Consider the following 144,179-nt stretch of genomic DNA (forward strand, 5'->3'; position numbering starts at 1 on the left):
TTCCCGCGCACCCCTGAAATCCACGTACACGGCCATATCGCGTGTGGAACTTCCCGCGCACCCCTGAAATCCACATACCCGGCCATATCGCGTGTGGGACTTCCCGCGCACCCCTGAAATCAACGTACCCGGCCATATCGCGTGTGGGACTTCCCGCGCACCCCTGAAATCCACGTACCCTGCCATATCGCGTGTGGTACTTCCCGCGCACCCCTGAAATCCACGTACCCTGACTAATCGCGTGTGGAACTTCCCGCGCACCCCTGCAATCCACGTACCCGGCCATATCGCGTGTGGAACTTCCCGCGCACCCCTGAAATCCACGTACACGGCCATATCGCGTGTGGAACTTCCCGCGCACCCCTGAAATCCACGTACCCTGCCATATCGCGTGTGGAACTTCCCGCGCACCCCTGCAATCCACGTACCCGGCCATATCGCGTGTGGAACTTCCCGCGCACCCCTGCAATCCACGTACCCGGCCATATCGCGTGTGGAACTTCCCGCGCACCCCTGAAATCCACGTACCCGGCCATATCACGTGTGGAACTTCCCGCGCACCCCTGCAATCCACGTACCCTGACTAATCGCGTGTGGAACTTCCCGCGCACCCCTGAAATCCACGTACACGGCCATATCGCGTGTGGAACTTCCCGCGCACCCCTGAAATCAACGTACCCGGCCATATCGTGTGTGGGAATTCCCGCGCACCCCTGAAATCCACGTACCCTGCCATATCGCGTGTGGAACTTCCCGCGCACCCCTGCAATCCACGTACCCGGCCATATCGCGTGTGGAACTTCCCGCGCACCCCTGCAATCCACGTACCCGGCCATATCGCGTGTGGAACTTCCCGCGCACCCCTGAAATCCACGTACCCGGCCATATCGCGTGTGGAACTTCCCGCGCACCCCTGCAATCCACGTACCCGGCCATATCGCGTGTGGAACTTCCCGCGCACCCCTGCAATCCACGTACCCGGCCATATCGCGTGTGGAACTTCCCGCGCACCCCTGAAATCCACGTACCCGGCCATATCGCGTGTGGAACTTCCCGCGCACCCCTGAAATCCACGTACCCGGCCATATCGCGTGTGGAACTTCCCGCGCACCCCTGCAATCCACGTACCCTGACTAATCGCGTGTGGAACTTCCCGCGCACCCCTGTAATCCACGTACCCGGCCATATCGCGTGTGCAACTTCCCGCGCACCCCAGTATGCACGCACACGTTTATTTTTTCTCTCAGCGCGTGTCTGTGTTTGTGGGTACCCCTTTGTACGTCATTTGTCCTGGAGGGCCACAGTATTGGACATTGATCATGTCTGTATATAGGTGCTATTTGTTGGCGCACCTTTTAGCGCACATTTCTTGCAGGCGCAGAGACGCTACCGCCTGCTTTCTTGTGGCGGTCGTGTTTGTGCCTGTTTGTGCCTGTGCGCTGCTTTGAGCGTGCGCTTTTTTGCCCTATTCTATTCCATGAATACGTGTTGTATGCGAGCGTGTGGGCGTTCCGCGCACTTGCCTCCTATACTTTCCCCGTGCCGCCCACATTCTTCCCCATTCCGAGTGTTGTGCCCCATTTTATTCCCCATTCCGAGTGTCCCGCCCTGTGTTCCGCCTACTTTAGAGCTGTGCGCTGCGCTCGGAGTGATAGCGCAGTGGCCGTGGCGCACGACGTTGGTTGACCTGTGCGCCGGCCTGCGCCGCGCGCTTTTTCAGCGCACGTCCTCTGCTTTTCTTGCGCACGGACTTCCATGAATCGACGTGCGCTGGTTTCCCTGCGCTTTTCGCTAATTTTCGGCGCAGCGCACGTATTGGCCCCTCTGCGCCGGAATTTTCGGCGCACATTTATTCCATGAATCGGCCTGTAAATCTGAATCGCATGTAATAGTTTCGAAATTCTCTTGAAGGATATTTTTTCAGCTATGTTTCCGGGTAAGAACAGAATTTCCAATATGACTCACTTTCAGTGTATAGCTTCGAATTTAGCAGAACTACATTGTTCTCCAACCAATCAAATGCATTAACAACCTCCTTCACTTTGTGTGGGAACTTGATAAGTGTATTTACCGATAGACCCAAATCAAGAAGTTTCTTCTCACAGTCCTCTTTTAGATTAAGCATAAAATTTCCATTTGATGCATGTTTCAGATGAGCATAAATTGTGCCATTTTCAGCTACCAAACATTTTCTTAATAGAGCCAATTTTCTATTAAACATGATACTATTGAGTGATCGTAGACCAAGTTCGTATCTTATTAGCTCTAAAGAAATACAATTTGGAACATAGTATAGAACTTTTCGCCATATCATAGATTCTAGTTGGCGTAAAAAGGACCACATGTTTTTAGAGGAAAATTCACACCTATAGGACAATCTTGGCAACACCTTAAGCCTATAAAACAAGATGCAAGGTTCGAGAGTAAATTTGCCATATGTTCTTTCAATGCCTTTTATTTGGTTGAGAGCTACTTTTGCTTTTTGTATCAGTCTGGTCTTTATTACTTTACTGGAGTTACTGGAAAAAAACATACCCCAACCAGATTAGGACAGATTGGCTTTTGATTTTAGCACCATTACAGGTCCAATACGAAAAAAAATGGAGTTGGACTTTTGCAGCCCACATGAAAGATTATGGTTTTGCTCGGGTTAATTTTCAGTTTTCTTTCGTCAATAAACAAACCAAAATCATTTATAAGCTTTTGCAGGCCGATTTTTGTGCAGTCCATTAATAAAAAATCATCAGCATATGACACCCACCTAACAATTGAGCCTCCAATTTTGGGTCCAATTAGATCACTAGAATCCAAGGACCTGCCTGCATTAGACACATACAGATTAAAGAGTGTTGCAGCTAATCTGCAGCCCTATTTAAGCCCATTCTCAGTGGGAATAATATCAGACATGTTTCCTTTGTTGTTTAGTCTGACTCTAATTGATGTTTCTGTATAAAGATGAATAATTATGTCTAACAGGTCTTTATCTATGCCTAACATTGACAAGGTTTTCCATAAATTGGGCCTGTCAACGAGATCAAATGCGGAACTAAGGTCCATGGATGCAATATATAAATGCTTCATAGCTTTTTGTTTGACCGCACTCATTAACTCAACCATCAGCAGACCTCCAGCATCAGTACCTATGGCTTTATGAAAACCAATCTGCCTATAGTCAAGGATATTGTTGTTATCAATCCACATTTTCAGTTTTTCAAGTACCATACCAGCAAAGATTTTTGACTCCACATTCATAAGTGAAATAGGGCGGTAATTTTTGGGACACAGACAATCACCTTTCTTAAATAGAAGCAAAACATATGACACTTTCCAGTTATTTGGGATTTTTTTTTAACGCAAATGTCCACAAATAAAAAATGTAGGATCTTATACCACAGGTCAATATTGTTTTTTAGGTTGGCAAAAGATAAAAGATTGGAACCTAGGCTTCTGATATTCAGAATGGATGTGTCCAATTGCCATACAGCATCTATGAAAACCTCAGACCACAAGCAATATTCCGGAGACTTATATAAAGAACCAAAGTACTTGGACCATACCCCAGCATCAATGGGGTTCAGTTGTAAACACTGTTGATTACTGTGGTCTTTATTTATTAAAGACCAAAAGCTGGTATTATTATTCCCATGCATGTATGTATGTATGTATGTATTTAGTTTTTGTAGAGCGCCGATAGCCCACGGGCATCAGGGCGCTTAAACAACATGCATGGTCTTTAACATTGCCTCTCCATCTTTTTGAGCCAGCCCGCCTTTGATACTCTTGATCCAGTTCTTATATTTTTGTTTACATTGCCTAATTTTTAGACTCCTCTCTGATTCCCCCATATCTTTTCTCTTTATATTTCTGATATGTTTTCTCAAAGTGATCTTTGCTTTTTTTACAGTCTCAGCAAATGTATGTGTGTGCACTTTAATTGATTCTGTCTTATCACTTCTGAGCACCTTGCTACAATGTAGGATATCTTCAATATAATCACCAAAATTATCGACCGAGTAGCAGATCAACTTTTTCTCATAGTTTGAATATGCAAAGTCCTGTGAAAAAATGTAGTTAACCTTTTCCATTTTGCCACGATTCCATTTTACATGTTTGCCATCATTAAATGCTTCAATTTGAATAGGAAAGGACATGGTTTCATTATTACCCTTACTCCAAGGGAGTTCCAGCTTTAGCATTGCATGATCACTATTACAATTTTCTATAACTTCCAGCTTTTTACAGTACAGTTTCTCATGAGTGGTCACAAATATATAATCTAGTATGGAACATGACCCACGAGCAGCCCAAGTAGGCATGATATTGTAGACTGGTTCCATGCCCCAACTCTTTCCAAAATCCAACCATTGACAACCTCTAGTTTTTTTACTATCCAGATTGGATGAAAAGGCACGTATCTGGTACTGTTCAGCTTTTGTAGGTGAACAATCCGCATTCAGATCCCCCGCAAGCAAAATAAAACCTTGTGGGTATGAATCAAGCCAGTTGCATATCTCTTCATTTAGATAGACAAAAAACTCCTGTAGTTCACATCTATTCTCATTACATGTATTCCAATATACGTTGAACATCAACAAATGAGCAATTCCAGCCTCTGTTATCAATTCAAAACTAGCTCTTATGGCACAATCCAGTACAAAAGAACTATCCAGAAGTTTAATACACGTATCAAAAGCCAGCAGCAAACCACCACTTGGTCTACCTCTATCTTTTTTTTTTTGCAGCTAATCCTAGGGTATTAAAACCATCAATGTACAAGCCAGAGGTGACCCAGGTTTCTTGCAACAACACAAAGTCATATTCATTAAATTTCACACATTGCACAGTGTCTAACAAAAGATGTTTATATCCCCTTGTATTCCATGATACAACTTGGAAATAAGACCTCGTGCTAAAGTGGTTTAGGGACCGATTTCAGTTGTGCAATGGATTCTCGTAAGGACAGTGCAAGCCAACGCCACTCTTGCATGTCCTTTAAACAGGACTTAGCTTCATTGATAGCCACCATCCCTTCATTTTGTATTAGAGGTAATTCAGATGTTCTAATCTCGGGAGTTCCATTGTACATTGGCAGCTTAGAGTTGACAGAATTATTGTAAGGTATAACATCGAAGCCTCTCCTCTGTAAGGAGCCTACCTCCTTTAAGAGAAGCGCTCTAATCAGGGGAGATTTGATAGTCAACCTTACATAATCATATCTCAGATTTTGAATGAAGTCCACAAGTTGTATATCCGCCGATGTTATCAGGCAAAGTTCAGGGATTTCATTAAATAAATTCAATATATATGGTCTATTCAAAGAACTAGGACCACCTTCTTCAAGTACATAATACATAATTAAACTATGCTCCTCTGGAAAGCCGGTGCCCTTAAATGTCCAAATGGCGGATCGTTCTGCACACTAGGTCTTGTAGGCGCGGGCCCATTGTCAATGATAGGCATTCTGCATAGGGGTTCATATAACCTATCCGTCATACGAGTAGTGTCTACAAAATCCCCTGAAGAAGAATTTTCGTTAGGTTCATTCAAAGCATAACCATTATAACTTGTGGTATATTTCTTTTTTAAGATGTTATCAACGATAATTCCCAGATTATGTTCCGAGACCCCTTCAAGACCATGACCTGCATCTTTTATAGCTGCCTCTGGTTCTGGGTTACTTGTCTGCCCACGTTCTTCATTTATATGTCGAGAGTCTACATTTCGGTCCTCACATAATGTTTGAGCCACGGTATCGGTCAGATTATCATCATGCAGGATGTTTTTAGTAACCTTCGACAAGGCACCCACATTACCACTCAAGTTCTGTTTTTTTAGTATATTTTCAACCAAACGGCAAACCTCTTGTTCAGTGAGACCCTTCTGGGTCTGCACACATTCTTCATTTTTAGGTCGAAGGTCTATATTCAAAGGCCCACTTGAAGATTGAGCCAAGATGTCATTCAGTTTATCACCATACAGAGTATTTTTAGTGACTTTCGGCATAACTACCGTATTTTCACTCAGCCTCTGTTTTTTTAAGATGTTTTCAACCATACAGCAACCATCTTGCTCTGTAAGACCATTCGGGGGGGGCGCGCGTCCAACCACCTTGGATACATTCATCGTGTCTTGCTCGACCATAGGAATCTGAGTAACAGTTCTTACTTGTGTATTCGGAATTTCGCTGACTACAGGCCCAGATACAGCGTGTATTTGCAGATCCTCAACACTAACCACGTTAGCATTCCTCAAGTGAGGAGGTACACAAGGAGACATGATGCCTGTTGAGGATGGTGTATTGGGGCGTGACTGCATTTCTGGATTTTTAAAAATATCAAATATGTCAGCCACACCTCTTTCCATACGCCTAAGATTTTTATCAATCCTATCTGTCACCTGTTTGTGTTTTAAAGCATCTGTTAGTCTATTAGCACCCTCAGTATAATCTTTCTCAGGTTTATTTCCTATTTCTTTTTATACCTTCATAGGATATATGCTTCCTTCTTACAGTACTGGGCATAGAATTTGTTTGTGGTTCCTTGTTGTTACAAAGGTCATCACCATCAAATCGCATGTCCAGATTTCTCATAAACTTAAGAGAGCTGTTGTTTAAACCCTTAGATTGAAAACGATTTTTTTTCTTTTTTGCTTTTTTCGCTTGTTTTTTAGAAATTTTTGTTATCACAGGGTCATTCACCTTATTCAGTCCTTTCTCACTATCTTCCGTGCCATCTGAGAACGCATTTACTTTGGACTGTTGTGCAAGTACTTCTTCCTGGTCCAGGATTGTATTATCAGATATAAGTATAGGTACATTTCGGACATCCTGGCCCAAAATTGTGTTATCAGAAATAAGTATCGGTGCACTACTAGCACCCTGATTACATGTTGGTAAGCTACCTGTACAAATATTTTGATACACCAGTTCCTGATTTAGGGTTTTTTTGTTGCCTTTTTCTTCCCACTCATTCATTATATTAGAGCACAATTCGGGTAAGGCTCTTAGTGCAAGTACAATTTCATTCAGTAGTCTAGACTGCTTCTTGAGCTCAACAAACATGAGCGCATTCACACTAGCATGCTCATTGTTTGTATTTCCTTGAACATTGCTAGAGTATTGGTTAACCTCATCCTCTGTGATAGTTTCAAGATGTTGTGTTATTCCCCTTAGGGATTGATCTGCTGTACTAAAAATAGGGGGCGTGTTATCAAACAGCAGACTTGAGTTTAAATCACATGGTAATGTATTATCGGGAGCCAAGGTACTATCCCCTTCATACAGACTTTGGGAGGAGACAGGAAAAACCGTATTGCTCATGTCTGAAGCACTCCCACAGACATTTTTACACGACTGTGCACTTTCAATTAGATCATCATCTGTGTCTGACGCGCCAGGCAGGGCTGTCGCTACAGCCAATGCCATGCTTGCACAACGCGTCAGAATATTAGGCACAAACGTTGCTTTCTGAATTATTTTCCCTTTGTGGACAGACATTTGGACTATTGGTAGGTACCTAAGTACATCAGTGTTTTTACCGCTCTCTCTGAATCATCCGCCCACAGCGCAAGCCATTCACCATTTCAATTATCTTGCATAAGCTGTTTCACAAGCCAAATAAGTTGGAATCAATAAAAGTGGAGACCACACACCTACCCCACAGCCTGCACACCGCACGTCGCACAGTTAACAGTAAACAGTACTTCCCGTACTTCCCACGGTGCGCGCGCAAGTGCGCAGGCTGAAGGGTTTAGGTAGGCGGTGATAGGAAGGAGGGGGCGTCGCAATCCACAGGAGGCGGAAGCAACACCAAGTCCTTTTTTAGTGCCTATGGGACAGGCAAGCCGCGGTGTTCGCGGAAAAGACGTCCTCCAGGCGAAAATCCTCACAGTTTCCTCGAGCTTAGCCTCCTAACCACCCTTTGCTATTTTAGAGGAGATGCTGCAGTTGTCAGGGAATAGGTGCTGCAAAGGCACAGTGATGCTTCATGAAAGAAGGGTCTGATTTGCAGGCACTGCTTCCAGAAACAGAATTACCTGCATTCATTTATTTTAATAAACAACACACATTCTAGGTCTTTCACACCCACACCAGATGGCATTCTGCCACATGCCCCACAGACAAAATGTTAGAATATTTCCATTCTGAAGGCCTGGCTCACACTCAAGACAAACAGCTACCTACAGAGGCCATCTGCATTGAAGTGCTGCAACCCAGGTGTATGCTAGATGTCCATATTCAGTCCATGTATGGGTGTGGCCGATGCAGCAACTTGGGATTCTCTACCTTCATAGCCATGAGCCATCTGAGAGGCGTGGTCAATTTTGGTGGTAAAGTGAGACCCCCACAAAATGTAGAATTTTAACTTGTTACCACCTAAACTACCACAAATAACTATTTTGCATTGATGTGGTAGTTGTGTTCTCCATACGTATAGCACCTGCTGTGGCCTCCTCAGATTTTGACTGCCCTTATACAGTTAGAATCCTGAATTCACAGGTGTCTGTGTGCATTATCTGTACACATTAATCTGTAACCTTTATAAGCATAATTTTTTAGTTTATTACAAACTTTTAAAAACGAAATCAACATTTTCAAATCACAAAACACGCATCTCACATGATCATGCTTCCATTTTTTTCCCCTAAAGTTCTATTTTTCTAGGTTTTTATTCCTAAACCGTTTTTATATCACAACCATTAGTTGTACTCTGGGCAAAGAGTTTGACTATTTGCTCCAAGAATATCGTCAAGGCAAAAATGAGTGTAACATCCAGCCCCTCGCACATAATTTGCCACCATTCGTCCCTTTTTAGCGATGGTTTACTCTCAATGAATGTCCCTAAGTATAAAGTTCTCATTGTTCTTAGCGAGGGGCAGAATAAAGTGACATGTTGTAAAGTTTCAATTGAGCCTTGAGAAAAGCGACACTTATTGTCCTTAAATATCTTTATTCTCCAACTTTCTAAGATCTCCTTTGTGTGGAATAGGTTAAAACGTAATTTCATGAATGAATGCTGATGTCGTTTGTTGGGGAATGTTTCCAAATATTTTGGTAGGTTGTTTAGAGTTTTAGATATATGTGCCATATTCTTGAAAAGTCTGTGGTTCTGTCTTTGGTCGTTGGTGTCAGACCAATCTCGATTCCACAATCTCCACTTTACTGTCGCAGGATTTAATTTTAGCATTTCCATGGAGGTGCCAATATCTTCCCAGATTTTTAGACAACACTCACCACTCTGGTAGGACTTGTTTGTCTTCATATTTACATGCAGATTGTACAATTCCAAACTATGGAGCATTATCAGTCACGATTGATTTTCTGTACAGTGATAGAGGGCTCCAAGCCACTCTGCATTTATGGATACCAAACCCAACTCATATCTCATGAAACCATCGTTTACGTTTTGGTAAGCTGTTTAGCAGTCGGGAGTCCAGATGACCTCTTTTGGCATCATTTTAGATGTCAAATCATTCAACGGAAGGCCTGAAATTCCTGTAGTATCCAGTGAGGCCCAAGAAGGCTCTCTCTTCTGTCTGGATGTTGGGAAGGACCTAATCCATCATTGACTCTTTGACCTGGAGAGGCAGTTTCTTGCACCCACCTATATTGTGTCCGATAATGTAATCGTAGCCTGCTCTATCAGACCCTTGTTCAGCTATCCTTCTGCATGGCTTGAGGCACCTGTTTCAGGTGGGATTCATGATCTTTCCAAGTCTTTATACCGACAACAACTTCATCTAAAAAGCTAATGCTGAAATACTCTACCCAGATAGGACCCAATCTACCGTCCTCTAAAAAATGTCATGGAATTTATTAACACCAAGTGCATAACAGAAACGTGTAGTGCCCAGAGGTGCCCAGCCAGTTAGGCTGACCTGCCAGTACCTGGACGTGAGGTCAAAGGTACTCATCTTTTTGTCATCACCTGATCTGCCAATCAGCTCGCCTGCATGAAATGTAAGTTGAACATCTGTCTTGATGACAGGATTGAGCTTGCTGTAGTTTCAAACAAAAGCAGACTTCAGTCTTCTCATTTGTGACTTTTTAGGTACCAGCACAACAGAACTAGTTAGTGGGCTATGGGGTTGCTCCATAACCCCTACATTTACCATCTCGGAGGTCTCCGCTTTGATGGTGTTATTTACCTTATCAGAGAACCATTGAGTACTACACTTTGCCGACTTACTGTCTCCAGTGTCAATGTCATGAATGCACCAATATATCCCTCCTGGGGTCTGTGAGAGCAGACTTGTGAACTGGCCCAGAAGCTGCTGGCAATCCTGCAAAGGATGCTCTGTCAGGTCTGATGAGAGTGTAACTCCCTCCAGAGACCCATCTGTGGATTCTGTGTGTAACAAGTCTGGGATGTGACCTATCTCCTCCTCAGTCTCATCATCTCTCATGAGAGCCAATACCAAGTCATCCCAGCTTAATGAGGTTTCATCTGGTTGGCATGAAAGACTCTGTGGATCTGCCTTCGGGACTTTGCTTCAAAGAGGTAGTTAACCTCATTCATGTTCTCAAATACCACTTATGGTCCAATTAACTTGTATTGAATGGCACTGTGCTTGACATGCTTCATAATCAGGACCATTTGCCCTAAAGTGTACTGCATCACTGTGGCCTTCTGGTTGTGCCAGTGCTTAATGAGCACGCTGTAGATATTGAGATTATGTATGCTCAGTTGCCTCTGTTTGCCATTTTGGATTCGATCCCAAGAGCATAATCCACTATCTCTTTGGAAGGACGTTTAGGGTTCCTCTCATATTTATTTATTTATGTATTTATGTATTGGTCACATATATAGCACCTATACACTTAACAGGCATTTCAAAGTTCTCCAACACGGGGAGGATGAGATGCTAAGCAACACATCAGATGTAAGGGTCCCCTAAAAGGATGAACAAAGTGAAGCTCAAAGGGACTGAACCCAACTTCACTGTCTGGCACCACCCAGTAGTTGAACAGAAGGCATGGCAGGAGATTGTCACACTTTGCATGTGTTCTTCCAAGTTTCCTATATTGTGCATCAGAGTCTTGTTAAATCTTTTTTAAAGCATGTTGGTTTGTGGGTGGAAACTGAGAAGAACTTACAAGTTGCCACACAGTCTTTCCATATTAAATTTATATACGTTGATATGAAGATGGACAACATATCAGCAATTACCTATTTCGGAAACCTCACAGAAGGGAATATGCCAATTTGTGCTTTTGCCACCACAAGGTATTTTATGTTCATCAAAAGTACTGTTTCAGGGTACTGAGTTGAGTGATCTGCCACAACGAAGAGTTACCCAATCCTTGAGGTGGCTTGAGGATCCAAAGGACCCACCTTGTATTTGTCTATTCTCTCAAAAGGCTGCTCAACCACTGTTATTGAAATTAAGGGGGCCTTTGTTGCCCTCCATGAATCATTGCATGCTTGGTAAGTATCACCGTACCAGGCAAACTGCTTTATTTTGACTCCCTTCTGAGGCCAGGAAAAAAGATTCATACATCATTTCAGCTGTCTAGGTCAGTCCAAAGTTACTTGCCAAAGGAATGTCGTGAGCCAGGTCCAGTAGAAACCTCCTGCTGCATTGATTCAACAGTAACCTCCAATTGGCCTCTGCTTCAGAATTATTGGGCTCACTGTGCAGGAGACCATTGTCCCAGTACACCATGAACAATAAAGGTGCTTCTCCATGAACCTGTTTCTATGCATTTGTGTTTGCATTTTATTGAATTTATGTAGCACTAAATGCCAAAGTGCTTTACAAGCAAAGTCGACTGTACAAACAAATTCAAATCAATTTAGTGAATGATGAAACTGAGCGAAAGACGACAGGGAACAAAAACGAAATGACACACATTCCAGTGTTTAGGTGCAATGAGCATGAATGACCGGAAAGGAGAATTAGTGCTGGGAGATTGAGGAACATATAATAGGAATTGAGATTGTGATCAGCGAGGATGAAGTAGATAGTTGAAAAAAAAACAAAGAAGAAAGATAAGAAGGAGCCAGACCATTGAGGCATATAAAGACAATAATAAAAATAATTTTTAAAAAAGCATTAGTGAGCTTAGTTAATATTCTCATGCCGACTGCTTGTAAATAATCATTTCACAATGTGTCAAAACCCATCCAAAGAACACATATTTATAACAAACACGCACATGACATGTAGTAAATTCATCTTGCATTCATAATTAGTACAATTCGCCAAGAATGTGCATATATTCAACTAGTAACATTTAAAACTGCAGGACCAAAATTCCAATACAGAATACCTACTTAACTCTAATGTATTGAAACATCATCAATATACATTTTCATTACCATCTATTTCATCAGATATTCATGATACTTATCTAATTTTACATCTGAGGTGCAGACTTGTAAATACAATTTATATTGTCAAACACAATATATATATATATTGTAATACAATTATCATCACCCAACAGTGCAAATATGCATCATGCAATCAAGACAATCACCCAAACCAATGCAATGAATCTAGGTTTGTCTCCACCACATTTCTGAAGAACTAGATTGAGAAAGAAATTCTGACCCCTTTACCCATGCTTCATTTAAGTAAGCCTTCACCACCTTTCTAACCAAAACAAGACCAAGAGTAAATGTTTGCTGCCCTCATCCCCCATCATGTAAATGTTCCTCTCCAACTGTCCCACAATTGCTAGTCAAAGCAGGGGAGGAATAACCTCAGTCTTGGACAGATTAACATGCAGATAGTGGTTGGACATCCAAGATTGCACTGCTAGCAAACAGGCCAAGACAGTAGAGTGTATAGTGTCATAAAAGGGGAAGAACACAAGTAAGATCTAAGTATCATCTGCACAAACATGTTGGGAAAGACCAAAGGTAGAAGATTAGTGCAGAACCCCACAATTCCTATTACACCTCATTGATGCAAAGGCTAGTTCCAGGGCATTTAACCAGTCTTATATGGTGTTCCCCACCTCATACAGTTGTACTGAGTCATTGGGGATTTTATACCTAGGCTTTCCTTGGATGCCAGCACTGGAACCCCTCCCCATCCCACTAGAGTTCACAGTTTACATACCTCCCTCTGCTACTCAAGTCCTTCTAGTTCTCCACATTTACAACTGCTACCTCCCTCTAGTTCTTGTTTGCATCCCCATGCTTCTACTCTTCTGGGGGTCACCCGCATCTCCTCTAGCAGGATATTTATAGCTGTCATTTCATTACCAGTTACTCTCTGGAGATCTTACTGAAGCTTTGAACCTGGCAGAGGCATGGGACATAACTGAGGCTTCAGATCAGTTGGAGATTGATGCCTCTGGGAAACCGCTCGACCCACCCTCCTGACAGCTTGGTGAGATCAGGTGTCATTATCGCTATCTCCTTCCATATCTACACCCCCAGTGGAAACAGTATCTGGGCTAGGCGTTCTAGAACACAATTTGCCCCATGGGCCTCCTCCTCTCCTCTTAGCTTTGTTGAATGCATGGAGGCTCATAAGCAGTTCAGCCTTCCTTACTTTCACACCCCATGGGAGTCTCCTCGCTTGACATATGTTGCGAAGGACACTGACTTTCAAGCCTTGTACACAACCCATGTTTGTCTCCATGGTGTAACAATCAAAAACAACTATCAGTGTTTATAATGTTAACCGCACAACCTTTTTAATTTGGAAGACTAAGCTTTAAGCATTGCTACCACCAGTGTGATGAAATAACTACTACTATGCAGTGGTATAGGGATGAGTAGTGGCTACACCACCCACTCATCCACCCACTACTACTAAACCAGCATTGATCCTAAGCATAAAGGTAAAACAGACATAGCCCAATGTGTATTCCTCCTTTGACTTTTCGCTGTTAATGTGGGCCGAGGGCAGGTTATATTCTCAGAAGGGGAGTCAAGTGACAATACGATAAAAGACTCCAAAATAAAAGAATGTCTAATCATGGTTCTATAAAAGTATATATATTTTAAGTAAACAATAAACAAGCCATCAACAACCGGAAAACACAATCAAAAGCCCACCCCTGAAATGAGAACACAGGAAATGAAGAGGATTATATAGTATGTCAATCGGGGCACTTGGCCAGGAGTGTGCAGCCTTGAAATTGCACCAATGTCACTGTTCAAAAGTAAATGCACGAAGAAGAAGGTGGAAATCGGCGTGCAAGTCACTAGAGTCCCAGAAAGTGAGCATGTTGAAAAGGGCCTCTTAATAGTACCTGCTTCTTATCTTTAGGAGATTTGACAGCGTCAAACTGGCTTCTAGTTATTTTGGCTGTGGTTGAGCTGATGCACAGATGTTTCAGATCTATGTGATTCCACTGGTTGTTGGGGTCAAGTTGCTTTAAAGATGCAGGGTCTTGAAGATTTAATCAGCAATTGAGAGACTGAACATTGACTGCCAATCAGTTTTATGAACGGTTGAGTTGGTGGTGAGATGATGGCTACTGCTATTTCAAGTCGGTATTCAGGATGGTGAGTTCAATGTCTCACATCAGGTCAAGTCAATTGCTCCCTCAAAGGTTTATCCTGTGGTTCGGGTGGCCCAAAATGTAGAAAGTGTTTCAAAGTGTACAAATAGCGGTACCATGGGCCCTTTGAAGTTTCAAAGACATTGAGCATTGATTAAACAGTTGGAAAGTGGCTCAAAGCAGTGACACATGAATCCAGCTGTTCTTGCACATATGATTTACTGTGAGTCCTAATGGAGGGGATCTAGGACATGGTAAATCCTTCTAGCTCTGAACCTCCAGTTCAGATAGTTTCTTTGCCGCCTTCAGGGCATCCTTCACCTACATCAGGAGCTTGGCTGCAGTGCAGCTGGCAGAGTGGTCAGGCTTAGTGAACAGCAGTTAATTCTCAATGTACCCAGGCATGGTTAGGGTACAGAGCTCTCCTCTGCCTTGGATGCCTTCTGCATTCATAATTGTTTTTCAGAGGACTTGGGAATGGACTGCTCTCCCATCGGATGTCCAAAAGCTTCGTTTTCTGCTTGCACTGTCCAATGGAATATCAAGAAAAGTAGTGGGAGACCACTTCCATAAAAAGGAAAATGTCACACAGGATTGGTCAAAGGTAAGCCTGATGTAAGAAGACCAATCCCTGTTGATTTATCAAGTTGTTCCTGCCTTCTCACATCATACCCAGAGTGTCTTGTGCTGCAGGAAATGTAGATGGCAGGAACAAAGATAGCCCTTATAGAAAACCAAGATTGTGAGACCCATTCTCAGGCCCTAATTTTCTGTTTGGCTACTCTAACACCACCTCTTTTCCATTCCTGCTGACTTCAAAGGCCCACTGGTGTGCAGCACCCTAGTGTATGACTGCCTTTGTTATGTCAGTACTGCCTTTGAAGCACTGACTCCCATGAGATCTCCTACTAAGAGGACCTGGACATGGAATGGAGGTGTTACTCTTCTTCCCAAGAATCAATAGTGACAGCTCCTGGCTATTGTCTCAGTGTGGTGGGTGGAGAAACCCAGGCCAGCCATAAATGTACATTGCTCTGATATAGATTGGGCCTGGACTCACAGAATTGACACATGCATGATATCAAATTGGTATGGCTTTCCAAATTGTTTGCTCTTATCAATCACCATACCACAAACCTTATATTTAGAGATGACCCTACTATCAAACTGATTAAGGAAGACAATTATTATAATTTAGATCAGGGGTGCTAAAGTTGAAATGCTACCTCTGGCTGCAGTGACTTTGGGTCATGGCAGATGACATAGATGTGCATGACCTTTACATCTCTCCTGCACACAAAAGAGCAGGCAATGCAGATGTTAAGAGACTGTTGCACAGAAGGTACATAGATGTACTATGATATTGGCATCGAACTGTATGCAAAGGGAGTCTGATCAGTCGACTCACCTTTCAGAAACAGAATTACCTGGATAATTTTATTTTAAGAAAAAATCAGACACAAATTAGGTTTTTCAAAGCTGTGCCAGGTGTTGATTTATGTTTAAAGGAAGTACCCAGATTGATTACTATATTTACAGATAGGTCAGAGAAATATTGGACTGGTTAGTTCTGCTGTCAGCAGTATGCATGTCAGTGGATATTGTTAGGACTCTTATAACTGCGCCTGATATGATCTCTTACAGTTGGCACTGATGTTGTTGACAGAGAATTTATTTTCAGTTTGAGCATGCACCATTTATTCTATACACACATTCTTTCTCAGTAATGTTGATAGTACTGGCAGGGCATCATGAGAGACCTTTTTTTCAAGATCTTTCTTTCACGTTCAGTAAGTGATTGACAATTTTGAAGGTTATTGTGGGGCTGCGTTTGATCCCATGTCAGGCAGTGCGATTAAGTGTTTACATGCATGTTTATGATTGTGAGTATCTCTTTGCATTTTTTTCTCCACCCCCAATTACAATTGTCATACTTCTGTATACTTTTGTCTGGTTTTGTCCTGTTGAGTGTCTAGCCTGCCCCTGTGTGCTATCTCCAAAAAACCCTAGATGGTACCGCTGCAGATGTTTCCTCTTTGGGTGTTTACCGTGCCAAGCGAACATGGTACAGGTAGCATGGGTGCCATTGTTTGTGTAGTCGATTAACAGGTTTAGGTTCAACTGGACCCTTTTCTCTCATCCATCTCTCTCTCCACCTGTGGTGTCCCCCAGTGCTCTATTCTCTCATCTTGGCTTTTCAACATCTACCTTGTCCCCCTAGCCCATCTGATCGCTGATTTCTCTCCTAACTTCCAGTGTTATGCTGATGACATGCAACTTTGCTTCAAGCTTCCATCCTTTCCCTCCTCCTATTCCTCTTTCACACCTGACTGTCTGTCTGCTTTTCAGGCATGGTGCACTGCTAACAATCTCTGCCTTAATGCCAGTAAGACTGAGATCCTTCTTATTGGCACTCCTGCTATCTCCTTTCACCAACACTCTGGCCTCCTTCCATGGGGCGCCTCCTCTCACCCTCATGTGTGGCAAAAAACCTAGCTGTCACCTGCGACTCCTCTCTCTCTCTTTCTCTACTCAGATGACTGATCTTGCTTTCAGCTTCACCTCTTCAGAGGCATTCTTCCTTTCCTTTCCTTCCCCCAGAAACTCAATGTCTTCAGAGCTCTGGTCCTCTCCAGGCTGGACTACTGTAACAGCCTCTTCCTCAAAATGCCTAACTCCTCTCTTCGGCCACTTCAACTATTTTAGAATAGGACTGCAAGACTTATCCTTGGCCTAAACCCCAGGGGCTGCATCTCTCCAGCCTTAAAATCTCTCCACTAGCTGCGAGTTGCTGCAAGCATCAAGTTCAAAATCCTCTGCATCATCCACAAGGCCTTTTGGGGCATTGGACCCCGCTGCATCCAACTCTCTGGGCCTCATTACGACTCAGGCGGTAAGGGGTTTACGGCGGCATAAACAGCGCCGACCCTTACCGCCTGATTACGAGGTCCCTTAGCGCCATGGAGGTTTTAACACCTGCTTTTAGCAGGTGTTAAAATCCATGGCGCTAAGGGACCTTGATGTTAATTACGCCACCGTAATTTACGGTGGCGTAATTAACGCCTTCCCCACTCCCATTATGCCCTATGGGGCAAAATGGGAATGGGGAAGGGAAAATGGGAAAATGGGGATTTACTGCCCCGCCAAGGTTGGAATGGGGCGGTAAATCCGCCAACCACCATGGCGTAAACATAGTTTACGCCATGGTGGTAAAGTCACGGCCCAGGCGGTAACTTACCGCCTGGGTCGTAATGAGGCCCTCTCTCCCTAAATACCTCCCTGCTAGAGCCCTTTGGTCTTCTAGCTCCAACTCTCTGCAGATCAGAAACTTCTCAAAGCAGAGAGTAGGGGTATATATCTTTCCTCCGCAGGTGCCTTCCTCTGGAACAGCCTCCCTGATCCGCTCAGACTTGAGCCGGATCTCCTTAAGTTCCAGAAGCTTCTCAAGACCGTCCTTTTCTCTTCCTCCTCTCTCCCTCTGCCTCTTTACTGGCTGCCTGATTGCTACAGATTCTCACGGGGCACCAGGCCTTCCCCTACCATTCTACTCCTGCACATGGTCTCCTCTGACCCTCCTCTGACCCCACCACCACCAACCTACACTTGCTCTTCTGGGCTCCCTTCCCCTGCACTAGCCTGGCTGGGCCTGCACCCCTGAGCCCGTCCAGCCTATTTGTCGCACTTTGCGCGTGGTCCTGCTTACCTGCCGCTCTGTTCTTCCTGGGCTATGCCCACCTGTTCTCCCCAGGCACTTGCTTAACCCTCCCGCACGTCCCCCTACTCCCCTCTTCCCTGCACTTCTATTACTGCACTTGCACAATCCAAATGTCACAAGGCCTAGTAGGACCATTTCTGTGTTGTCATCCCTGTTTTCCCTCCTTTTGTCTTGTTGCGCCTTGAAACACATTGTGTATAGGTGCACTAAAAATAACCCAATAAATAAATAAAATAAAACAGACATTTGTCTCTCTGCTTAAACTCAGTGTGTTAGTATTTTCACCATTAACCTGTGGGAGCCTGAGCAAATTAAGATAATACGGTTTAACTCCAACAAAAACAGGTGTGCAAGAGTAAGCCGATTTTGCAGTAGATAGTTGAGGATGGCAATGCAAGCCCTCGATCTTTGAACAATGTGTGTTTTCCCCTAATCACTTAAAAGCCTTTGGTGTGTATCTGGTCGACATTTGCCTCGATTTGCAAGATTGATGGACATTGAGAATTTAGCTGGTCGGGTAGCTGCGTGGTCAGCTCTCGCTGCAGTTAGCAGCCTCGAATTCTGACATGGCCGACTCAGGCTTTCATCGTTCATAGATCAATACAGTGCTTATACAATCGGTGCTAACAGACAGTGGCGTAACGCCATTGAGCTAATCAGCCCCCCACCACCACAAATGTGAGTTGAGGGGCGGAGCGTCCACACTTTCTTTTTGTTATTCAGAGTGAGAAGGGAAGCCTTTCAGGAAACTTGCGGCTTTCAAGGCTTCCCCCCACTCTTTTCTTAACAAAAAGAATGATGCGCACATCAGCCCCCTCCCCTCGGATGTGAAAGAACACACAACATTGTTATATGTTGGCTCGCATCCATGGCAATAGGGCTGCTTTCAGCAGAAAGGGGAGGGGCGTATTACCTGATACTCGTGGCGTCAAAGTTTTACTGTTTAAGTGCAGAAAAGTGTATTTGCACAAACGCAGAGAAACTTTGAAGCTACTAGTTTCAGGAAAGGCTTCCTCACCTCTCTGCTTAACAAAAACCAAGTGCGCACATCAGCAGCCCCCTCCCCACGGATTTCAGCCAACACATACCAATGTAATGTTTTCTTTCACATTCGAGAGGAGGGAATGATGTGCACGCTTATAGTTAAGCAGAGAGGGGAGAGAAACATTGTTTTATGTTAGCTCAATATGTATGTATGTTTGTATGAAAGGAGTGTGCATATGTATTATGTAATGTGTGTGTGCAAGAGTGCATAAATAATGGGGAACTGGGTGCGTGTGTGAATGGGCGAGTGTACGATGAATCGGGGCGGGAGTGAATGCTATGTTTAAATTGTTTTACAAAGGTAGCGGGCGCCCCTCTCTCGCAAGAACAGACATGTTAACCTGTTCAGTGGTTATTAACCACTTGAGAGTTCGCAGCCACTGCTTTTACTCACTGTGCCTTTCACAGATGGGAAATATCCATTTGCATATCAGTCTTTGTCCTGCCCAGGGGCAGTCCAGCACCGAAATACAATGGCAATTCCAATCTGAACGAGAGTACCACCAGCAACCCCATACACGTGTTTCACCCTTGTTGGGGATCATCAGTGAGGTGAAGCTGATGCCTCTCTAAGCACAGTGAGAGGGAGACCACGTCTGGTTGCCCCCAGGAGACCTAGGGTTACCAATCCCAGGTTCCTTAACAAATAGTTTTACAAAGGTAGCGGGCGCCCCTCTCTCGCAAGAACAGACATGATAACCTGTTCAGTGGTTATTAACCACTTGAGAGTTCGCAGCCACTGCTTTTACTCACTGTGCCTTTCACAGATGGGAAATATCCATTTGCATATCAGTCTTTGTCCTGCCCAGGGGCAGTCCAGCACCGAAATACAATGGCAATTCCAATCTGAACGAGAGTACCACCAGCAACCCCATACACGTGTTTCACCCTTGTTGGGGATCATCAGTGAGGTGAAGCTGATGCCTCTCTAAGCACAGTGAGAGGGAGACCACGTCTGGTTGCCCCCAGGAGACCTAGGGTTACCAATCCCAGGTTCCTTAACAAATAGTTTTACAAAGGTAGCGGGCGCCCCTCTCTCGCAAGAACAGACATGATAACCTGTTCAGTGGTTATTAACCACTTGAGAGTTCGCAGCCACTGCTTTTACTCACTGTGCCTTTCACAGATGGGAAATATCCATTTGCATATCAGTCTTTGTCCTGCCCAGGGGCAGTCCAGCACCGAAATACAATGGCAATTCCAATCTGAACGAGAGTACCACCAGCAACCCCATACACGTGTTTCACCCTTGTTGGGGATCATCAGTGAGGTGAAGCTGACGCCTCTCTAAGCACAGTGAGAGGGAGACCACGTCTGGTTGCCCCCAGGAGACCTAGGGTTACCAATCCCAGGTTCCTTAACAAATAGTTTTACAAAGGTAGCGGGCGCCCCTCTCTCGCAAGAACAGACATGATAACCTGTTCAGTGGTTATTAACCACTTGAGAGTTCGCAGCCACTGCTTTTACTCACTGTGCCTTTCACAGATGGGAAATATCCATTTGCATATCAGTCTTTGTCCTTCCAATCCCAGGTTCCTTAACAAATAGTTTTTACAAAGGGCAGGACAAAGACTGATATGCAAATGGATATTTCCCATCTGTGAAAGGCACAGTGAGTAAAAGCAGTGGCTGCGAACTCTCAAGTGGTTAATAACCACTGAACAGGTTATCATGTCTGTTCTTGCGAGAGAGGGGCGCCCGCTACCTTTGTAAAACTATTTGTTAAGGAACCTGGGATTGGTAACCCTAGGTCTCCTGGGGGCAACCAGACGTGGTCTCCCTCTCACTGTGCTTAGAGAGGCATCAGCTTCACCTCACTGATGATCCCCAACAAGGGTGAAACACGTGTATGGGGTTGCTGGTGGTACTCTCGTTCAGATTGGAGTTGCCATTGTATTTCGGTGCTGGACTGCCCCTGGGCAGGACAAAGACTGATATGCAAATGGATATTTCCCATCTGTGAAAGGCACAGTGAGTAAAAGCAGTGGCTGCGAACTCTCAAGTGGTTAATAACCACTGAACAGGTTATCATGTCTGTTCTTGCGAGAGAGGGGCGCCCGCTACCTTTGTAAAACTATGTTTAAATTGAGTGAATGTTGTGTAAATATGTGTGTGTGTGTGTGCACGCTCTTATGTGTAATGCTGGGCCGAGGAGCTGCTTTTGGCGAGTAGAGGGTAGGGGGGTTGTGTTGATGGGTGGGAGAGGAAAGGGTGGGGGCACAGTGAACTTCCGTCTGGTCTCCTGTGGTCGCTTTTGCTTAAATGGCGATGCCTGATCGGATACCTGGGCTTTAGATATAAACATTAGTTAGCAACAGAAGCTATATAAAAAAACAATAGGTTTTGTGGTAGTTCACTTTGAATTAAATTTTGTGTTCTTTAAAGAATGCCAATACAGGGCAAGTCGTTTACATATTGTCACCAATAGAAAAACCGTAAGTGATGCAATGATCAGAATACATACCTAGAAGAGAATAATACTAACATCAAAAGTGTTTCCGATGAAAGCTGGCGAGTGTGTGTAAAGGAATATCTACCCTGTTCTGCCCACCACCTCTTGAGCTAATGCTTCTGTGCCAGGGAGCGCTGAATAATAGAATATGCTGCGCTGAAGAAACCCCGCTTCTTGCGTCTGAAAGACGTGGGAGTGTATTCCTATTGGTCGTGGTCTGTGTAAAGCGACCTCCCACATCAGCTGGTGATGTGTGAGCGCAATATAACCAACTCAGCACCAAGGACGCACGCTACTGCAGGACTCTCCTCAGTTGCAAGAACAGCTCCTGGTGCTGAAGTGTGGGACCGACAAACGAAGCGGCGTCTTTCAGCACCGAGGACAGCTCCACTGCGGCGAAGAGTGCTCAGCACCGAGGACAGCTCCACTGCCGTGAAGTGTTTCTCAGCACCAAGGACAGCTCCACTGTCCCGAAGAGTGCCCCACTGCCCCGAACAGTTTCTCAGCACCGAGGACAGCTCCACTGCAGCGAAGAGTTTTTCAGCACCAAGGACAGCTACACGGCCGCGAAGAGTTTCTCAGCAGCACGTACGACTGGTCTCGAAGAAAGCCCGTGGTATCACCCAGCAGTGCACTGTCCTTCAGCATCAAGGACAGCTCCAAATGCAACGCTGGTGTATTGCTGACCAGAACTGCGAGCCTTCAGCAACCACGAGGACAAGTCCAAGGCACTGCGGACGCTCTTTGGCACCTACTCTTTTTTGACGGCACCTGTGACAGCACTCTGGCACTGTCCACAACAGACTCTGCCTTTGCCGGACACACAGATCCTCCCATTCTCCCCGAAGCGCCGCACACAGAGCTAACCGCCTCCAGTGCACAGGGCAGCTCCTAGAAACGGCGCTCTTCTGCTTCAGCGCTGCGGATACGGTGTTCGAAATCGGGTTCTTTGCCACAGAAATATTCGCAGGGCAAGACATTTTGAACGAGTGCCGTAACTTCGAACTGCCGCAAAAGCTGCTCCGAGCGGGATTCAGAAGCAGGCAGCCACATCACGAAAGTAAAGCTGCCCTCAATTAAAAAGCTAACTCCGTAAAATATATGCATTACTAAACAAAGCCGACTCAGAAGGAGTACAGTTGTAGGTGAACTTCATGGAATGGGAAACCTCTCTATTGCATCCATTAATGGGAAACTTATCATCTCCAGGGGAAAGTTTTGAGTACTTATGCAAATACGGGCTTTTTAACCGGAAGTAGCTGGTTGAAAGGCTACGAATGTAGATCAACATTGGTGCTATGGAATTCTACCAATTGCATTGATTGTTCTTTTCATCACTTTGACTTAGAGTGACTTTCTTTGGAAAATGACCAGGCAAGCCTGGATTTCCTTGCAATACGCTTCCAAGCCCTTCCGGCGGACGGACAGGGTGAATGGCACGGACCTTCTCTCCAGCCTGTACGAGGACTCCAACATATCCTCCTTTTTTGAGAACTTTGGGGACTTTGAGAACGGGAAGTATGAAGCGGAGTCCCAGAGCTCAACTGTGAAGGCTCTGCTCATTGTGGCATACTCGGTCATCATTGTCATCTCACTCTTTGGGAACCTCTTGGTCTGCCATGTTGTGATCAAGAACAAGCGCATGCACTCCGCCACGAGCCTTTTCATCGTCAACTTGGCAGTGGCAGACATTATGATCACTCTGCTGAACACCCCATTCACCCTGGTAAGATGCACCGAGAGCCATGCTCCTACTATCAGACTGATTTATCTAAGTAGTCTTTATCCACCTTCCCAGATTACAAATGGGAGCTAAGTCTCTGTAGTCCCTTATCTTCATTTGTTTACAATGCGTTATAGAGTCTAGTTGATGAGTTGGTAAAATTGCCCAGCATGGTTTAGCATGCACCCCACAGATCTGTGTGAACGATCCAATCACAGTCTTGACTCTTGCTGCACAGACGTCATACCTTTGAGTATACTGAATTGGGTACTCTGGGTTGGTTGAAAATAACACTGATTATTACAACACTCAGATGACATTATTCCGCATGAAGAGGTGAACTGAATTGCTAATTGTCTTTAATGATAGATGTTATTCTATCTCAACCGAATGGTAATCTTCATATTTGTATATTAAGAGTTGTCACCTCGGGAATCCCAAACCATACACATAACACCCATCACTTCCTTTTTTTTTATCTTGAAAGCCCTGCTCATACAGTATTTTCTTTGACCTCCCCCTTGCAAGACTGTATCAGACCCATTTACTTATGGAAGTATATTCATTCATGTATATGACATTTTGCTGGAGTGATAATTCCAGGTCAATTCCATTCCCTTTCACGTCTTGGGAGGATAGCTCGGTTAAGCATGGGTTCGAGCCCCGGTTGGCCAACTATGATAGTAAGACACTCTTTCATCTGTTTACATGTGTTTGTAAATGTCAAGCGTGTCTTTGTATCCCTTTTTACCTGGTAGCCCCCAGGGTATCTCTCACACCCCTTCGCGATGTACGCTCCAGGTGTCACTTTGCTCTGCTGGGGTAAGATGCTTTTAATTGTGCCTTCTTCCTAAACTGTAATTGCAATTTATCTCTATGCCTCTGTTACTTTGCTTCTTATAAAGTTGTGAGAAATATATTGTTGTCCATGATTGTCCCTCCTTACTTTGAGAAGACATGTTAATAATGTTCTTCTTCACTGTCATGGCCCCTATGAGACATGACAATGTTCTTATTTGCAACCTTCGGAACATCGATTCCTAATCTTCCTAGTCACTGTCACAAGGGCATGTCCTTGGTACAGACTTCAATGCTAGCCCTTCACATTTGACCTGGGAAGTCCCAACCTTCCACATAACTCACTGTTAGTAATCGTCAAGTCATACTGCATTGGCTGAAGAAACCTCCAAACTCAGCGGAGCAGGGTGGGGCAATTAACCGCTGTGACGAGGGAGAGGAGAATTACTGACTGTCAGGCAGGGTGGGGAATTAACCACTGTGACGAGGGAGAACAGGAGAACAGGATTCCTGCCTGTTGGGCAGGGTGGGGGAATCAACCACTATGACGAGGGAGAACAGGATTACTGACTGTCAGGCAGGGTGGGGGAATTAACCACTGTGACGAGGGAGAACAGGATTACTGACTGTCAGGCAGGGTGGGGAAATTAACCACTGTGACGAGGGAGAACAGGAGAACAGGATTCCTGCCTGTTGGGCAGGGTGGGGGAATCAACCACTATGACGAGGGAGAACAGGATTACTGACTGTCAGGCAGGGTACGGGAATTAACCACTGTGACGAGAGAGAGCAGGATTTCTGTCTGTCGGAACAGCATGAGGAGTTGCCAGGACAATGTCCATTCCTTGACTGATACCTTGATAGCGATGCATCATCATGCTTGGTTGCTGATGTGCTTTATATTGGCTCACGATGGGGCAGACTTTTCCAGAGTGTCCACTTTGCTCATGTCTGTCCCTTTAAATCTCTCTACCCTAACATTATCTTCCCTGTGTTCCCTGATGAACTGTACATTGCTGCCCTTAAACGTTCACTTAGCATCAGGCTGCGGAATCTTCATTGCTGTCCCTCTTCTGAATCCCGTGCTCTGTGCGGGCACGGTTCTGTGCCATTCTTTACTTCTTTATCTTGATGAGAGTCCTTAGGCTACTAGGCTTCTCTCTTATGTTTATGTTTATGTTTATTATTTGATAATGCGCACAAAACCCAGGGGTAGCCAGACGCAGCAGGTACAAGGATACTTAAGCTTAGGTTACATACATGTGATAAGAAGCATTTCAGTATAGTGCATACATGTCAATACAAACAGTTGAACTGAGAACTAGCATGTTACAGTGTAGAGAGTACAGTACTTATGGTTAACTCTACATATACATGGACCAACATGCTGTCCCTCACTCCTCCTATTACCCGAGAGAGATGCCGATCTAATCAACCTAACATTAGAATTTGAAGAAACGTGACGAGTTGTGCAGTGTTCACAAGTACTCCCACTGATATCTGCTCAGATGACCCTCTATCTCCCCATTACTGTACACGCAGATCCTCGGGGTGTCCTTTTTTACCTCATCTACCCTTCCTAATGTGTTTAATTAGTTCCCTGCCTCCTATTTATCTCGAATAGACATGTTAATGCAGTGTGTCCGTTTCCTCTTCATCCTTAAGGGTCATGTTCGTGGAGCTCTCATCACGAGTCTGGCGGTAACCCTGAAATGCGGCAGTATCGCTATTTCCGCCGCATTTAAGGGTCTGCCAGATCATGGCTTTGGCGGATTTCCCCCCAGCTCTTAGCTGGGTGGAAATCCGCGTCAAATTTGCCGATTTTCGGCGCTATTACCGCCGGCATGAAATCCGCCGGTGGTAATAGCGCAAATTTTCCCCATTGGGCCCAATGGGGAATGAGGAATTCCCGAATTGGGCCCAATGGGGAATGGGCACTAACCGTTACGCCAAACCCGTGATCCTGCGCTTATAGCGCCGGGGGTTTGGCGGTAGGGCTAATAGCACCGGCGGTAATAGCGCCGGCGGTACCGCCCAACTCGTGATGAAGTCCTCACTCTTTATCCTGAAGAGACATTCTCATGCAGTTCGCCGACACCCTGTCTCTGGTGAAGAGACATGTTCACGCTGTCCCCCAACTCTGTTTACCCTAAAGAGACATGCACGTACAGTACCTTGACTCTCCATATCTTGAAAAGACATGCTCATTCAGTCCCCGGACTTCCACTTTACCTTGAAGAAACATGACCATGCAGTCTCTCCGCTCCCTCTTTATCCTTAAGGGACATGTTCGTGGGACCCCTGACTCACCCTTTATGCTGCAGAGACATGTTCATCCAGTCCCCGAACTCCCTGTCTCTTGTGAAGGGAAATGTTCATCTTGTCCCCCAACTCTCTGTTTATAAGGAAGAGACATGTTTAAGTAGTTGTCTGACTCTGCTTATCCTGAGAATGCAGGCTCAAACAGTTTCCTGACGGGTTCGTTTTCTTGAACAGAGAAGCACAAACAGTAGTACCCTGACATCCTCCTCTTCCTGAAAGGATATGTTCGTGCAGTCCCGTGGTAGTTTGTTGACCTGAAGATACTCATGCAGGCTTTCCCCTGCTTCCTCAGTTACAAAAAAAAGGATTCGTGTTCAGGTGTATACCTCTACCCCAACGTTGGCCTTCCCCCTGCCTCCCATGTACCATAGTTAGTATGCTGCACTAGTTCCCTTACTTCCCTTTTAGTCTGTAGAGACATGACCAGGCCATCTCCTGCATCACCATGGACCCTAAATATATACATGCGTATGTACCCTGTATCTCCCCATTTACCCTGAGGAGGCATGTGCAGGCCATCCACTGGGCCTTCCTTCATTTCAAGGCAAGGAGACCTATTTAGGCTATCCCATGCCACTACGTATACCAAAAAGAGACACAGTGGGCCTCATCACGAGTTGGGCGGTAACGCCGGTGCTAATAGCGCTGGCGCTATCTGTCCTTCCGCCAAATCCCCTGGCGCTATTAGCGCTGGATTACGGGTTTGGCGGTATTGGATGTCCCCATTCCCCACTGAGCCTATTCGGGAATGCCCCATTCACCATTGGGCTGAATAGGGATTTCCCGCCGGTGGTATGAGCGTGAATTTTTGGCGGATTTCCCCCCAGCTCAGAGCTGGGGAGAAATCTGCCGAAGCCCTGATTTGGCGGACCCTTAAATCCGGCGGTAATAGTGATACCGCCAGATTTATGGGTTGCCGCCAAACTCGTGATGAGGTCCAGTGAGGCCATTTGCTGCTTCCAAATGTACTGCAGAGAGACATGGGCCCTCATTACAAGTCAGGCGTTAAGGGTTTAACGGCGCCGTCGGCGCCGTTAACCCTTAACGCCTGATTCACACTTTAACGCCTGCTTTTTGCAGGCGTTAAAGTCTAAGGCGCTAAGCGACCTTGGTGCTAATTACGGCATCGTAATTTACGGTGCCGTAATTAGCGCCTTCCCAATCCCCATTATGCCCTATGGGGCAAAAATGGGAATGTGGAAGGCCAAATGGTGAATGGGGAATTACTGCCCCACTCACCTTGGAATGGGGCGGTAATTCCGCCATCCACCATGGCGGAGTCGGTGAGTTACCGGCATGGACCATGGTGCTAATAGCACCATGGTCCACCGCCTGACTCGTAATGAGGGCCATGTTCATCCTGTCTCACCTTCGTCTCAAAATAAACATGCGCAGGCACTCTGTGCCTCCCCTTTTACACTCAGGAGACATGTCAAGGCAGGACAAGGCATAAACAAATATACGGGAGTAGCCCAGGGTAGCAAGCAATCCCAAACCGACTAAGGGCCTAGTTCACAGAACGTTTTCCAATGGGGTTTTGTCATTTTAAAACACTTCTGTGAATTCGGCCCTAAGTGCGTTTCAGGAAGTGGGTTGTTCTCTCGAGAAAATGTTTAAAATAATTGTTTGACATGGTGCATATCACAGCACCTTCTGTGGAAAATGGGTAAAAAGCTACACAGTTTGGAATGGGACGTCTAGGGTAACTCATGAAATCAATACAATTCATGCTAGTCACCAACAGAGAACAGGAAGATTTTCCAGCACAAATTCATGATGCCTTTTACCAGAATATATGGCAGTATACAAAAACATTGTCACGCACGTTGAGCTAATACATTGCCCTACCGGCCGCTCCAATATATCACATTATTCCTACATAAGCACATAGTTATGGTTACTTTGTGCATAATGTCAGCAATGAGACTATAAGAGAACTTGTCCATGAAGGCTCTGCCAATATAAGCCTGTCGTACAATGTTAGAACATACACCTGTTGGCTTTGTTAATAAAAATCCAATGCCAAAATAAGAAAATATGTCCAGAATGACTGCAAAATGTAGGCCTGTTTAGCCATGTAAAGATACTCATCATGCCAGTTTTACTCATCATGCCAACATAAAATGCCATGTCATTGTAAGAAAATATATCCAAACTGGCTGCAGCAATGTAGGGCAGTCTAGCCATGAAATAACACACCCATGATTGCTTTACCTTTGCTACCCAATTAATAATGTCATGCCAAAGTTAGAAAATATATCCAAACTGGCTGCAGCAATTTAGGCATGGCTAAACATATAATAATCCTAATCATGTATGCTTTACCCTTGATTCCCAGTAACAGCATTTCTGAATTTGCATCTATAAAGCGCCTAAACACAGAGGCATCAGGGCTCTGTTGCAAACCAGTTACACACAATGAGAAAAACCTTAATTTATAGACATTCAGTGGCTTACTTAATGGAGTAACTAGCCTCTTGCCCCTGTTTTGGAGCAATCGTGCCAGAAGACCATAAGAACGTTAGGTAGTAATGTAGATTTAGGCAAAGAGACAAGTTCTTAAGGCCTTTCTGAAGGGCCAGTATGATACCTCTACTCTTAAAGCCGGGATAGGGCATTACAGTGGTTAGCTGCCATTGCAGGGAAGCTGGAGCCTCCTCCTCCTCTATCTCTTTTGAATTTCAGCACCAGAAGGTGGTGATCATGGCTTGCTCTCACCGGTATGGTCGATTTGGTTCTCACAATTCTTTGTGATAGGTATTCTAGGGCATCATTAGAAAGGTATTTGTGAGTGATGGAAAGTGTTTTGAAGATAATTCTTCCCAAATTGGGAGCCAGTGGACGTCTTTTCTTGCTGCTGAAAGGTGGTCTCTTCTGTGGATATTGAGCACTGTGTGTAAGGCATTGTTTTGCATAATCTGCATTTTGTTAAGGTTTTGTTTGTATGTCCCTGCAAAGAGGGCATTGAAGTAGTCCAGCTGTGCCCCGGTGATGGCTCTGGCGATGGTGAGGCAGCTGGTGGGTGTTAGGAATTCTCTGGCTGCATTGATGTGTTTGGATGCATATGCAGATGATGAGGCAATCACATTCACTTGTTTGGAGAGGGAGAGCGAGGCATCCAAGTGGATGCCAAGAGTTTTTTCTGATGCCGAGGCAGGGATGCAGTTCCCATCTATTGTGAAGGCTGTGAATTGGACGTTGAGCTTCTTGAGCATGGTCAGTGAACCCGTCAATAGGATCTCCATCTTGTCATCATTAAGGCATGGTAATTCGTAGCCGTCCAAGCTTGGATTGTAGTATACATTTTCTTGATGGAAAGGGAATCCTCATCTTAATGGGCAGACAAATGGAGGTGGATTTGGGTGTCATCAGCATAGTTGGTGTAGGATATGCTGATGGCGTTCAGAAGGTCAAAGAGGGGTTTGGTGAAAATGTTGTAGAGTGAAGGGGATATGCAGGCACCTTATGGGACACCACACAGAACCGGGGTTGATGGGACGCTGGCCGTGTCTGAGAAGACTCTCATGGATCTTCCTTCCAGGAAGGAAATTACCCATGTCGAGGGTTTGATGGAGATGTTTGCAGAGGCCATAAAATGGTGGCATAATGTTTCATGGTCCACCAGATCAAAGGCGGCCCGGGAGGTAAAGGAGGAGCAGAAGGGCTGGCTTGCTGTCGCCTTTGAATGCAACAAGCTGATTGTTTCAAGTATAGTAATGCTGATTCTGTGCCATGGCCTGGCTGGAAGCCTGATTGGCGCATCACAAGTATGTAGTTGGATTCTAGGTAAGATTGTATTTGTTGTAGGCTGCCCTGTCTAGAATCTTTATCAGGAATGAAACCGTTGTGATAGGTTGGTAGTTGTTGGGTGAAGATGGGTCAAGGTTTTTTTTTTTTAATAGGGGCAGAAACCAAGATTCTTTTAATGTGGCCGGCACCTGGCTCAAGGAGAATGAAGCATTGATGAACCAGCTTCTGCAAAGTCTTTGGTGATGTTAGCTGGGCAGATATCCCTTTTGCAGCTAGAGGGTTTGAGCTTTCTAAGTATGTTGGCAATTTCCACTTCAGACACTTCTCTAAAGTGGAAGGCAGGTGTAGACTTCTGCTTAGAGGAGTGGGTGAGTATGATGGGTGTTTTGATGAGTGCTTGTTTTCTTTCTATTTTCTTTTGAAGGGAGGTAATTTTGTCTCACATAACATTCTGTATGTTCATACACCAGGTCTCATCTTTCATGAGTGTGTCCAGGGGGTGGGGATGGAAGGCTTCTCTAACTCCCTGAGGCTGCTGAAGATTTCTTGGGAGTTTGAGCTAGCATTCGTTATTCTAGCATTGAAGGCTGACACTTTGGCTGCAATGATGACCTCTTATTATTCTTTGGCAATCTCGTTAAATGCCACTTGCACAGTTTCTGATGGGGCTTTTCTACAGAGGGCTTCATCTTGTCTTTTTCTCAGATGCATGGCTGGAGGTCGGGGTAAACACCACGTTCATGTGACTTGCTGGTCTGGACTTCTGGGTCTTAATGGGGCAACCATGTTTACAGCCTTGGTCAAGGTGTTCATGAATAAGTGTGCTAAAATCTTTGGCTAATCAGAATCTAAGTTCTCTGGTAGGAGGGGTGTGAGCAGCAGACTGATAGGTTCAACAGTAAGAAAGCATAGCCACACTGGCTGCACAAAAGTAGTCAGGTGTAGCTATGAATTAACAGTAAGTAGGATTTCATTTCCTTTGATGCCCAGTAAAGAATGTCATACCAGAGCAATACAATAAAGCCAGACTGACTGCTCGAAAGTAGATAAGTCTATCAATGCCAATAACAAATAACATACCACAGCAAGAACATTAGCCAGACTGATAACACCAAAGTAGGGCAGTCTAGTCACATAAGAAAATAGATATTTTTGCATTACCCTTAATGTCCAGTAAAAATGCCATGCCACAGTAAGAAAATGTGGCACGACTGGCTGTACCAAAGCAGGTCATGCTAGCTATGTAATCACACCTATAATAGTTGCTTTACCATTGATGCCCATAAAAAAATGGCATGCTAGTGTAAGACAATATAGCCAGACTTGCTGCACAAAAATGTGCCAGTCTAGCCACGTAATAACACTTATCATCCTTGCTTTTTTGGCTATGCCCATTAAAACCTACCACACCACAGCAAGGATATGTATCTGGCTACTGGCTGCCAAAGCATCCTCTCCATCCAAATCAGCACCCGAAGGGCCAAGCTCAAATGCAAGTACACACACATTAACATAACATTAACTTGCTCTTTCACACATTTCACACATGCACAAATTTAGCATGCACTTGCTTATACTCATCTAAAACCATGCAACATACCCTCGATCTATACCCTCGATCTTTCATACATGCACCCATAACCCCCCCCACACACACACACGTATACTTTATTTTTCTTACCTTTATCCAACATCTTGACTATCCTCATCATACTACCTCACACAAAGGCTCTTTGGCTCTTGCACAGCATACACCAGGATCCAGGATGTGGAAAAAGCTGCCGGGTTCCTAAACATGCATTGAGATGCCAGAACACTCACTGATGAATGGTCTGGGGCACGCTTTACAAGCATTCACACCTGCAGTTCTCAAACCTTTCTCCCCAATCGGCCATGCAAGGCTAGGAAGTCAAATGCCTCCAGCCTTGCATGGCTCATTCAGCATGCACAATGGAGAACCCAAACTGTCAAAGGGAAAACATTGTTGCCATAGGCAGGAAATGCCAGCTCAAGTGTGCCCCCAGCAGATGAGGGAGTGCTCAGCATTTTTATTTGGCTGGACTGGCTCGTCCATAATGGGTGTCCGGTCAACCCCCTGCTATCCATTATGTTGAGATGCCCCTGAAACAAAGTACATGTATAGTATTAGTGATCTAAGCAAAATGGTGGCCAGTTAACCCTGTAAACATAAACCTTTGAGATGGAACACTCTGGCTAATACCCTGTATTATGTTGCATTCAAACAAACACTTTACCGGAAACATGAAATGTCTCACTCTATTACAGAATTGGCAGACCTTCGACTAATCAATGGTGAATCTCTTTCAGTAAGAGGACAAGGGCAATATTCCAACGCATATGATGTACCCAGAAAGACTCTATGCCTAATGAACCAGCTGTGTGATTGAATCGGAGGAAATGCCCTAATCTAAAATCGCTAACAGCATCACAGCCAAACACTATGAGCCTCATTTTAACCCTGGCGCTCCCGTAATGAAGGGGGCCGGTATGGGTCCACCCCCCCTTCATTACGGGAGTGCCGATTACGAGGTTCCCTTTGTGGGACCTGGATCAGATGTCTGGTAAAACCAGACGTCTTTTCCGGGTCCCGCAAGGGGAAGAGGGAGGTAATAACGGGCCACTTGTAATGTGCCCGTTATTACCTCCCTCCCCATTCCCATTGAGCCCTATGGGGGCTCAAAGAGAATGGGGAATGGTTCCTGCAAGGAGGAATTACTGGGTCCTCCTATGTCGGAATGACCCGGTAAGTCTCCATTGCAGGAACCCGGTAATGGAGCCCCGTTTGGAGGCAGCCATGGTGCTAATAGCATCATTGCTGCCTCCAAACTCGTAATGAAGCCCTATATGTTTCTAGGATTCAACTTGGTCTTTTCTACATAACCATGAAGTCCTGTGGTTCTTGGGCAAGTCTCTTCTGGGGCTCACTACTTCCAACATGTCCCTTGCATTAAGCAGAAATCCTAGGTATCATTTATGGAAAAAAGAGCATGGAACGTTTTTTAACTAAGCCATAGGTGATGTCATCAGAGGAGGTTATTTGTCGTATTCATTCAGTAGTTAGAACCTGTCTAACTGCGCCCAATTGTCAGTTGCATCCAAAAGTTTAAATTATCTTTTTTACCAAGTTAAAACTTGCTTAAAAATAATGTCTCGCCTCTATGTTCAACTCTATGAAATAACCCTCACAAGTGGACATAAAGGATTCAATCACCTTTGTCTTCCTTTGTTTTGTCATGCACCTACATTCTACTAATAGGCTTCTACCCTCAGGACAGCATATTTCAAACAGATACAAATTCAGTTTGTTCATTCCGACGATGGACAACCGTGAATGCAGACCTAATTTAAACCTAATAGTAATTATTGACATGCAAGGTGGCAAATAAAGGACATATTCTTCCTTTTCATAGCATCAGCCAATTCCCATTGTTTGTGTTGATCAGTTCTAGTCCATACAATACAAATGGAGTGACCTTAGTATGATAATATCCTAACATTGGTTGTAAAGAAAATCTGCTATATTTTCTCAGAATAATTTCCCTTTGAGCAATACATAGTTCCCCCGTTATCAATAACTTATTTCGAATTAGGGTGCTCTGTTCCTTATTTGTAATTAGGGAGCCTAATCTTGTGAGTTCCTTCACTTTTTCTTACTTTACATGATCAATTTTCCATTTAAAACCATTACATTTCATATCTCTTTTAAAGTTAATGACCTTAGTTTTCATTGGGCCTCATTGCGAGGTTGCTGGGACCGGGGTCGTAATACTCGCAGGATACCAGCAACCTGTATTACCGTTACCAGCACTCGGTCCAGCGGAATTACCACTGAGTTACGAGTGCTGGTGAGGGTGGTAAATCCCCATTACATGGAGTCCCATATGACTCCATGGGAGATTTGCCGGTATGACTGGCACTGGTCATACCAGTGCTGGCAATAGTGGCTATTTCTGTTAGTAAGGTGCCAGAATTACCTGCAGCTCTTAGCTAGAGGTGATTCCGGCAACCCCACCAACAAACTTGTACTTTGCCGGTGCAGTAATGTGCAACCCTATTGACGTGGTATCCAAAAGCCACACCTCATCCGCTTATGCTAGCCATCCTATCTAAAGGACTCCTAATTTCATAGGGAATGTATTACTTTCGGTCAACATCCCTTGCAGATCAGAAATATATAAATTAAATAGGCTGGGAGCCAATACACATCCCTGCCATAGGCCTGTAACAGTTTGCATCTTTTTTGATAGGGTCCAGTGAGTATTGAATCTTTCTTGCAGAGTGGTATCACTATGAAACAGTGGTAAGATGTTCAGTAATCCTTTCGGAATACCCCATGAATCTATCTTTTGCCACAACATGGTATGATCTACACAATCAAAAGCAGCAGTGATATCTAGCTGGCTTAGTAAAGAGAACCTCCTTTAGTGTTTATAGCTTGACTCTGACTTATGTGGTAGATCAACCCATTTAGGGATGTCCCCATATTTTGTCTGAAACCTGTCTGGAAGATACTAAGCCTCTGAATGGACACTGCCCAATATGCTAAGTACTTTAATTTGAGGTGGACAGCACCTTGATGCCCACATTAATCAGTGAAAAGGGTCTGAAGGTTGAAGGTGTGGTGTGTAATCCTTTTTTATCAATAGGGACTGTTATGGCATTAAACCAGTAATAATGGAACCTGCCTGCTTTTGAAATCTGTTGTAATAATGTAATTAAAAGGTCCGCCGACAGGGTGACGTCAGCTTTGAAAACTGCTTTTGATAAGCCATCAGGCCCACGTAACACTGGAACTTTAAGGGGTAGTTAGCATGACTTCCAAGTCCTCTCTATCAAAGTTTACGCATCATGGATGCTGACTAATACTCCTGTGTGCTAGGAGACTGTTAGTGGTCTTTTCATATAGTTATTCTAAGTATACAGTCCATGTTCCCACATCTTTACAGTTTGATTGCTTAGAAGACTGTTGTATTTGATTGTTGTTCAGTAGGGACCATAATTCTCTACTCACCTTATTCACAACTAGCCGCATCATGGATTCTATTCTATTCTATAGAAGTTTTACAAAGCGCCGACTCGCCCGTGGGCCTCAGAGTGCTGACAGAACACCTAAAAATAAAGACAGAAAAAGGTGCAGTTTGAGGCGCTGAGTCAATGTGAGAAGCGGGTAGGGATGGATGTAAATACCCCCACCATGAAATAAGTGAGTTTGAGGGCTTTTTTAAAACGGTGCCAACAAAGGCAGTTGTCTGATTGATAGGGGTAGATTGTTCCAGGATCCTGGACCCCTGGTGTTGAAACTCATATCTCCAAAACCTTTAAGTCTGGTGCGAGGTTGCAAGAGTAAATCCCTATTATTAGACCGCAGTGCGGGTCTGCGCGGCAGTCTACTAATATGGGATTTGAGATAACCAAGAGCATTCCCGGCAAGACATTTGTAGACTATGCAGATGTTTTAAAAAGGTTCCTTTGCTATATCGGCAGCCAATTAAGTTTTCTCCGGGCGTCTGAGACATGATCACATCGTCTGAGCCACAAATGGCTCTTACGGCCCCGTTCTGGGCAACTTTCAATTTCCTGACGTTTGCCTGTGTAGTGCCAGCCAGCAGGCCATTGCAATAGTCAAGACTGGAATTAATGGTTGTTGCAGGTAACAGAGCCCTGTTGTCGTCTGACAAATAAGGCCTAATTTGCCATAGGAGTTGTGTCATATATGAGCAATTAGAGGTCACATAAGAGACATGCTTCTTAAAATCAAGATGGTAGTCAAAGAACACTCCCAAGGTTTTAACCTGCCTAGACACCTGGATTCTGTCCATTCCAATAAGGAAGGCCTCATATTGGGGATCTAGGACTTAAGTTTTGCTGGACTTCCAACAATCAAGAGCTTGTTTTCGTTTGTTGTTCAATGCCATGGAGTTTTTTTCCCATCCACTCTTTGAAGACATAGAACACCCCACTGATAAGAAGCAAATCTGCCTGATAATCACCAGATAGTTCGGAGATGATCTGGGTGCCATCAGCATAGTTCACATGTTTAACACCCATATTGTCCAGTACATCAAAGAACGGTTTAGAATAGATGTTGTATAGCAAGGGTGATACGCTAGACCCTTGCGGGACACCATAGCAGAGTAGGACTTCTTGAGATTTACATTTCCACCATGGCTACTTTAGCTCTCTTAGGGCCCATGAAGGATCTGAACCAATTAGCGTTCAATTTTCGTGTTTTTTCCATCTTTTGTTAGCCTGTCTGCCAGCTTATCATGATCCACCAGATCAAAAGCAGCGGACAGGTCTAACAACAGCAGCATAGCTAATTTGCCTTGATCAACAATTCCAGCAATGGTATATCTAACTTCCACCAGGGCTGTTTCCGTTCCGTTATCGTTGACGTTTATTGGAGTTTTATGGCATTTTAACCAATTTTTAAACCTTTGCTTAAAGAGCTTAAAGTAGGAACCTTCTTATTTCGTCTTTGCTCCCTAAAACACAAGTCACTTTTTTAAAGCACGTTTTCTAATCCCCTTTTTTCGCTAACGTCTGCCATAGACATGTGTTTGGTGTTTAAAAAAGGTTTCATTTGTCTTGGTATCTGCTTCCCAACCTCGTTCTGCTAGTCAGTTAGCAGTGCGTTAACATTATCAGTTTAGCAGCAATTGAGTTTATCTTTTTTATCCCAATTACTCACCTGACAAAATAAATTACTTGACTCAATTTTAGTCTACTACCCTGATTATTGACCACTAGGTTACTGAAACAGTTCTTATTTGGGAGCGCTATAGTCTGAAGTGAAGAAGAAAAAAAGCAACAGTTTAGTGCAACAGTATTAGGCAATCAGGCAACAAAAACCAAGCTTTAGTTAAGGTGGTGCGACATTGTAGGAATCCACCGTCAGAGTTGAGAATGGAGCACTACGTTCAGAACTCAAGTGACCTACAGGTTAATCACTGTGACGCCCCAGGAATTATGCAAAGAGCTGCTCCATAATGGCATATTTTGAAATCTATCAATGTAAGTAGCCTTAAAGTGGCCTCAGACATTGAAAACTAGCTCCACCTTAAGTTATAAAAAACAATGTAAAGATGAGGCCTCCATTTCCTTTATGACAATTGTAAATGCTTCTCTAAAGCATGGTATGTGCCCTTAAATGTGACATCTGGTTGAATTCTTCATCTTTTGAAGAAAGCATAACCATATCCAATAGACTGGTTGAACTGTAGATCAATAACACATCTCACTTTCTTGGGAAGATAATAAGGAAGGTTGTGGAACATCAGCGTTAAGAACGCATTGATCAAGCAGATCTGCTACAACCATTTCAATCAGGGTTTAGCCAAAGATGATGTGCAGAAACAGTGACTCTCCAGTTGGTGGATGATGTCCTTTGAATGTTGGATGATGGTGAATCTTGCCTTCTTGTGCTGCTGGATCTTTCAGAGGCATTCGATACAGTGGACAATGACATGCAAACAGTGGAGAGGTGGATGGGAATAGGAGGAAAATGTTGCATTGTTCTCATCTTTTTGTTTGAAGTTGGACACAATTTGTGTTGATGGTTACATCCAGGTCTCCACTGCTCCAGGAAGTCTGTGGAGTTTGGTTCTTTCGCCATTATTGGTGCAGCTCAGAGAACTGGTATCTATCTGACAATATACTGATAACACTCAACAAAATGTTAAAGTACCATCGATTGCAGTTGTGCACCACTTGGAGTGTTCACTGGCGGCTTTTGAGACTTGGATGGTAGCTGCCCCTTAAAGATAAATCCATTAAAAACATATTTTTTGCTGTTTACTCTTGAAAATAAACAAAACAGTTACTGAGGAATGACTAAGAACAATGTGCTGCCATTCAACCAAGTCTATTCTCTCAGAAGGCCTTAATAACCTTGGATTTCTTGAAGGTCCCTGTGAGGAATCCATTCAGAACGGCACAAAACACCTATCAGGCACCGGCTCTGGTGAAACTAGCTGGAGAAGGCTAAACAGTGCAACAAGGGGTTAAGAAAATCCTGTCAACCCGGGTGGGTGGAGTGACAGTTTTTGTGACCAATCACAGACAAAGCTCAAGTGTTGTGTTTTCTCTTATTTTTCATTTTTCTGGTTGCTAGGAGGACGGGAGAGGCGGATCTTGAAGGTGACAGTTATGAATGGGCGTATTAAGAAGCCCGGCTGTGGCTTAACGAAAAACAAGGTTATTTTATTATATTGGCGTTTTTGAAGAAGGCGAGGCGCCGTTGCGCTTTATTAACGTTATTGGTGGCGAAGAATGTGAGATGGCCACCCCTGTGTGAGGGAGGAAAGGAGGCGCCGCTCCGACTAGAGGAGTAAATCGTCCGACGAAGGTACGGAGGCAACTGAACTGCCCGTGTGAATTCCCAAGTCCCGGGGATCGCTCGGCGGGGAAGCCTCAACGCGATCCAGTATCGGCGTCGTCAGGTGAAGAAGTCAGCTGAGGAGAGGGGGCGGAGAGACTCGACGCGAACCCGTCTCGGCGTCATCAGGTGAAGAAGTCAGCTGAGGAGAAGGGGCGGAGAGACTCGACGCGAACCCGTCTCGGCATCACCGGGTGAAGAAGTCAGCTGAGGAGAGGGGGCGGAGAGACTCGACGGTCATCCGAAAACAGACGGAGGCAGAGGGATTTCGACGTCGGAACCAACGCACAGGGAGCAGCTGTGTAAAGGTATGAAAAGGACTCATACGAAAGGGAGAAAAGGCGAAAGCACTATATGTTGACCAGATGCAGTGAATGTGCTGTAATAACCGGCGGAGCAGAGCAATATTAGCAAGGGGCCTGTTCATCTTCCCCAGAACAGTGACATTTGAATAAGGGGCGTGCAAATCTCCTAAGCAAGGGAAGGAAAGGATATACATTAAAGAGGTGGGCCAGATAAATATAAGCCTGAGAAGATGAAGGGAAAGTCAAATTAAACATCACAAGGAGGAGAAGTGAGTCAAGATAAAAAGGAGAAAGTACTTAAATTAAGTGGGTTTACACTGCCAAAAGAACTACAGAGTCAAAGATATAAAGAAATGCTGAGGGAAGACCAGCTGAGAACCCAAAGACAGTAGAAAGAAGAAGATAGGGGAGGGGCAGTTCGGAGGAGAACGAGTATAAGAAGTCTAGAGATAATTTGGACTATGAGAAAAGAACTGTAGTATTCAACGATACCTGAGAGACTTACCTGAAGTTACCTTCTTCTCAAGGCAGCCGAGTGAAAATTCAAGACGTATCCTTTTACTTATAGAGAAAGAAAAGTTAACGTTTAAAGTTAATAAAAGTCACTGGTTTTACTTGAAACAGAATACCCTACTTACAGTCTCCGAGTAGTCTTTTCAATAGCCAGAATACCAGGTTACAGTCCCCCACCGTAAAGTCAAGCTTCATGTAAAGAAGAGGGCAAAAGAAGCTTTTTTCCAACTACATTTATTGTAATTCAGTAATTGGTACCGGCTCATGTGGATGGTGGGTACGCTCTCTTGATGGGTATTAATAATTTTATGAGGATACTACTGAGATTGGTCCTGCATATGGCTGTCAGACTGCTAACATGGATCAGACATTTTATCCAAACACACCAATTAGTACCCGGCAGGGGCGTGGCTTATGCGTCCTAGACAGTGAGGAGACTCGGAATGGGGGCTTTATTACATGTAAAGCCCCCCCTCCGAACCTCCTCCGAACAGGAGGCCGCCACATTCCCCCACCAGTTGCTCAGATAAGGCCTCCCCTGCATTGTGCATCCCCATCCCCCGCCCCTCCTTTTTGGCGTACTTTCCTGTCTTCCAAACACTCCCCCCATTTACCTTGTGCCGCCTTGTCTCTCACCGGCTCCGGGGACAGCATTGTTTTCTATTGAATATCCGTGGCAAAAAGATAAAATCATAAGCTGTTTCATGTTAATCGATTGGGAATCATTCAGGAACACAAACTGTGGATGAAATATTGCTAGGTTCTATGGGGAATGTGTGGCAAGTTAAAGCATGTCCCGAGTTAGAAAATTAACATGATCACTTTGTGTCTAGGATTTTCAATTGGAGACTTTCACCACAGTCACATGTTGTAATGCATTTGACAGATATCGGACATAGATTTTTTTTTTATAATAAAGAAGATGTGGACAGTTATTGAGGCAAGCCTGTTTGATGGCTGGGTAAGTAGAACACCATGACGATAATACATTTTATTGGGATCTGTAAGTGTTCGTAGGTTAGTTATTTCAATCATGGATTTAATTGTGTTTAAATTGTTTTAAACTTCAGTGTATCCTCTGAACATCTTTATATGTGGAGAAAATGGTTTGATCAACACCTCCGGTGGGTCATAATGAAATAATTACATACATTCACAAATAAATAAGTAAATAAATACATTCTACTTGTTCGACCAATCCCCTATCACCTGTTTAAAGATACCTTACTGTCCACAATCTCATCTTTACCTGGGGATACAGTATGTCCTTTCTCCCTCTATCCCCCATCAAGTCTCCCACTTTTCCCTTCCCACAAGTAGAGGCTGTGTCCCACTGTTTCCTTACATGTGTACCCATTTTAGGATGACCCCACCTTCACCATTTACAGAAGGCACCTGTAAAGGGTGTTTCCAACCCCCCTCATTGCCTGAGTACATATTTTACGGTGTCCCCTTGTCTTTTCTGCATTTAAGTACACAGGTCATCACTCCTCATTGCTGTTGCTTTCCATCACTGACTGCCCTGTTTTGCTAATACTGCCTGTATTTCTCCTTTATATTCCTCCCTATCTAGGTCCTCTTTTGCCAATCTCTCTTGTTGTGGTTTTTGGGGTTTTGTAATCGCCTCATGAACTTCCCTGTCCTATATTGTACTGTTGTGTGTTCTGTTGCACTGTTCCTTCCTCCAGGTTCTCATTGCCAACTACTTTGTCCTTGTTGTTTCTGGATGTTGTCTTCTTAGCAAATCGTTCACTTAGCAAACTGTTCTACTTTTGTCTGAGCTCTTGTCTTATTGGTCAATTGTCTACTATTGTCTTGTCCCTCTCTGTCTCGTCTGCTTGCACCCCTCCCTGTGTTCTTCCCTAGTGTCTCCCCTCTAACTCTCCCTCTTCATCTCTCCTCTCCCACCTACTCTATGATGCTCTCTGTCTCTCCTATCTTTTCCAACTGCTTCACTATGGACTATCCTGATCTCCTCACTAAATCTGGTAGGAAGAAGTTTAAAAATGACATCCTGGTCTCCAACCCAAGCCTCTCTATCGCTGACACCTATATCAGTGCTTCCTCCAGAAAAACCCTCACTCACATCCTCTTTGTCGTTCCCTCATCAGACCTATGGACCATTAATATGGTCTCTGTGCTTTCTCCTTTCTCTTCTTCTCCCATTAATCGTGGCACTTGGCGGTAGGCCCTCCTGGCCCCCTTTCACTCCTCTAAGGTCATAATTAATGTTTACCTGAATGGTACCGTCTTGGTCCATGGCCCTCAGGCAAACCTTCTCCACTTTGATAGATGCTTCCCGCTCCTCATCAATTTCCTTTCTTCTCCTGCTGTCCCCACCCTGCCCTCCATGGCTTTCTTGCCTCCCCCCTCAGTCTCCTCCTTGGCTACCCTTCCCTCTCCTCCTTCCCCTTCTGCCCGCATCAGGCCTCTTCTACACCTCTGCAGGGCATATCTCTGATTTGTACCCCTCTCTGAAAGTCTTTCAAGGATGACAACCATCTACATATTTCCCCTCTCAACTCCCGCTCAGCTGTCAAACACTCCTCTGACATCTGCTGGCTCGTCGAAGAACTTAAACTCAATGTCCTTGATCTCACCGAGACATGGTTCACAGCCAGCTCTGTCACAAGCTTTGACATTCTCCTCCCTGATGGCTACAAGATCCTCTCCATGCCCAGATCCAACTGTTCCAGAGGAGTGGATTTCTGCCTCTGTCATTGCTATGCAGGCCTACTCCTCTTTCGAATGCCTTGCCTGCAGGCTCTCTCTCTCTCCTGGCTACTCCCTTACTGTGACTACCATCTATCGGCTACCTGGTCAGATCTCCTCACTCCTCTCTGAGTGGGCAAACATTTCCTCCTCCCTCCTGGCCTCGACCACTCAACCCGTCCTTCTTGGAGACTTTAACATCCACCTCGATGCTTCCTGTCCTTCCTCTGGACTCTTTTGCGATCTCTGTGACTCTCTCTCACTCTCTATCCTCCCCTCTGGCCCGACTCACTCTGCAGGGAAAACTCTGGAAGTTCTGATCTCCTCAGACCTTCCCCTCTCTATCCCTCTCACCACTCCTCTCTCCTGGAGTGATAACTTTCAGCTTTCCTCCCATCTCACAGGGCCTCATTACGACCCAGGCGGTAATCGTCCGTCATTACCGCCATGGTGTAATGAGCGTTTACGCCGTGGGCCGATGGCGTAAAGAGCGCCACATTACGACCCATCGCGCACGAGCATTACGCCATGGCGGTAATGCAATTAACGCCATGGCGGAAAAGGCCCCTACTGGCATCGTAAAGCGAGCAAGGTGCACTTCCGCCACCGTAAGTAGCGGCCACCGTAAGTAGCGTCCACCGTAAGTAGCGGCCACCGCAATTTGCGGCGGCCGTAAAAAGCAGAACCGGAAATAGCGTCATCGCGCCGGAACGGGAAACAGCCCGTCGGCCATCTTTAAAAACACAATCCATTGCCATCCTACCGAACAACACCAGACCCAACCCTGACACCTGTCCCAACCTATCACCCACCCATCCAAGTACCCGAAAATGCCAAAAGCTGTGAAAAAGGCATGTGACCGCCAGCGCCAGGAGAGATTCAGCCGGGAGGAACTCTGCATGCTTACGGAGACCCTGCAAGACAACGCAGGTGTCGTTTTCTCCCCGGAAATGACCAGGACAGCCATAGGGAAGAAGAAGGCCATCTGGGCCCTGGTGGCTGAGCGCGTCAGCGCGGTGGGGACCGTACCCCGCACCCCACAGCAGTGCAGGAAGCGCTGGGACGACCTCCGCATACGGGTCAGAGCCGTCATCTCTGCAAACCGCAACCTTGCCCTGGGTACCAGTGGAGGGTCGGAATCCCCCCTAAAACTCCAACCGTGGGAGGAGATCTGTGCTACCACGATTGGCATGGAATCCATTGAAGGCGTCGGAGGGATGGAAAGGGGAGCTCCGACATCAGGCGATGAAGGTAGGTGCCTTAAACAAGACATGCCATAGTCACTGCAGTCCAATCATGTGTAGCACAAGGTTGCCCTAGAGTGTAAATGCAACACATATCAACACTGCCCATAGCCACATGCAAGCACCACCCTGTATGCACTGCTGGCACCCGCATACCTGCATCCACATTCCACACTAATAGGAGACAACCTGCATGGCACTGCCTGAAATCTGCCTCATCTACTGACCAGAATAATGTCAATCATTGTCATTCCAAAGTCCGCAGACCCATCAATAACGCCCTCCCTCCTTTGCTCCACCACAGGCACAGATTCACACCCAGAGGACCAGGACACCCCTGCGCCGAAGAGAGCCAAGAAGGCCATCAATAACGTCCCTGCACCCTCAACCTCAGCTGCAGTGAGGCAGACCCCACTACAAGCAGGTCCCACTGCAAGCATACCTGATGTCCCACCGGCAAGCACCCCTGTAGGCAGCAGGCCAGCAGCAGCTGCTCCACCTCCACCGACATTGCCTGCCACAGAAGGCACGGGGTCAGCGGCCAGCAGCAACATCGGTGAGACAGCTGCAACAGCTGCATGCTCAGACTCAGACATGGAGCACGAGGTCAGAAGCCCCACTGACCTACTACATTTCCCCTGTTTCTCAGACGCCAGCCCCCATGAGGATCACACAGAGGGGCACACAGAGGTAGAGGAGTGGCCTTCTACCCCATGCCCTGTCCACACTCCACAGGAGGGGAGGAGCCCCTCCATCACTCCACCAGCACTGGCCATGGGCCATCAGGGCCAGCAGTCCCTCGAGGACATCACTGAACAGCAGCATCAACTGGCCACGATGCTGAATGAGCATGCCGCGGAATGTGTGGGGGCTAGGTCTGCCATTGAACAGGCCATGGAGACCCTAAGGGCCGAAGTAGCACAGAGCACTGCCACCCTGAGGGATGCCATGCAGGCCATGTCCAGGGACATCTGTGCGGAACTTGCCGCCTTGCGTCGTGCGCTCACTGGGCACACCCACACCCTACCGGATGTGCATGCACAGGGGCAGCCAGGGACATCCTCCACTGCCAGTTCTGCACAGAGCAGCCCCGTGCGACGTTCCGGACATAACCTGCGCTCCATAGCCAGGGGTGCCCCGGGGGCCGGGAGAGGGGGCTTGTAACAGCCTGTGGCCACTGTCACAGGCATCTGTTGACACCTAGAGGGGGTGTGTTGGGGTGTGCAGGGGGGAAGGTGGGAGGGGGTGTGTTGGGGTGTGCAGGGGGGAGGTGGGAGGGGGTGTGCTGGGGTGTGCAGGGGGGAGGTGGGAGGGGGTGTGTTAGGGTGTGCAGGGGGGAGGTGGGAGGGGGTGTGTTGGGGTGTGCAGGGGGGAGGTGGGAGGGGGTGTGACACGACATTTCATAGTTTCAATACACTTTTTTCTTTCAAAAAAAGTAATGTGTGGACATTTTCATTGCGTATGTGTGCTTTATTGGTGTACAGTCCACAGTGTGCATGTCCCAGAGACACACAGTGCCCCAAGTGCAGTCTCCATGTGATAAACACCAGCCGTGTGTGCTAGAAGCAGTGGTCGATGATACTTTGGCGCATTGCACGCCCCTCCTGTGCATCGCCTCCTCCATGGGGTGCCGCCCCATCTGCACCCTCCTCATCCTCATCGTCAGGTGGTTGCAGTTCTGCGTCAGGGGGCAGGGGCACATTCCGTCTGACGCACATATTGTGTAGCATGACACATGCCATGACGATCTTTGCCACCTTCTCATGGCCATACAGGAGTGCGCCACCAGACCTGCTGAGGCTTCGGAACCGTGCCTTCAATAGGCCGAATGTCTGCTCTATGACCACACGAGTACGTGTATGTGCACGGTTGAAGTCCTCCTCGTGCTGGTTCTGCGGGTTCCGGACTGGTGTAAGGAGCCACCTCTTCAGGGGATAGTCTGCATCACCTGTATGTAGGCGAGAATGTATGTGTCAGTCATGTTGTCTGATCAGGAACATGATGTTCCACCATGGCTCGCATCCAACTGTTACTTTGGCTCACTTCTACATGCACTGATTGATTCACACAATGCAACCAGTATATGCTCATGGCTCCCATGGCCTGTTTTGCATGCCATCACCCAATGTATGCAGAGGGGTTGTGTGCATTGTGAGTGCCCATCCGCTGTCTCCGTTCTCTGTGTTACTCACAGCCAGGTGGAGTATGCATCATCCCCCCCCCCCTTTCTGCCAGGTGGAGTATGCATCATCCCCCCCCCCTTTCTGCCAGGTGGAGTATGCATCATCCCCCCCCTTTCTGCCAGGTGGAGTATGCATCATCCCCCCCCCTTTCTGCCAGGTGGAGTATGCATCATCTCCCCCCTTTCTGCCAGGTGGAGTATGCATCGGTACGTCATTCACCTGCCCACTTCCATGACATTGGACTCACCGAGTAGCCAGGATCTTGGGCCTGCATGTCGCTCCATGTAGCGTGGTATTGTGGAGTTCCTCAGGACCATAGAATCATGGGTTGATCCGGGGAATCGGGCACAACAATGTGTGATGATCTTGTTGGAGTCACAGACCATTTGCACGTTGATTGAGTGGAACTGTTTCCGGTTGCGGTACGGTACCTCCATGGCACGTGGAACCACCAATTCCACATGGGTGCAGTCGATGGCACCAATGCAACCGGGTATGCCGGCTAGTGCATGGAAACCCACTTTGGTGTTTGCAATCTCCTGGCCAGTCCGTGGTAATGAGATGTGGTCGTCTGTGTGCTTGAGGAGGGCATTGAGCACTTGGATGAGTGTTCGTGAGAATAATGGTTGTGAAATGCCATGCAGGTGCCCCACTGTGTGCTGGTAGGTGCCTGTGGCCAGGAAGTGGAGTACAGACACTACCTTCAGTAGGGGGGGGATGGCGGTTGGACTTTCTATCATGCTGACGATGTCGTTGTGTGTCATGTCTACGATGGCGGTGATGGTGTCCCGGTCCAAACGGTACAGGGTGTGGATCTGCTCAGCAGTGAGGTTGAATGGATTGGCTCTGATGCGTGGGATTGGGGGCTGCCTGCGTGGTGGCACTGGCTGTGCTGGTGGGGCTTGCTGGGCCTGCCTTGCCCTCCTTCTCCTCCTGCGTCTCCTCTGTGCTGCCTGTTGTTGTTGTTGTTGTTGCTGTTGTAGCACATGCATTGCTATCAGGTCCTCCAGCCCCAACATTGCTAGTCGTATTGGCATCATTGTGGAGTGTGACTGGGTGTGGGAAGGGGTGGGGTGTGCTCTTTTTGTGCTTCCCTGAGTCTGTATTGCCTTCACCTGTGCTGTTTCTGTGCACCTGTGGCAGCTGCATTCACTTAACATGGCCCTTTACGGTTGGTTCGCGATGGCGTTATTTGCACCATGGCGGTAAGGTACTTAACGGGCTGGGTGATGGCGTTATGTGCATGTCCGCTTGGGTCGGCATTTGCGTACCTTTCCGCCATGGCGCTAAGTACGGTGTGGGCGGTCGCGTGCGCGCACCCTTGGCGCAGTTAGCGCCAGCGTTAACTACGATGCCGCTAATGGCATCGTAGTTAACGGTCACGGGTCATGATCGGACCTGGCGGAAAACGATGGCGGTAACCATTTACCGCCATCGTTTTTCACTTAGCGCCAGGGTCGTAATGAGGCCCACTCTCTCTACCCCTAAGGCCAAGCCAACTCCAGCACTGCCCCTTACCTTCTTGGTTATCCAACCTATGAAGCGTGTGTCAGTTGAGGCTTCTGCCATGACTTTCTCAGCCCTCGTCTCCCTTTGCCTGACTCACACCCTGACACATCCCTTTCCATGCTCCACTCTGATATATCTGATCCTCTTGATGTTCTTACCCCTGTCACAAGGATCCGCTTGAAGCCCAAATCCAAGTGCAACTCCTGGTATGACTCAAACGTCATCACCCTCAAACGCAAGTGCAGGGTGGCTGAGAGGAAATGCCGTACTTCCGGTGCATCCTCTGACAAACTGGACTGTCGCCTGCTCCAAAGGCAATACCGGCTCTCTGTCTGCACCATTAAGTGAGCCCACATCAAGCCCACGCCTCTGCGTCATCCAACAACTCAGCCAAACTCTTTAAAATCTGCAAGGAGCCTGCCAATCCTGCTGCAGTCTCAACCTCTCCTTCTCTGCCTTTCCCCTGTTCTCCCCTGATGAGGTTTCTAGACAACTCTGATCTATGAAAATCTCGTCAAAACAGGTTCTCCGCTGTTCCTCCAAAACCATCAAGGACCACATTTGCACACTTGCTCCCAATCTGGCTGACTTCTGCAACCACTCCTTCACCACAGAAGTCTTCATTTCCCCCTGAAGCTCTCTCTTGTGCCCCCTCTTCTTAATAAACCCTCAGCAGACCCCTCCTGCCCAGCTAACTATCACCCGATCTCCATCACTCCTTTCCTGGGCAAACTCCAGGAAAAGCTGGCCATCTCCCAGCTAAATCTTCAAACTCAATATGTTGGTTGTCTCCATGACCATCAGTTTGGCTTCAGAGCATCGAGAAGCACGGAAAATGCTCTCCTGAGCATCCGTGAAGACCTGCTCTCCAACCTCGATTCTAATACCCCCTGTGTCCTCATCTTACTTGATCTCTCTTCTGCCTTCGACATGGTCAACTATGCCATCCTGCTCAACCATCTCCATGATGACCTGGGTATAACCGATCAGGCCCTGGCATGGCTGACCTCTTTCCTCTCTGATCGACCCTCCCAGGTTCAATTAGGGTCCTTCCTCTCCTCTATCTCTATCTCTACCTGTGGTGTTCCCGAGGGGTCTAACCTCTCTCCCTGACTATTCAACCAATACCTGTAACTTCTTGCCCACTGCATTGCCACTTTCTGCCCCAACTTTCTGTGCTATGCAGATGGCACTCCGCTCATCTTCAGGCTCCCTTCGGCTAGCTCTTCTTCTTCTCTCATTTCTGACTGTCTGTCCTCTATCCAGGAGTGGTGCACTGCCAATGATCTCTGTATTAATACCAGTAAGATGGAGATTTTCCTTCATCGGCACAACTGCTCCCTCCTTTCCTGTCACTCTCTAGCCATCCTCCCTTGGCCCCCTTCTGCTCCCACCTGTGAGACTAAAACATCCTAATGATCATCTTCGACTCCACACTCTCCTTCTCCCCTCACATCTCGGATGTCTCTAAGAAGTCACACTAACAACTGCACCTCCTCAGAGGTATTCTTTCTATTCTCTCCTTCCCCAGAGGCTCACTGTCTCTAGGGCTCTGGTTCTCTCTGGGCTGGACTACTGCAACAGCATCATTCTAAATTTGGCTGCTTCGACTCTCCACCCTCTGCAATTCATCCATAACAGCACTGCAAGACCTGTCCTTGGCCTCAAGCCCAGGAATTGAATCTCTCCAGCACTGAAAACTCTGCACTGGCTCCAGTGGTTGCAAGGATTAAGTTCAAAACCCTCTGCATTGTCCACAAGGCTTTCTGGGGCCTATATACATCCAGCTCTATCTTCATAAATATCTTCCTTCTCAAGCTCTTCACTCCTCCTCCTCCTCAGGGTCTGTCACTCCAAGTAACAAGTTGGTGGTAGATCTCTTTCCTCGGCTGGGGCCTCCCTCTGGAACAGCCTCCCTGCCTCTCTGAAACATGAGGAGAACCATCTCTGGTTCAGCAAGCAACTGAAGACCTTCCTCTTTGCTTTTGCTTTCTCTCTTCCTCTCCCCTGCTTAACGCCAGGCTGAAATTGAAACTTCACTGGTCACTTGGCTACCCTTTGATCTCAGGGCCAGGTCCTCTCCCCGCCATTTGCACACCTGCACTGCCCCCCTGGCTACCCTTGCCAGTTGCCACCGGCTGGCCGCCCTTTTTTTAAATTGTTTTAATGTGATCCAATGTCACCTGCACTTGCGTGATATCAATGTCACTTGGCCTAGTAAGATTGTTGTCTCTGTCTCCCCCCCCCCCTTCCCTTATCTCACCTTGAAACACTTGTGCATAGGCATGTTATAAATGCCATATCATATCAACTTGGGGTTATCCACTACCTCTTTACCAGAGGACACACATTCAGGCTTTAACCTACCAATCAATATTACATAAGTGCACATATAAAATCTGTTCCCTATCCCCCACCTTAGCTCAGTAGGCATATTACAGCTATATAAGTCCTCCTTCTTTTCCTGAGTATATGAATTCATGCTATTCCCGACGCCTCTCATTGCCTGTGGTTCCCTGAGCATTAACACAGTACACATTAAAGCTATCACCTGTCTGCTATTTAGTTGAGTGCACACATATTTAGGCTGTCTACCCTGTCTCTATCTTGACAGGAAAGCACATATTAAGTATGTCCTTGCTTTCTGTTTACCTAAGCATACATGTACACACACACACGCGCAAACACACTCACACACACATAAAGCCTGATTCATGGAAGCTTTAGCGTGGTGCAAAGTGAATTTGCACTGCCAACAAACACTCTGATTGACAGAGCAGTACAAAGTGTATTTTTGCAGTGCAAATTCACTTTGCACTGCAAAAGTAGTCTTTGCACAGTGAATTAGGCCCATTTAGCGCAGTACAATGAGTAATTTTGCAGTGCAAAGTGACTGTACAATGCAAACATACACTTTTCAACACTCTGAATCAGGGTGTTTGTCGGCAGTGTAAAGTCACTTTGCACCATGCAAAACATTCCATGAATTAGGCCCATAGTGGGCCATATCCCCGTCCTTCCCTGTGGGGACACATTACATCTGCCCATCCCCTCTTCTTTTACCCTGTTGAAACATACTGGCACAGTCTCCCAACTCTCCTATAAACTGATGGAACACATACAGGCGACCCCTCTGCCATGTCTGCATTGAGGTAGCCAAGCTTCCCCTGCTTGTTTCCTATTTGCTCATATTGTTCACCTCCTCTCGCCCTTCCCATAGATAAATGCATCCGCGTGAAATAAGTTTTTGCGCCACAATCATGTAAAGGAAGCGGGGGACACCCCCACATCCCCTGGACCCATTATACCATTTAAGAGAACACCCCCGCAACCCCCGCTACCCTTAAATGGTATAATAGGGTACACCTCTACCGGGTCAAACCACAGCATTTTTGCTGCAATTTCTTTTACCAGCGACATTTTTGCCACAATTCTATTACCTGATACCGCAGCAACCTTGTCTGGTCCATTACAATTAAAATGATTATATTAAAAGGAAAAGGAAAACTCAACAAAATACAAACCAAAAGTTATATTAAAAACAAATGGCGACAATAGTTGGGGAAGACATGCAAATCAAAAGCAGACCTAAACTCTCCCCAAATCAAAACCAAACAATGAGAACAAAGAAGCAAAGTCACAAAAAAATAAAAACATTGAACTGGCAAATCCTCACAGCCTTGAACTAAACGTAAAAGAGGGAAACACAACACACACAGTAGACAAAAACATGCAACATGAACCACCAAATTCACTCAGTTTAGAAGAAATTCGGGACCCCGCTGAAGAAGGGGTAACCGACAATGACGTGATGGCACATACAGAAGAACCTTTAGAGAGGCTGTGTGATACACTAGAAGTTTTGAACCATGACAACATCAAAAGACAAAAGTCTCAAATTGAAAAATGCAAGACGAGTTATGCAAAACACCAAACACAAACAAATAAACACAGGGAACTGATTCAGGAAAGTTAGAACTCTAACTCCAGGCAGAAACTGGATAAAATCAAGTGCAAACAGAGAAACAAAAGGAAAGTACAGAAGGAGAAACTGCAAAGCCGTTCAGACTGATGCAGAGATGCTCGAAGTAGATTTCGAAATTGATGAATCTGCAGAAAAACAATTGACAGTCTCACAGACCACTAAGAATAATCAAGAATCTGCTCCCCTACAAAGAGTATCCCTGATCCCAAAATGTTACAACCAAGAGGAAACGGAGAGAGAGAGCGATAATGATGTTGTAAAAATAAGAGGAAAAGAAACAACACCTCAAAGTATAGAAGAAAAATCAGTGGTGGTGAGAAACAAAATGTGGAACAACTCAAATTTACACAGACTGACATGCTTTTTTGAACAATGCGAGGCATCTACCTCAGCGAAAATAAATGGCATGCCTGTAAGTATACTGGGGCAAAACATGTCTACTGCAGTTCCTGGCACCCACCAGCGGAACAGATATACGTTGCAACGCTAAAAACTGAGTGAAAGGTTGTTCATAGAAGACATAAAAGAACTTGAGTTGAGAAATAAGTTCATCAAGTCAATGGAAAGGATCACTGGGCGAATAGAAAGACAATCTGCAACGAGTCAAATTGCTCACCAACAAACATAGAACTAGACATGAGTTTACAAACAGCAAGAAGCAAGAGGTTAAGCTGCAGGGACGCAAAAAAAACGCAAGAAAAAATTACTTTTGAAGAAAACATACAAAAATCACCAGAAATTCCAGACAAAATGAAGAAAAAAAATAAACAAGAATCAACTATAGGGAAAACACAGAAATCACAATGGCAAGAAAGTTGGAAAGAGAAAAGAAAGCTCAAGTGACCACAATTGACACTGATGAAGAACAAGGTTCTAATAACATTCTAAAGGCACTCTCTCTCTCTCTCTCTCTCTCTCTCTCTCTCTCTCTCTCTCTCTCTCTCTCTCTCTCTCTCTCTCTCTCTCTCTCTCTCTCTCTCGAGAAAAAAGCCAACAATACCCCACAGAGCGCAACAGTAAATGGCTTTTAGCCCAACATTCAGACAAACTCAAACTGAACCAGCACTGAAGAAAATCAAGAAGAAAGAGCAGTAACAAACACCTTTCAAAAGCTGCAGGAGTCTAGATACATAATAATGTAATGGCAGCGATGACGATCTCATTGTCCCCCTTCACAAAGCTCTATGAGCCAATTAGCGAAGGTGTGAAGCATAACTCGACATTACTGGCGCTAATACATTTGAAACTGATCTATTTGGAATCATTCACAAACCAAATAGAAAAAAGACAAAATCAAGAAGCAGAAATTTCAGCCGTATGGCAAAGAACACGACACGACATGGCAGGAGGAGAAAATAGCGACAAAGGAGCAATGATGGATGCCTTGCTAGAATCTTCAAAATGGATAAGGAAAGAAATAGAGAAGAGCGAATTAGACAACCAACGGTTAAAAATCAAATTCTCACATTAGGGAAAATAGACCTCACTAGCCCTACTTCAAAAGTGGTGACAAAGAAAAGTACCAGTAACACAATTACTCCATTATCACAGAACAACCTGACAGAAGTAAAGTGCCTGCCAACAGAAACTAGAAGTATAAAAGGATTGGCCGCATAAAAACAAAGTAAGGAAAAATGAAAGAGGGGTAGACTATGGATTTTTTAATAAGAACAAAACAACAGAGGTTGAAAAGAAAACAGATAAAGAAAAAGGGCGTCACAGCAAAACCCCAAAGGAGGTGACAGATATAAAGAAACCAGAACAGGGAAAAAAAATCAAAAAACATGAAATTGGTGGCAAAATCCAAGACAAAAGGATCAAGAGCATTTATAAGAAACATCTCAACCCCCCAAAAGCAAAGAACACCACAGTGTAAGGAAGGGTCTTCTCAGAAAACAAACCAAAACAAACCAACAAACAGATTGCCCAGACCATCCAACTGGAATACTCTACAATTTCATCAGCCGACGACCAACAAACAGTAGAGGAATTCAGTGAATACGACCTGATTGACGACATCTCGTATTACATTGAGTCTATCGAATCCCACTAAGAAGACCCAATGAGACAAAATAAAACAGGGATCAGCAACGAAAAAGGAGAAACAAATGACAACGAAGATGATGAAAATACAACAGTGCAAAAAGAAAAGGCTCAACAAGACACATAAAATGTCACAGTAGTTCAACCAACATCATCAGTGGCCTTTCTAACCCTCTCTGACAAACGAAGCAAATGGAAACAGATCCATTATTGTGATAAGAAGTCACATGCTGACATCGAAATGGAAGAAGACGTAAAAGAAAGGACCTTGTGGGATACCAGAAACCCCGAACCACGAGTACATGTGAGAGAGGAAGTAACAAAATTCGATAGAGTCACAAACTCACATGGGGGGTTTGCTCTAAAATGGTGCTGGAAAATATCAGCAAAGATAGAAACGTAACAAGTCTCAACCAAACCAATGTAATGAAACTAACACATTCGATCGAGGGGTTACGACATATAAGCACAAGCGATATAGTCATTGTGGAATATTTAGAGGAAGATCAAGTTGACCGAGTAGTACTACACTTGAAAACGAATAATACTTGGGTCGACTTGCAGAACAAAAAAAGATAATTCCACTGTAAGGGATACGAGCTGCAAAACCCTACTAATAACAAACAAAGAGAAGGAAAACAAGTGGAAAAAACAAGAAACACTGCTGATCAAATGCCAGAAAGAATCACGAAAGAAAAAACTGTGATGAAAATAACAATAACAAATGAAAGTCACTTACAACAAGAACAAAAAGCATCAGAAAGAGAACACGAGGACACTCAAATTAAAGGAGGTTGGTTATCAAAGACACTATCAGGGGACAAAAACCAATAGATCGGAAAGGAAACCGAATCGAGGGACTACTCACTAATAACCTGGAACACAAGAGGTTTTAAGCACCTTTTTAACCAAACCCTCGATCACCTAAAGAAAGTGGATTTTATTTGTCTCCAAGAGACATGGCTGCAATCTTGTCCAGTGTGTGACGGATACACAACCAGAATCAATCCAGCGGGAAAAGGACCGAACTGCAGACCCGCAAGCAGAAACCCGAACCGATACATCAATGGTCACTTCTCAAATCATCAGATACAGGAATAGATGGAACACAAACTATCATAATCCTAAATCTATATTGGAATGCAACCAAAATCAAAACTCTGTTTTTTCTAAAATGTATAGAAGAAGTAATAGATAAGGCTCAATCAGCTTTTTACAATCCTATGATATTGGTCTGTTGTGACCTGAACATCAGGTGCCTGACACAACAAGGCACACCAAAAACCAACCATGGGGACAAGCATCCTTTCACATCGTCCAAAAAAGATCTATGGGTAAATCTAATGTCAACACAAAATGGATACCTACTAAATGGTCAAACAGTAGGCGATATCCCAGGAAAGACGACTTGGACAAATGGCACCCACAAGTCCACATTAGACTACATATACGCCTCAAGAGATCATCTTCATAAAGTGCAACAGTCAAAAGTTCAGGAAAGTTTGCACAGTGACCACAAACCAGTGCAACTGAACTGGAAAGGAAAAACACAAAAAGTAGACTCAATAACACTACCTAGTCTTGAATTGAATACAGGGTGTAGCTGCCTAAGACTCAGGAAACCAGACGTGGAACAACTAAAACAAAACATTTTAAAAAACTTGCAGGAAAACACTCCGATTGACAATTACCAACCACTGTTAGCTGAATACCATAAAATAAACACTGGCCTGAAACAATCATTAATACATCCTAGACATCAATAGAGTAAGATACTGGTGGAAAAAAGGAAAGCCTTTCGCAAAGAAGTGGACTACGGTCCACAAGGAAACAACAGAAATCGAAAGGAACAACAAACTGAGAATTCTGAAACAACAATACAAGAACTGGGTAACAAGTTTCAAGAAAAAAATAGCACAGGAACAGAGAGAACGGATGTTAGCGACATTAAAAGACAAGACTATGAAACAAACCTAGATAATTATCAACAACCTAATGCTCAATCAGCAAAATCGCCTAGATAACGTAATTCCGGAGTCCAAATGGATTGATCACTTCTCCAAAGTCTTTGGCCGAAACAACAAAGTTAAAGAAGACATAAAACTAGGTGTAGAAATAAATTGGGTAAGTGACTTGAAAGAAGACGAAATCCACAAAAGGATAAAATAACTGAAAAACGCATCTGCTTGTGGACCAGACGGTCTATCAAATATTATCTTGAAACAAAATGCAAAAGAATGGGCAGGGTTCCTAAATATCGTCTACGATCAAATCACTGTAACCAAAAAACTACCCGACTCATGGACACTGGAAGTCATAATCCAAATTTATAAAAAGGGTAATAGAACAGAACCGGCAAATTACAGGCTGATCGCCTTATTAGACGTCCCCGGGGAAATCCTAGCATCATATCTTCAAGAACCAATATCAACATGGGCAGGAAAAATAAAGATCGCCAACCCGAGACAAACTGGATTTACCAAGTTCATGGGAACAGAATGGAACTTGTTCATTCTATCACTGGCAACAATGGGAGCAATAAGAACGAAAACAAGATTATATGTTGCATTTATCGACCTAAAAGAAGCATTCAACAGTGTGTACAGGGATAAACTCTGGAAAAAACTGCAAAAATTGAACTGCCCAAAAGACCTGCTTAACATGATCATCGCCTTCCATCAGAACACAAGAATAAAGGTGTTGTTGGATAAAGTCGGTAGCTTATCAAAGGAAATAGATGCAAAGAAGGGAGTAAAACAGGGATACCCTCTCGCGGCTACACGTTTTAAGCTATATATAGCAGAATTACTGGAAATGATGAAAGACTTCAACTCAAATCCACCAATAATAAATAACACCAAAATAAATGCAGTCATCTATGCAGACGACTTCGTAGTAATGGACCAAACCGAGAATGGTCTTCAAAAGAGTCAAAAAAACATCGAAGAATACATGAAAGAAAATGACTTAAAGATCAACAGTGATAAAACAAGGATCCTAGGTCTAGGAAGTAAATACAAAGCAAACAATGAGACCAGATAATAAAATGGAGGCTAGGAGGCACCGGACTTGAATCAGTAGTGCCAATCAAATACCTAGGAATCCTTTTTAATACCACATGGTCAGGAATGCCAATGGTAGTTGAACTGGAACAAAAAGTATAGACACTGGCTGCGCAATGGTTAATTCACAATGACACCTTTAAGAAGTTTTTACCAACAAAAAGTTAGACCTTGTTTAACCTAGGGCAGTGAAGCAATGTTTAACATAATTCAAGACATCTGTCCAAAACTCGAAGGCAAATTCTGGAGAAAGGTGTTGAAACTACCTAATAACCTGCCAATTCCATTAATAAGGAAGGCAATGGGTTTACAGTCTCTTTATTCAGTGACAATATGGAAATCCCTGAAGCTATTAAGGAAAATAACGGAAGAGAACCAAGCTCTCTCCTACACCTTCTTAAAAGTTGAAGGAAAAGGAAAAGGGTCTGCACTACTGAGTGAAAGGAAAAGAAAATGTGTGAAACACCTCGACATGATTAATTCTTCAATAGACTTGTTAACGAGAAACCAATATAAAGTGAAAGAAAAAATAAAACGCCAGGATTGGATTACACACATGAAGAAAAGGAAAAATACAAACAATCGATAAACACAGCAAAACACCATGGAAATTTGAACAAAATACCAAATACTTTCAACAGTTTCCTAGCAAATTTCACAGAGATCAATTATTCCGGATCCGTTTAAACATATATCAAGCAAACAATATTTGTGGTGGACCGGAAAAAGAGGAACCGACAAAGGAGCCTGCAGGATGTGTAAGGAACAAAATCAAAATGAGTCAACCAGACATCTAACGACGGAGTGGAAAGCACTGAAGTAAATCAGAACTCTATTCTTGGGGAGATATGTAACTAGTGAAAACACTGAATCCGGTGAAGACTGGTGGGAAAAGTTCCTCATAGGGAACCTAATAGGTCTAACGTGTGCAGGACTACATTTCCTGGAGAAGTGATGAAGGGGACAGAGGTGGTAGACCCCAATCAAATCGAACTTTAATCAAAAAGAACCTGAGAACCTGGTAGATTGAAAGAGGACTGGCTTAGTTTTAACTTAAACATATTTATGTTTCAAATGTGGATGTGTTAAAAGTTTATATGTAAACTAATACACAAAATAAAAAACATTAAAAAAAATGTTTGTATGGATGAAACCCTGTAATAGAGAGGTGAGACCTATCCCATCCTCACATTTCCTTTGCAATCCAAGTGCCTGCAGCTTTACTTTGTCATTCCGTAAGAATCCTGAAGAATGAAGAATAAACACCAGAAGAGGAATCAAGAAGAGGCTCTGCTGGACTGCACCTGTTAGAAAACACTGACCTTCTCTACCCTGACCACATAGAGACATTTGTGTTGCTTTCTTCCTTCACCCCTAGCCACAGCCACGTTTCCAACTCACAGTGCGTTTGCTCCCTGAGGGCCTTTTCTACTTTCCGTGGATGAATATGAAATGGAGAGGCAGATGTGTTTCAACTACAAGTGTTGGCAATCAGCAGTTGCTGTGGCCTGTGGGACTGTCAGTCTGTAGAGTGTGGCACCGGAAGCCCTGGGCATAAAAGGTTGCACTCAAAAGTGTGCTGTGCTGTGCCCCGGGCTTCCGATGCTGCAGCACATAGACTGACAGTTGGGGAGAGGAGCAGGCAGTTGGAGACCAGAGCCAGAAGGGGCGCAGTGTGGGGTATAGCGGCTGGAGGTCCGAAGGGGGGACCACATGTTAGGGAGAATTCTCAATTCTGTGCTAATTCCCTGCAACCTTAGAGACCCCCAGCTCTTTTGCTGGACTTTACAACTTTTTATTTTAACCCTGTAGTAAGTGAGACCTTTTTTCTCACTCTCCTATGTGTTTTGATCTGATTTGGATTACGTGTTTCCTCTGTTTTTGGAGTCTGATAAACTCCATAGGCATCTACTTTTTTGTATGGTGACACACAGCACCTTCAGTTCCTTTAGATTTCTCATAAGGTTTAAATACCTTTTCTTGTGTGAACTACTGTTCCCAAGAATAGTAAAGTAAAAATGACTTTTCTTACCTTTTCTCTCTGTAGTTCCAGCACACACCATCTTATGTGTTGTGCTGGGGGGTTAGCTAGTAGCCCCTTATCCTACATTCTCATGTAAAAAAAATGTATATTACCCTCACTATTTTAAATGGCTGGTGACAGTGGTTTAATTTTCCTACCATTGTGCTTTTCTACCACAGACTGAATCCTCAGCTGCAGTATTGCACCCATGGGAGACCATTTTGTCAAAATGTCTCAGGTCTTCTTTTTTCCCCATTTTCTGTTTGTGAGGTCTTTCTTGGGTTTTACTCTGTGCGACAAAGCCGAGTACAGCCCTTTGTTTGTTTTGCCTTTGGCAGCTTCAGTCCTTTGGCACCAGTGTGTCTGGAAAGACAGGATGCTAGGGAGGTTTCTGAAGCTCCCTTGTCCTTTGTCTCTAGGAATGCCTGCATAAAACCAGTTCTGATTGGCTGGGTGGCCCAACTGTGTGATTGACAGCCTAGGCTGCACATGAATGGGAGAGACATGCTTAAAAGGTGAGGGTTTTGGGACTAGAGTCAGAGTCGACCACGGGGAGAAACACCTGGTGAAGAAACAATCAACGAAGCTTGCTGCATCCCACTGGAACTTTGAATGTCATGGTGAAGCCCTGCTGTTGTGATGAAACTCCTTCATCTGATTGACAAGAGAAGCTAGCTCCGGAAGGGATGACTTCTTCCCTTGGGTTAGTGGGACCAACTAACCCCGAAACGAACTCCACTGGACCATCTTCCCCGACTGTCTGTACTTATTCGCTGCTACAGGAACTGAGTGCCAGGAGTCAAGAAATTGGTAGTCAAGTGAAACGTCTGAAATCCGGCAAGAAGCTCCAGGCATATTCTAAGGAGCCTCCAGAAGCAGGACGACCAGAGTTCGAGTCCCCTCACCAGAATGCAGCACTCAAAGAGTGAAGGAAGCCCAACCAGTATCCGAGATCCGCGGTGGTGCTGTTTTCCCATGCACTGAAACCGCAAATTGCAGCTGATCTGAAAAGATTCTGTAGCTGTAGACGTCCTGCCTCTTGTCTCCATCACTGAGGCTCAGGACCCCAGGATCTGCATTACTACAGCAGGGCAGAATCCAGATGGACCACCCTTTTTCAAACCAAAGGTACTATTTAGACTTGATGTACTTACCTAAATGTCTCCATAGCTGTGCTTTTCTCATTTGAGACTTGCAGTGGCTACTTTTGGTGGAGTTGATACCAACTCTGCTTCGCACAAGTGTGTCAGCTTGTGACCCTACAAGTGATTTCTACAAAACTCTCTAACTTTGTGGAAGACTTTTATTATCTAAGAATTGCTTCAGCTCTGTACTGTGCTCCAATTGACTTTGGCTGTACTGGCTCCCTGCAGACTCTAGTCTTGACATTTCTGTCCCTTAATATGTGGTAACTTGTTTTAGACTATTATTGTTGGGAATGGCTTGTCTAGACTTCATTGGATTTAAGTCTGCTACCTGTTTAACCTTTTTCCTTCCTTTAACTTTTCCTTTCTGCAACCTCAGAATCTGCATTTAAGTCTGCTCATATGCCCTGAGAACCTGTTTGACCTTTTTCCTTTATTTAACCTTTCCTTTCTGCAACCTCCGAATCTGCAAAGCATATCTATTGATATATAAATGGCATTACTGTACTTGTAAATGATGTCACCACTGGGACAGACAGAGAGAAGCGCTCGCAAATTGTCACAATCGCAGGTGTGACCATTTGTGCGCAACGTGTAGACATAGAACTGGCCTGTGGTTACCAAAGAACTCATGAGCACTATTCAAGCCGATGTGGGTTGTATGGCACTTTAATACCCAGAATACTTGCTTGCATCGATCACTGCATTTGACAAATGTGTGAGCACACCTAAAAGAGAAATCCAGCGAATATGGCTAAGATTGAACGCACATTCAGACCTGAGTGTTGTAGTAAATTCTATATACTGAGTGAGTGAGTGTTATAATTATATAGCATGCACTGCTTTAAAATCACCTCTTTGCACTGGTAATCACTTCAGAGACGGTAGGTGATATGATATAGTATTTATAATGCGCCTATACACAAGGGTTTAGGCGATGTGCTTACAGCTTATATTATTTGGAGAGGAAGAATTTAAGTGAGGCTAAACATTTCAGCTACAGTGAGTGGGAGAGAACTCCTATGTGTCGGAGCATGGAGTTCCTCTCTGTATAACGCAGCAAGATTTGTGAATGATCAGGAGACTTATGATTAAACATCTGCATTCTGTTGTAGGCTTTACAACCTGGTGATTTTGTTTCACAGATAAACTGGGGCAGTAACCTATAGAAACCTGATGCTCAGTCTATGACTCAGAGGACTAATGCATCACTACCGGGGGCTGTTTAACCTCATGATCACAGGTTCGAATCCTGGCAGGTCCACTCGCCTTTCATTCTTCCAAGATCCATTAATTCAGTCCCATTAAGTTGGGTAACAATAAACATCTCTTATCTATCAATAGTGCCAGGATGCCCCTCAGGGTGAACGTGTGCTCTATAAATACACCTGTTATGTAAACCTAAGAACAAGTTCTCTCTGAGATATTAAGGCCGTGAAGAGATCTTCTACCAGATAAGATATAATTATTTTTAACAAGGCCAAGAATAGGCCTAATGGGGCTATTTGGTGCCAACTGATGATGGTATACGGCGGTGGCAGGTATACCGAATTGCAAGAAATTATAGTCGTCGAGGCAAGAATTGATCATAGCTACTAGAACTATGGCTCTGACTTGAGGAGGAATTGAAGGCAGAATAAGACAGAGTAGTTTGATATGATATAATATGATAGTTTATTTATATAGCGCCTATACACAATGTGTTTCAAAGCGCTTCAAGGCAAGGGAGGGAACAAGGGAAAAACAATGACATTCTTACAGGCCATGAACAGTAAAGATGTGAAATTAACAATCGTACTCGGCCTGACGACATTTAAGATAGTGCAAGAGCTAAAACATAGATAAGGAAGGGAGGGGGAGAGTGGGAAGGAAATGGAAACAGACAGGCAACTACCGTACTAGGCCTGGCAACATTTCAGGTAGAGCCGGAAAAAAAAACAAGAGGTGAGGGAGAGGGGTGCAGAAAGGGAGGGGAGGAACAAAACAAGCGACTATCATATTAGGCCTGACGACATTTCAGATAGTGCTGGAGGGGGGTTGATCATGATATCTGGTTTGCTCTTGATATTGATCATTTGTGGCAAAAAGATTCATAAACCAGTCATTTAACATCCCTAAACTGTGGTCTGGTCTGGTACTGGGAGGAATAGAGGACAGAAAGGAGGGGAGTGATCAAAGGAGAATAAAGTTGCTGATGCGACACTGGGGGGCGAGAATAAGACATTCGGGGTACTCACCTCAGCTGCAACTCCTGCAAGGACATATGAGGATTAAAGCAAGTCCCTAGAGCTGGCCCTACAGAGAATTGTAGCAAGTTCAGAACTGTGTGGAACACACTCCTAGCTTTCCACATTTCTCTTGAATGTTTGTGTATCCACCTCTGCCTTTTCATGCCGAAAGCCCGGAACGGGTGAAACACGTACGATTATTGGTTAATCTGCAAACTGTGTTATGATGCATTCTACACAAAGAGAACGATGGAAAGGATATGGTGATCCATATTTAATATAATGCAATATGAATTTACATGTGTAAGTGTATGCATTACAGCACTCACTAGCTCTGCTTCTGCTAAACGCTTCAAGTTAAGCATTCAGAAGTGGAAAAACAGGACAAAAACCTTTATTTCCAAAAATGAAAATACGATTCTTAATATGAAATGTGTAAAAGGACTGTATTTGAACTCCTGGGAATGGTGAATGAAAGTATGTCCTATACTTCACTATATACAGATAAGGAGTAGAGCACATGGCGCTTGGGTGTTGCCGCTGCTCTTGTTTCATTATTTCCCCATACATTGACTGCCCCTGGCATGCTAATCTCTAGAGCCATTCCCAAGCACTATCTGCCCCTCAAATTATCTTGGGATCTCCTTGAGAAAGCTCTGTCAAGCAGTAACATCAAACGTGGCCTGAACAGGTTATGATTAAGTAGTCTGCTAACAGTTAACGGCTTGCCTGCAGCTGTCAACTTATCACTGTCGTAATACAATGTGATAACCAAGTGTTCCTTAAATCGTTTGGTTTATATATGTTCCTTCCAGTGAAGTCCTTTAAAAAACAGGCACTGACAGGCACTGACAAAGCCAACCGTTGTGGCTTCTGTATGTGTATCAGATGGACATTAGATGGGCCTGATATCACAATCCCAGGCAATCACCATTTTCCTCCAGTTGCCATCTTCTGGGCTGGTGGGCAGGGTGTTCCATTATAGCGGTGCCTGGCAATTGCCTCTCCCATGCTTGCACAAAACAGAAAACTGTTCACTTTGCCAATGCTTGTTTCATAACTCTGGTGTACATAGCCAGTCAGGCGTGACCATGATGTTTGGCAATTCACATTATGCTGGAATCACCAAAGCCTGAAATCAACATTGGAAAATGGAGGCTGTCACTGTGTTCCTTCCTTGCTTGCTCATCGCTCAGCATTTGTCTGGCAGCCCTCTTTATGGGCATTGCTGCACCCGGGTAAAGCATTGCTCTTTGACACGAGGGCTGGCTGTACTGTGCAGGTTCACCACAGGGCAGGACTGATTTAGCCTTTCATCAATCTGGGGTCAAAAAAACAAGCACCCTGCAGATGGCTGAATAATAATATACCCTAGCAGCTAGAGTCTGGCTTGAAGTGCTATATAAGAATGCAAATTATTATTATTATTATTATTATTATTATTATTATTATTATTATTATTATTATTATTATTATTATTATTATTATTATTATGTTATCTTTGCAGTTCTGCATTTTTCTGAGGGTACTAGACCTGGCACTGTTCCTCAAGACAGTGACCAGTGTGTGGTATGTGATGGTGTCTCCAGCAAGTGCTGTATGTGTATTTGGGTTTTGAGGATCACAAACCCGCAGTCAGTTGGTCGAGCACCTCTGAATAATGCTGCACCTGGATTCAGGGGTGTTGCTAGGTCTGGAAAAGATTAGGAGCTATGCTAATGTCAGGACTGGCAGGACTCAGGGCTAGATATAGCCTTTTGGTTGCAGCCCCTAAGCTCCTATCCGGGGTTACAACCCAATGACCCGTGGCGAAAGCCCCCTCATCCCCCCACCACCCCTAGCAACGCTTCTGCCTGGATTTAATAAATTATGCATAGGAATGTGGGAACTGGGCAGGAAACATGAGCGATAAAAGAGCGTGTTGGCGGTAAGACCGGGAATAATTGGAAAGGAACATGGCAACGCGCAGTGATGCCAAGGAGGAAAATGGCGCAATGCGAAAGTTGCAAAGCTATGACCATGCCTGAATTCTGAACATGCACGTTGTTGTTCCTCTATTTCCTCCTCTGCCCTGTTTCTTATGATCTCATATCACTGAAGACTATGCTCCATTTTCTCAGCTAATTCTTTTTTTTTTGTTTACTGTTATTTGAATTCGTCATTTATAGCACACCGAGGTTTTTAAGTGCAGACCCGGGGATCGAACCTGCACTGCTCCGTGTCATCCTGCTTCCAAGGCGAGCGCGTTGCCCCTGAGCTATCCTCCCGACACTTTACTTTATATTGGCCTCGTCTTTCCAGACAGAGGGGAGTTGCCAATGTAATATGCACTTTAGAAATGACACCCATTTCTGGTCTGGTGCATTAAATATGCTGATGCGCAGAAAATGAGAGTGTTCTAAATCACTGCTCCACTAAATGAATCCGTCAAACTGTTGACGGGTCGCTCTTTCTGAGGTCTGTTGGGCTTGATGGAGCTCTGACTTTAAAAATGTTGAGCTGCAACAAGAGTCACACAAATAACACAAGGTAAAGGCTTAACACAGCGATGTATGCACGCTTAGGGTAATGGGATGAGATGGTGAGGGAGCCTGAATCGGCCAGAAACAGGACTGGGATGAATATCATAGCAGCACTGGTGTTCTGTCAATGCTATTGCCTTGAGATCGGGAGTAGAGGGATGAGTGGGCACCAGCATGGGTTAACATAAATATTTTTGTGAGCAGTACTGTGGTTCAGGGGAGCACTACTGATAGCCCTACGTGGCACCGTGTGTTGAATTCTAAAAAAAATAAAGAAATAAAAAACTGGGTGAGAGCCTGCAGGACTGAGTGCTCCCCTCTCCAGACACTAGTCTTTGGTCATGTTTTAACTTTTAAAACGTCTACAACGTTATCAGAAATAGGTTCTACTCTGTTTTTTTTTTCGTTTTTATGAATTTATTGAGCTTGAACACCATAACTTCGGAAGCAGATGTGCATTTGGGACCAATGCATTTCGGAAATACATCCTTCATGGGGCCAATCTGAAGTGGTTATAGGTGATCGACCACAGACTGACCACAATTACAGAATGGTACATTTAATTGCAGGCAAAATTATTTTTTTTTTATTTCATTAGGGGTTTGGGGTGGTCAACCCCTAGGCACTCCTTGATTTGTTTAATTGTATCCATGTTTTTCGGTGTTATTGTCTGCTCTGTTATGTACCACTCTGTACTGTTTGCAATAAAATGACTGGATACCTCTGAAGTGTCCTGGAAGCACCTTTATAACAATAGGGGCACACGTGTTCAAGTCCGGACCCCTGAGACTCTGCACAGTGGCCTCAGAAACATCAGACACCACAGATTTCAAGTGGTTACATCATTTCTACAGTGCAGTCTTAAGGAATGTTCCGTTGAGACGTTTCCACCATAGCCATCACAGTAATTAAAAATCAAAATCCTCATTTATATTCTTATATCCTTTAAGATCAGCCGGTGCTCATGACATAAGCATCTGTTAAATCCATTGTTAAACGGCACTAAGAAATTGATTTATTGATTATTTTTTTTTATTGTGATACAGTTTGTTAAGCTTGTCACAGCAGAATACAAAAAAAGCCAGAATTACCGAAAATATTAAAATATACAATTGATGAATGAGTGAGGTTAGAATCCTGTTCTCTGACATGGTTTGCACCCAGAACATTCATGTTAATAATTTAAAATATTGAACAATTTCCCTCCAAAATATGGTAAGGTAGATAATACAAGCATGGATGTTCCCGCTCATAAACACCTGCCATATCGCAGGGTAACCACCATTCTGGCAGAGCGTAGCGCCGCTTCCATCAAAAATACCAACGCCACACATTCACACAACAGGAGCCGCACAGACTCCACTTCCCCTTTCCCACAAAAGCGACATTCCCTTCCAACTCTTGCTGTCTGACACCATGCTCCCTCAATTTCCCCAGTTCTGGTGGTATTACATTTTAATTTGAGGTAATACCCACACATTGTTGGATGTATGAGGGTATAGTCTTTCTTGTCAGGATATAGGCCATGAACTAAGTGGCAGAATTTCCTGTGCTGAGATTTAGATCCTGTTCCTATTCAAAATTAATTAGTAAGGTTTTCATGGTTCTCCTAAATGTGGGGTTGTGAGAGCCAAGCAAATTCCCCAGTGCTTGTGTTGACCATCTATTGGCTTCAGTGCACAGCTTGTCCACATTGATGGATGGCATCAAAGGATCTCTGGACTGATGAGCGTCAAATAGCAGAGTCAGGAGTGAGCCCTCTGGTGCATTAGTAAACTTACAGAGAGTAGTCAAACAGCTCAAGTAAATTCTACAAAGAATAGGCATCAAGCTGTACTCCATTAGGACCATCTCAATCAGTGTGCACTGAAAAAGACATAACTGGCTCCTCAACAGACATCTTTCCAATTTGGCCACTTCATCTAATCTTGACAATGACCATGTTCGGCCCAATAGAGCACAAGGAATACCAACTTGGTTTGATAAAGATTGTGTACCAACGATTCCGTAGATAAACCCCCTCCCTTCTGAACAAAGGAGCAGATGCCCCACAAGGTCACATTAGACCTTAATCTAATTTGGTCAAAATGGGTTGCTCCACTCAGACTGGGGTCCAGGTGGAATCGCAGATATGTATAGGACAGCACCAACTCTAGCTTATCCCCATCTATTGAGCAACACCTTGTTTTCATTTTCCTCTCCGTGCCTCAAAGACCATGATTTTTGTTTTGGTGATATTTATCACAAGAGAGTCGATTTCAGTATATGTTTTCATTTTGTTCAATGATATTTCTAACCCTCCTGGACTAAGGTCCAGGATTACAAGGACATCCGCATATCCCAACCATTGGGTCGGTATAGACCTCAATTTAGGCAGGAAAGCAACTGACGATCCCAGGTCTTCACCTAGGTCTGAAAGGGGGAGATTAAACAATATGGGGGCTATGGTGCAGCCTTGTTTAAGGCCTCTATTTGTTGGGATCCAGGAGGTATTCCTGGCGTGTTGATCGAGTCTGATTTTCATCCTAGTCTGGGAATAAAACAGAATAATCATTCTTAAGAGAAAAGCAGGGATGCTGTATTTGGTCATCTTTCCCCACAACCTGTTCCAGTCCATTGTGTCAAACACTGCACTGAAATCAATATATGCCTCGAAGACCGGATGTTTCCAGATCCCGCTTGTTGAATTATTGTGGAAAGTGCAAGGACATTAATACTGGTGTCAATGTTCTTCTGGAACCCTGTCTGGTTGTAAGGAATGTTGTTACATGTTTCTGCCCATCCTTTAGCTCTTTTAGAAGGACTTGGGTGAACATTTTTGCAGATACCTCCAGTATGGCCAGTAGATGATAGTTCCTTTGATCTTCATGAATACCCCTTTTTAATGCTGGTATGTTTATACTGTCACGCCAGGAATTAGGAATGCTCTTAAATGACTTAATAATACAAAATCAGCAGTGCAGGACCTGCAACCTGATAACCGGGTCCGACTTAATGATGGAGCTACAAATCCTGTCAGTGCCAGGAGCCCTTGAGGATTAAGTAGTTCCTATAATCCCTAGTGTGTCTTTAGGGCCCAAGGCATAGGACCAATTGGCAAAAGGGGCCATCCGACCTAAGGCATCCATGTCCTACTAACAAGGGCTTGCTGGACATACTGTACCCAGCGGGACTCGGATATACCATTCAGATTTCTAGAGCACTGTTCCCTGCCATTTATAACCCCTAAAATCTTTTGATGTTGTTAGTGAGAGATGCATGTACTAGCTCTCACCAGCAAAGGCACTCCTTAAGGAATGGTATAATTGTTTTGCCAAAACTGTGGGGCACTAACAGTATTGACCCATAATTCCCCCCTCAGTTTTCTTTTTCTGTCCCGTATTTCCTTATCAAAATAATGAGGATGTGAACTCTTAAGGCCTACCTATAGGATGACTAGTTGTCAGGGAGCACCCCTGTATGATTCCCATAGCCCTCTCAAACTGAAAAACCACTGAGAGGACACTCCTCTCCACAAGATGGACAAAATAACCCAGTGTCGCTTGCACGACCAGTATGGCATTGATCAAATTCCGGTCACTCCAGGACATATGGTTCATGGCTATTTCTTTTCTACCAATTTAGCAGATATGTCATTGTTAGTAGAATTACATGGTAATATATATTAGCAACCTAATTGCTAATCCAGTTTATTTGGGATCAATTAATCCACACTATGATCACTCCATAGATATCTGGGAAATAGGGACAATTGTTTAATGTGTACACTGAAGCTGACCTGCTTCTCCATATCTTAAATGAATGTCTTTCCAGACGTGGAGCTTGTACATTTTTCTTTCATTCCCCTCAAAGCAATATGGCACGATTAACATGTTACACTTTCAAGTGATACCTTCTTTAAAAAATTGTCCTCAATGGTCACTTCTCATTTGTTTTTCTATTTTGAATAATGTTGCTATTGCAGTAATTGCAAACTTTTCTTTTGAATAATTACCTCCCATTCTATAATTATGTTTTGCTTGTGCTTTTAGGACTGTTTGATGTAATTCCATTTTATTTTTCTATTTTCCTGTTGGGGCGATATCTTAAAGCCCTCATCTTTGCTCTTTGTTTCAAAATGGGCTTTTGATATAGTGCAGGGTGACGATTTTAGGGAAATGTTTTTCAGGAAACACATTTTACTGATGTATTTATTTATTATTTCAATTATATAAGCATGCAGCGCCCTCAGGCATCTAGGCGCTGGTTGCAGACAGGGTAAGAGGTAAGTGGGTGTAGCAGGTAAGTACATGTCTAAGGCTAGTTAAACAAGTGTAGTTTTAGATATGATATGGCATCTATAACGTGCCTATACACAAGTGTTTCAAGGCGCAACGTGACAAGGGAGGGGAATTGAGGGAGGACAGAGACAACAATCTTACTAGGCCAGGTTACAATGAGTTTGTGCAAGTGCAAGGGATGGGGGAGCGAAAAGGTGCCAGTGGAAAGGGGAGGCAGCCGTTCTGTACATGGGATCAAAACAATAACAAGAAGTGTGGCCAGCAGGTGGCAGGTGCAAGGGTAAGAGCAGACAGCGGGTGTCCAAAAGTGCAGGTAGGGGGTCTCTACGTTTACAGATACAGACCCAAAGTGCAAGGGTTGCTGGGAGGCAGTGCAGGTGTGCAACTCGGTGGGCAGGGATCTGGGCCCGAAATCAGAGGGTAGCCTGGTGATCAGTGCATTATCAGTCAGGAAATCAGCAGAGGATAGGAAGAGAGAAGGCAGCATCGAAGAGGAAGGTCTTGAGGTGCCTCCTGAACCGAAGATGGTTCTCCTCAAGTTTCAGAGAGGCAGGGAGGCTGTTCCGGAGGGAGGCCCCAACCAAAGAAAGAGATCAAACCACCAACTCGTTGCTTGGAGAAGCAACTGGCCCTCGCAGTTGGAGGTGGAGGAGTGAAGAGCTCGAGTAGGAAGGTATTCGGGAAGAGAGAGTTGGAGGTATAGAGGACCCAGGCCCCAAAAGGCCTTGTGAACAATGCAGGGGGTCTTGAACTTAATCCTCGCAGTTACTGGGAGCCAATGCAGAGATTTTAGTGCTGGAGAGATACGATCCCTGGGCTTGAGGCCAAGAACAAGTCTCGTAGTCCTGTTCTCGAAGAGTTGCAGAGGGTGGAGAATAGAAGCAAGCAGATTTAGAAAGAGGCTGTTGCAGTAGTCCAGCCTAGAGAGAACCCGAGCTCTAGAGACAGTTAACTTCTGGGGGAAGAAGAGGAAAGGAAGAATACCTCTGAGTAGTTTTTGGTAGTTTGACTTCTTAGAGACATCAGCGATGTGAGGACCAAAGGAGAGTGTGGAGTTTAAGATGACCCAGAGGTTCTTAGCCTCACAGGCGGGAGCAGGAGGAGGGCCAAGGGAGGCCGGCCAGAAAGTGACAGGAAAGAAGGGTGCAGGTGTGCCGATGAGTATAATTTCCATCTTACTGCCATTAAGGCAGACATTGTAGGTGGAACACCACTCCTGGATAGCAGAAAGACAGTCAGAGATGAGAGAAGGAGAAGAGGTGGCAGAGGGGAGCCTGAAAACGAGTTGAGTGTCATCAGTATAGCACTGAAAGTTGAAGCAGCGAGCCAAAATGTGGTGGGAAAGAGGTACCAGGTATTGGTTGAACAGCCAGGGAGAGAGGTTAGACCCCTGGGAAACATCACAGGCATAGAGTGAGATAGAGGAAAGGAAGGACCCACATTAGACCTAACAGAGTCGATCAGAGAGGAAAGGTTCAGCCATGCCAGGGCCTGGTCGATGATACACAGGTTATCACAGAGACGATTGAGCAGGATGGCATGCTTGACCATGTCAAAGGCAGAAAAGAGATCAAGTAAGATGAGGACAGAGGGGAGATTAGATTCAAGGTTAGAGAGGATGTCTTCATGGATGTTCAGGAGAGCAGTTTCTGTGCTTCTGGCTGCTCTGAAGGCAGACTGGTGGTCATGGAGACAACCAACAGATTCAGTGTGAAGATTAAGCTGGGCGATGATCAGCTTTTCCAGGAGTTTGCCCAGGAAAAGTGTGATGGAGATTGGGCGATAGTTAGACGGGCCAGAGGGGTCGGCTGAGGTTTTCTTGAGAAGAGGGAGCACACGAGAGTGCTTCAGGGGGGGAGGGAAGGCTCCAGTGGCAAAGGAGTGGTTGCAGAAGTCAGCCAGTGCAGGAGTGAGGGTGTCAATGTGGTCCTTGATGGTTCTGGAAGAACAGAGTGGAACCTGTTTTGACGAGACTTTCATAGATCAGACTTGTCTAGAAACCTCATCAGGGGAGAACAGAGGAAAGGCAGAGAAAGAGGGAGGAGAGGTGGCCGCAGGGGGTCTGGAGGTAGAGGAGAGAGTAGAGGGAGGAGGAGCAGAGGAAGAGAAGGTGGATAGGATGTCCTGAGTTTTAGAGATGAATTGAGAAGCCAGGGCAGTGCAGAGGATCTGTGAGGGAACAGGATAGGCAGAGACTGCAGCAGGATTGGTGAGCTTCTTGCAGATTGTAAAGAGTTTGGCCGAGTTGTTAGATGCCACAGAGACAGGGGCTTGGATGTGGGCTCTCTTCTTAGTGCAGACAAAGAGCCAGTATTGACCTTAAAGCATTCGGCAGGCCAGTTTGTCAGAGGATGCACAAGAAGCTAGCCATTTCCTCTCAGCCACCCTGCACTTGCATTTAAGGGTGATGAGGTCAGAGTCGTACCAGGAGTTTCACTTGGCTTTGGGCTTCAAACGGATCCTCATGAGAGGGGCAAGAACATGAAGAGTTTCAGAGATGGAAGAGTGGGGCATAGAGAGAGCTGTGTCAGGATGTGAGTCAGCCAGATGGGGAGGGGGGGGAGGGAAAGTGGAGGCAAAAACCTCAACTGACACACACTTCATGGGTCAGAAGACCTAGAAGGTAGGTGGCAGTGCTGGAGTTGGCTTGGACTGAGGGGTAGAGAGGGAGAGATGGGAGGAAAATGAGAAAGTCATCACTCCAGGATAGAGGAGTGGTCAGAGGGATAGAGAGGGGGAGGTCTGAGGAGATCACAACATCCAGAGTGTGCCCTGCAGAGTGAGTCAGGCAGAGGGGAGAATAGAAAGAGAGAGAGAGAGTCACAGAGGTTGCAAAAGTGTCCTGAGGAGGGACCGGAAGCATCCAGGTGGATGTTGAAGTCTCCAAGAAGGAGGAGTTGAGTGGTCGAGGCTAGCAGATGTTTTCTGAATAGCTGGTAGAAGGTCTCGAAACATAGGTAAAGTGGCACATTGTTCCAGAGGTTTTCCGCCACAACCGGGAAGCTGGATCCCGTGACTCATTTCTGTCTAAATTTTGGGGTCAGGAGTTGGTGACTGTGGGAGGATCTAAATGGTCTAGCTGGTAGGTATTTCGCAATCCTGTGGACAAGGTAGGAGGGGGCCTTTTTGTTCAGGCTGCGATGAGAAATTGTAAGGGTTTTGAATTTGATTCTTTCCAGGATGCAGAGCCAATGGACTGATCTCCTGGCATCCGAGATATATTCAGATTTGTTCAGGTCCAATGCTGCTCGAAGCACGTGATTTTAGATAACTTGTATCCGGTTCAAATTCGTTTTATCAATGTAATTTATACTTGAATTATTTGTGCACATTTGTCTCTGCTAATGAACTATTGTAGCAGTGCCTACACATTACAATAATTACTTGACTTGTCAACACTTCTAGCTGTGTGATTCCCACACTCTTTGATGTTTGGCGAATCCTACTGCTATTGCTAGAGACCACGCCAACATTCAAACCTGACACAGTGGCATAGCATTGATGACATTAGTGTATAAATACATTTGAAGAAGAGCCCACTCAAGCACAACACCACAAATACGACTTGATCTTCACAAAGCACACTGATGTCTCCATGCAGAGAATCCAAGCCATAATTTAGGGTTGTCATTTTCTTTTCAGGTTCACTGTTCAGGGGTGCACATTACATCTGCACCATCTCTGTCTTTAAGGGTTTGATGAAAGGACCATGGTCTGATGTGCGCTTGAGACAAGTGACCTGCGTCTTACAAGATGTTCTCTAATCATTGCAAGCCTAGAATAATTTCACCCCTCAATGTGACTGACACCAACATTTTAACAATATGATGAAGTGATGACAATTAAGACAAATGTTTTTTTGGTCAATACTGTCCACCATGATCCAGCGTCACTGTGCTTTAATCTGATCTTAAGAAGATTGGAACAGGCAAAGAGGCATGCAGAATTTGAATGGACCAATCACAATAGCAACTAGAGGACAAAGAGACCCCCAGGCTGCGTAAGTATTTAAATGATATATATACAAATGTATATATCATAGACTCAAGAGAGGTTTTTCAGGTGCCACGATTTGAGGACATGCTCAGCCAATAGAACACCTTTATTTAAGTATTTATTTATTATTTATTTATGCATTTGTGTGTTTGCAAGTTTATTTATTTTAAATAACGATTCCGAGCGATTGATGCACTTTAGTGAAACCTTCTCCACACTCTATAGCACAGTCATATTTTATTATATTGTTCATGTATAACATTGAAATAGTATGACATGGCATAGCTATGCTGGATAATGTAACTGATTTTGCAAAAAAGGCAGGCTCTTTGGTATCTGGCACCCTATTAACTGGAACACTCTACCGACCATGACCAGCACCCCCCAATGATGGTGATAGTATCCCAATGAAACATATGCAGCATAACACCTTTTGGATTCTGCATAACAGCAGGTTTATTGTGTACGATAAAGACGTTAGGCTTTATATATAAATATTTACTGCACAGATCAGATATAAAACAACCAATTAAACTATTAATCACAACAATCTAAAATCAATATAAAATCAAATGAACAAACGCAGTACCATACCAAGATGAGCCCCAATCAGTTATTGGAGCAATGAAAGGACTGTTTCCCAAATTGTTGTCACATGATCTATGAGGCAAACATCGTCTGCATTCAAATATGGTTGTCATACAATGTTAGCATCAGCATTCTGCCTATTAGCTCCAAAATCTGAGAATACATTCCTTCTCAAAGGGCCATATTCTTCATAATCTAACAATAATTGTCTTAGGCTTTCTTTATGAGAATCCTATCAGAGTCTGCAATGAGCAAAGGATGAGCGGATGCCCTTACTATAAAAGAGTGCGTTCCCTAAATTGAATTTAATGCATATGTAGGCAGACATAATGCAGTGACACGGGTATACTACTAGATAATGATTGCATCCGACTCGAGTCAGCAATGTGTTATCTAATCTACCGCAGAGGTGTAAGTGGCTTAGTTGGTCAGTGTCTGTTTGGAGTCAATGGCCAGTAAGTCCCTTTTGTAGAAAGACGTAACTTGTCTGAAGAAGCATTAGTGGTGATACAGTTTGTGAGCAAGGCAGTACGATAACCTTTTACAATCTAGAATCTCACCTTTGGTAAGCAAACCATTATCATGAAGAAGAGCACCCGCTACATACTGGCCCGTCTGCCCGAGCCTAAGAGGGCTTGGGCAAATCGAGGGCCTTGGCGAGGGCTGTGGGCTGGTACCTGCCCTTTAAATTCATGTTAAAGGGAATGATTGCTATTCAAACCCTGGGTCTTCATCTCAGGTGTGAATAGTTTACATATTTATTTTTGTTGGCCAAAGAGATGGTCTTTGTGCATTTTGTATATGCTTGATCAGCAAGTACAATACAGAATGCAAGCCTGACAGACATGAAGCAACCTAGAGAAAGCACCTGATTGCAATAACATTCATATTCATAAGGATCAACAAGGACAGTACAGATGACAAGCCTGAACATATGAACATATGAAAGATGCATTGAATTGTGGACAACAAAACATCCACCACAACCCTACTATTCATATATTTATACATATATACATATACTTATATGTAATTGATCAATTCAACCAAAAGTGCACAAACACAATGCAGACATTAAAATGAAAGACATTTAACACAATCCTATGGCCTACCAGAAGGCTGCAAGACCTGAGTGTCATGCTCAGAAAGATGAAAGACCAATCAGGTGATATCGGGCTGCAATAACCTGGGAAGTGATCAGATTACATGGTCCTGGTGGTCTTCTCTTGCAGAACCTCAGAAGGGACCTAGATGATGTCCCTCTGGTGGTCCTCCCTTGCAGAACTTCAGAAGGTACCTAGTTGATGTTCCTCTGGTTGTCTTGTCTTGCAGAACCTCAGAAGGGACACAGCTGATTTTTCCCTGGTGATCTCCTGTTGCAGCCAATTCCCATGAAGCTATGAACTTCAGAAGGGACCTAGCTGATGTTCCTCTGGTGAAGCGTATGAATGAGACATGTTTAGCTATCACCTTCACTCCTGTGCTTTAATTTTTGCAGCTGTGTCCAGAAATGCAATAGCTGTACATCATATATCATTACAGATGATGATCTGGGAGCTGAGCAATATCTGAGTGACATCCTCAGAAAAACTACAGAACAATCAGGCAGTATCGGGCTGCAATAACCTGGGAAGTGATCAGAGTACATCAGATCCTGGTGGTTTTCTCTTGCAGAACCTCAGAGGGGACCTAGATGATGTTCCTCTGGTGGTCTTGTCTTGCAGAACCTCAGAAGGGACCTAGCTGATGTTCGTCTGGTGATCTTCTGTTGCAGCCCACTTCCATAAAGCTATGAACTTCGGAAGGGACCTACCTGATGTTCCTCTGGTGTTCTTGTCTTGCAGAACTTCAGAAAAGGCCTAGTTGATGTTCCTCTGGTGGTCTTGTCTTGCAGAACCTCAGAAGGGACCTAGCTGATGTTCCTCTGGTGATCTTCTGTTGCAGCCAATTTCCATGAAGCTATGAACCTCAGAAGGACCTAGATGATGTTCCTCTGGTGGTCCTCTCTTTTAGAACTTCAGAAAAGACCTAGCTGATGTTCCTCTGGTGGTCCTGGCTTGCAGAACCTCAGCAGGGACCTAGCTGATATTCCTCTGGTGATCCTCTGTTGCAACCAATTTCCATGAAGCTATGAACTTCAGAAGGGACCTAGCTGATGTTCCTCTGGTGGTCTTGTCTTGCAGAACTTCAGAAGGGACCTTGCTGATGTTCCTCTGGTGAAGCGTATGAATGAGACATGTTTAGCTATCACCTCGGCTCCTCTGCTTTACTTTCTGCAGCTGTGTCCAGAAATGGAATAGCTGTACATCATGCATCATTACAGATGATGATCTGAGAGAAAAAGTCACCCTGTTTGGGGTTAACAGTGCCCGGATGCTACATGCAACAATGGGAATATATGGGGGATGAATTACATAAAAATGGCAATCCCAAAAAAGGGGGCAAGTAAAAGTTTGTCCAATTTGCCTCATGGCTGTGGAGGAAAATAGACATGTAGCAACGTAATGGGTGATTACTCAAGGCCTCTCTTGCGAGTATGTGTTTAGTTCACATTCAGCTACGTTAGGATGGCTTCTCCCTTACAAAGATGGTCTCCAAGGATCCACTCAAGAAGGAAACAAGTGGCCTGTGGTCAGATACAAGTCCCCCGCATCTTGACGATCAGAGCTTCAGTGCTCTCCTTTCATGTGAACAGCAGAAATCAATTAGCAGCGGTTGAAGTGCCCTTTCATGTGTCAAAGGATAAGAAGAGATCCCTTCTGTGATCTAAAAGATTGAAAAAACAGATTCCGGGACATTGATGATATCTATAAATTGATCAACAATGGAAAGGCTTTCGGAGCCCGCCAACTAAGGCTCTCGTCAACCATTCATGAGAACAGAATTAGAAAAATATCTCCCCCTGCAACATGAGTCATCGCTTACAAGGAATTTCCATGGCAGCAGCGCTGCATGTTTGGCAAGGCAGAAGGGATGCACAGCCTGGCAGTGGACACGATGCATAGCCAAGAAAGACACAGGAACCTCACGACATCATCAGTTTCACTCCTATTTTGGTGCCACTGTGTGATTATGCTGAAATTAGTCTACCACATAACTGCATACTGCAGGTTACAGAAAAATACGTCCTGCCTCTACTGTAGCTAATAATGTGAAATAACATACAAGGAGTAGTATGCCACATACACCACTATTGCTTGTCCTTGTCAACCATCCGGCCAGTCCTAACCCAATGAAGGAAGCAGTCAAGACTCCTCTAGTAGAATGGTCTGTCATTTCTCTGAACTAGGGATTAAGCTGTCAAGTCCGGACTGAGATCGCCAGTGCACCGCCACACCAATATTACACCTATCTACAGCCTCAAGTAGGACACTTGGGGCAGTACTACAGAAACCTTTTCCCAATGCAAGTGCAATCAGCCGTAAGGCACACATTGCTTTAGTGCAGAAACATATTATTTCAATACATGGTTGTACCAGGGCAATATTTACCATGGTCCTAGCCCTTTGTCCTAGTGGTGCAAAAATGCATTGAAAGAATACCACGCAGTATTGCAGAAGCTCTGCATTTTCTTGCCAGTGTAATTAACTAGAGATACAAATTGCCCTTAAACAAAAAAACATCATATTTCATTACATTTCTGAATGAGAGAAAGGTACTCATTGCAAGTTGGGCGGTATCCCGGCGGTAAAGCCAATGGAATTACTGTTCTAGTGGCCAATGCAATTACTGTTACCGCTACTTGTCCAGTGGTATTACTGCTGGATTACAAGTGGCGGTGGTTTTTGTAAGTCACCATTTCATAGAACTCAATGGGGCATTATCGGCACAATTACTGCAGCGGTAATTGCAACGAAAATGGGTGGAAAGTCTGCAGATTTACCTCCAGCTCACGGCTGGAGGTTAATCCCGCAACTTTCCCCCAACCTAGTCATTGGGCAGGGCGGTAATGCAGTGATAACGCTATTACAGACTCATTTTTACTGCACTACTCCAACTCGTGATGAGGACCCTTTGGACTACACCATACAGTTACCTTATGCACACAAAGAAGAATTCAACAAATATGTTTAAAGTAGGGCGGTTTTTCACTAGTGGTAACTGCACTTTCATTGATTCAATTTTTTGTGATCTGCCCTCAGGGAGGGAATTAGGTGGAACAATGAAAATAACGCTTAAATAGCCCATGTTTCAAAATCAGTCTGTCTCCTTCTGCTCATTGGCAATGCCATGGTGTCTAGTTCAAAGAAGAGTCCTTCAATCAGATGTACACATTCAGGATCCAGTCTAAAACGTCATTGGGAATGCTGGCATCTAAGGGTATCGAAGACGGGTTAAAACGCACTCATAAGGTAGGGTGCCAGTGGCACTGGCAGTGGTGAAGATGAATACATCACATTTTCTTGCTATAACTGAGAGAATTGCTGCATTCCTTTGTGGCTCTGGTTGACCATTGAACTCACACACAGCCTGACTCCACTGGTCGTCTAAAAATCCAGCTGCAGCAGAGCAAAGTGCTAAATTTGAAACAACTCTCTTTCCCTCCGTCTCCATGTGTTCAAAATCACCGCTGTGCCTTCAGCTTTGGGACTGGAATTTCCATATGTTTTTGTAATTCTTGTTATTTCTTTATTATTATGGCTTATTGCAGTGGACCCATTAATACACACCATTTGTAGATTGAGTTACATATCGTCAGGTGCAAGAACATCTTATCAAATGCAACATATTGGGAAAATATCAATCAGGCTGTAGACCAGCGCATGGCACTGAGACAGCTATGCTGGACTTGAAATACAATATTTTGCCAGGGTGTAAAGCCAAAGGATTGAAAAAAAAAGGATCGAATTCCATTTATTTTGAATCCAAAAGGACCGAAAAAAATGGGTTGAATTTTTATTTTATTTATTTATTTACATATTTGTTAAGTTCAGTATGCATAAAAAGTTTTTTTATAAAAAGAAAACAGGGGGTTGGGAGGGATCCCCCCATAAAAATAAAAAAAATAAATTCGAACATTTTTTCCGGTCCTTTTGGTGTGGAAAAAAAGGCATTCAAGCCTTTTGTTTTCGATCCTTCACCTACAACCTTTTGCAAGTTATGGACAGGTTGGCATTGTATAATTGATGCGATTGGACTATTGAAATATTGCACTCCGCTAATGTTTCTCCTCTGGGAGTTAAAAGGGTGGAATCCTTTTTTTTGGCTGATCGTTAGTGACAATGCAGCTCCTGACGTTATCAACATGCCCAATGGGGTACCACATTGGTCATGCCTCTCAATCACTCTTATTCCATCTTTACTAAACCTCTGTTTGACCTACTGTATGCTAAGGGTATTACCTATACCAACTATGCTGAACACTCAGTGAGCCTCATTACACGGATGGCGGTAAGGAATTACCGGTACCGGTAAAATACCGGTACCGGTAAATCCTTACCGCCTTATTACGAGGTCCCTTTGCGGGTTGGGGGATTTAACGCCTGCTTTTTGCAGGCGTTAAAAACCAACCCGCAAAGGGACCCAGGGAGCTAATTACGGTACCGCAATTAGCGCCTTCCCCATTCCCATTGAGCCCTATGGGGCAAAAATGGGAATGGGGAAGGGCAATGGTGGAAGGGGGAATTACCGCCCTGCCAACCTTGGAATGGGGCGGTAATTCCCCTTTCCGCCAAGGCGGTGGCGGTATTTTACCAGCATGAACCATGGCGCTAATAGCGCCATGGTTCTCCGCCATCCATGTAATGAGGCAGTGTCTGATCCATATTTCAGGTGATTGCAAGAAGGACACTGAAGTCAATGAGGTTTACGCTCACGTTCATCAAGGACTGGTTCTTAATGGCATGGCGCCGAATGACTCCAAGACTGAATTAATGCTAGTTGGCACAGTGGGCAGAATCATAAGGCTGAGCACTGAATCCGTAAGCTTTGACATAGCCGGTTTTACTATTTCCACTCGACAAATTAAAACCTCTAGGTGTTCACCTAGACTATGAGTTGAGCATGAAGGTACATGTGAATAATATTACATCATCCTCTGCCTACCATCTAAAATTATTGGGCCAAATGCGACTGTTCATATCGAAGAATAGTTGTGCTGCTATTGCAAGAGCTATTGTTGGAGCCATGCTGGCTTACTGTCTCAGTATGCTTTATGGAATAAGCAAAGGAGCAATAACCAAACTAAAAGTAATCCAGAACAGTGCGCTACATGCGGATGAAGGCCTAGGAGGATAGATCATGTCTCTCAGGCCAGACAAGCACTTCACTGGCTACCAGTTGAGGCCAGGATGTCCTTCCGAAATACTCACCCTTATGCATAAATGTTTATTTGGCATCAGTTTGAGCTATTTGTCTGAAAGGATCTCCTGACAACCTAAGTGAAGGGCACTGAGGTCGAACGTGTCAAATAGTGATGTCTGTGTAGAGAGCTAAGCTGGATCTAGTGGGTTGGAGTGCCTTTGAGGTCACAGCTCCTAAACTGTGAAACAACTTGCCAGCTGATTTGAGGCGCTGATTTGAGGAGCTGTTGTTCATTGGCCCCTTATAAGCAGCCTCTTGAAGCCCTACTTGTTTGCCTGAGCAATCTCTGAGCCTGAGCAATGTCTGCGCCTGCCATCGATTTCCTGTATATTATGGCTTCTTGTCTAGATCATTGCTATATATGTGTTTTTGTATGGTACAGTGACTGCTCTGATGCCCCTGGGCTTGTTTTGTGCCTTTTGGCGCTATACAAGAAATAAATATTTAATACATACATCATATTGCTTCGGCCATGTCGATATTTTTCCACATTTACTATCAACCTCTAGCTGCGTAACTTGACTATGCATTTATGTTGAGGTTTCTCCTTATACAAAATTGCTTACCTGACAGGAGTCGAAGGATTTTTAAATATTTCTTTCAGATATCTGAAATACTATAGTGACAGTAAATAATTTGAAATACAAATATAAATAATGTTGGTTCTCTGATAATATCATTATGTAACATGAAAAGTCATCTAGAACCACAATGGAAAACAAATATAATATCAACTTTAATACAAGGAGACCCTCACGCTGCTGCTTAAGTAAATCTGTACTCCTTAAGTGACATTCAAAAGAATCTGGTGCTACCATTTAAGGGCATGCCTAGTCAATAGAACACCATATTTATCTATCTGTGTATTGAGTTAATTAATTAAATATTTATTTTAAGTAATTAATCCTACCTATTGATACACTATAGTAAAACTTTCTTCTTCGCTGCAGTACAGCCACATTTATTTATAGGTTTCATATATAACATTGAAACAGTATGACTGACTATAGTCATGATGGATGATAGAATTTCGTTTTTACTTAATACTATTATTATCATTATGCTATTTGATGGGTCCGGACCTTGCTTCGTGAAACAGTGGACAGCTTTACAATGGTAGGGGGAGGAATAAGGTTAGGGCACCCAGAAATAAGGAAGTGGGGATCTAACAACAGGGGAGGGGGGGAAATAGTCAGCAATGGATCTACAAATAACCAGGGGAGGGAACAGTGGTGTCAGATCACCCAGTCTCAGCTAAGGTGGTGAGTGGACGGTGTATGGACCTAGTAACCAGGGGAGGGAACAGGGGGGGTCAGATCACCCAGTCTCATGTAAGGTGGGGAGTGAACGGTGTACGGGACTAGGGGTTAGGGAGGAGCCATTACTTGAAGAGGAGAGTCTTGCGCTCCTTCCTGAACAGTAGAAGCGAGGGGGATGTTGATGGGGAAGAGGATCCAGAGTCTTCGGGCATAGACAGAGAATGCCTGTCTTCTGGTTTTCTCCTTCCTGCACCGACAGAGTTAAAGTCTGCCCATGTCTTTACTTCTAGTGGAACTTAGGCCTACGGAGATGCTGGGTTTCTCAGTGAGATAGCTTGGGGACTTCAGGGTGACAGCCTTTTATATGATGCAGCAAGATCTGAAAATGATACAGTCTTGCAAAGGGAGCCAGTGCAGCTCGATGAGAGTCGGCTTGATGTGATCGAATTTGCACAGTCTTTTGATGAGTCGGACTGCAGCATGCAGGACACATGATATGCCTTCCAAAAGGGCATTGCCATAAACCAGGTGCGAGAGGATCAGGTCATGGAGGGCCGTTCTGAAGTTGATTTCTGAGATGAAGAGCTTGATTTTTTGCAGGAGAGAAAGTTGGTACAAATATGTTTGTGTCTTCCTTGCTATGTGCTGTTGAATGAGAGGTGTCTGTTGATGTCGACCCCAAGGGAACTGGTGCATCTGGCAAGCTGTTGTGTGAAGTTCTTGAGGTTCATAGCAGAGAGCTGTTGGTTGTTTCGTGTTGTTGGTCAGCAGTAGGAATTCAATCTTGGAGGGGTTCAGCTTGAGGTAAGCACTGGACATCCATTGTGAAAAGTCGCATTTCATATTGCTACTCTACATTATTTTTTAAATGCTCAAAAGGGTACACTTCAACCTTTTTGTGCATTACATGACAGAGGTGGAGTGTAGTTGGGCATAATGCTGGAGGTGAAGCCTCGGCTTCAGGGTCAAACTCGGCATTCAGTGACGAGGTAAAATGGCAGACATTCTGTCACTAATCACAACGCAAACAATGTATTGCATAACTAATTCATTCAAAAGGAGGATTTAAATATCAAAATAATTGAGTTGTTTTACATAGTAAATCGCTAAACATGTCATACACAAATACGTTTTCAAAGATTTTGATGGAAAACAGCAATGAATTAGTCCACAAATAGTATGAATAATAAACAAATACAACAATAATGTACACACATCACCTGTTTCACATCACTCCCAGTGAGAACCTATCACCTAAACTATACAAACACAACCACCAACATTATGCACATAAATACACAAACATAGCAAAAGCAAACGCTTGTTAAAATCTGAAATCTTGTAAAGGCCACCATAGTTCTCTTGTTTTCAAGTTGTAGTTGTAAAAAAGTTACTTAAATGTAAAACCTGAACACCGGCAGCGTCCCTGCGGTGACCTGTCAGAGCAGTGGATCAAGCCAACTGAAACAGCATACAAAGTACTCATAAAAAGGGAGATGGTCTGCTATATAACCTCTATACACTGCAGCATAACCACGGTTCAAGGAACGGACACGGCTAGATGGAGCAGTGAATGTGCATGTGGACCCTATTTAAATATCTAACACAGTGGTAGCGTGGCATGACAGGTGCCTCTGCAAAAGGGATGGAAATACTCATTTAGACTTGGTAGTTGCAACTCGATTTGGGCGTGTGATATTGTTCTCATTTCGCACATGTACGGGCACAGAACAAACAAGGCGCTTACCTTAGTGTTGCTCGAATCCTGTATTTGATTGTGGTGCCAGTCAAAGGCTGTACGCCGCAGTACTGGCGATTAGTACATCGCGGAAGCGATGAAACGAGGCATGCTTTCTCATGCCTAACAGCGAAACAGACTACACCATCACTGGAACAATGTCGCGTAGCAATGCAGCCGCCATGTGTATAGGTCATACAGAACCAATAGGTCTAACAGGAAGCAGCATTCTGTTACTGCCACAAAAAGGGATAGAAATGGAATTAGTGCCACATTTGTACTGCACCGCCGAAATCGTAATGAGACCCAAAATGTTAACCTCCACTTCGATCCTACAGGTACAAATAAGGGGTACATTAAAATGTGTTTGTTCTCATAATGTAACAATAATTACTGCATGTGGTACCCTATGACATTCTGACTGGGCCACAATCAGGGGTGCAATAAAAAAACAAGAGTTAATTAAAGTTACTGGCTGGCGTTACTGTTAACGCCATATTCAGCATGTAAGTCTAAATGGTATGCATTGTATTTGCCATTATTGAACAGGCTTTCTCTTAATATATTGTCATATTGTAACAAATTACATTCCGCTCCACGGGAGTCCTAGTAAAGGGGTGAAATGGCTCACTCAGCCCTCACACTTCTACAAACAAAACTACAATGCAATCATAAAGGTAAAACAGGGGAAATCAAGAGATATACCTCTTTTGAATTTTGTGGTAACGCGGGCCAAGGGAAGTCTATACTCTCAAGAGGGGTGTGAAAGTAAACCAGAAGCAAAACAACTCGGTATCACTGTCCAAAATAAAGTGCATGTCTGATCAAAGCTCTATGAAAATATATATATACTTTAATTGAGCAGATCTTCTGCATGTAGAATGAATAGAAAATACTGAACAAAAACCCAACCCCAAAGGAAGCACAGAGACTGGAGAAAGTAGCACTCTGAGCTTAGGTCCAGGGGAGGTGGGTAAGGTACTAACCACAAAAAAGATATCTTGGTGAAAACAGGAGCGATTGTCACCTAACCAGTCTCTATGGTCCAAGTGGAATGAAAGGGTTGTTCAGAGTCAACAGTACCTGTATTCATTTCTTGGTGGGCTGCCACAGTCAGACCGAGATTCAAATGTAGATGCGAGCTAATCAAGCTCAGTGTGGGCACCTAGTACTGTGGGGGCCCCAGCAGCAACCGAGCGTTGAGTATGGATGAGTGCAGGTGCTCTGTGCAGTAGAAGGGAAGCACTCAAAAATGCATGTTGGGGTGGTCCCTGTAATGCTTCACAATTGGCCAATCTGAGTTGGGTTTCAGCCGCCAAGATGGAATCAATATTTAGACACGCCGTTGGTTCGAGTCAGCAAGTGACGATCATCAAAGTGGTGTTCTTGGGTTTGTCAATGTGCAGCCAATGAGGCAGCAGTTCAAGAGCTAGCTTGACCGAGCTGTGGTTGTAACCCTCAGTCAGAGTTTGCATGGGACTCTCCAGTGATTCGGTTTGGGTCCCGGCATTGGGCAGTCGCTTTGGGCCTACCACAATGCAGTGTCGAGCTGGTCGATGATGCAAGCAATGTTTTATGTGGTGGAGGAGCACAGTGACCAGCACCGGTGACTTCCCAGTGCAGTGAACATGGAGCAACCAGTTCGAGTGCAGTGAATAGAGAGCCCTGGCTGGTCTGGTCCCCCACTTCCCATGATGCACTTTCAAGTGTACTCCAGGAATGGATGGTTGCATTCAGGGTCTGCTCTTCATTCTCAGGAGATTCTTGTGCAGAGTGATAGGTCATCATTCACAGCAGAGATTACTTCTGATGTGCCCTGGGAAGGAAGCCCTTGCTTCTGTTTTGGATGACTCCTTCTTCACCTCAGGCTGAGGGATTTGGAGAATATAATTCTCCCAAAGGAAGTCTAGTGAGTTCTTGAGGTCGACTCTGTGGTCTTAAAGGATAGAGAGGTGGGAGACTCCCTTCTTTTAAAGGCAAAAGTCCTCAGATGATTGGAGTAAAGCTAGCCTGCTTCAGTGTTTCAATCCCCGCTCTTAAGCTAATTGCATGGACTTTGCCCTTCTGATTTCATTCCAAAAGTGTTTTGATACAGAGGAAGTTGATGGGATAGGAAAGAGAGAGAGGGACATTGAGAACTAAAATGGCAGAAGTCCTCTTCTATTGACCAGATCCCTCCTGCCTATCTTAATCCTGATCTCTTCCTTTCTGACTCAGAACACAGGCTTAGAGATGCAGCACCCTGTTGTGAGGCTACTCCTTTTGCATGGGTGTGCTACTTTGATGCCGGGGCACCGTATGGCTGCCTATTGCACGGCGTTCTCAAATAGAGGGTGTTACCTGCCCCCTCACCCAAAGAGATCAAAGAGGAGGCCTGGCACTCTAGATTCCTGTCCTGCCATATGGCAGGCTAAACCTCACTGACCAGAATACACATCACCTTCCACAGCAGACCTGATTCCATGTCCGATAATAAATTTTGATGTGGCGGTCACTATCATAAGTAGTACTATGTACTATGCTAAAACTCTGGAATAGCTTTTTATTTTAGAGATTATCCTGCCACCATCAGGGGTTACTTATGATCATCTTAAATGCCGCCCCTGTGTGGCAGAGACTTGTCTGTCGTGGCTGTTGTCAAATAGACATCTGTAACCTCTGGACCGCTTGGTACCATGGATAGAGCAGTCGATGCAAATAAGGATACTGATGCAGCAGGCAACAGATACATACTATGCTTTTGGCATGGAGCTGGAAAAATGGTTATCTGATCAGCAGATTACCCTTTCCAGAGAAGGAATTACCCAAATAATTTTATTATTCAATAAAAATGAGGAAAATCAGGGCTTTGCACCCTTGCCACATAGCAATTCTTAACACATATCCTGGTTAGGATAAGGGAAGGTTATAGGAGCATGGACGTGTGTGCATTGTAGCTGGCAGGTGGATTTTCATTAGTTTTGGGGTCACAGAGCAGCAGATGGATGTCCTGTAGCTTGAGGAATGTTGGCAGGTCAATCCAACTTCACTGATTGAGGTGCTTAAATCCATTGACATTAATTCACTGAATTGGTAAGGACACATTGGACCACTTAATTTACTTGTCACTTCAGCCATTCTCATCATAGCTATAAATGATAAATCCCTCTCAGAAGATGTGCTTACATACCTATAGCTTTATGTAGGGTACTTATTGAGTCCAGGCCTGGCCCACACGCTTGAATTCAAGATATGTGGGCACTTACAGCCTTAGATACATTTTATAAATCAAATTGACAATATGAGGTACTTTATAATGATATTTTGGAGGAATTTGAATAATATGCTTGAAGAGAACATGAACTTTGGAACCAGGTGTGGGTTATTGTACCTGGGAGTTGAAGGGCACGTGGAGGTGGATGTTGCAGGAACAGGGGAGGCTTGATTTTTCCTCTGAAGTGCAGTAGGGAGGGATCGCTGGTGGTAGATGGAGGTAAACGTGAAATACAGAGACTAGAAGCATAGATAGAGAATTCTTCTTTATAGGACTCTATCTTGATGACTCCCTGGATCTGAAGTCATGCACGGTGTGGATGTGGGTTAATCTTTTGTGACAGAGCAGACCGTGAGGGATAGATTCACTGGATGGGCTGTCTGGAGTGGATTGTTGGTTATGCAGAAAACCTGGCACTTGGAGCTGCCGCAAAGTAGGAGCAAGCGCAATATAGAATAGTTGCGATATTGTCAAGTAGTATCCCGTGATTAAAGGAGACACTGGGTTGGTCGTTAAGTAGGGCAAGGCACCTATGTGAGAGCCGTAGAAGGGTTTGTTCAATTGACCCAATGTAAGCGACGCAAGGGATGAGAATGATTGGTCGTTAAGGAGGGCAATCAAAGTATGTGAGCCCTAATTGACCCAAGGTAAGCAGAGTAAGGGTGGAGTCTGGTTGGCCATAAAGGAGGGCAATGCACCTATGTGAGAGCCCAATAAGGGCTTGCACAATTGACTCAAGATAAGCGGAGCAAGTGTGGAGTCTGGTTGGTGCTTAAGCAGGGCAATACACCAATGTGATAGCGCTAGAACGGCTTGCACAATTGACTCAAGATAAGTGGAGCAACAGTGGAGTGTGGTTGGTCCATACACACTGCAATGCACCTAGAATTGGCTACTAATCTCACATCGGCTAACCCCATGAGGGGAATCACTGGGCCTCATTACACCGATGGCGGAGAACCATGGCGCTATTAGCGCCATGGTTCATGCCGGTAAAATACCGGCACCGCCCTGGCGGAAAGGGGAATTACCGCCCCATTCCAAGGTTGGCGGGGCGGTAATTCACCCTTCCATCATTGCCCTTCCCCATTCCCATTTTTGCCCCATAGGGCTCAATGGGATTGGGGAAGGCGCTAATTACGGTACCGCAAATTGCGGTACCGTAAGTAGCTCCCTGGGTCCCTTTGCGGGTTGGTTTTTAACGCCTGCAAAAAGCAGGCGTGAAATCCCCCAACCCGCAAAGGCACCTCGTAGTAAGGCGGTAAGGATTTACCGGTACCGGTATTATACCGGTACCGGTATTAAACCGGTACCGGTAAATCCTTACCGCCATCCGTGTAATGAGGCCCACTGTCTTACTACCTTGTGGGTAATCAACAATAAATACACAAAAGCACGGTGATCTAGTGTGTGTCTCACAATCCTATCGTCAGAAAGACCTGGAGTGGCCCCAAAACAAATACTGGACCACTCTCTTGACACGATTTATAAGCATATACAAATATCTTCAATTGTATTATAAATTCTCACACACAATGCAATAAAGTCATAAAACACTACAAATAATGAATACAAACCACTATATAATACACACATGTATACAAAATGTTACAACATGAAACCACAGTCTCACAGTACAATGGATATCCCCAATGGGGATATATAGATCACACTCTCTCGTGTTCTCTTCGAGCCCTGCAATTGGCCCAATGTAAGTGGAGCAAGGGGTGAGGCTGGTTCGTCTTTAAGGAGGGCAGTCCACCTAGGCGAGAACCCTAACTGACCAAAGATAAGCTGGGTAAGGGTGGAGTCTGGAACCCTAACTGACCAAAGATAAACTGGGTAAGGGTGGAGTATGGTTGTTCATTAAGCAGAGCAGTCCACCTAAGTGAGAGCCCTAACTGACCAAAGATTAGTTTAGCAAGGGTAGAGTCTGTTTTTTCATTAGCAGAGCAGTCCACCTAGGTGAGAGCCCTAACTGACCAAAGATAAGCTGAGCAAGGGTGGAGTCTGGTTGTTCATTAGGCAGAGCAGTCCACCTAGGTGAGAGCCCTAACTGACCAAAGATAAGCAGAGGAACGGTGCAGTCTGGTTGTTCATAAATCAGGGCTGTCCACCTAGGCGAGAGCCCTAACTGACCACAGATAAGCAGAGCAAGGGTGCAGTCCGGTTGTTCATTAAGCAGGGCAGTCCACCTAGGTGAAAGCCCTAACTGACCAAAGATAAGCTGAGCAAGGGTGGAGCCTGGTTGTTCATTAAGCAGAGCAGTCCACCTAGGCGAGAGCCCTAACTGAGCAAATATAAGCTGAGCAACGGTGGAGTCTGGTTTTTCATTAAGCAGAGCAGTCCACCTAGGCGGGAGCCCTAACTGACCAAAGATAAGCTGAGCAAGAGTGGAGGCTGGTTGTTGATTAAGCAGAGCAGTCCACCTAGGCGGGAGCCCAAACTGACCAAAGATAAGCTGAGCAAGAGTGGAGCCTGGTTGTTTATTAAGCAGAGCAGTCCACCTACGCGAGAGCCCCAACTGACCAAAGATAAGCTGAGCAAGGGTGGAGTCCGGTTTTTCATTAAGCAGAGCAGTCCACCTAGGCGGGAGCCCTAACTGACCAAAGATAAGCTGAGCAAGAGTGGAGGCTGGTTGTTCATTAAGCAGGGCAGTCCATCTTTGTGAGAGCCCTAGAAAGGCTTGAGCAGTTGAACCAAGGCAAGTGGGGTGAGGACAGCTATTTGCTTTTCAAGGTTTATAATAGGGTACCAAGCAGTTTCTGCTGTTTTGCTCATAGGGTCTTTTGGAGATTCTTTACACAATCTTTGCACAGGCACAAATACTATTCTGCACGGCACTGGAACCAGAGCACACATTTAACTCGTGCAAGGCACATATTTTTCAATACATTGATGCTTATACATCTAAATGTCACCCTTGCACTGATGAATAGATTCTGCAATGAGGTAGTGCTTGAAGGATAACGCAGAGTCAATGCAGATGCTTAGAAACAAAAACAGAGGAATTATAAAGTTGACTTAAATTAGTATATTCCCAAAAAGTCTCATATGAAACAAAATTACAGGTACCAATTCTTTGAGATTTCAATACTAAGGTGATACAGTAGAAAATACATGTTTTCTAAATCAGTATACAGGTTCAAGTATTTCTGCACTGTCCTCTCTAAGCATTAATTTGTAATCTTCATTGATCAGTAATAATTGAATAAAGCATTGCATGCAATCTGTGCCTCGTGATTTCTGATCTGTTGATCTTTGTGCCACAGGTTCGCTTCGTCAGCAGCACCTGGGTGTTTGGGAAGCTCATGTGCCACTTAAGTCGCTTTGCCCAGTACTGCTCTGTCCATGTCTCCGTCTTGACCTTGGCAGCCATCGCTCTGGACCGTCACCAGGTAAGGAGATCACCCCCCACACTGAACTGCCTGAAGCATTAGTGATGTATGCCATGTTAAGGTTACACATGTTCTCAACCTTCATCAACTGATGCTTTAATCCAGTATGTGAACATCAACAATGAAAGCACTGCTCACTTTATATGAATGGGGTCCATGTCATGTTATACATGAATGGGCTCCATTTCATGTTATATATGAATGGGGTCAATTTCATGTTATATATGAATGGGGTCCATGTCATGTTATATATGAATGGGGTCAATTTCATGTCACATATGAATGGGGTCCATGTCATGTTATATATGAATGGGCTCCATTTCATGTTATATATGAAAGGGCTCCATTTCATGTTATATATGAATGGGGTCCATTTCATATTAATTGTTTAGAGTGTAATCAGATTGCATTGTTCGCTGAAAGGCAGTCAACATGAAAGATCAGAGTAATTGGTGAATTTTAGGTAGTATATGGGTGATAAGTAGTTTAGTGTCCCTACCTGGTAAAGGCAATTCACTGAATTGAATGACCTTCATAGGACAGGTGCTAGAATAATGATGCCCTTCTGAATTCCTGGGATCAGATCAGCAAAGCCCCGGGTTCTGCCCGATACAGTATGTGCTACCTATCCCCCCCAGACCCCTCCATGGCTCTGCACTCTATTACCAACGAAAGATTGGCTCCCGGGCCATGAAGCTGTAAACAAATATGAGATACATGGTTGGAGCAAAGGCAGGCACATATTGTGATGCCAACCTGGAAAGTAAAGCCTCATCTTAGAGGGATGGAGGTTCAGAGACCAGCTGTGACCACTGGTGGTTTCTTATTATAGTTCTTAGTACAGCTATAACAGAATGGGCGAGTGTGATGCCAAAGAGGTGAGGGCTAGATGGGGCACACAGACGACAAGCATTGGCAACGCCAACAGTTTGGGCTTTTGTGTAAGCATGGGAAAGGCACTTGCTAGGCATTACCCTAGTGCTGTTAACTGGCCATTGATGGTATCAGGTGAAAAATGGTGCGAGTACCTGGGCATCTAATAGCAGTGCCTAGCAAATGTCTAATACCTATAGACAAGCTAAAACTGTTGGCTTTGCCACTGCTTGTTTTTAACAGGAATCCAGTGAAGGACACGCATAGTGCTTATAGATTGAGTGGCTGAAGGCAGACCTAGCTTAGACATTTTTATTACACCAGTAGCTGCATACAGCTCCAATTAAGTCATTACATCGCAAACGACTGCTTTGAAAAAATAACTGGCAGCCAACGTTTGATGGCAAGGCTTGTCTCTTGAATAAAGCGAGCTGAAAGCATTCCCATGAGGAGGTGTTTGGGTGGTGAGGGGCGAGGACTGGGTGGGAATGGACATAGGGCACATAACTACCAAACCGCACCCTCAAACTTTGTGTCCCTCCTCATATGCCATTTCTCCCTACCTGTACTTCAATGCAATAGTTTAGGCTTATAGGTGGTTCTGCCACCTACCAGCCCCAACTAATAATGCTAGAAAACAAGCCAATAGGAAGTTGCAGAATACCCTTGGGTGGAGTACACATCTGTCACTTGTTCTGGTTCAATCAACTTTCCACTTGTGCTTTTCTGAAAAATAGGTGACTTTCAATAGAATACAATGAATCAAACTTTCTCGTTTTAAATGTATGTTTTCAATGATTTCTGTGCGAGGTGTGTCCTAATTATGATATGTGAACCTTTTACCAAAACAGAAAATTGTGCCGCTTACCCTGCTGGGCCCTGGTGCCTTTTGCAGATGTGCTGCCTTTTCTCTTGCGAGCATGCATTTGATCATGAATGGGGTTGTGATGACATTGGATTCAGTGTACAAGAAGCACATGATAGAGCAACCGCTTGCAAGGGAAATGCCTGAACTTGCAACCTTGCTTCTGTATCTCCGACTACAAAATCTTTCGGCGACAATCTGCTTTATGTGATCCAGTGAGCCTGCTATGTCACTACCACTAGATGGTGTCCAGTCAAAGGATCGAAAACAAAAGGATCGAATACAATTGTTTCGAGTCAAAAGGACCGGAAAAAAAAAGGTCGAATGCCTTTTTTAAAATGTATTTTTTTTTTGGCTTCCTTATAGGAACAAAATGTTGTTTTTACACCAAAAACGGGGGTTTGGTGGAGGGCCCCCAAAAAAAAAATACAAAAAAAAATCGACCTTTTTTTTGGTCCTTTTGACTCGAAACTATTGTATTTGATCCTTTTGTTTTCGATCCTTTCACCTACAACCCCACTAGATACAGAGCACAATTACCTCCCAATGGGACTATTTACGAGTTGGGCGGTGTGGGTAAAATGTGGCATTAATACAGTTACTATCATATTACTGCAATGCCCAACTATGAGTTTGATGTAAAGTTGGAGTATCTCCTTGAGTGCCAATGAATTGAGATGCTACAGTATCATGTTGTGCTTTTTGTGCACTTGTTTCCATTGTGAGTGTTATTTCCTTTATAGCTGAGCTAGACTGGCGTGGTTAAGCCTTATGCTTGGTAATAGCTACCAAAATAGCAACTGGGATAGCTGAATCTGTCAGTTTATTTGCATGGTTTTAAGTCATTGGATTATGATTGTTCAGAGAGTGCTTCTATTGCCTACAATAAGACACTTTTTAGGTGCATGTGTGCTGTGTAAGTAACCGGAAATAGTAATTGAAAGAGGTCTCTCCCATATCTCCACCATCCACTGTCCAGCTATAAAACTCTCACCAAAATAATCAGTCTCCTGCATCCCTTCAGGTGAGTTAACGAGACAATAAATATAGGGTTTTGCCTCAACTAAACAACCTGTTCACCTGACCAACGTAACACTTTTAAGAAAACATTGTTTATTTCAGTTGATCTAGTAAGGAGAGAAGCAGATACAAAAATAAAATGTTCACTATTGTGCACAAACACAACTTCAAAATAAATAAGAAATTAAATGGAGCTGCTCCTGCCCTTGATCAAATGGAAAATATCATTAGATTGCCTTTTCTACTACTATAATGACAGTAACAGAATATCAGAGGCTTAAAATGGTGCTGCACAGCGGGCAAAGTGGAAAGTATGCATTAATGCCGGGTAGTATGTTTTTTCTGCCCGGTGGTAAAGTGATCATAACTTGTAATTCTTCTGCACCCCTGTGGTAAATTGGGATGTGGGGACCATTTGCATCGCTGCAACGCAACATCAGCAGAGTGCAGGGTGGAGGTGGGTCCACAGGGCCGAGGTGGGTCGCATGCATGCGTGCATGAGATCCGTCCACATCAGGTGGCCCATCTTGCATACACTACTAAATCAGAAATTCATCTGTTCCCTGCGAAGAGATAGATCAGAAAGGCCCAGAAGATCCGGATTTAGCATTTGCGTGATCAGGTCAGGTTAAACGGTGAGGATCAGGACGTCCTCCAAAGATCGAAAAACAGCCAATAGAGACATGTCGAACGACAGTCGCGTGAGCAGGCTGGTAGATCGACGGTAACAGGAGGATTGGTCGCCGTAGATTTTAAGGAGCGGAATTGGTCGAATTTGTTATGCCACATTTTACCACAAATGTACGTGGGAAGGGGAGAGTGGGTTAATGTAATAATGCAATTAGATGGGGGAATGGGGGTGAGAAGAGGGCTGCAGAGATCTCCTCTGAATACATGTGCAGTAAAATGTTCTTAAAGAAAATAAACTGAGACCAATTCTCGCTCGATGAAATAATTTCTACGAAATCCCATAGAGCTTAGATCGACAGGCAGGGAAAACAATGGCTGGTCATGCAGGCACCGAGCAATCGCCTCAAGCTGTTGGAAACAGACAGAAATGTTGAAGATCGAAATTCACAAATTAGATTTTTGGCAGATTACAAGCTTTTGAATGGAAAAAGCCAGACAGCAAACTTCTGGAGAATTTTCAACATGGGCTTTACATAATAGACCAGTTGAAAATAATGAGCAGTACAGCTGCACCATCTGACAAAACATCTCTTCCAGACAGATAATGACTACGCTTCTAATGCCCCCCTCTCATGAATAAAAGCACCAATCAAAATCCTATTCATTATTTCTTTGCGATGGCAACATTTTCATGTCAATGGCGGGAGCTTTCAGGCGACACATTATTAGATGGATTGTCAATGTGTTCGTATGGCTCGGTTGACGTCACTGAGCACCTATTAAATGCCCAGATCACACAGCCAGTGGGCAGGAAAGATGCAAGGAACAGTCTTCCAGGAGGAGATAAAACGTTTGGAAATCAGAAGAAAGAAGTTCTGAAGGGAACGGTGTTTACGGTAGCTAGCAAAAAAACATGACGCAACATTTCAGTCGGTATGCAGTGCTCACGCATGAACACAGTGGCGGCCATTTTGTAAAAAGAGTTAATGGCATGCAGGGGCCCAGCAATGATGGCACTTGGGTGCTGTTGTGTGACTTGCAAGCACTTTGAAACTTTGATTAAACGGACTGCATAACTAAAGAGTAAAACAGGCGAATTCACTTACACTCTTTCTTTTTATTTTCCGTTTTTTAAAAACTGTGAATGCTGCCTGCAAATTACGCTTTGCAGACAGGATTCATTACGGATTCCTAATGTGCTAAAGGTAAGAGAATTCCCTATGAATCCATTAATGTAATGCCTGCTTGAATATCTTTTTTGGTACCCCTACCCCTCCTTCAACTGCCTTTAAATTCCCCCAGAAGTGCAAAAGTAAACCTCCTTACAGTACAAGGTTGTTACATCGACAGTCTTTTTTTCATTGGCTTTTTACTGAATCTTTGGGCCTCATTACACGGAATGCGGTAAACCATGGTGGTATTAGCACCATGGTTGCCGCTGGTACCATACCGGTACCACCATGGAGAAAAGGGGAATTACCACCCCATTCCAAGGTTGGCGGGGTGGTAATTTCCCCTTTCTCCATGGCCCTACCGCATTCCCATTTTTGCCCCATAGGGCTCAATGGGAATGGCGAAGGAGCTAATTACGGTACCGCAAATTGTGGTACCATAATTAGCACCAAGGTCCCTTTGCGGGTCCCAACTTTAATAGCTGGTCTACACCAGCCGTTAAGGTCGGGTCCCGCAAAGGGACCTGTAGTAAGGCCATAAGGGTTTACCGATACCGGTGCCCTTACCGGTACCGGTAAACCCTTACCGCCTACCGTGTAATGAGGCCCTTTGTCTTCGAAAAAAAACTCATTGAAAATAAATGTTGTGGGCAAGGGTATATAAGCGTTAAGGGGAAGGGAATAATGTTCCATTTATAGGGGTGGCAGGGTTAATAGGGGGGGGGCAAATACACATTGAAAAAAAGACTGTCATTGTAGCAATATGGAACCATCATTTCTTTTACACCTTCCTTTTGCAGCACCCCACTTGCAAAATGTCCCCCCGCCAAGGCAAATATAGAACATTGTATCAAATTCCAGTGATCAAAGATGAGGCTTTTGTAACAAGGAACAAGAGACAAGGGACAAGTGTGGTGTTTGCCTCCATTGCAACTAGTCAAGGCATCTAAACAGTTCCCTATTCAGAAATCAGAGAGCAGAAAACACCGTGGATCTGACAGAAGGTCATCTTAATCTCTACCTTTGAGCTCTTGTTATGGAAACAGTTGTATAGAATTGTTGTTGGTCATAACACGCTCTGGATAGAGGTGGACCATACTACTCAATACATAAACCAGGTAAGTGCTGGTCCTTGGTCTTCCCGTTCCACCATTGACTCAGTACCCACACTATCACTGAACCACTTTTGCAGGAGAGAATATTCTGTACAAATTATGCTGTAATGCGCTCCACTGCTCTCGAGCTGGGTTTGCACTACAAGCAATAACATCAAGAATCAAAATAAGGGCAGACCCCATGCAAATTCGGTCTCGCCTTCTGCCACCTTCATCAACAGCTCTAGTGGACCAAGGTGTAATTGCCCAACATAATAGCAGCATTTTGTTGTCTTCCCTTAGGAAGTATTAGTAGGAGGAACCAGCTGGTTTCCTGGGAACCTACCCAGCCGGGAGAGCACGTGCCATCCATCACATGTGCACATATTATTTCAGTTGACTTCCAGGATGAGTCAGGTACCCTTTGCCAAAATTGCAAATCTGAGCAGTTACCCTTCTTTCTTGATAGTCTGCTTCATTTTAAATGAGAAGGGGTTTCAATGAAGTCATTAAAGTGAGGTGTAATGCTTCAACAGCTCCTTTTAAAACCCTTCCTCATTTTCCAGCAGTCATGAGGTAGAGGAGATGCATGCAGTGGAGACAAGAACACCACCGCGCATTCCTCCTCTGTGGCCTCAATCCGGTCCCTCGTACGCCTCTATTAGATGTTCATGTACACGTACAACAAATGCATTCCTATGGAATTTGCCGCCTTTTTTTTAACAGGTCAAGACCAGGTGTATTCCGCAAGAAACCATTAGTAAACACATCCCTGCAAAGCTTGTTTATAGATGGCGTTTGCATTATCACGAGTTGCAGTTAAAAATAAAAGAGTACAAGTGAGGCAAACACTTTCCTTGTTCAAGCCCCCTCGTGGGCATTTAAGATTTCATGTAGGGAGTCCCACGGGGGATGTGCTAATGTTGGTGGTCCCCTGAACGGACGATAGCAGGGGGGCAATGCGCTGATCTTGGAAGCAAGACCAACGCAGAGCAACAGAGGCTCGAATCCGGACCCGCACTTAGAAACCAAACTCAGGTACAATATTAGATGTGTTATAAAAAAAAAAAATCAATTAAATAAATAAAGTCGACATTTTCGTTTAAATTACCCTGAGTTCTCAGTGATTAATATTCCACTTCCTAGATCCATACTTGTTGCTTCTTGTTCAGGCTGTTGGGTGTCATAGCCAATGAGCTCTCATGTTACAGGGATACGGTTTATTGTTGGTGCACCTAAGCTTCCTCCAATCTGATGAGCATAGGATATAGTAGTGCTTAACAGACACTTAAGCAATGTGTAGTTAACCACAAGAAAATGTAATATGTGTAACTGACTAAGTCACCACTGATCCTCATGTTTACATTCCTCTGGGCTGCATTTTATTCCCTAATATTTTAGAATATATTTGCCATTCCAGAAATTGGATACATATATTAAAACAAGTATGTACTCAGCCCCCTAAGAGGGTACTTGAGCCCAATGGGATCCTCCACATGTTTTATGTATCGCACCCCAAGAACCCTAAGACATGTTTTGACTCTACTGAGTAACAATATGCACTCTATGTTTTTATGGCATGCCTGGACATATATGTCCCAGTTAATGAAGCTAATTTAGCAAACAAAATAGTGACAGGATAAAATAGTTGAGTCAAACGACCATTATCCCACGTGTCAAGCAATTTTTTAGCTTGTCTGTGCCATTGCAGTAGGGGACCAACTATGTTAAAGTCAGTCATACTCCCCTGCTCCCAGTGGACAAGGTGTTTCTCTCCCGCCGCTACCTTCTCCCAGCAATGTGTTGTCAGCAGGAGAAAAGAAAAGCATTCTAGGTATCAACAGTTGAAATTTGGAACAAAGATTGCATGACAAGCATGAACCACGCCTACAGCCATCAGTGTTCTGGAAGAGTGCAAGAAAGATAAGCCCACTTGGTTCTCAACAAAAGAGTGAGTCATGAAAGCATCTGTCATATACCTGAGTGGGAGAGCACTAAGAGTCGAGATGCCAAGATTGTGTGAAAACAAATGTGTATTCATTTCCACAAAAGAATCTGCTTGGCAACTCAAACTAAATAAAAGTATTATTTCAGGTTTTCATATTCTGCTGTATAAGTTCAAGAATATTTTCTTTAAACAATTGTTATATGGGTTTTTCAGCACTTGGGACTCCCTGACAATCACAGTCTCTCAGGTGGCTACTCTTAAAATATTGCGTGTTGCTTGATCATTGTTGGTGTTGTGTTGCAGTCTGCAAAGTGGATTAAGAGTTCACTGGGTCTCTGCCAGAGTCTCTGCGCGAATATGATACCATACAACTTTGAATCCATTGACCAGAGGTCAGTGATGTCAAGGTGATGTACATTCATGAGCATGGCTGTCTTCACTGTTTCCAATTTGACAAAAGCCAGGAGGCTGTCATCCGTTGATTCTGCAAGAGGAAGGGTAACACCTGCCTTCAAAGGACAGGAGCACTTACTAAGAGATCTCCTGTGAACCATAACTCAAAGGGTAACTAGCATAACCAAGTCCAGCCTCACACCACTGTACTCTACTACATAAGACGATTGAAGTCAGCAGGCAAGGGAAAGGGTTGAGTTAGAATAGCAAGAGAGGAAAATGTGGACCTGAGAAGTCATTCCACCATCTGGCATTTCTGTTGGGGCTCTCTCCATTCCTGTCGCCTCCAGTTCCTGCTGCACAAGGCACTCTGGATTTGATGTAATGAAGCATGGGTCACTTGTTACATGGTTGGATGCCTAACAGAAGGCTTGATCTTGTCCAATCCCCAGTGACAAATTGCCTTCATGAGCAAGTGGTCTCCCACTCATTCGTTGATTCATATATTGGGACTCTAAGAAACTAGAAAGCCTAAGGTCACATAGAATTGTGTTTCTACAACTATACACTGCATTCAAACTGTGCTTGATATCCTTTGAACTGACAAAGTCCTACATTTGGCACATTTTGACTGTGAACCACTCACAGCTTCCTTGAATTGTCTCGAAGCCGCATCAACACGAACATCGCTCAATGCCACAAAATCTTTCAACTTATTGCATCTTCAATCACTGCACCAAACAAACAGAATCTCTCCTCGATCCAATTCAAACACTGATTTGAACTGCTGCAAACCACCCTGTCAGGTGCTGACATGACCCAGTGGAATCACCGATTTGAACCAATTTACCACCGATCGATACCTGTTAGACCCTTCATACTTTGAACTACATCATCTCAAATGCCATCTCGAACCATGCAAAGCGACGACTCAATGCCAACTTGCCACCTGGATCAAAGTGACACGCGAACAGCAGGAAACTGCACAGAAGCCCAGTTTGATGCCATTGAACCACCCAAAAGAAGGGAACTGTTGAGAAGTTCCCCCTCCCTGGCCCACATTCTAGGACCATAGTGACTTGTATGGCCCCTTTTGTTGCACTTGCTTGCCTAATTAACCCTGTTCAAGCTCTGAGAACTACGCTGTTCCAGTTCTGCATTTTCTGTGTCCTTTCCACAGGGATGTTTTGTTAGTCTTTTTGTTTAGGTGATTGCATTCTTGATTTTTTAATTAAATTAGGCAAATGTATTTTAGAACCTTGATTGGACATGTTCATTGTTTTAATTAAGAGTGTTCGTGCTATTGCTGTTTGGGTTGATACTATTATCACCTCACATGTCTCCTGATGATATGGCCTGCCCTCGAGCCATGTTGTCACGAAAGGAGAAGTTGGTTCGCCTGTGCCTGTTTCACATTTATAATTGGGATCAGTACTGTGTTCGTAGTAGTGTGAGGCTGATTACTCAATGTAGCCTCTACCTATCACTATATTCCTGCACAGCAGTAGTCAGTACATCATAGCAGAAGTGTGTGAACATCTTGGTAGGTTGTGGAGTGCATGTTGCGAAGTTTAGGACTTTGTCTGGATGAAGCAAAGAGGAAGCTGTGGAGAACTGACCTACAGGTAACACAGGAGATTTCCCAGTGGATCTCAATACCATGGGTCTATTTTGTGTGGCTGGGTACACTGGCATTCTCTCATCGTACCCTCTCTCCCAGTCACCCCACTCCTTCCTTTTGCCTCTCTTCATCCCCCGCATCCTTTGAAGAAAATAATTTGTTATAAAGCCCTCAGTATGTTTTACCCCACAAAAACATGTTTTTTTTTCAATGTTTTATTATTTTTAACTACTTTATATCCCTATATACAGGCAAATGTGCTTTAAAATACACAGTTTGAACGTTTTCTTCTCCAGATGTTCTTGGGCAGGGAACCTCCCAAATCCTGCTTAGAGATGTGGGCATTGTTGTTGGTAGAAACCAGAGTGTGGTGCCATTTGGGCAGAACCGATGAGATAGCTTGATGAGGAATTGTAAGGACATACTGAGCGTACTGCCTGACCGTTCTTAGTTTGTGTTGGCTGGATGAAAAGTCTGTGGTGGATGCCATGGAGAAGCACATGCTCCTGTGTCACCATTCCCTCTTCTAGATGACATGTAAGATGGCAGTACAAGGGGGGACAGGGGGTACTTGCAAAGTGCAGAATAAATACATCATTGGATCTGTGTGCTTCGTAGAGCCAAATACTTGAGTCTGAACCTCCAGTTTGTGAGTGAGGTTCTAGGATTCAGAGCGTAGTGTTTGCTGGTTGATAGAACCAAATAAACTGTAGCAGAATATTTAGCTTTTGAGCATGGCATTAGAGTACAGTCATTGGTCCCTTCAGTTTGGCCGAAAAAATTAAATTGTGGCAAAACCACCACTGAATCCGAAAATGCCATAAATGAGTCTGAAGGATTATAGAATGTAACACTATGAGGAGGATATGGTGTGGTTTGTCTGGTTGGTACTGCAAAATACATTGAGGCAGAGCTTACATTTATACGTTTGGGGCTCGAATTCAGAGAAAGCCTATCCGCGTTTGTTGACCCAAATAAAGATTTACTTTTGCAGTGCACTCAACCAGAACTGTCAAAGTCTCCTTCATATTTCCCCATGTTGCTCCATCTGTGTGACCATGGCTGGCTTGCACAGACATCTTCATCACCTGAAGAGTCTATTCTGTGGTCTTCCAAGAGATGGGTCTGCTGCTTTCTCTCACCAAATATTGTGTTTCAATGCGGCTTGTGAATATCTGAAGCAGCACGACTTTCAGGTGTAGTGGTGTGTATGTTGGCGCAAATGTGCCCATTGAATGTGGTTGGGTGTTGGAGGCTGTAGCTAGCAAATGCATGAGGGGGGGTCTTAGTGCTTTGCCTTTGCCTCCTATGGCACAAGGATTTATATGGAGCTTTCAATACTTTTGCCATCTCTTACAACATTAAAATGTATGTGGGTTTCTTGTAAGATATGGGCACGCTGTTTCCTCATGCCAAAGATAGTGTTCAAACAGTGCTTTGGACTTCTCCTCTGACTGGTACATGAATGTGGGTTTCTCAGCTCTATTCCCCTCACAACTTAGCCTTCTCCTTTGCCTACACAATGTACATGGGTTTCTCACTCCTGTGGTCTTCTCCTACTCCTAATAAATTCACACGTGGTTCCCCATGCTTTGGCATACTCTCATGCTTATACAATGCATGCATGGTTCTCAGTGCTTTGGCATCCTCCTTCATCTAGCAAATGCACATGGGCTCTCAATGGTGTGTACTTATTCTCTGCCGATGCCTAATCTGTTCTCAGTGCTTGGTTATTTCCAGAACTAGTGAATGTATGTGATGTTCCCATTGCTTTCACCTTCTCCTTTGCCTAGTAAATACACATGAGGATTCTCAGTTATTTGTCATTCTCCTATGTCTAATAAATGCACGTTGGGGTTCTGTGAGTAATTGGCATCTGGTGCATGCATTCAATGCCCTGTCTTTTTGGATTTGTATTGAACAATACAATTATGAGGGTAGTTCCATCTCTGAAAGGATAATCTGCTGATCAAATACCCTTTTCATAAGCTCCATGCCAAAAACATAGAATGTATCTGTGGCCTTCTGCATCAGTATCCTGATTTTAAGCACCTGCTATACCCGTGGCACAGAGCAGGTCCATAGGCCATAGGTGCCCATTTGACAGCGGCAGTGACAGACACATTTCTGCTGTGCAGATGCAGCATTTAAAATAATTACGATCATAAGTAACCCATGATGGTGGCAGGATAATCTCTAAAATATAGTTATAAAATAAGATATGCTGCAGTGTAGGCATAGTGCATGGTACTACTTATGATCATGACCACCATGTCCCAATTGATAAAGCAAATGTTTCAGCTCCTGTGATTCAGCTCTGCTGTGGAAGGTGATCTGTATTCTGATCAGACTGGTGTAGCCTGCAAAATAGCAGGACAGGAACCTGGGGATTCGGGACTCCTCTTTAATCTCTTTGTGATGGCAGGTACCATCCTCTGCCCGAGACAGCCACACAGCAGGCAGCTGTCCTGTTAAGTTATGTTAAGTAAACGTGATAAAGCACATGTATGACCGAGGACATCTTGTCACTGTCATGTGAGTAGAGGAGAACTTTAAGCATAACAGAGTCTGACCATTTCAAAACAGAGTGGTTTTCAATAATCTGCAGAAGGTGAGATGGTCCGTAGTACCCCGAAGGGCCAGTGGAAGGTCATTCCAGGCTCTTGCAGCCACCACAGAAAAGGCTTGCCCACACTTACATGACAGACGGTAAAGAGGAACTGCTACAAGAAGAGCAGATTGGGATCTCAACAGACAGGTTGGAACATAGTGGATGAATTTAGCCTGGGTTCGGACATCAATGGATCACACCTATTCAAAAGAAGTATCCTCACCCCAGAGTGCTGCATCTCTAAAGGCCTTTGTTCTGAGTGAGAAGGGAAGGGGTCAGAATTATGACAGGCAGGAGAGCTCTGGTCAATTGACAGAGACTTCCTCCATTTTGGTTCTGACTGTCCTTCTCTCCCTTTCCTGTCCCCTTACTCTGGAGCAAAGCACTTTGGGTGTGGCATTAGAAGGGCAAAGTCTGCTCTGTTCGAGGGATGGGATTGGACCACTTAAGCAGGCTAGCTCTAGTCCAAACACCCAAGTGCTTTTGCTTTGAAAAAAAAGGGGCCTCCCACCACTTCAGATTCTCTCAGATCCTCTCAGATCCTTTAAGGTTGCAGATTCTCTATGAATAACTCACTGACTTCCTCTGGGAAAGTTGCACTTTTCAAAGACCTTAGTCTGTGGTGAAGATAAAATCATCCAAAACAGAAGGAAGATCTTCTCCCTACCCACTCCCAGGGCACACCGTGAATTACCTCAGTTGTGCATCAGGACCTACTGCACTGCACCACAGTCTCCTAAGCTGGGACATCAGACCCTGAACAAAACCATTTTATCATCAAGTCCCCTTGAGTGGGCCTCACAGCAACTGGAGGGTAAAACCAGCCAAAGCTCCCTGTTTTACCACACTGAACTGGTTTCCTCATTCTCACCACACCTGGAACAAGAGGGAAATCACAGGTGCTTGTTTCTATGCCCCTCCCCCACTTGAAACTTGCACATGCACTTTGTGCCAGCTCACCACTGCATGGTATCCTAGATAAATCTTGTCACCTGGAGGTTAGAATCACAGCTCGACCAAGCTAGCTCTTGAACTGCTACCTCATTGATCGCACTTCAACACACCCAAAATCACCACTTCAACAACCATTGCCCACTGTCTCGAACTGCTGGAGCATCACTCATCAACCAATTTGGCAGGCTAAAGTTCATCACTGCCTAGCCAACTGTAAAGAAATCATTTGGCATCAAGCAACTGCATTCACCCCTACTTGATGCTTACTTGCTACTTGGGCCCACATGATCCAACGTGCCAGAACTGAGCTTGATCCACTCGCATCTATGTTTGACACTGGGCCTGACTTTCTCACAGGTGTTGCCTGTTTTGCTTGATTCTTCTACCCTGCTCCCCCCTCACACCACTAAAGCCTACTTCTGCAGGAGTCTGTCCTAATACATTCTGGTTTCGCCATCACCGTCTTGTGGACAATGCTGGATTTGACTTTTAGGGACTTCATTCATTCATGGTGCGTCACCCTTTCTCAAACTCTCATGATGAACTTCTTTTGCATCTTGTACTCATGGTGGCCCTGAATCATGCTGTTCCCATCTTCATCTTGTATCCTGGCTTGCAACATTATGTGTTACTACTGACTTCTGCAATTGTATTCACTCTCCCCTCTTGCTTCTCCACTCTTTTAACTGCTAACTCTCTGTTCTCTCCTCCTTTCCCTTCTCCCTTTTCCTATCTCCTCCCCTTACTTTCTTCTATGCACTTACTCTATCAGAATTGTCCCTGGACCTAGTATGATAGCAACCTCGTCTGTCTCCTCCTCCCTCCCCTTACTGGTTTTTTCCTCCCCAACCCCCCTCCAGCACTATCTGAAATGTCATCAGGCCTAATATGATAGTCACTTGTTTTGTTCCTCCCCTACCTTTCTGCACCCCTCTCCCTCACCTCTTGTTTTTTTTCCGGCTCTACCAGAAATGTCGTCAGGCCTAGTACGGTAGTCGCCTGTCTGTTTCTATTTCCTTCCCACTCTCCCCTTCCCTTCCTTATCTATGTTTTAACTTGTGCACTATCTGAAATGTCGTCAGGCCGAGTACGATAATTTCACATCCTTACAGTTCATGGCCTGTAAGAATGTCATTGTTTTTTCCCTTGTTCCCTCCCTTGCCTTGAAGCGCTTTGAAACACATGTTGTATAGGCGCTATATAAATAAACTATCATATCATATCATATCACAAGAATTGAATCCAGGTACTGTTGACTCTTAACTTCCTCCTTGGTCTACTTGCACCATAGGAACTGGTTTGGTCATGATTGCTCCTGTTCTCATCCAACATATCCTTTTTGAGGCTGGTGACTTCCCCTACCACCAATGGAACTTAGATCAGAGTGCTAATTTTTGCAGTCGGTTGCATCTTCTATGTCCTTCCTTGGGGGTGGGTCCACCCTTGGGGGTGGGTTTTTGTACAGTATTTTCTAATAATTGTATGTGCAGATTGTATGTTTGATTAAAGTAGATCTATTTTTTTTATAGAACCTTGATTGGACATTCCCTTTATTTTCGAGTGTGATAATGTGTTGTTTGAGTCCCAACGAGTTCATCTTTACACACCTTTAAAGAGCATAGCCTTCCCTTAGCCCACAGTATCACAAAAGGCGAAGGAGCTATATCTCTTAACCTGTCCCTGTTTTACCTTTATGAGTGTTGTGTTTTGGTTTGTAGACGTGTGAGTCCTGGTAGGGCCAATTTACCTCCAACCATATTGGAACGCATGCAGCGCAGAATTCAATGTGTCACTGGTTCTCAGTAATTTGGTCTTCTGCTCTGCCTACAAAATGCATGTGGGATCCTCAGTGTTTTGGCATTGTCATATACCAACACAATGCATGTGCGGTTTTTAGTGCTTTGTCCTTCTCCTCACCTTCAAGTTATCTTGGTGTTTAGTGCTTTGGCCTTCTACACCTACAAAATGTGCATCCGGTTATCAGTGCTTTGGCATTCTCCTATGTCTACAAAATGAATGTAGCCTGAACTGCCCCTGTACCCACATGTCACACCCTCCACCCACACTTCGTGTGTCTTCAACCTCCCCCCAGCAATTCCAAACTAATATTCTTCATTAAAGATCTATTTCTGCACTAACTTAATAGTCCTAATGGTCCCTTCCCTAACAAGCCTGAGCCACTACTCCATCTGGTGGAAGTCCCTCCTGATTGGGGTACAGCCCATAGAACAATTTGTTTGTGCCTTGTCTTTTCTCAATAGAGGGGTTCCCAAATGTTTGGAAATGAAGTAATGTTTCCCAGAGTCTCTAAGTGCAGGACCAGGATCCTAACCTGGGTTACTCTGGTTATTTTGCTTGCAAGAATAACACGTTTCCCCTGCACTATTCTCACAGCCCTCACGTTCTACTTGGACTTTGTATTTAAGGTGTCCGCAGTTTGTTTGAGCAGGGATCCCGTTTTTCTTTTGGTGGCATCACTATGGGCCTCATTACACGGAAGGCGGTGAGCCATGGCGCTATTAGCGCCATGGCTCATGCCGGTAAAATACCGGCACCGCCTTGGCGGAAAGGGGATTTACCCCCCCATTCCAAGGTTGGTGGGGCGGTAAATCCCCCTTCCGCCATTGCCCTTCCCCATTCCCATTTCTGCCCCATAGGGCTCTATGGGAATGGGGAAGGCGCTAATTACGGCACCGCAATTTTGCGGTGCCGTAATTAGCTCCGAGGTCCCTTAGCGGGTTGGTTTTTAACGCCTGCAAAAAGCAGGCGTTACAGCACCAACCCGCTAAGGGACCTCGTAGTAAGGTGGTACTGGTTAACGGTCACCGTTACCATTAACGGTGGCCGTTAACCATTACCGCCTTCCGTGTAATGAGGCCCTATGTGTTTTCGTAAACAAGATCACAAATGGTAAATGCATGTGTCTGAGAAAATACATACAGCAGTGTTTCGCTAGAGAATGCAAATACGCCCTTAAAGTTCCCTAGGTGACAGCTGGCACAGGGGAAGCTATGTTTTGAAAGGATGCAGGGGTGGTCTGATTCTTCAATGATGCCTCGCCATGGCAACATGTTAAAAATGTGTAACCAGCCATATCTAGCCTTTATACGCTGCCACAGGGCTTGCTCACTGGATTCTGGGATGCTCATTGCTACAAAGAAAGCCGTGTTTACACTGAGAATACACTATGTTGCAATTAGCCCTTTGCCTATTCCCTATTTTGCACCTACACCAATTGGTTTATTTTGCGTCCATTTTTCAGATCCCTTGCATAGTAAAGCATCCCTTGTTGGTAGATCATAGTTTGTTGCTACATGCAGGATGGAACGGGCAGTTTCCCGCATCCTGATTTCATCTGGACCGTTCATACATGCTCCAGATTTCACAGATGGGTGCTTCATGAAAGTCTAATATGTGACTGCCTTACCCCAGCCCTACGGTGGTGATAGACTTTCAGCCATAAAATAATTACCCGCAATGACCCTCCTGGAAGCAAACTCAGCAGAAAGAAACTTCACGCACCCCTAATTCATGAATGACTCTTACCCAATGGTATAGTCTTACAATGCACCCTCTCTGTTTTGAATTCCCTATGCTTTATTAATATACACCTCAATACTGCTCAATGTATCGACCTGAGTAGACCCAGGCATGCCTGACAGTTCACTGATTCTGCTGGTTTGACATGAACACGTACAATTTCCTGCATCGACATTGCTAATGTTGTCATCTTAAAAAGGATGAAAGTCTGAGTTGTTCTTACCCAGATTCAAATAATAGCACTTAAAGGTTAAGCAATAATCTATTGTTCATTTTGGTGTGCTGTTATATCTGGATAATATTCACATATACAAAGTACTCCATGAACTCTTGCTAGCCCCACTTTCCAGCCCCATCCCTTCCCCTCCATTTCTCACAACCTTTCTTGCCCTTCCTGCAGTCTTTGAAGTTATTTTGGGTATGTTGTATTTCCAGGAATCAACCCAAACCTGCCCAGATGTCCACCAAACATCGCGGAAGATGTATGGCTCTTAAAGGAGTTTCGACTAGATTCACACTGGAAGAAAAGTCTACAGGAAACTTATAAGACACCTAAACCTCACTTACAGATTTACGCACCCATAGATCCCTTTTCAGAATATGGGGCCAGGTCAAACCAAACGACCAGGCACCCAAAGAGACTTAGGTCCGGCAAAAATGCTCCTACGACTGATCCAGGACACCATCTGCACATTAGTTAAGGGAACATGTCAAGATATCGCTGCTTAGTTACTGCACGGACTGATCCTTGCACATGCTCTCAAAACCACTGAGAGTTAGTCGGGATGCGGAGTCTTGCTTATTTGGTAGATAAGGATGGACTCAAATTGTAGGTCACAGGAGTGTTACTGAATTAAAAAAAGAATAATCATTTGTCAACATTGGCCCCTACATGTAACGTCAAGAGAAGTGAATGTGGGGTGAGCAGTAGAGTTCATGCAGCATGGTATGCAGCATGAAACACTTGTGTATAGGCACTTTATCAATGCCGTATCATATATCATATCATGTAAAATGGTTGACCCCTGGGGCCAGTGCAGAGCTTCAGTGAGTGACACTGAAGCATGACAATGATAAACAATGTAACACAAGAGGCGTGAGAGTCGACAGGAGAACATTGCGTGGTGAGCAAAGACACAAGTCCTTCTAGAGAACGCTGTGGTGCGGCATGCTGAGGTGTGGGACATATGCTGAGTGCTGTGAGAAGCAGCACTGTCGTACATTGGCCCCAGTCCATTAATTAGCACATTCCTCTTCTCAGTATGCATAACAAAAACACTCAAACATGCAGTAGTCCTCCCTCTGCTAAAGAAAGCCTCCCTTGACCCAACTGCCACAGGTAACTTCCGTCAAGCCCCTCAGCTGCCATTCCTAAGCAGGACAATGGAAAAGAACTTTGATGATTAGCAAATGCATGTGGTCAACACTTTGTGGGTCTACTGATGGAACACTAATGTAGCAGAGATTTCCGAAAGTCAGGAGGTGAGTGGGCACTTATAGCAGTAATGACTCAAACATACCGAGTGTAAGGGGTGCACCATTTTAAACACAGAATTAGGCACTTTTTAGCTATGGAATGAATAAAGAAAGACGAGTCATGGAGTTAGAGTCTAATTCCGGTGGGTAATCTAGGCACACGCGTCAAACGTAGCATTACACTTGATGTTGTGATCATCTGTGCGGACTGAGACCACTGGAACTAGGGTGACCAGATGTCTCGGTTTTGATGGGACTGTCCCGGGATTGGGACCTCTGTCCCCCTGTCCCGAGAGTTTTTATGTTTTGAAAATCCTGTCCCGGTTTTGGGCAAAGGGAGATTAACAGTCCTGTTCTTTTTTTATCACAAACAATAATCAACGATATAAACAGTATTGGATGCTAATTATGTCATCATCTTCTGGGGCTTGGAGCCCCCAACGTTCCAGGTACAAGCCTTATGCATTAACTGATTGCAGCACAGAGACAGACTGAGAGGAAAGTATATATTAAGATATGTATTGTCAAACAGACCAAAACACCTTTGTTATTAATATTTACATGTTTTTTTAGTGTGTTATAGTTGAGATGCTCAACATTTTGACACTAAATACCAGTAATTGTCAAGTTCATTGTACAAATATTACAATAAAATACATAATTCAATGAGTATCATGCTTGGTATTTATGTGCTTTTATCAACACTCGAAGCCGCAAAATTTGTATGCATCTACCATGGGAATGGGTCAGGGGAGGTCCGGTCATGGGTGGTGGGGAGTCCCTCTTTTATGTTGTCGGCTGTCCCATTTTTTTGTCTTGAAAATCTGGTCTCCCTAACTAGAGCTGGTGCTATCTGTCCCAGCTAGACTCTGATGCGATGCGCGATCTCCAGCCACGCGCTTAAGATATTCTGCTTTCCTTGCAGGTCATCATGCACCCCCTGAAGCCACGGATGTCCATTGTCAAGGGGGTCATCTGCATTCTCATCATATGGGTGCTGGCCAGCTGCTTCTCGCTGCCACATGCCGTTTACCAGAAGCTCGAACAATTTTGCATCGGGTAAGATAGAGACTACACATTTCACTGTATTCTTGGTCAGCCTTCTCAGTATGTATTTGTTCATATATATCTCAGGTGCTTACTGATTTTTGATTTCACACATTTGAACACTTTCATATCATATCAATGGGGCAGACTAACATGTGCAGTCAAGGTCTGGTTGGATAGCTCGCATGGTAAGGGCTCTTGATATAGAACACCACCTGGGCCACTCAGCCCTTCAGCCTTACGAGGTCAATACACTGAGAACCATTCCATTGATTATAATAACAGCTTTTAGTTGCAATAAGGAAGTTGGCATGAATCCTTATATTAAAACCTGACATTTTTATAATATTCGTCCCACCTTCTGTACCTCACAAAACAGCCATGACATGAGTCATACGCTTTTATGAATTCGCTTAAACTTCTAGTTCTTCTAGTATCACATGTTGGAGGGTAGTTTAGAAGTGGCTGTTCTCACACGGACCAGCTGGCACGAGTTCAGCAAACCTGGGGCCAAATTATCAAAGATTTGCACTGGTGCAAAAAAGTGAGAAAATGCTTTGATAAAGCAAAATGAAGCAGACAGATGTCACAATCCATATTATCTAAACACGTTTGCACTAGGGCAACATTGAATCAGGTGTTTTGGTCTTTATTTGCTGCATACCGTACAAGAAAAGGTGTCTACTACATTTCTACGCAGCAAACACTGCAAATAAAACAGTTTGTTCCAATTTTCCCCGGTGAAAATTATATTAGATGATACCGATTGGGGCTAAACCTGTTTGCTCAATTCTCTATTAATCAAAGCAGCTAAATTGATGCCAAATTAATTTGCTCCATATTTTTTCTATGATAATCTGGTCCCAGGAGCGCGAAAAACTAAGCATTGGAGAACATGTGGAGAGGGAAGCATTGATAGATCAGAGGAGGAGAGACATTTAATTAATAAAAATGAATGGGGGCACAGTGACAGTGAGTAAGGCAAGTAGGGATGGGTTACCGTGACTCTGGGGTACAGTGTGCAGAGAAAAATAATGACAGTGGGGAATCAAAGGGGATTGTAATGGAAATAAACTGATTAGATGCAGAGCAGGGGAGGGACTGAAATTCTGATCCAAATGTGTGATCGGGAACTTAACACAGAGCAGAAAGAGATAGTGGGATGTATGGTTCAAAGGCTGTGATATAGGAATTCAGAGGAAAATGTATGGTACTAAGAGTCCTCTAGAGAATTGGAAAATATAATCGCATCCCCCCAGCCCTCCATCTCTTCCTTGGCGTTCGGTGGAGTGCAGAGTACACTTCAACTTGCCCTTTCTGGGGCACAGGAGATGGAACATCATTTAGGTTTGATCAAACGTTCTGACAATCTCCTTCTAGAGTCCTGCAATTTTCTCAAAGAAAGGCTTGCTGTTTGCTCCCTGTGTAAATGCAAAACACACAGAGGGAGCCTTTTCTGCCTGAACATGATGTGGCAACATCCTTCTGTTATGTTATGTTATCACCTCTTCTATAGTGCACCGGCCACCCAGAGGCATCCTGGCACTCAGGTAGAGATTTAACACCAAGCCAAGGGCGCAGCCATATCGAGATCTAAAAAATACATTATTTCAGTTGACAAGGGTACCTCAGATGGTTTTCAGTAAAGCGAATGGAAAGAGGGAGACTATTCCAAAGAGTGCAGGCCGCAACAGAGCAGGCACGCCCACCAACTCTATTGCGCTGAAACCTAGACACCTGAATAGACAGGGTATTTGCTGAGCAAAGAGATCTGCAGGGACATAGGGAGAACATGTGTCCTGAAGGAACTGCGCATTTTCTCTGACTTCAAGATAATTATCTGAGTTGCCAGTGGCATTTAAAGACTTGCTTTTTTCATATATCCTTGTTTTCTATTTCTTCCTCTACTGTTGCCTGTATGGCCTGCTTGGGTATTTAGGCCAGTGCAACCACCATTCCCATCCCTATTGTGGTGGGGGTCAAGCAAGGCTGCAATCTGGCGCCACACTGTTTAATGTGTACCTATGTGGCATCAATGACATTTGGGTGCAACAAATCAGCTACCCTGCAAGACTAGGCCATTTAAAAATTCATTGGCTTGCATTCGCTGATGATATCGTAATTTTCGATCACACACAAAAAGGCTTGCAAACAAAGTTGTCCCTATTTTGTTTACTGCTCCTCCCATAATCTATCATTCAATGCAGGAAAATCTTATATATTCATATTTAAGTATCTCAAGAGACGTTTTTGCTCCTGGAAGTGGACCATCGGCAGCACCCTTATTCCTTGGGCAACCTCAATTAGATACTTAGGTTACACAATATCCGATTCCAATGCAAATACAATGTGGAAGAATGTGCTGAATGAAAAGTCCAAAATTCTTAGTACCCAAATGCGCATGGTATTCAATAAATACTGCAAGAGTTCCTTACTTCCTCTCTTTGAGTTTTACACCCTCAAAGTTGAGCCGATTATACTTTACGCACTCGACATGTGTTTGGCGGATATAGATCAATTCCTCGACCAACTACAAGGACGCCTATGGAAGGGAGTAATGCGGTTGGCTAATTCCCTGCCTAATGTGGTACTAAGGCAGGAATTGGGTTTAACGTCCTTTTCTGCCCGTTACAACTGGTGGCAACTATCCAATTTGGGAAAAATGCTATTCTCCCTGAAAAATTCTCTGTACGAGGATCTGGGGTTAATGCTAAATGCTGCCAATCCTCCATCTATTGGAAACAAAATGGCCGCATTATTGGCTGATTTAGGCTTGACCCCTGCTGACCTAGAATTTCGGCAAGCGCATGTCAAACTCTGCCTCTTTGCGTACGACTGGAGTAAAACATTAAACACTATCGATAAACTTAAAACCTACAAAGAAACGGACACATTTTCCACAAGTCCCTTACCGCACAAGTCTTATATGTTGCAATTTCCATGCCCTAAAGCAAGAGATCTATACTTGAGGTTTAAAATAAACCAACTGTTAACACTAGATAGAATAAAAAACTGGTCAACGTACACTGTAGCCCTCCTTGGTGATGGTTGTAGATTCTGCAAAGAGCTTTGTATGCAGGAGTCCCTAAAGCATTTGATTACTTATTGTGCATACTTTCAAACAGAACACAAAGAAATATTTGGAATTGAATCAGTGGGAGCCTTGGTTGCTACAAGAGAATGGCTCTGGCTCGCATGCATGTGGAGGAACTCCACTAAAGCCATTTTACGGCTCACGAGATTTCTGTCGATTCTAAACATTGAATTAGAAAAAAAAACCACAAAAAACAGAAACAAGCTGTATTTTCTTTGAAAATGTTGTCTGGGGTTATTTCTCTAATTTAGTGGTTATTTGTCTCTTTGGGGCTCATTGTTTGTGGGGTCAATCACATGCAAGCGATATAAATACTAAGAGCAAATGAGTTATACTACAGGCTTTAAATCTAACAGCTTACATATCTGACTGGTAACTGGAGAAACTATGGTTTAAGCTGAACTTTGTGCTGAGAATATGTTGCTGTCATAGTGCAAAATTACTTGTTGTGATTATGCTATTGTTGAAAGGTAGCCTCCATCAAATGTAGATATTTTATGCAAATGGGGCGAACTGCACACGGGAAAACCTTTAGTTGTTTTAGTTGTTTTATATATTTCTACTGTTGCAAATTGTATGCAAAAATTGTATGTAAAATGATATGATGAACACGAAATAATAATGAAAGTTGTAAAGTTTGTTGAAGAAACTACAAACAATGTTTAAAAAAAAGTTTGAAAAAAAGGATACACATCTGGGTGTATGTGAGTTCAACAAGTTCCATAACATTAAATTAAGCCCTAACAAAGATTACATGGGGGTACGTTCATACTTTCTGTCTGATACCTTAACCATGGCCCACCTCTCCATATCATAGCTACCAATGAGATGCAGTTTTCCAATCTCCCTTAATCTATGTATTATTTTCAAAATTGATCTTTTAAGCCAAAATCAGTGCCTCTTTTTCATGTGAACATGTACAGTATCCTGAGTTCTCTTGATATTTGTTGTCAGGCAGCCTATGTTTTGTGCTGCCGGTCTTCAGATACAGGTGGACCAGCCCATGCCCAGCCTTTTTTAACTTCAGATGTAGGGCCCACCTGGGCAGATCCCAACTCACAGCGTATCTGTCATAGTTTTCTGAAAAGTAATAAGAAACCCCCCACCGTTCATTGGCAGACCAATAATAGGCATCCGGGGACATCAACAGTAATAAGGATGGCATGCTAGGTTCTGCGAATTCCTGTATGTTTGTAAACATCTCTATGTGATGAATAGTCGGGATTAGCAGATTAGTGCGCGGCCAAATTGATCGAAGACGAATTAGTGAAAATTTGTGGGTCGAATTTTGCCACATATATATGTCAACGAAAAAGAAAATCAACCAATTATCCTTTGAGCAATTAGATTAGATGTAATCAACCCAAACCAAATAGTTGGATAGCCATTGTGTTTTTTACACTACACCTCATTCTTCTGTGTTTGCATTATATTCTAACCAGTAGCAAATGAAAATGAGCATCAAATCAAAAATAGATCAATATTTCATTTATTCTGAACAAAAAAAATTGACACTCTCCAAGCATATATGTATTTCTTATTTTAGTGAATTAAGAATTGTTTTCCCTTCCTCTCCAGGGACACCGTCCGGATGGTCTGTCTACACAGCTTTCCTCATCCGCCCGACTTATTTTGGAAATACCTCGACTTAGCCACCTTTGTGCTTTTGTACGTTTTACCACTGCTGGTCATATCTGTCACATACACAACAGTGGCCAAGAAGCTATGGCTTCGTAACGCCATTGGGGACATCACCATGGAGCAGTACTTCGCCCACCGCCGCAAGAAGAAGATGACCCTCAAAATGCTGATGCTGGTGGTGGTGGTCTTCGCCGTCTGTTGGTTCCCGCTGAATTGCTACCTGGTTCTCATGTCCAGCAAGGTCATCAGCACCAACAACGCGCTCTACTTCGCATTCCACTGGTTCGCCATGAGCAGCACCTGCTACAACCCGTTCATCTACTGCTGGCTGAATGAGAGCTTCCGCTCTGAACTCAAGTCTCTCCTGTGTGTGTGCCGACGGAAGAGCATGGCACAGAGCCACGCCCTGCATGCCATCTCGCCTCCGTTCAGGCATGCCTGGGCCGAGAACTGCAACTTCAAAAGAGGCCACCAATCGCAGAGTGCCCAATCAACCTCTAACGCCAACTCAGGGAGGACTGACATTTCCATCGTCGAGCCAATCGTGAATGTGAGCTAAGGCGGCTTTCCATTGCATGTCGAACTAATGTTGTGATTCACAGGGCTTATTTGTACAGACAAGTTGTGACCAAGCAATTTGTATGGCCAATGTTGGGTCTATTTCATTGAATGTTAGTGGATGTCCATCATTCTAGGCTTAAAGCAGGGCAGAGCTGCCTTGGTCAAGTAAATAAGGTTATAGCTGTGATATAAATCACATCCTCCTAAAGGAGAAACAGATGTGAGGTGCTTCTGGGAGCAGGTAAATGCATTGTTTAACAGACCCACAAATGAATAGAGCCACTCCAATCTCATTAGATAATTCTATACGTGCTTAGCACAATGAGAGCACAATAGAATGTTTGTTGTGATTCCGAGGAATCTTACTGCTCGAGCAGAGGAAATGTTTCCACAGAAATGTCAGGTTTCACTAGCACAGCTCTTTGCTTGTACAGGTTGAATACAAAGTAAAATAAAAAATCCAGCTTAAAATAAAAATGAGGATGTTGTATAATTAAACATTTCTTGTAATTAGGATTCAGCGTCTTTTTAAGAAATTGTTATTTCTGCATTGAGGGAGAAGATGTTGGCGATAAGCTGTAAACTTAACAAGCATAATCTTTACAGGTCAACTTTTCAAAAAATGATCTGTACAACTGGCATCCTTATTCTACAGAAGAGAACGTGTTTTTCTTTTTACAAAATGTCTGAAAGTCAAAGTAGTTTACACATTGCATTCATATTACCCAGATCATGTATGACTGGTAGATACTGGTCTTTTTTTAAATGTTTTTAATTTGCTTATGGTTATCAGAACCATCACAAATTGTACATCACATCATACAACATAACCAATCAACTTAAAAGAGAAAAAAAAACATGAGTTCCATTGTAAGAACTTCCCACACAAGTATCTCAGACTTTTCCCGCTCTGTAAAATCAGACATGTCCATTTCATCTGTTCATAGCCCTCTATCTTCTTTTTTTACTTGACTACTTTGTGGCCCATTCTCTGGTGCATTTATCATTCATTTTATGCTCCCACTCTGACAGATCCCTCCCTCTACCCCTCCATTCGGCTTAAGTAAGGAGTTTCAGGGCCTTCAATATTTGAAGCAATGTTCTATTTACCAGTTTCATCTTTATCGAAATCAGTGAAATGTTGTGAGCAGGAGATGCACCAATATGCATTCTTTGCTCAGTGTATGTCCTTCAATGACATTTGTGCACAGCAGAGTGCGAAGGCTGAAGGATACATCCAGCGCGACCATCTTCCTGGCTCACAGCTCTCTGCGCCTTACCTGTGCGAGTCAGAGACCCCGCCACCCTTCGAGCAATGACTCAGCCTATACTGGGTTGGTGGACACTGTTGACAGTTTAACAAAATGACTTCCCCCCTGAGGGAAGTCCATGCTGGATTGTGTAATCGTGTGGTAGGTATATCCACCTTTGGAGTAGGAATGTGCTATTTGTTTTCCTAGTGCAGCATGTGTGTGTGAGAGGGTGGGGGGAGGACTATAATATGTCTTGCTATAGTGCATTTGTCGCCTTTTGTCTCTAGTGGTCTTGCAAGAAACAACGTGGGGCGCTGGGTGGGTCACTGGAAATAGAGAGATCAGAGTAGTTAATGCTATTTGATTGGCTGTTTGAGGTAAGTGAAGAGTTAACTTTACCTGCGTGTTGACGAGCTGTGTGTGGAGTGTGTGCAAGTATGTTTGGGTTTTGGCATTTGACAGGACCGCGGCCATTGCTGGCGTGCGAGGGTTGGTAAAATGCGTGTCTGCTGTGTATCACGCTGCCATGGGGGCGTAGCTGTTTGGCAGGTCGAAGTCCATATCCTGCATTCGGGTGATGGTAGGTGACATGGGTTTGTGGGAGTCGGTGACATTCATTGAGTATAACTACCCATATTACTCAAAGCTGCCCTTAATAACTTCTACACATCACGCTCCCCCTGTATGATATGATAGGTTATTTATAACGCGCTTAATACCCAGCGGTTTCTAATCGCGGACCTGGGGATCGAACCTGTGTTGCTGCGTGTCGACTTGCTTCCAAGGCGAGCGCATTGCCCCTGAGCTATCCTCCCGAGCCCTGTACAAAACATCAACACCACTTACTCGTGTCTGTTCTTTTTCTGTGTTTTTATGTATGTGTGTGGGTGTATTTAAGCATGAAATGTATGTTTGTGTGTGTAAAATCTGTGTTTGTCAATTGAGTACATGGGTCTGTGTTTGTGTTTCAGTGTGTGTTTGTGTGTGTGGGGAGTTGTGACAAATTGACTTCTGCCCTGCAAGAGTACATGGATGAATGCAGGCTAAAGAGCCCAATCAGACCTCACACGCTATAAATGAAGAGCCAACATAATCAAAAAGGTAAAACAGAGTCAATTATGAGATATACGTCCTTTGCCTTTTGTGGTAACGTGGACAGAGGGAAGGCTATACTCTCGCGAGCGATGAGATTGTGGCTAAGCAGCAACCCACACAGCAAAATGTAACAGTCTAAAATAATGGAACTTCCATTCAAGATTGAATACAAATGTATTATTTAATCAAAAGAAAGAACACAGAACATGCAAAGATAGAAAATATGCAGCAGTCTGGGTAATGAGAGAGGGGGAGATACGATCATTAAAAGATCACTATGTTCACAAAGGATATGTCATGAGGTTTCAAAATAGATTAAAAGTACCTACCCAGTCTCTAGAGCCTAAAGATTGACCAGGGCAGAAATGAGTCAATAATACCATTGCAAATGTCTTGGTTGTTCGACAACATCGTACAAAGCTATTCTGCGTGGTTCACGGGTTCTCCTCGATTTGAGGATGCTGCAATCGTGATGTATTGGCAGCAAGCTGGCATAGAGTTGGGTCAATTGGAAGGTAGCTGCAGCCTCAAAGCATATACTCAATCTGTATGATAACGTGGTAACAGGTTTGTTTGGTGGTCAAGGCTCGATGGCTGTCAAGTGGGTACTAGGATGTGCAGGTGAGATGATTCAATGCAGAGACTCGGAGGTCACTGTTTGGGAGAACCATGATAGGGTCAATTGACTTACAAGAGTGGTGATGGTGAAGCTGGTTTTACAATTGGTGACTTGAGCAATGCAAGGCATACTTCATTGGTTTAAGCCGAGGCAATGACACACTTCAACTGGCGCTGTGCTACGGTGAACTGAGTCAAACAGCAAACAGCGGAATGCAGAATGATGAATCTCAAAGGCAGCCACAAAGGGTCCTGCAGGATCAGTGGACACATGCTCGAAAACACAGTGATGTCGGCTGCTTGGGTTTTTAGGAGCTGTGAGTCCCACTCAAGGGTCTCAAGGGTCAAGGCTAGTCCTTTTCCTGGACTCCCAAACACGTAGGAGGATGGCACCTTCAGGCATCGTGCAGACTCGGTCCAGCAGCACAGTTCACCTCCTATGGTCCCTGTGGATGATAAGGAGACAGAGCGTACCTATGCCTTGGAACACATGCCTTCATTTCACAACTGGAGCACTTAAGAAAGGGCTGCTCACTCAACAGGGTCCAGTAAAATCTTCTTCTAGGGTTAGATTCCAGTGATGAATTCCAAGATGAATCAAAGAAGTGGTGGCAGGCCCCTTCTTTTAAAAGTAAATGTCAAGAGGTGATTGAACTAAAGCTAGCCTGCTTTAGAGGTCCAATCCCCGCTCATGTAAGACATGGAACTAGCCCTTCTGATATCACACCCAAAGTGCTTTGCTTTGCTCTAGAGGAAGTGGAGGGAACAGGAAGCATCGAGTGACAGCTCCTGCAAGCTCCCCCAGAGAGCACAACCGCCCCCTCAATAGAATCAAATGCCTTTAGAAATGCAGCAGCTGTCCCTGTTGAATGGGTATTACCTGATTTTACAAAACAACACAGCGAGGAAATCCCCCAAGTCTACAGTTCTGCCAGTGGGCAGTGGGAGCCTTGTCTGGAACAAATCCACACAACCCTTCCAAAGCTGAACATGGCCCACAAATCTGGCACATGCGTGATCTTATTTGAAGGTTTCTGGCATAACTATGAGAGATACTGGCCACCATACCCTAAATCAGATATGGTTTATATTTCCAGTTTAACGTGCCACCAGGACAGAATCCTCAGATTTATGCAGTTTGTGGAACATGTGTGCATATCTCAAATACAGCCTTTGCACCATAGAGACGTGGCTGTCACTGCAGCTGTCAAGTAGGCACCTGTGACATGAACCTGCTCTCTGCCACTTGGAGTGTAGATGCTGCAAATCAGGATACTGATGAAGTACAAAACAGATACATGCTAAGCTTTTGACATGGAGCCTAAGAAAGGGGAATCTGACCAGCAGATTACTCTCTCAGAGATGGAACTACCTCTATCGTTTTATTATTTAATAAAATAAAAAAATAGGTAGGGTTTCGACAGATGGCAAATCATCACATGAGTGTGTGTGTGGGATAGACATATTGGGGTGCAGTATGTATATAACATAAATGTAAATGAGAAACATGTAATATCATATGCTGAAAGGTTGCTATGTGTACATAGTTATGGCCTTATAGAAAAAAAATACATTTTTAGATCAAAGCCTTCAAGTGATTATTTCTGCTAAAGCAACACATGATTGAAGATGCACACAGTTTCAGTTTACAGATATAGGTATTGGCAGCCGCAGCCCGTTTGTGGTTTGCAGGGCTCTCATCATTTCAATGGAAGGTGATCCCATGATAACATGTCTCACCCCCGTCGTATTGTTGAGTTTCCAAAATCAAATCTTTTTACAGGGGGCATTTAAAGGCCCATGGATGTCCACCTTCCCCCAATTATTTTATCCAAAGAGAGAGAGAGCAAAAATGTATAAACAGAAATAAAGTTTTAGTTTAGGAAAGAGACCTTATGTATGGTGATATCAGGTAGTGCTCAACATAATAATCTTTTTATTTTTTTATTTTTGCAAACATTTTTTAAAGCCGTTATCTGCACAGAATATCATGCAATCTTGTCTGGGACCTTTGGGATGTGTATATATATATCAGTAAAAAAAAACTTTGTTAAAGGGACGTTATGGTTAAGCTGTGCTACTAAAAACCAATGAAATTCAGTTAAAAAACTTTGTTAAAGGGACGTTATGGTTCAAAGTAAAACCGAAAAACCCCGAAGTTCGCTAGTTATGGTAAGCTAAGTAACCATAACACGCGCCACCACCGTGCACTGCTAAGATTAACACTCATGACATCAAAGATGACACAGGAATTGGACAAAAAGTGGCAGAGGGGAAGAACATATGGAGTCCTACTCATCGGAATTTTACATCCACTAAGATCCACCCGTATCCACACGAATATGGATGAATTTGTCTTAGCAGTGGAACTGGAACTTCCTGGAAAAGACATAGTGGAGCAAATACTGTTGATTAACATATATAATCCTCCTGAATCTTCCCACAAAGATCATATCCAGGAAGCCTGTCATGATCTGTTGATTGACTGGATGACAGATGTAAAGAAAAATCTGGTAATATTTGCTGCTGACTTTAACTGCCATTTAATTGGAGATGTGAGCACAAGTAACAATGCCCTGTAGAAGAGTATAGGCAAGATGAGACATGCAGATGCAAACTCTGAATGATTATTATCGCTCAACTTCTTCAAGTCATGGAATTTTGAAATCCTAAATAGTAGAACCGCCAGTGACTACCCGGGACAACCAACATGGGGTAATACCAAATCCAGAACCACATTGGATCACATTTATGTCAGCCTCTCTATGGCCACTTGGGTCACGGACATGAAGATTAATGACAATGATTGGAGTGATCATGCAACTCTTACACTCACATTCAATTACATGGTACAGCACGTACAGAACAGACCCTTGGGAGAGCTGAAGACGAACCATTCGCCTAATATTCGCTGGTCCGATAAAAACATCAAAAGAACTGCACAATATACAATTGATAAGTCAAACATGGGTCGTGCTGAGCTTCTTGTTATGACTAGCAATGAGATTGGATTACATCATTCTTGTATTGTCAAGCAACTGTTAAAACAAATATGTTGGCCCCTGAAGTTAAGTCTACTAACGTATTTGACATTGAAATCAGAGACGCTAAACAAATCCTAAGAGCAGATCTGAGAAAGCTGCGTAAAGCATCCATCACATGGAACAATTATTTGAATCTAAGCAAGAAACTGAAAAACGCTTACAAAGTATGGCTCAGGCAGAAACGTTACACAACTAAATTACTTAAATGGCAAAAAACAGTTCAAACACTCTGCACAGGGAACTCTCGATCTATATGGGGACTGCTGAGCATGGCACAGGGAGATACCAACAACACATCGTCTAACCCAATTGGTATAGTCCAGTGGGAGGAATTCCTGAAAACCCGCAACCACACAGCCCATGACAAGTTCCAGGAGAGGAATATTGCCCCTTTTAAGGTGACAGTTGAATCACTGATTGCCAGGATAAAAATGCTTAAAACATTGAGAGCTCCTGGGCCTAATGGCCTAGCAAATGTTATCCTAAAGAGTAATCCAGAATACTGGGCAGAAGTACTTGAGATACTATTAGAAAAGATCCTGAACGAGGGGTGTATTCCGGAATCCTAGCAGACAGCAACCTTGGTCCCTGTCGATAAGAGGGGAGTCCGCAGGGACCCTGGTAACTATTGTCTATTATCCATGTTGGACTGCACGGGCAAATTATTCGCAGCGTACCTACTACATGAGTTACAAACATGGGCAGAAAGAGAAAAGATTTTAGACCGATTTCAATGCGGTTTTAGGGGCGGATATTCCACAACACACAACCTGGTTGTAATGGATATCCTTTGTAATAAGGCCAGAACAGCAGGTAATCCGCCCCTATATGCTCTGTTTATTGACTCTAAGGCTGCCTTTGACCTAGTTCCCAGGGAGTTACTGTGGTCTAAACTCAAGAATTTGGGTTGCCCCAAAGGAATACTACACTACCTCCAACTTCTACATCATAATACTACAGTCTCCCAGAAGTTAGACTCCAAGGAGAACATGACCAACAAGATCAGACAAAATCGTGGAGTAAAACAAGGCTGTGTTACGGCACCAATATTATACAATCTGTTTGTCCACGATATACCTAAAATATTAGCATTGGAACACAACTTCCCCCTAAGATTGGTACCGCTCACTGCCTGGTCCTGCCATACGCTGATGACTTAGTCATCATGGACTATACTATCAGCAGAATCCGAAGGTCAGCAGAGGCGCTATGGTTTTATACTCAAACCAACGGCTTGGCAATCAATTTGAATAAAACCCTGATGGTAGTATTTAGTTCCAAGAAGATACCACGAGTGAGTGTCAAAATACATGGGACTCCAATTCATGACACCCTTTACTACAGATATTTGGGCATTGAGATCGAGCCCAAGGGACAATACACTATGTGTAAACAGGCCAGAATCACGAGAGCGGCCCATGTTACAGCCCTGATATATCGCGCTTTTCTACATCTCATTGTGGGTACATCATCTGGGCAGCATGAAAATTATACCTCCAGGTGCTAGCACCAATGATAACTCATGGCCTTGAGGCACTACAACTGAAGGACATGGAGTGGCTGCAGATCCTTGAAGGAAAATACTGGAAAAAATACTTGGACTCCCGGCTTGCATACCCATGTCCATCCTCAGATTACAACTGGGCATCATCTCTTGGAAATCCCAGGTACTCAGAAAAAGAGCTGAACTGAATTTAAAAATGACACCTCATACAGACAATCTCTTGCTGGCGGCAATGCACTGCGAAATTAATAAATCCTCCTCATATCTACTTATGAAAAAACTGTTATCTTGAAACGATTGGTTGGACCCAAAGACAACAAGCGGATACAGCTTCTTCGCTCAGAGCGCCATCAAAGAAATCTGAATTGTATGACTGGATCAACAATTTTGTGCATTTGGAAGATCTAAAGCGCTATAACTTTGTGCAATATATGAATTATACCTTCAAGAAACCATTACCATACTTGAATCTCTGCCCTTCACCACGCTTGAGACGATGTATTCTCCTGTTAAGGATTGATCAGCTCCAGGTACTGGCTATAAATGGGATTAAGAATAATCTCACCATATCCGAACGCTCCTGCCGATTGTGCATGGTCAGATCAGAGACTGAAAGTGGCAAACACGTCCTTACCAGATGTCCGCCCATGCTCAAAGTCTATACAACATGCTATGCAGACTTTGTCCACAGATTGGACCACGTTAGTAGCAATGACTTCTGGTTAAGGGCGATCAATGCAAGGGACTGAAACATTACATTGCAATGTGCAACGTATGGTTGAATATAGAGTAATCATTGGACATAAGCATAAAGTCATCTTGCTGTCTAAGTATGTTAACTTTTGCTAGAGCTCTATCTATGAATCAATAAGTCTCTGCACTAGTAATTGTTTACCAGATTTTTTTTTTTTATAAGGCATTAAGTATATACTATTCAGATATTTTTCATCTTTTAATTGTGGTGAAGATGTGTTTATCTGAAATGTTCTCTTTTTTTCTTTTCCTTTTGGATATTACTGTCATTTTTTTCTTTTTTCTTTTCTTTCTCGTTTGAAAAAAATGTTTTTGCTCTATATATTCTCACATAATATAATAAGAATATTTATTTTATGTAATTTAAGAAATGTGAAAAGCTTATGTTAATCTATAACACATTAATAATAAAAGACATTTTGTTTGGAAGGATAGGCAAGAACGAAAGTTGCGGATGGAACTGAGGAAAGAGGCACCAAACAGTAATATGGAGGGGTAGTTGGACGGGTGAAAATGGTGTGCATGTGTTATGTGTAAGGTAGGGGGCAGTGTTTCTCATGCTCCTTGATTACAGCAGTGGTGGTGGCTCTTGGGGAGGAGGGATGGCATTAGCTGATGCCATTTTAAGATAAATAGCACAAAAAATGTACTTCCACAATGTCCACGAGGCACAGATCTTATTGTGAATTGTGTATGGGTTTTCGGACACATCACCATGCTGTGCGTCAGCATATGGTCATGTGACATTCTTCGGAAGGTGCGCAATGAAGTGAAATGTTCATTTACATTATGATTATGTGCCACTATTGGAAACCTATGAAATTCAGTAAAAAAATGTTTTTAACGGGACATTATGGTTAAGTTGTGCTACTAAAAACCAATCAAATTCAATAGCAATAACTTTGTTAAAGGGACGTTATGGTTAAGTTGTGCTACTAAAAACCAATCAAATTCAATAGCAATAACTTTGTCAAAGGGACGTTATGGTTAAGTTGCGCTACTAAAAACCTATGAAATTCACAAAAAAAACCCTGCTTAACGGGACTTTATGGTTCCAGGTAAAACCAAAAAACCTTTGAAATTTGGCAAGTATGGTAAGCTAAGCAACCATAACTTGCGCCACCACCGTGCACCGCTAACGCTAACACCCATGACATCTTACAAATGCCATTGCTGACATCACTAATGACATCACATGTATTTAGTTTTCATGCACAGCCTCCACAAGGGATTGTCATTATAATAATGGCAGAAAGTATATGCCAAATAGTTCATTAAGCAATGCATTTCTATACATACTATTGCATTACTGAGTTCTTTCAGTACATGAACAAACTCACAAAGAAACATAGGCATTGTCTGCAGCATGCACCATAGAGGTGCAATATTCGAAATCTTCACATGTTGAATAGTAAAATGATAAATGCTTCCATTACAGATTTTTGCATACTGTGAAACATAAGTTCCAACGAATGCTTCCCTTACTGCACAATTGTACTTTTACACACAACACATGAAGAGACCACAATGCATACAAATAGAAGCATATACAGGGAACGTAAAGTAAGGAAAAAAAACTGCAGTATTACCAGAAAGTGTTCATAGCCTAAGTATTTAACTTCATGCACAGAAAAGATTCTTGTGTTTCAGGATTCCTTCTTCTCCCGTGCATATTTATCATATGATGTAACTGTACCCTAAGGAAGTATTGTAAGAGCATATGAGAAGGGTAAGGTCTATAAATATAGTATGTTTTATTTTTATTTATTCCTGACTGACAATGAAGAAAGCCACCTGGCTTAGATATGTCAGTGAACAAAAAAAGAGGGAGCTAGACATGTGATGTCATCAGTGATGTCATCAATGACATTTGTGATGTCATCTTTGATGTCCTGGGTGTTAGTGTTAGCAGTGCACAGTGGTGGCGAGAGTTATGGTTGCTTAGCTTACCATAACTGGCGAATTTCAAGGGTTTTTCGGTTTCACTTGGAACCATAACGTCCCATTAACACTTTTTTTAGTGAATATATATATAAAAAATGAAAAAACAAAGTTAAGGGGACGTTATGGTTAAGTTGCACTAATAAAAACCTATGCAATTCAATGGAAAAACATTGTCACAGGGACGTTATGGTTACAGGTAAAACCGAAAAACCTCAGAAATTCCCCAGTTATACGGCAATAGCAGGCCTAAAACACACAATACATTTGTATACAGGAAGATAAACTTTAATGCTATTAACATTTTCCGATGATGATGGCGCAAGTTAATGTTGCTTAGCTTACCATAACTGGCGAATTTCTGAGGTTTTTCAATTTTACCTGTAACAATAATGTCCCTGTGACAATGTTTTTCTATTGAATTTCATAGATTTTTATTAGTGCAGCTTAACCATAACGTCCCCTTAACTAAGTTTTTACATTGAATTTCATAGGTTTTTATTAGTACAACTTAACCATAACGTCCCTTTAACAAAGATTTTTCATTGAATTTCAAAGGTATTTATTAGTGCAACTTAACCATAGCGTCCCTTTAATAAAGTTTTTTCATTGAATTTCATCAGTTTTTAGTAGTGCAACTTAACCATAACGTCCCTTTAACAAAGATTGTTCAGTGAATTTCATGGGTTTTTACCAGTGCATGCTTTTTTCCTACAATTTACTAATATCATACTTAGCCAATAAGCAATATTTGTGTCCAATTTACAAATTTTCACCTTAAAACTCTGCCATTTCCCTCCTTGTATCATCATTTTTAACATGCCTTTACACTTTTTGCAATTTTTTGAAATAACTTTGCATCCATAGACATCCGGGAATGTCTGACTTCATCACAGACCTTCTGGACAGTGCCACGTGACTATACGCTTGCACGCATGGTGATGTGTTTGCAAAGGCGTCTGCACTTCGTGATCGTATCCGTGCTTCGAAGACAGTTTGGAACTGCATTTTCTACTGATCTAGGCACTTTCAAATTTCCCTTGCACACCTCCTACACCTTTTAGTACTCATTATCCATTACCAATCAAGTACACAGTACATACTTGGAAGGATGTAATCAAAACTGCTATTTAGCTTAAAAATGGCATTAGTTATTGTCATCCCTTCTCCCCAAGAGCCACCACCACCACCAGCTGGAGGACCTTCACAACAAATCCAATGACCGCAATGCTCTCAGAAAGGTTGTTCCTTTCTCAGCAAGTAGTAAGCTATCTTCCTCCACCTCATCTTCCGCAGCAAATACTGTAACCACACAGCCTGATCTGCGGGCATTGGTGCATTGTAAATAAATACATAAACACATAATTAAATAAATAAATAAATAAATAAATAAATAAATAGGGCTATGGACCATAATCGTCCATTGCAGCCCCTGAAATGGGGATAAAGGCCATTAGCACCCCTGGTTCCCAAAGCGGGAACCCAGGGTGCTAAAACATAGATTTTTCTTCCTATAGCAGGACGCCTGGGGCGTCTGGCTGTAAGAAGGAAGGATTATTCTTCCTACAGTGGGACGCCTGCGGCATCCCTGAATTCTGAATCTGAAAGGGCACATAACATCTAAAGGCATGCCCCAGTTTGGTGGCAAAGAATACCAACATGGGCTCACTATGTCTAATCTTTCTCTGCAACACCTGTGAGACCCTGAAGTGTCTACATGGTACACCATCAAGCAATGGCAGCACCCATCAGACCATCATAGCAACTAGTAATACAAATGGCATTCCTAGAGCATTGTAATGATGTTCTATGTTGTAGGATGGTCTATAGGACTGGAGGTGATGTTAGAGCCTGTGTGCCCTCACCCACTCTGTGATGCAGGCTATGGAAGCAGTATGCAGCGGATGCATCACCATCTTTCGCTACCTAACCCCCTCTAGGAATGTTGACAACCTCCAGTCACCTTATTCTGATATCCCTGAAAATATAGCAAGGCAAAGCAAGAGTTGCCTGGATGTTCACCAGCCTAAATCTTACTTAGCCGGTAAGATAGCCCAGCGGGTTGAGCGCTCGCTGCTGTGATATGAGTGTGATCTGCAGGTCGCAGGTTCGAATCCCGGCAAGGCCAACTCAGCCTTTCATCCTTCTGAGGTCGATAAATGAGTACCAATTTCGGTTGGGTGATATTGTATGTAAATATGTGCTCTGTAAAGCGCTTTGGATGAAGGTGCTATATAAATAACGCATCATTAACATTAACATTAAATAAACAGGTTCAGGCACTAAATGGGGTAAACTATACAGGAGGAACGAAGAGACATGCCTACATCAATAGTAGAGAACTAGAAGTTGTTTGTTTCAACAGGGGAGGGGACAATAAGTTGCATGTGCTTACAGAGCAGGGATACATTATACATGACTATGCTCCCCAGCTACCAAGAGAAGGCCTTTTCCACTTCCTCTTCCTATTGTACATGTCATAAGGCACACTCCTAGCCCTATTTTAATCAGGGAACTCCTAACTATGTACTTGGAGGACTCACATTGAAAAAATGCACTTGTTTCACACCTGCAGGAGTTGGTTTATGAGAACAGAGGAAACTATGCATCTGAAGAGCAAAATGAATGTTGCACTTTAGACTTTGCAGGCAACTCCTGTGAATGTAGGAATATCCCCAATGATTTCTGAGGACTGGTAACAAACAAGGCACGTTCTGCTACCCATAGTGCTTCACACAGACATTCAAACCTAGGCTGCTGGGTTTGCATGTGTCTGAGTCAGTGACAAAATGGATTGTGTATCTACTATGGCGATGCAATAAATGGCATGCATCCATAGAATCTACAAGAAGGAATACAGGTCCAAGAGGGAAAGCTGCATTGCTGCAACTGTGGACAACAGACTGATGCTATACACCAAAAAGAAGCAGCTGGGACATCAATAGTTCCCTGGCAGAGGAGCAGGTTACGGCAATCATTGCATGGTCATACACAGGTGCAATTGATTGGCCAATTAAACGAGGTGTGGACATGCCTTAATAGGACAATAAGGGAGAGTCAAACACACAGTAGTGTGTGTGTCCGCAGTTAGAGGTATATAGTGCATTATAGTGCATGGCCAATTGGCAAGGAGGCAAAGAGTGAGTTGGATTAGTGCTAAAGAGCAAACTAGAAGAGGAGTGGAGAAGATCATAGCAGGCTAGAAAGCAGGCAGTGGAGGAGACAGGCAGCAGTAAGGGGTAGTAGAAAAGGACTTCCATACAGGAGGGAAGAATGGTGATGTATGAGTCAAGAAGAAGCAGCAAAGAGGAGGCGAGAACAACCATAAAGAATGGATGAGTGGAGGTGATCTAGACGTATAGAAGGAGAAACCAAGAGGTGGTGGGTAGACCAGCAGTAATGGGTGCAGAAAGAAGGTGAAGTAAGTGAAGAGGATGTTGTGAACAATTTGGAGAGAAAAGGACCAACAGAGCTGACGGAGGTGGAGAAGTACTGTAAGGAAGAGAAGTGAAAAAGGTGTCCCATGGGAAGCCATGGACCAATCTGTTTACCTCATTAATGTTGAGCTATATGAAGCAACATGATGCACAGGAATGAGACTGCCATATACAGTAGCCCACTAGAACGAGCAACCATTCATCAACATGACAGATACAGCCACCATAGAAGCAGAATGTATGTGAGTGTCATAGAAAGGTACTGCAGGCATCACCCACAATACATTGTAGTGACAAGAGAACAATGACTATGTGCCAGACTTCCCCAACTCCCCAAATTCCCCAATCCTTAATGCTCCAATGATCTCCGGCACCTTCTGAGGCTCCTCTGCTATACTCTCACACAGTGTCTCATTCATTATTTCCTGTCTTTATGACTCCTTCTGTTGTGCAGGCTCCTCTACTACATTATTCCCACCATCAATTTCAGCCCCAACATCATCAATGGGACCACCACCAGTTCTTCAAACACCAGCAGCACCATTTGTTGAAGAACAAGGCAGAGTGTCGATGTGTTATAGCTGACAAACCAACTTCAAAACTGTGCCTCCACCTCTACAGATTTTTTTAAAGGCGGATAACAGTTCAACATCCACATATGCATCATATCAACATGGCTGTACTTGCTGATGGGCAACCCTATGGGCCTCATTATGAGTTCAGTGATGTGGCCAAAAACAGTGGTAATGCATTGGTAACAGAGTTACCACAGCACTCCTGCTACATTACCACACCACTGAACTATGGGTCTGGAGGTAGGGTGAATCAGAAACCTCTGGCAAAAGGGAGTGTTAATTCCTCTGAAATCCCCATGGAGTCCTATAGACTCCATAAATGGCATCTAAACCATCATACCGCCATAAATGGGGTCCAACACCACCATACTGCCATTTGTAATCCGGCGATAATTCGGCCAGACCAAGTGCACCACTGCGATACATCTTCCTATGCCCACCTTAAATGTGTTCAGCAGAACCTGCAAAACAGGTGACAAAAATCGGAGCAAATCATTTCCCTTACAGCTAACAAGTGAAAAGGGAATGTTTAATACATTATATAAAATCCAGAGAAACTAAACAACAAATCAACAAAGGAGGTGTTCTCTCACAAAATAAAAATTGCAAAGGAAGTTTTCCTAAACAAAACAAAAACACATTTTTTCAAACAAAAGATGTTAATGAATTCACAAACTAAAAATATACATTACGATTCACAACTAAAAATAGTTTCCACTTAGTTTTCACAACTAAAATAACTAGGTTTTCTCAACAGACCACATCATGAAATCAACTCAATCTAAAATGTCTCCAACTCATCCTAATGTAATGCACCCCTCCCTCCTTCCTCCAGAAAAAGAGGTGGCAGAATGTCTAGAGTTGCTGTGTCTTTTGCAGAAGGGATTTGTGTGAACAGTTCAGGCTGGACTGCCCCTTTTGTGGTGGGTCCAGCCTGATTGCTTTAAGGTATTTCCCATTTCCATAATTGGTCGACTGTCTGAAGAACAATGCAGGGTTGCCCAAAGCTATGTCAGAGAATAAGATTCATTCAAAACCTTCTGACCATCAACTCTTTTTGTTTTACTTCAGTCGCTCCGAGTGGGACGAGTATGCCCAGACGTGGGTGCTGTGCATACTGTGTTTTGAGACCCAATCCACATTTCATTGATGATGTCCAATGAGGCAAACATCGATAGGGTTGCTTATTGTCTCCTGTAAAGGGGATGTCACCAATCAATTAGGGTGGGACTGACCCTTTTGGGGTGGGACCAAGCCTGATTTGTGTATGGTGTTTACCGTTTCTGTAATGCTACCGTAGGCTTACATTGATGGTCATGAGGATTGTCCAGAGCTATTCCAACGGTTAAGATTAATTGCAAACTTTGCAACGATCACTTCTTTTGTTTTGATGCTTCACAAGTGTCATTTGTACTCTATTTATTTCTTCTGCTCCCGACAAGAAGCACTATGATTTACAACTGAAAACAGTCCAGAAAGGTGCTTTATTTTCCGACCTAAACATACTCTTGAGCTAAATTTGTACTTTGGGCAACAGCCCTTGTACAGCCCTTCTACAAAGTCAGCCGTTACATCTTCGTATGTTGTCTCTTCCAACTTGTGTGTATGATATTGATGTATAAACGCAGCTTTCAATAATCCAAATATTTTGTTGGATTCTCACCTTTCTTTTGTCCAAATTATTGATTTTAGGCCATTGTACGTACATGGATAAACTATGGCTATCTTCTGTATCAATGCATCGCTACCTTGATCCATTTCGACACCATGGGCCTCATTACGAGGTGGGCGGTAAGGGATTACCGGCACCGGTAAGGGCACCGGTGCCGTAATCCCTTACCGCCCAACTACGAGTTCCCTTTGCGGGTCCTCCCTTAACGGCTGGTTTTTCCAGGTGTTAAAGATGGGACCTGCAAAGGGACTCTGGAGCTAATAACGGTACCGCAATTTGCGGTACTGTTATTAGCGCCTTTCCCATTCCCATTCAGCCCTATGGGGGCTCAAATGGGAATGGAGAATGGCCCTGGTGAATGGGGAATTACCGGTCCCGCCAAACTTGGAATGGACCGGTAATTGCTCCATTCACCAGGGCGAAGTCGGAACGAGTTTGGGGGCAGCCATGGCGCTAATAGCCTCGTAATAAGGCCCCATGTCCCATATCCTCAGTAGACCAGCCACTCCCTTGACCGAAATGCTGATGTACCTCTGCAGGGACAAACACTCTCATGAACTGAGTTATTTCAGACCATGAATGATCATAGAATTGAAGCAGAACCCTCAACTCCTAAACATATCTGATTAATCTCTCACAGTAGAAAACTGTTTATGCTGAAAGCAAGCCCCTGAATGCTTACACCAGAGAGAATACAACCCGCTAGCGAAGAAAGGCCCAAGTCGATCTTCTAGGGATAACAACTTTAATCTCATGCATTGATTGCAGTGCAGTATAAAAAATAAATAAAAGAATAAATAGTAAGTGTGGCCAGCTGGTGGCAATTGCAAGGGTAAGTGCAGACATCATGTGTTAAGTGCTGGTAGGGGCTGTAGGGATACAGAAACAGAACCCCAGTGCAAGGGTTTCTAGGGGGGCAGTGCAGGTGTGCAACTGGTGGTGGGAATGGGGCCCAAGAACAGAGGGTAGCCAGGGGATTAGTGCAGCTATAGGTTTGCCAGGAATTCAGCAGGGGAGAGAAGGAGAGAAAGCAGAAGCAAAGGTTTTGAGATGCTTCCGGTACCAGAGGTGTTCTCCTCAAGTTTCAGAGGGAGGCCCCAGCCGAAGAAAGAGATCTGTCACCAACTCTTTGCTTGGAGAAACGACTGACCCTGGGGAGTTGGAGGCAGATGAGTGAAGAGCTTGAGAAGTTAGATATTTAAGAAGAGAGAGTTGAAGGTATTGAGGCCCCAGGACCCAGAAGGCCTAGTGGACAATGCAGAGGGTTTTGAACATAATCCTCGCGGCTACTGGGAGCTGGTGCAGAGATTTCAGTCCTGGAGAGATACGATCTGTGGGCTTGAGGCAAAGAACAAGTCCTGTTTTGGATGAGTTGTAGAGGGAGGAGAGTAGAAGCAGGAAGTTCTAGACAGAGGCTGATACAGTAGTCCAGCCTAGAGAGAACCAGAGCTCTGGTGTTAGTCCAAAAATAGGAGGCTACTGTAAAACAATGAAGACACACCAGTCACAGGAACAAAGGTATAAACAACAGTTTATTTGCACTCAAACATGGACTGACTTTTACAAATGCACGGCATACAAGCATAGGAAAAGTGAGCAAAGACCTTTCGGGCATAGGGGTGTTGTATGCAGTATTACAATACCATAATGAACTCGGGCTAGCTCACCACATGATAATTGTTTGTGACATAAAGACCCATGAACCTGGGAAATTCACTATGGCAACATGTGGTCAAACACTGCATGTCACCCTGCAGACTATTTACTGTCTAGGAAGCAAAGCAGAAAGGATGTCGGAGGATATTGTGTTCTTCAGTACAAGGTAATATTAATCGTGCTACTTTATCTATGTTTGTGCTAAGCTAAAAGGTCAGTCTGCATGTCTACTCAGTAGTTTGTTCCTTTTAGAAAACAGAATATGCAGTAAATTGTGCTTCTCTTTAATTGTCTCATTGCACGTTCACAATTAGCTGTGGAAAACAAGACAGTCAAGGAAGACAGAATGAAAACTAATTTACAGATTAGCTACGTTTATTCCAGTGCTTCAAGGTTTTTTGTTGCAGAGTTCAGCGTGCTGAGTGATTATGACGTTCCTGTGTGCGGGCATGCTTTACGGAAGCTTCAAAAGCAGTGACTTTGCAAGTGTACACCACAGTTAGAATGAAAACTCAAAAATGAGAGCAAAGCAAACAAGATGGGATTTTCAGAAACTGCGATAGCGTGGTTCAATGTGTATGTGCTTAGGCCAACATTATAATGTAAGGTATATCTATTTTTACAAACCCTCCTATTGGCCTAAGCCAACATATTGCTAGAAACAATGACCATGTATCATCGTCATCATCAGAACAACCAGTTATCACTGTCCTCTATATTAAAAAACATAAACTGCTTGATGGTGGCGTCCTGCATTATCAAGGCATTAGTTATATTTACAGGTGGATGAGGACAAAGTCTAAGTTTCATTTGAGACTTAGAACAACAATCACCCAATGCAGAACCTAAGATAGGCAAACATTGAATGCAACAGCAGAAAATAGTATTATCCCAATGATAATAGCAAGTGCTGAGAAGATTTTCCAACCCCAGTTTTTCAGCAGTTTCCAAGCCCATGTTCCTATGTTCCAATTTTGGAGATGTGAACTTCAGCACTAAGTATGTGTAATTGCTTTATTGCTTGGAATACTGTTGGGGAGGAGTCAGGTGCATACACACAACACACAGAACCGACCATTGTGCATACACCACCACATTCAGCTAACATGACATCTAACACCATTCTATTCTGAAGAGCCACTAGCTTAATTGCTCTTTGTTCCAATGTCATGTTGAAAAAGATGTCAGTAGTCTCATTAATAGTGTCCTCTAGTACTCTCACCAATCTCCTAATTTCTCATGAATTAAGGACTTAGTCCAAAAACGAATCATGGCCTTTGCTACGTCACCCAATACCTGGAGGGGGGTGTCATCATCTGTTCCCCTCCTAGGCCTATATTTCATTATGTCTGCAGTGGATGTGACATAAACCCCCAGGCAGCACTATTCCTAGATAAAAAGTCCCCTTCCAATCTTTCGGTAAACCGGGCTATGCTTCTTTACCACAAACAAAATATATGGGTCCGCCAATGTGTACAGGCCTATTTTTGTTCCGTAAAACAGCAGTGTTCACACACTTATCATATGTGCCCATGTACTGGGATCCTTATTTTCTGCTTTAATAATGGTGCTTTATATATGGTGAAACCATATACTGGTTTCCTACTGGTGCCATTTTGAATGAGGTCATAGATTGATATGGTCTAGAATGTTTATCAGAGTTCCTAGTTGAGGCAATATTTGTTGTACTCTCATTTGCAAAGACAGGGCATCCTAGGGGTAGTAAAACCAGACAATCAAATTCATTGATGTTTGTCCCATTAAAGTTACCATTGTTCCTCTTCCCAAAGAACAGGCGAAGAATAGGGCTCTAAAATATGCATAGCAATAAGTTGACAGTGGAAGTGGATAGTTGTACCACCCCAATCCTTTTTCACTGTGTTGTGGTAGGTGAGAACATACCTAACAGTTGGCTTTATTCAAGATCGCATCTGTGGCATTCATGATCTGTATGAATGTGTTATTGTGGTAAACTTCTTGATGTTTCAAATCATGTGGTCGAAGAGTGTGAGAATGCACATAAAGGGGAGACAAAGTGGGGTTTGCAGTAGGAAACAGTATACTAAGCAGATGTGAACTCTCCAAGTACCATAATACCGGTATTAACATGACCATAACACAGGCTGTAAGTGTTATCATGATACATTTTTCTTTTGTTGACCATAGCACTATAGATATGGGCTTCCAAGTCGCAAGGTTATTAGTGTCTTCATTTGCACGTGCCCAGAGATAGGCATAGTTTTTAGTGTCCATTAAGAAGCCTCACTCAAACTGGTTTTATAAGTTCATCCATAGGTGGCACTTGACCATGTGGCCTATCTTGCTTGTAGTCTTCTTCTAGTTCAATTAGTCTTTCTGTCTTCTTTTCCCAGCCCCACTGCTGCTCTGAAACAGAAGGATCCTGCGTCTTTTAGGGGATTAGAGGGAGGGCCGTCGGTTTCTTGATGGTGCAGTATACAAACTACACTTTCCTAGTCCAGCAGAAATGCCATTCCCTATCTAGTTCTGTGCTAGAAGATTGTACCTTGTGACTCCAGGTACAGTTTGATTGGTCAATAAGGAACCAGGTTCTGAAGAAAGTGCAGAATTCTCGAGTCATTTGGGTTCAAAATGTAGCCCCTGATCAGAAACAGGTTTGAATCAGGCACATATTTGCCGTCAGGAGTATCAACAACCCCAACTTTAACCCCTTTTTCGCAGTGTAAAGGCAAAGGCACTCATTTCAGATGAGCTGCATGGATTGAGTGGTGTTTGGCAGAATCATATGAAATACCCTTTGGAAACACTACACACAATTAAGACTGCAAGTGTAAGTACAAATTCACCTTTGGTACAAGCCTGTACTACACAGTAATTAGTAGCGGTGGCTGAGCAGCCAGAATGATCTCAAGAGTAAAGTGAGCAGTATAAGAGATTACACAAAGGACAACCATTGCTATGGTTCAAACAAACACTGATTCAAGGTTTCTGAGTAAAAGAATATACATTTATTTACACCATCATTTGTAAAACAGTTCACTAGCAATAAAGCAGCAGAACATCACAATCTTAGTACACCACAACAACACCCAATCAATTCTGGACAAGTTAAGCTCAAAATGAAGTGTGAGCAAAATGGCACTCCAGCAACTTAAAAAGTGGGGAGAAGACAAGGGTGTCAAAAATCAATAGCACCAACAAGTTCTAGGCAGGGCAATCTAGAAAAGGCTTACTACTAGAAGGATTCAAATAAATAGGCCTGGGCCAATGTTAATGGTTCAGAGACTTTGCAGAGGATCACACAGTTCAGAGTAGTTCACGGTTAAGTCTTTGCCAAGAGTTTGAAAGAAAGTTGGTCGGATGAAATGTATGCACAGGAGAAGAGAAGGAAAAGCCCTCGGAAAGGTGAAAGATTTCACCCACTTTCACTGCGGTCGGACGGAACGAACGAACGGATTTACACAGTACCTTGTAAGAAGAAGAATGCTGTAGCTGAGGCAGTTGTTCCTGGCAGTTCCTGCAGGCTCACGGTTCCTGAAGCAACTGTTGAGGGGACACGAAGGAGGAAGACTGGAGGGTCCTGCACATCCAGGGAAGAAGCCAGCAGTGGAGCAAAACAGAATAAAAGGTGTGCTCCTTAAAACCCAAACAGGGTCTGGTCCTCCGGGCTATCCGGTTCACTGCAGCGATGCACAGCAAATTTGACCAGGGGAGGGAAGCCTTTCTTGACATTTGGTGAACTGGTTGGTCCCAACAGCTCAAGAGAAGAATATTCCTTGCAGATCTTCTCTGTCATTGAAGTTCAGGAGATTTCCCGCAGCAGGGCTTCACCGGGAGTTTCAGTAGTTGCAGTAGTCCTCTTCCTTCAGATTCTCTTCGGTTCTCTCGATCCAGTGGCGACTCTGCCTTCCAGTCCCAGAAACTGGCTTATTATGCCCCAAAAACCCAATTCATTCAGCATGGCTGTCACTCAAACAGCAGGGTGGCTAGCCTTGGCAGGCAACCACCTAGCCAATCAGTAAAAAGTGCGACTTGGGTCTCCAAGGAGACCCTGTGCAGGGAGTCTCAAACCCCTCCCTCACATCCTGCCCACCCCAACTTTCAGGCACCTAAGGAGGGCTTCTGTGCAGAAGCCCGCCAAAGGACGGTGAACAAAGGAACCAAACCTGGTTTAGCGCACAGAGTAAAATGCTAAAAAAACCTTCAAGAAAAGAAATGGTGAAAAAACCCAATCGGAATCAAGTTAAAATAAAAATGGGTTACAAGGTTTGAGTTTGAGGTTTCCACCATATCCTCTAACGGTACCAAGGCTATTTTCATAGCCACCGTAGGGAAAAAATTGTAGATACCACTGCCACCAGCTAAATCTTATCGAAAGGGGAACAAAAAACGTTCCATGAGAACAAGACAAGAGGGGTTAACAATTAACCCATCCAGTACTCTATTGGAAGACAGGGTGTACTGGGTCTGTAGGTTTAAAAAGACTAGTTAAGTAGTCAATGGCAACTTTACATGCTCTGGGAGACAGTAGTCATTCCCAGAAAATGGAGTTTAAAATGGGAAGTCTGAAAAAGATCCTGTGTCACTGCACTGAGGGTGCTGGGTGACACACAGTAAAAAGATGATGCCTATGGAGTGGGTGAGACTAAATAGTCCATGAGCAAAAAGGTTCAACACACAGCAAAACACATGTAAGAGTGGAAAAAAAGGCTCACACTCTAATCAGGTGAAAAAATAAATCCTAGAAATCCAGCAAAGATGCTGAGGGACTCAAAAAGTAAGGGAAATTAGCCATTCTGGAGAATCCTCCCTAACAAATGGCGTTTTCCATTTACTCGAACAACTGTCTGAGTAGCCAGTAGCACCTGATATGGTCCTTTGCAATGAGCTGCAAGAGAGGACTTTCTTTTGAAGTCCTTCACCAAATTGAAGTCCCCAGGTCAAAGGCAGTGACTAGGTCCTTTGTATTTCTCAGGCAAAGCAGCTCGAACCTATTGGTGAATCAAACACAGGTGTTTTGTCAATTGGTCACAATAATCAGTTAATAGTGAATACTCATTTCTGTTTAATTTCCTAGGTCTGTGTGCTTTCCATACATTAGCAGGTGTCCCCATGATGTTCTCATAAGGAGAGAGTCCTGTTCTAGATTAAGCTGCTGTTCTCATTGATAACAAGGCTAAAGGTAAAGCATCGGGCCATTTCAATGTACTGTGTGCACATATCTTTGCTAGTTTGTTTTCAGGATACCGTTGTGGTGTTCCGCCAGACCGGCACTCTGGGCATGCTGGGCTGAATGGAATTGCTTATCTATTTGTAGCACCTTGCAAACCTGTAGTATGATAGCCGCTATAAAATGGGGTCCACTATTAGACCAAATTACTCTGGGCAGACCAAACATCGGGAAATATTCCCTTAGCATTACTTTGGCAGTTGACATGGTGGTGTTATCCTTCAGAGGGAAGGCTTCAATGCATTTACTAAAAGCACATAGCACTACCAACACATATTTGTAGTTTTGGCATCTCTCCATTTCAATGAAGTCAAAATGTATCACTTCAAATGGCATAGCAGGTGGTATACAACTACCTCTAGCTGCTGGTGTATCCTTACCAATATTATATTGTAAACAGAAGATACAGTTCTGAACTAGTTGGTCTGGAGTTTTAGGATGTTATTGTTATACCAAATTTCATCCAAGGTGTTTACAAATGTTCTTTGCATTAATGTGTGCTGGTCCATGTGCCATAGTAACTTTTGCTGTTACATATGCGTTGGGCAGCGTCCATCTCTGTTCTTCCCGATCTACCAAACAACCCACCTTGTTCAATATCGCAGGTCCTGAAGCCCAATATTCAATCTATTCCTTCTGGACCTCGGCCTGTGTCTCTTTCACACTACTAATGCCTTCTTCCATCATCCCAGTTTCAGCAATCCATTTAGTGGAATCTAACACATACATATGTGAGTGTTGGTCAGCAGCCTTTTTTTTAGTTATTTTGTCTGCAAATGCATTTCCTTTCCCAATATCGTCAGTCACCCTCTGGTGTGCTGCGCATTTCAATATAGCTAAATGTTTAGGAAAGGCTAATGCAGATATAACAACTGAACTATCAAGGGACCATGCTGAATTTTTGTACGTTGGGATGTTAAAAATCCTCTGTCAGCCCATAGTCTACCAAAGTTTTGAGCAACTCCAACAGACTACTGATTGTCACTATATATGTTAACGCTAAGCCCTTGGGATATCTCACAAGCTCTAGTCAAAGCAACTATCTCCGCAGCATGGGCAGAGTTGTGTGGAATTCTTTTGCTCTCAATAATGTTGTCTAAAGTGGTAATTGCATATGCAGCAGTAGAAGTGCCATCAGGTAGTTTAAAACAAGAGTCATCACAAAACAGCTCTACTTCTGGCAATGTTAATGGTGTAATGCTCAAATCGATTCTGCCTTTCATAACTTTCTCAGGAGCATACAAGCAGTCATGGGATGCACTATTGGTGCAATCCTCGTTTAAAGCAGGCAATAGTTAGAATTGCATCTCTTAATTTTGATGTGAGGTGCAAATAAAATCAATTCAAACCTCATAAGTCTAGCAGATGTGAGCTGCTGAGTCTGTTTTCTATTTAACAGAAAATCCACTGAGTGGGGTACCATTATGGTCAAGGAGTGACTCAAGACCATACCCTAAATTTGTTTCACTGAATCGGCAGCAGCAGCTGCAGCCCTTAGACATTTTGGCAAAGCACATGCACCAGGGTCTAAAGTGGAGGAAAAATAACTGCATGCCTATTTCTTCACCCGGTTTCCTGTGTCAAAACAGCCAAGGCACACCCATCTCTTTCATGCACGAACAAAACAAAATCCTTTCTATAATTTGGTGTTCCCAGAACCAGTGCCAAACATAACGCGGTTTTGAGCAGATCAAAAGCTTCTTGACAATCCGTATTCCAAGGTCACGGTATCCTTTCTTGTCAATGCCAACAATGGTTTAATCAAAAGTGACACATTCAGAATCCATTGCCTAAAATATGAAGCCATGCCAATTAAGGCACTGACTTCTTTCTGCGTGTTTGGAACAGTCATAACAGAAATGCTTCATATATGTTCAGGTGTAAGCCGTCTACCGTCGTTTGACAGTATTGGAACTTTTTCAAAAAAGATTTATGACCATGTTCAGCTAAATGTTTTAATAACAAAACAGTGCCCTCCTTGCAAGTGTCCTCGGAACCTGCAGCTATAAGTACGTTGTCAATGTACTGTATTAATGTGCAAGTTGAAGGCAATTCAAGCATATCAAGCTGTTCCTTGAGTGCTTCATTGTAAATACTAGGACTCTCAGTGTATCCCTGTGGGATGCGTGTGAAAGTAAAAGAGTATCCTCCCAATGAAAATGCAAACAAGTATCTGCTGTCTGGATGAATGGGTATGTTAAAATCATAGTCAAAATGGTGGTGGTGGCAGGGACAATGGGAAATTGTGGTGCTACTACCTTGTTAATCGTGCACAAATCAATAACAAAACAGTAGGGTAAGGCATTATCACCTTTCTCATAGACAGGCAGAACCAAACTATTACATATACTACCAGAAATCTCTTCAATAACGCCTCAATGTATTAAATCTGAAACAATACTTGTAAGCGCTTGTTCACCTTCTATCAGTACTTTATACTGCAGAATGCATGGCAATGTAATTCCAGATTTCAATACTATTCGTACAGGTTCAACATTCAATATCCCTACATTGTTGTCGTTAACCACCCTTAAATGCGTAGGTACTTGCTGTAATTAACTCAGTAAAGGCAAAGTCATAAATTGTAAAGTACTATTTAGCTGGGGTGAAATGGTCAAATATACACCGTCGGGCGAACAGTAAATCACTGTTTTAACAAATGTAATCCCAGAAGATTCTCACCACAATTCATAGTTAACTAAAATGGACATGAGTCAGAGAATGGACCCAAAGCTATTGGTACCGGTCGAGAAACCAGACTCAATACTGGAGTACCAGATAACCCTACAAAAACATTATTCTGCCCTGACAGTGGTCTGGAACCCGAAGATGGTCAATGGAATACTTCTGTGTCCCTGTGTCTACTAGAAAACATGATCTCTATTCCTGACTTTCATTTCAACGTAGGGTCCTTTCTGATCTACGGGAATAGGAATAGGCTCCAGATTCTGCTTCGGGCCATCCTAGCGGAATGAAACATCATCAGATGTGAAATCTTCAGTAAACTAGGAATGTGAATTGGTGTCAAAAGTGTTTGCATTACCTGTATTCTGTTTGCTGACTTCCCTGATTATTTGCATTATTATCCTGTGGCTGGTTCTGTTGATTCTGAGCACATTGATTTTTATTTAGACCGGGCATGCCATTGTGTGCTTTCGATCTTCTACCGATTGTCCCATTCGCTGGAGAGTCAGACACTATGCACTCCAGTGACCTTTTTGCCTACAATAAGCACATTGGTTCACATGTACTGTCCCCATTTGTGGCATGAACAGGTTCCTTGATTGTGTATTTCCATTACTTCCATTATCCCCAACCTGTTATGCTCTAGCAATTGGTTGCAGTAGTACCCTGGTTTTGAAATGCCCTTTCCTCTTCTCTATCTTCTCTTTCTCATCATTCACCCTGTTTTCATAGTATTGAGCCATATGCAAAATGTCTGACTGAGATTTCACCTGCCATGCACTTTCAGAAGCAGTGATCTGAGACTGAATGTCTGGCAATAATCCTCGCACAAATTTGTCAACAAATAATCTCTTTCCTAGCTCCGTACTAAAGTCTTGACCACTGAAATCAGAAAACACTTGTTCAAATCTGTTAAAGAACTCAGTTGCCCCCTCTGTTTTCCCTTGCATGCATGAAGTGAGTTTAGCCCAAATAATTCTCTTTTCAGGCACTAAGGTTTTAAGTTTAGTCACTATACGGTTCGGTAACATTAATATGCTCTGCTGTGGTTTTTCGCTGACCTTCCTAGATCTATCAGCTGATTCAAGGGCAACCCAAGTGTTTCCCATGGCAGCTTGATCATCTATGGTCCTAATTTGCTTCCATAAGTCTGTCGGTAAAAAGACAGAAAACAGTAAATCGATATCACCTAAAGTGAAAACTGACAATTCAAGACTGACTCTATTTCTTTGTAAAATCCTGTAGGATTCTTTCTAATATCTGGAATTGATTGCTTAAGCAGCGTTTACTTCCTGTCGTGAAAAGGGAACATGAACAAATTGATAAATGTAAAGGGCTGGAATAGTCGTGGCAGGTGCTCCCCCTACCGCAGGTATCTGTACCTTTGGGACAAGAATTGGAGGAACCTCTCTCATAGGTAATTGCATTGTGGAAATGTTCAAATGTTATTAAGGAGCAAGGCCAAATCGAGTGACAATGAAGTTAGTGCAGTGTCAGCAGAAAGCACATGTTTATAAATTACTATAATGTCGGCAGGGCCATACAAATTCTTTTCTAAACATTCATCTTGCAAATATTCTACCATTACATACCTTTCTCTGCATAGACGGAGAATACTGATTGGATGGGTCATGTACTTCAATAGGTAAAATGGAAGCATCTGAAATCCATCTAAGAGTGTCTCTTGTACATATGCACGTTTTTTCGCTGACTACTTTTGAAGATAGCAAACATTTATTCTGTACATACAATGGCAATTGTGTGCCTTCGTCTAATGGTATTTGATGCAGACGGTCTAATTCACATTTATAGAAAAATAATTTCGACACGTGGTTGCGTACTTTCAGTGCGGTATTAAGAGTATGAGACAAAAAATGAAAATCCAGCAAAGTTGCTTCTTTTTTACCTCTTCTATATATTTTTCTGCCCAATCCCAAAATTCTTGTTTTCACCCTATGATTTACAATTCTTGAGTCATCAATAGTATCTTCATGTGTTAACAGTGAAGTATTAGAAGTCGTTGGTAATGAGAGTAAGAGCGAGTTGGGTGCACTGGGAGGCAAAGGGAAACTATCAGATTGTATAACTGGTGTAGGCAATGCTGATTGCACTTGTGGTGCATGTGGTTGTGGCTGTACATATGGAGGCGGTGCAGTAGGAGATGTTCTCCTCTTGTTTAATAATGTATTTATTAAATCATCGGATGCATGCAAATCTTGTGATGGGTGTATCTCCTGTACTTCTAATTGGAATCCCTTATCTATTTTTCTCATGGCCTCTTCCTCTTTTGCTGGTCGTGCGCTAATGCTTAACTAGCTTGTGTAATTTTTTTTGTGTGAATGTTTTTCTCTGCTTCTAAGACATTGGGCTGCTTCCTTCCTCCAATCTGTAATAACGTCAAATGCTGCCAGTCACACTTTCTTTTGCAACAGCACAGTTCCCAAATACCCAATCCTCGCTATCTCAAAACTCCCCAATTTCCGCCACTGAAGTTCTGTTTCATGTCTGGTTTGATGATGCCAAATAGTACTAAACACTACAGCTCCTATACTGTATTTTATGAACTTATTATCTGCTGGCGACCCTGGTGGTGGTGCCGGTTGATTATGTTATAAATAATTCAATTGTCTTCCCCTACAACAAAGTGTTGCCCAACAGGAGGACAATTTACTAAAACCTGACATGTCTAAATAAGCAGTTCTACCAGGCCAATATTTGAGCACACACACATTTCTATCAAAGGTCAATCAACATCAGGCACTGTTGGTTTGAAACAGACTCACCTGATTTCAAAGAGAGATCTCTCATCATCAATTCAACTCATTATGGCTGGTTGTCTTCCCAAAAAGCCTCTAGTCCGAATGTCTTGCCACCAGTACCTCTAGGCGAAGCGTGGCATCCAGAGATCACAAGCAGCAGACTGCTGAGGAGTCGCATCTCAAGATGTGCAGTGGCCCCCGATACTCTGATCTCAGTACATCCACTCTGTCCTCGCCAAGCGATGGGTCCCGGTCGTAAGAGGCCCACGTTACGGGTGCCATTCTGTTAGTGCCAAAATAGGATGTTACTGTAAAACAATGAAGACACAACAGTCATGAGGAACAGAGGTATAAACAACAGTTTATTCACACTCGAGCAAGGAGTGACTTTTAAAAATTCATGGCATACAAGCATAGGAAAAGTGAGCAGAAACATGTGGGCATAGGGTTGTTTATGCAGTATTACAATACCATGACGATCTCGGGCTAGCTCAACACGTGATAATTGCTTGTGACCTAAAGATCCATGAACGTGGGGAGTTCACCATGGCAACATGTGGTCAAACACTCCATGTCACCCTGCAGACTATTTACTGTCTGGGAGACAAAGCAGAAAGGATGTTTGAGGATATAGTGTTCTTCAGTACAAGGTAACATTCCTCGCGATACTTCTATGTTTGTGCTAAGCTAAAAGGTCAGTCTGCATGTCTACTCAGTAGTTTGTTCATTTTAGAAAACAGAATATTCAGTAAATCATGCTTCGCTTTAATTGTCTGGTTACACGTTCACAATTAGCTGTGGAAAACAAGACAGTCAAGGAAGACAGAATGGCACCTAAATTACAGATTAGCTACGTTTGTGCCAGTGCTTCAAGGTTCTCTGTTGCAGAGTTCAGCATGCTCAGTGATTTTGACATTCCTGTGTGGAGGCATGCTTTAGGGAAGCTTCCAAATAGGTGACTTTGCGAGCGGTCACCAGGGTTAGAATGAAAACGCAAAACTGAGAGCAAAGCAGCCAAGATGGCGTTTTCGGAAACTTCGATAGCGCTGTTTAATGTCTATGTGCTTAGGCCAACATTATAATGCATGGTCTATCTATTTTTACACTGGAGACAGTGAGCTTCTGGGGGAAGGAGAGTAAAGGAAGAATACCTCTGAGGAGGTGCAGCTGGTAGTGTGACTTCTTAGAGATGACATAGATGTGAGGAGAGAAGGAGAATGTGGAGTCAAAGATGACCCTGAGGTTTTTAGCCTCATCGGTGTGAGCAGGAAGAGGGCCAAGAGAGGCCGGCCACAGAGTGACAGGAAAGGAGGGAGCAGGTGTGCTGATGAGGAGAATCTCAGTCTTACTTGCATTAAGGCAGAGATCATTGGTGGCACACCACTACTGGATTGGAGACAAACAGTTAGAGATGAGAGAAGGAGAAGAGGTGGCTGAACAGAGCCTGAAAATGAGCTGAGTGTCATTTGCATAGCATTAAATGTTGGGGCAGAGAGCAGCAACGCGGTGGGCAAGAAGTGCCAGGTATTGGTGCAATAGCCAGGGAGAGAAGTTAGACCTCTCGGAACACGGCAGTTAGACATATAGAGATAGAGGAGAGTAAGGACCCAAGTTGGACCTGCTAGAGTCGATTGGAGAGGAAAGAAGTCAGCCAAGCAAGGACCTGATCGGTGATACCCAGGTTATCATGGAGACAGTTGAGCAGGATGGCATGGTTGACCGTGTCAAAGGCAAAAGAAATATCAAGTAAGATGATGACACAGTGGGTGTTGGAATCGGGGATGGTGAGCAGGTCTTCACGGATGTTCAGGAGAGCAGTTTCTGTGCTTCTGGCAGCTCTGAAGCCAGACTGATGGTCATGGAGACAACCAACAGATTCAGTGTGAAGATTAAGCTGGGAGATGGACAGCTTTTCCAGGAGTTTGCCCAGGAAAGGAGTGATGGAGATTGGGCGATTGTTAACCGGACAGGATGGGTTGGCAGAGAGTTTCTTAAGAAGGGGGTGCAAAGGGGTGTACTTCAAGGGGGAAGTGAAGACTCAGTGGTGAAAGAGTGGTTGCAGAAGTCAGCCAGAGCAGGAGCCAGGGTGTCAATGTGGTCCTTGATGGTTTTGGGGGAACAGGGGTGAACCTTGTTTGACAAGACTTTCATAGATCAGACTTGTCTAGAACCCTCATCTGGAGAGAACAAGGGAAATGCAGAGAAGGACGGAGGAGTAGTGGCTGAAGAAGGGCCAGATAAAGATCAGGGAGTAGAGGGAGAAAGGGGTGAGGAAGAGAGAGAGGACAGGATGTCCTGAGTTTTAGAGATGAAATGAGAAGCCAACGCTGTGCAGAGGGCCTGGGAAGGGACGGAGAGGTAGAGACTGCAGCAGGATTTGCCAGCTCCTTGCAAATTTGAAAGAGTATGGCTGAGTTGTTAGATGCCGCAGAGACACAGGCTTGGATGTGACCTCTCTTCAGACAAGAAAGAGGAAAACTGAC

General features: G+C 43.8%; 1 protein-coding gene across 1 annotated transcript; it reads left to right on the forward strand.

Moving 5' to 3' along the window:
* The first annotated feature begins 21,966 nt into the window (after positions 1-21,966).
* LOC138480769 (G-protein coupled receptor 83-like) lies at positions 21,967-113,961 on the forward strand. Its single transcript, XM_069612514.1, has 4 exons — positions 21,967-23,401; positions 88,830-88,955; positions 108,078-108,211; positions 112,872-113,961. The coding sequence occupies exons 1-4, from the start codon at positions 23,042-23,044 to the stop codon at positions 113,491-113,493; spliced, it is 1,242 nt and encodes a 413-aa protein (XP_069468615.1). The 5' UTR covers positions 21,967-23,041; the 3' UTR covers positions 113,494-113,961.
* Positions 113,962-144,179: the final 30,218 nt, after the last annotated feature.

This window comes from Ambystoma mexicanum, chromosome 5p (genome assembly GCF_040938575.1).
Source record: "Ambystoma mexicanum isolate Mex_15411 chromosome 5p, UKY_AmexF1_1, whole genome shotgun sequence".
NCBI lineage: Eukaryota > Metazoa > Chordata > Amphibia > Caudata > Ambystomatidae > Ambystoma > Ambystoma mexicanum.

Coding starts and splice junctions, on each gene's coding strand:
- LOC138480769 (XM_069612514.1), top strand. CDS start 23,042: ATGACCAGGCAAGCCTGGATTTCCTTGCAATACGCTTCCAAGCCCTTC. Junction 88,956..108,077: donor TCGCTCTGGACCGTCACCAG/GTAAGGAGATCA, acceptor CTTTCCTTGCAG/GTCATCATGCACCCCCTGAA. Junction 108,212..112,871: donor CTCGAACAATTTTGCATCGG/GTAAGATAGAGA, acceptor CTTCCTCTCCAG/GGACACCGTCCGGATGGTCT.